This window comes from Hakea prostrata, chromosome 2 (assembly GCF_041222555.1).
Source record: "Hakea prostrata isolate BN-2017 chromosome 2, UWA_Hpros_2, whole genome shotgun sequence".
NCBI classification, from domain to species: Eukaryota; Viridiplantae; Streptophyta; class Magnoliopsida; order Proteales; family Proteaceae; genus Hakea; species Hakea prostrata.
In genome coordinates, this window is record NC_142601.1 from 48865668 (window position 1) to 48987563 (window position 121896).

Consider the following 121896-nt stretch of genomic DNA (forward strand, 5'->3'; position numbering starts at 1 on the left):
GAAGATATTCAAAGATGTAATAACTATAGGGGCATTAAACTGATGAGTCATACCATGAAATTAATGGAGAGAGTAATTGAAGCCCGTTTGACACTTAACCACAATTACGGAGAACCAGTTTGGGATTGGATTTGGATGCCAGGAAGATCTACAACTGATGTTATTTACCTAATTAGGAGACTTATGGAAATGTATAGAGATTGTAGGAAAGACCTTCATATGGTATTTATAGACCTAGAAAAAGCTTATGCTAGAGTTCTTGGAGTGTTAATTTGGCAAGTAATAGAGAAAAGAAGTGTTGCAAGTAAAAATGTAGACATACTTAAGGATATGTATGATGGTTCAATGACAAGTGTAAGAACAGTGGGGGACAAAGTAATGAATTCCCAATTACAGTTGGACTACATCAAGGATCAACTTTAAGCCCATATTTATTTGCACTTGTAATTGATGAATTAACCAAAGACATTCAAGACGATGTCCCTTGGTGTATGCTTTTTGTTGATGATATTATGTTGATAAATGAGACTCAAGTGGAGATTAATACTAAGTTAAAATCATGGAGAGCAGCTTTGGAATCAAGAGGCTTTAAATTAAGTAGAATGAAAACAAAATATCTAGTTTGTAACTTTAGTCATGATCGGGACAGACGACGAGGTGGTGAAACCTGAAGATAAGGAGATTCATCAAAGTGATTCCTTTAGGTACCTAGGTTCAATCATAAATAAAAGAGATAATATAGAGGATGATGCTTCCCAAAGAAATAAAATAGGGTGAATGAAGTGGAGAGATGCGTCAGGGGTCTTGTGTGATAGACGTATTCCATTAAAGTTTAAAGGAAAATTCTATAGGACCGTCGTTTGACCAGCTATGATATACAGTGCAAAGTGTTGGGTTGTTAAAAAGAATCATATAGATAAACCCAACGTAGCAAAAATGAGGATGCTAAGATGGATGAGTGTCAAAACTAGGAAGAATAAGATAAGAAATAATCATATTAGAGTTGGTTTGGGAGTTGCTCCCATAAGTGATAAGCTTCGGGAAAGTCGTTTAAGGTGGCACAGCCATGTTCAACAAAGACCTAAAAATGCCCCTGTACGGTGAAGTGATATAATCCAGATTGAAGGAACTAGAGGAGCTAGGGGTAGACCTACTTAAGAGAAGTGGTGCAAAAGGATATGCATAGTTTAGGCCTTGTAACTAGCATGGCCTCAAACAGAACTGATTGGAAGGCAAGAATCCATGTAGCCGACCCCATTTAGTTGGGACAAGGCTTGTTGTTGTTGTTGTTGAAAATTAAAGAGGATGGGGATGAAGATTGATGCGGGCTTCCAATAGTATATAGTTAGGACCTTGAATGGAGCTTGTTGATGCTGGAATTTACTTGAGGATGCAGGTCAAGGGCTGTCACCAACAGCCACCGTCAAGAGTCTAAGCAGGATGATGAAAACAAGATCCAGGACCACCCAAAGAGGGCCCAAGGAGCTTACCAACACCCTACGGAACCTACCAACAACCCAAGTAATTTCGTCCGAATAAAGAGGTATTCTAGTAATTTTGCCATTTTTTGTTGAGTCCACTTAGGGTCTATTTGGGTCCCACGAACTTTTACTTTTGAATTTGAGTCACCAATTATTGAGTTATTGAAGACTCCTTGTTAGGTTGGGACTTCTAAGTTGTAAGGGAGTCCCTTGGTTTCAGTCTATTTCTTGCAGGGATTCCATATCTACTCTTAGTTTCCAATTAAGTGAGCTATGGTGGAGTTCTTGTATGAGCAAGAGTCTTTAGTCAAGTAGGAGTTTCAATTTGATTTGTCTTTTAAAATAGATTCCTAGTGTGAGTTCCTTCTAAAGGCTATAGATAAGCCTCTCTACAACGTAAACAAATCAGATTGTTTTATGAATAAAATTGAGAATAGAAGGAGCTAAGAGCTTGGAGTCGTGGGTTCCCTTTGAGGGAACTTGCGGCTGCTACTTGTGAAGAATTTCTGCAGAATTTGAAGACACCATTGGCTGTTTGTGTTCTTCAAGTAAGTAACGCAACCCCAACCCCAACCCCATCCCTCTTCTTCCTCCCATTTGAACCCTTCCCCCTTTCCCCAAACCCTAGTTTCAACAGTTACAGCCCCCTCCGCCATCACATAGCTTCCCTCCCCTTTCCCCTACCCTGTGGCAGCCTCCCATTGCCTCCCCAGTCTGGATCTCTAACACCATCCCTCCCCTAGCCTAGGTTATCAACTCCCAGACGTTTCCCTCTCCTTTCTTTCTTCTTCTTCTTCTTCTTCATCATCTAGAGCTTGCAGCAGTTCTGGAATTTCTAGAATTCAGAATTCAGAATTGCAGCCACCTTCTAAACCGTACTTGCCCTAACCCTTTGACCTAGACCTACCCCTATTGGAATTAGATGCCCCTCCCCATCCCTTACCCTTTGACCCTAGGTCCCAGCCTCTCCCTTCCCCCACTAAACACTAGAATATTCTGCAACTTATCCTCTCCTTTGAGAAACCCTAAAAACCTAAAACATCAAACACCTTAGATCTCCTTCAATCAACCAAATCCTAAAACCTTTTAGGACTAGCATCCCCATCCCTCCTGAGCACTCAGATCCTAACCCTAAGCCTAAGCCTAGTTCAAATCCCAGAAACCCTGGATTCTCAAAACCCAAATTTCCAAAACCCTAGCCTTTAAAGCTCAGTTTGAAAAATAAATTACAGAAAAGGAACAACATTGGAATTCAAAACCCTAACCTCCAACACCTAGCCAAGTATATCCCACCCCCTTTCCCAACCCTAGAATCCCATGATGCGCCAGTTTCCTTCAACCGAAGGGTGTTCTAAACCCTAGAACGCTGTTGATTCCATTGAAGAGGATCCTAGAGTGAGCCTAGATCTAGGGCATTACATCATTCAGTCAAACTCTAGATCCTGGTTCACGTCTCTGGACTACACTTGATCCTTTGTAGGGTTTGGATCTTCTAACTAATTGGCAAAACCAGAATTCTTAATGCTTGGATCTTCAAACTAGTCGACCAACCAAAATGAAAACAAATAAGAATCCTCTAAGGGAAGCTTAATTTCATTCATCCACTCATCCAGATCTGATCTCTCCCATCAAATGGAGGGGTCTATTTAAACAAACCAGGGGCTGGGTTTCCTAATTGGAATTGTATTACCAGCCTTATTCTAATTGAATATTTTTTTCTAACAGGCCTTTACAATTAGACAAGTACAACGATTAAATTAAACTAATAACCAACCACAAATTTAAAAAGAAAAATACATACCAACTATGCCCCTCAAGTGGAGAGAATGACCATTCAGCCCCTAACCTTTCAAGTACACTAAAGAATAGCAATTAAAAACAAAGCTGATGAGCAGCAACCCTAGGGGTTTCCCTTGGCCTTCCACTTGATCTTGGACTTGTTCTTAGACTGGGAGGGCTTGGATACTGCATCATATACCCCTCAAGATGGACCATTGAATTCCCAAAGAAAGAAAATGTAATATCCCAGCATGATCTGGGCTGAATTCACTTTTTTTAGGAAGCAAGTTGGCCCTCAAGTTTGAGATCTTGATCTATGATTTTGTCTTGCTACGAAACATTAAATCTTTAACCATTGCAATCAATGACCTACTATCAGAGTATTTGACTAGCCTAATGTGTTGCTCTCCCATATCACCAAATATTCTTCCTATCCATATCTTATGGCACATTGATGCCATTGCAGCCACATACCTTACCCTTGTAGATAATTGTGTCTGTTCTCATTTTTCTTGGATGCCCACGAGAAGAGACAATAATCCAACATAAATGCATAACCAGAGGTTTTCTTCTTAAAATAGCCAAAAGCTACTCCAAAGAGGAGTGAGAGTCTATTGAGAGGCTCATCTCAAAGGAAAGAGAGTAAAGTGAAGACCATAGAGTTGGAATAGAAGCAACCATATGGAGTCAAGAAGTCCTCCATACATAAAGGACACAAATGGAGAGAAAGCAATTTGACCCCACATCAGAGAACTTGAAATTAAATGAATGTTTATGTACAATGAATCTAGTTGATGTAACCCAAATCCTAGGGTTTGAGGATTTGAAATTAAACCCTAAAATTTGGTCACTCCAGGATCCTCTTTTGGTGAACCAGCAGTCTTCTAGGGTTGTAGAAGCTAGTAATTGAAGAGCTCTCAAGGTTGGCAAAGGTTAGGGTTAGGTATTGGAGGTTTCAGCCAGGCTGAGGGTTAGAAGGAATGTGAGTTTTACGGGTTAATTCTATGCCGTAATTGGGTTTCAGACCTGGTAATTAAGAAACGGATTAGGTTTTTGGGTTTTAAGGCTGAATAAAAGGGTTTTAGGGTTTCAGCGGTTGCTGTAATGTAATTCCAGAATTGAAATTCCAGGTTAGGGCTTTAAGGCATGCTGATTCAGGGTTCGGTTGGACTTAGGAAGGGGCTGTTATTAGTGTTTTGTAATTTCAGGTCAAGTCTAATAAGTTTAGGTCAGTCTTAGATGGATTAGGATGTGTTTGAAGAGTCCTAAAGGGTTTGGGACTCTTGGATTGCGCTAGGGTTTGGTCAAGTGTGAGAGAAGGGGTGGGGAGGCTAATCCTAAAAGGGGAAGGCAATTGGAGTTAGGGTTGGAGAGATATAGGAGTTCTAAGTCAACTAGGGATTTAGGGTGTTTCAACGAAGAAGATGATTTGCAGAAAATTCAGCAACCTAATAGGAAAGGGTCTAATGGGGGTTCTAAGGGTCGGACTAGAGTCTACGAATGGTAGGAAGTTTCGGCAATATTACCCAATGGGAAAGGGTCTAATAAGGGTTTTAATGGTAGGACTATGGTCCAGGCATGGTAGGAAGTCAGGGCGAAAAATCAGCAATATTTTGCCATGTTGGCAAAAGTGAAATTAAAGACAGCAGCAGAATGATTTTTGCAATGTATTGGCAAATGGTTGAACTATCGCCGTTTTTTTCAATTTCTAACAATAAATTCAGCGACTTATCATCTATAAAAGGCAAAATTTGCTCATTTTCGGGCGAAATTTCGTTTCTTCCTTGGTCAATCTTCTAATTACGGAAACAAATATAAATAAATAAGTAAATAGCTAGACACCAAAAACCACCATATATAGAGTTCCTAATCTTTAGTCAATCTTCTAATAATGGAAACAAATCAAAGAAAGTAACTAAATAGCTAGACACCAAAAACCAGCAATATAGACAGTTCCTAATCTTTAGTCAATCTTCTAATTACGGAAACAAATGAAAGAAAGTAACTAAATAGCTAGACACCAAAAACCAGCCATATATACAGTTCCTAATCTTTGGTAAATCTTCTAATTACGGAAACAAATGAAAGAAAGTAACTAAATAGCTAAACACCAAAAACCAGCCATATATAGAGTTCCTAATCTTTGGTCAATCTTCTAATTACAGAAACAAATAAAAGAAAATAACTAAATAGCTAGACACAAAAAACCAGCCATATATAGAGTTCCTAATCTTTAGTCAATCTTCCAATTATGGCTCAACCAAATGTTGACTACCAAAAAAAGACTCAATCCAATCCCTAAGATGTAGGAATCCTAACAAGGTCGTGGGTTCAAATTAGGCTACACATCAAAAACCAGATTAAAATGACCTCAAATACCCCCCCCCTTAAACTTGGGGGCGAAACCCCAGCGAAACATTCCCAAATTTTGCAGAAATTTTGTACCTAGGGTATAGGGAGGGGTGCGATCCTTCTAGGGGTGAAAGGAGGGGCTACACACCAGGTTTAATGGAGTTTCAAGGTGAGGAGGTGGGCTGCTATGCTGGAAGGGAAGAAGAGGCCTGCAGATGGATGAGAAAAGGGGTTGTGAAGGGACTGGGGTTGCTGTATACTTACTTGGAGTTGGAAGGTAGGCTGCGGTTGGGGTTGGACTGCCGCTGGACTTGAAGAAGATCACTCAAATCCGTTGTGGCCCTCCCAAGAAGACCACAACATTACTTGCCTCCAAATTCATAAGTTATTCATCAAATTCAGCAAGTCTTACAATGAAATTGGATGAGCTATTTATAGCCTTACAAGTGGAGGGAAAAGACTTAGGACTCTAATAAGAAAACCTAACATGACTCAACTACGGAATCCCTTATAGACTAGGATCCCTTTGCAACTCAATAAATAACAACCATAAAAAGAAACCATCTTGTAAAATAACACCTAATTATCCAAAAGGAATCTTAATTTATAATAGATTTCAATTGGGACTCCAGGACTCCAATCCAAAGAGTAGAAATGGAGTGCTAAGAATTAGGGGATTGAAGTGGACACAAGTTGTGGGATCCCAACCTAACTGGGAATCTCACGTACACAAGGACTCTCAAATAACTAGCAAAATAATAAACAAAATAAATAAATAAAAATAGATCTAGGATCCAGACAACACACTAGACTCAATGGGACCCAAACCTAAGACACCCAAACTTTTTCAAAATGACCAAAATACTCCCATAAGGGTTCGGCCAGCCCTTTGGTACACCAATTGGGGCTTGAGCTTCGGACCCAATTATTGGGGGGGGGGGGGTCAACCTTGTTCACATCACTACAACAGAAACAAAGCAACCAAGTTTTGGAAATAGCATACTCCATATTTTCTATCAACGGTACCCAAGCTACATGGCTAAAAAGAATACTCAGCACTATGGGTGAGTAATAATTTGAAGCCTACTCAAATAATAAATCAACAATTGTGATGACAATAAATGAAGTATTAAATAGAAAAGACAAAACACATTGCCATCAATGATCAAACATCAAATCTTGTTAAGTATCAACAGAAGGAGAGGTCAAAATTCAAATATTCAAAACAAAAGATCAAAATTGCAAACATCTTCACCAAAACCCTGACCAGACGTAGACTAGAATTATTGTGAAGCATAATGAAAATGTTTAAAATATTATATTGAGGAACATTAAAATAGAGTAAATTTCCCGGAACTTCCATGTAATACACTCTAAATACAACCTAGGCCCTTATGATGTCAAAAACAACATTCAACTTCCCTTTCACTGATAGTGTTAAATATGAAACGTGAAGAAGATAATTTTACCTCCACTGTATCCAGTTAGAAAATCCCATTGCACTGAGAAACTTCCTTTGTTCACTTTTGTCAATTAGCAAGAGATAAACTCTGATATATATGGTTGAGATGACACTAATTGTATTAAAGAGGCATATGTTTCATGTTTCATAAGAATAAAAGGCAGGTCTAAATAAAAATAAAATATAAAATAAAAGAAAAAGGGCATGAGGGCTAGTAAATAGAAGACTAAATCGTAAAAGGATACCGAGAGACAAGCTTCCTTCAAACAACTAGCATGCTTGTTGAGATGGCAACAAAATTCTCCCACCTCATGCCTTAATAAAGTCCCACAAAAAAATGATGGAAATTTATGGATAAACAAAGGCAAATAATTATGACAACAGAGTCTTCAGTTTTCTTTCCTTTCCTGTTATATCACCTTAACCCCATTTAACATAGGTCACACACCTTTTTCCTCCATCAAACACACACTCTTAAGTGTAACAACAAAGAACAAAAAATTGACCATTATGTTAAGCAAATTATGCAGCAATCTTAAATCCTAGAAACTGCAGTTACCTTTTGATGGCACCATCAGTATGCAATCCAATAGCATCTAAAGTACCCTTATCCATAACAAGTCGGAACTGCCTCTCCAACTTTGTCTCTAGGACATCATCAACCTACGGAAAAAGCATCAAGCAAAGAACAGGCTATCAAAGTCTGAAAAGATTGGCTAAAGCATTTCAAAACAGTAAGCAATCATAAGAATATCCCGAAGATTTAAACATATATCTGCAAACAATCATAAAACACAGAAGCATAAAGAATCTTCCATAATGTGTGTAATACTAAACTGATACGACAACAATCATCAAGTGTAAATATACAAAGGTGCACTCTCCCCACAATCAACATGATCTAATCTAAAAATACTAACCAGATGGATGTAGATATTAGATATGCATACATTAACAGGTCAACCAAACTTGGCTTCAAACACACACAATATATTTGGTGTCTCAAAAGACTGGCCTTTATACAAGTTCATAAAAGATAAATCTTCTTTTCAGATAAGGAATATTGATATTGATTGCATTACTTTTGGTAGGGAATCCCAAAAAACACACAGAAGACGGAAAAAAATTACGGTGGAAAGAAATCTTGAACACTTGACATACCAGAAAGTTCATATTTGTCAATCCATCCCGAACAGCAAGGCTTCGGGCAAGGTCAATTGCACCCTCACTGTAATCAGTTCCAGTAAGATCAGAGAACCTGGATATAGACTAAATCAGAAAGTGCTCCAAAATCGCTCCACCAGGCAACTTACTAGTGCTAATAATACTGGAAATATTCATAGACCAAGATGATCCAACCATGCATGTGCACAACACATTCATCTGAGAACTATAAAGGTATGAATTCAAATCCAAACTTCTAGGATATTACCCATGTTTAGCAAGTTCTTGAAGAAGCAAACCATTGCCTGTTCCAACATCAAGTACGCTCCAACCAGACAAATCATTCGCACCCCCTTCAGCTAACTGAGATCCAACATCATCAACCAAATTGTTGAGACGGCCTTGAGCAATGTCTATGCATAAGGTTTTGGTCCAAGATGCAACAATATCCATAACGTCAGCTCCAAACCTGTTAGGAAGACAAATATATCAATAGCCGGGAAAGTTTCTTTCCAAAAAATTTACTAAAATTAACAGTGGAGACATATTCGCTGTTTATAAGGGACCGGCCTTGGTTCAACGGTTGGTGGGCCACAGTTATAGCCCCTAGGTCAAGGCATTGCAACAGATTTCAAGCAAAAATTTTTGGGATAAGACTCGTAGGAAAACTGCCCCCGGACTCTGATTGTGCGGAAGCCTTTGGCACCAAGTTCGCCCTTATTCATTGTTTATAAGTTACACGGAAACAACAACCATTTATGGGTGAATTATTACTGTCAAGAAGGCCTGGTTATTTTTCCAAATATTACAAGGTATCTAATCTGCTACATAGACAAATGAGATGTCCATTCTGATCATAAAATGGAGAGGACATGGTCTAGATTAGCCACAGACAAATCCCAGTCACCTCCTTTTTCATTGCTACACATGCTGTGCATACCCATGTCAAATTTCAGGTCACTCCTTCACTTGCAGGTCATTCCTTCACTAACTAACCCTAGGTCAGATAAAAAAAAATTCCCAATCACACTATGCTCAGGTTCCTAGTTGCTTTAATATACATGTAGACTACCATAACTAGGTACCCATCCCCTAAGTTTAACCTTCCAGGATTTCTTTGAAAATTCCAACTTCAAACACATAAGGTTTTTGCTTCCAAGCAAGGTTTTAGTATCCTTCCAAATCCACTGATTGATGTTTGCCTCAATCAAATGAGGGCCAGCTAACCCAGATCAATTGAAAAACCAACCTTTTCCAAAATAAGAAAGGGCTTCTGGCAATTTCAGTTAGGTTATCCATGAGGTGAAAATAAATAAGTCTAGAAAAGGGAGGTCCCTAGGATGCCTGTGAATCTGGATTTGAATAGCATGGCCATAGAAATACAAAAAAACAAAAGGGAGTTGTTACAAGGTAGGTTTCACAGAGTATAAGGTGGAAGTCTAGAATCTAGAGATCCCGTGGTTAAATTGACTTGTGGTGCGGGGAAACACTAGAGCAGATATAGGAGGATTATCCTGAAGTTTGGTGATGTGATTATGATGCAGATATGAAATTGACCTGCTATGGTGGGCTTCATGAGAAGGGAATTAGAAGAAAGGGGAAGTAAAGACAGGAGAAAGAAATCTCACAATCAAAAACTCAGCTTTTTCTCTATTCAATCTGAAATTCTGTCCCAATACAAGCTATTTAGAAGAAGCACAAACCCTAGTCGAAATGCGAAACTCAATACATAACACACTCGTATGTCGAAATGCTATACTGAAACAAATAAAAGACTAAACTCAAAACTGAAATAAAATATTTAATTAGGTCCAACTCTTGTTGGACCAAACCCCTATCAAACCGGTTCTTTTTATGCTTGGAGCAGTTTTTTGGGGGGATATAATTGGGATAAATAAAATAGATGAAAAGGAGATAAAGTGTAAAAGGTGGGGCAAATTGGTAATAAGAGAAAACAGTTAAAGCAGGGAATAAATAGAAGGAAGGGGCAGCTAGGGAAAAGGAGAAATAGTAACTCTAACATGTAAGAAGGGGAAGCGTAAACAAGGGGAAAACTAGGAATGGAGAAAATAAAGCAAAGAGGGGGATAATTTGGGCAAAATGAAAAACAAATAGAGCAAGAAAATATAGAAGGAATCGTGGGTTAAGGTCTTGAGGGTTACCACTATGAAGGAACCATGGGTTAAGGTCTTGAGGGTTACCACTATGGATTCAGTTTCTTCTCCTTTGAAAATAGAGGAGAATGTTGGAAGACCAAGGGGAGCTGCTGCTTGCAAAGGAGGGATGAACCAGCAGAGATGTTCAGGTATGCTTCTATTTCTGCTCCATTCTTCTTTCTCTATCTCTTCTCTTCTCTCAGTTTTTCTGAGTTCTTATTCTGTCTCTCAATCTTTCTTTTTTTATTAATCTCCTGCTTCGGCTTCACTATCTCGATCTTCTCTGCTCTTTTTCTTTTCTTTTCCTTCTCTTTTCTGTTCTAGACACATCTTCTCTATTTTTTTGGCTTTCTTTTGTGTGCCTCTAATTCTCTTCTTCTCTGCTTCACTGGTTCTCTGTTCTAAATTCTGATTCTCTTCCCCTTCTTCAGACTACATCTCTTCTACTCTGCTCTTCTTCTTTATTTATGTTCTGGTTTTGCTTCTAGATCACAGCTTCTTCTCTTCCCTTTTTCTTTCTTTTCTTTTTTGCTTCTGGTTCTCTCTCAAAGCTCTTGTTCTTCTTCTTTTTCTATTTTCTCTTCTGGCTCAGCTTCGCGGGGAGGAATTCTTCACAACTCAGGGCAAAAGCATGGGATTGGGGTTCGATCTCTGGTTCATATAACAGCAATGATAACACAGGTTTAGGAAAGAAGAAGAAGGGGAGGATGTCTGGCTCTGATACCAGATGATGTAGAACTTAAACTGGCCTACCATGGTGGGCTTCTACAGGAGGCGAATTAGATGAATAGCAAGACAAAGAAAGGGGAAGGAAATCCCACAATAAAAAAACTCAGCTTTTTCTCTATTCAATCTACTGAAATTGCATCCTAATACACGCTATTTAAAAGAAGAAACACAATTCCTTTTTTTTTTTTTTTTTTAAAGGGGGGGGGGCGTAGAAAACTGAAGTTTAGTTAAAGCTAAAACCACGAGGGTACAAAACTTCCAAATTGTCAAAAGTACAAAGGCCAAGAAAGGAAGGGTGGGGGATAAGAAGAAACAAAAGAACACTAATTGTGGGCTGCAAATGACGCCAGCCAATCTGCCAAAACGTTTCCTTCCCTAAGGATATGTTGGAAGATGACTGAGTTAAATTGTAGCATCAAGGTCCTGATATCACTGATGGTATTACTAATCTTCCACTTAGGCGCCTTGGTCGGATCAAGAAGAAGAAAGATCACCAATTTATTGTCACTTTCAATAATCAGATCTTGCATGCGATATGTTACAGCGTGCATTATGGCTTTCTTGATGGCTTCTGCTTCAGCTTGAAGTGGGGTAATGTTTCCGCCTCCATGAGCAAAGCAGAAAATCACTCGACCTCGATTGTCCCTTGCAATACCTCCAAATCCCGCTTGGAAGGTGTTCCTGTGCAGTTTCATCGCTGCACCATCAACATTAATCTTGATAGCTTCTCCAATGGGAGGGGACCATCGAATTAGATGAGTCTGTTGTTGTGCTAATTGGGGGCTGCCTTTCCAGGTTTCCTGAACCCAGGTCACTGCTGATCGCCAGATCTGTGATGGCGATTTGTATTGTCTCCGATGGGAGGCATTGGTGAAGGATACCCAAATGAACCATAATGTGATCAGGTGAAAACAGAGTTGTTTCCTTTCCATTGACTTCTTTGAGCAAAGTAATTCCACACCTGTTTCGCAAACCTGCACTTAATGAAAATGTGATTTATTGTGGCTCTTTCTTGCTGACATAAAGAACAAATATCAGGTATGTTACAGCCTCTTTCTTTGAGAAGATCTGGTGAAGGGAGTCTGTCATGCAGAATCTTCCAAATGAAATGTTGGATCTTTTCGCGGCAGGGACAGGTGCCATAATTTCAACCAAGGCTTAATTGGGCCTTGGAGCTCTTGAGTACATGCAAGCAAGAAGGTAATAAGAAGAGGCCATAGTGCAGTCCCCAACTGAAGTTGGAATCCAAATAGTTTTATCTTCCAGATTAGTAGATGGAAGGGGAATACTTCCAATCAGTCTCACAGTGTCTTCAGACCACCAATTCATAAGAAGCTCATGATTCCAACTAGGTTGATCACCATAGATGAAGAAAGAGACAGCGGTAGGAGCATCCGGATGAAGAGGAAAGGTAGCTGATGATGGATAGCAGTTAGGAACCCAGAAATCCACCCATGGGTTGATCTGTGCACCATTGACAACTCTATGAAAGATGCCATGCTTCAAAAAATCTTAAACCTTAATAAGGGATTTCCATCCCCAAGATGCAGTGGGAGAATCTTTGGCATCCAAGAAATGAACATTCAGGAAGTATTTGTTTTTCATAATCTGTCCCCATAAAGAGTTATTTCCAATGATAAGCTCCCAAACTTTTTTCCCAAGATAAGCATAGTTCATGTGCTCTATAACTCACTCTTATATAGGAATACTAAAACAAACAAAGGAATAAAATTAAAACTGAAATAAAATAACTAATCAGGTCAATTATTGGACGGGTTCTTTTTGGAGTTGGACATGAGTAGATAGAACCGGACTATTAATACTGCACCACGTTTTAAGAAAGTAGGAAAATTTAGGTTCTTGGTTATAGGATTCAGGAAGTAGGAAAATTTAAGAATCTTAGAGGTTTCTAGGGTCAGGGATGTTGAAATGGGCTGAAACTTGGAGGAAATTTAGGTAATGAGATAGGGATATGATCCTCCATCTTTGAATAGATTTGGATGACTAAATTACAAACTCTAGAGTTTCTTGTCTTGTGTTTTTTAGGAATCCAAAATTTAAGAAAAATAATTTTTAAAAAATAGGGCGATAGGAAAAGGGATGTGATGTACGCTTCAAGATACATTAATCGGGGAGCGTTGTGATTTCTGTTGAGAGGTGGAATGACTTCTCAAAAGTATGTAGTGTTGTTGAATAAATTTTGATAATTTCAATTGCTCAGCCCATAAGGCATCATATGGGGTACAAAGTGTTGCCTTGGCATCACCTAGAGTCAAAAAGCATACATTTTCTTGCATATGCAAAAAGTGTGCCATCACATTGGACCTCAACACTTTGACAAGTACACCCCTATATATCATTATCTAAGTTCTCCCCAAGTTTCACCCCATTCTGTTAACTTTTCACCCCATATCTCAAGAACCTGCCCCATCCATCCATACACCCTATTACTTTAAATCCTTCTAGAGCTATCCAACCACCATAGCATACGTTCTTATGTATCCCAAACAAGTATTCCAAAATCTTAAAACCCTAGACCCTTACTTTTTGAGTTGAAATACTAAAAAGCTGGCCCCTAGTTGAACATCTTCAATCTAGGGCAACATCACAAGGAGGAATAGGTTTTTTTTTAAACTCCCATGTCAAAACCTAGTCCTCATAATTAGTTTATTAGAATTCCAACTACTCATATGCCCACTGTCAGCATATCAGATGATGTACACAGAAATCACTTGAACGAAGATGAAGACTAGTCAATTAGTCAAAATTTGTAATTAGACGCGGACCAGTTGCATTGCAAATTCAATAGATTTAATCCTTTCAATACTGTACAATAAACATGTATCTTCCTTCCATCATCTAAACAATAAAAGGAACATGGACAAGAAGAAGAGAAACATCAGCAGGACAGAGAAATATGCAGATAGAAATTTAATATGGAGTGCAGGGGGAGAGAGAGATAGAAAGAGAGGATAGATCTTAATTCACCAGACTTATCTTTCCTTCCTCAGTTTTGATAAAATTGGCATTCAAAACAAAAGCAAACAAATGAACCAACAATTAATAAATCCATGCAAAAAAAAAAGATAAAAACAGGTCTATGTGCGTTCCCCCTTCTTTTCTTTTCAAATGTAAAGAATGACAGTTTTTTGTACTTTTTGCAGGATATAATAATTTGGAATTGTTAAAGCACTGAACTTTACAACTTCTGGAACTTTCAGGAGCAGAACTCACCAAATTTCACCAGCATGGCCATGTTCATGAAAATTTGCCAATTCTTCTGCATATGCGGCATCCCAATAGCTTTGCAGACCCAACATTGACGGCTCCACTTCGGCATCTGGAGCTTCCTTGTCCGAACTGCTCCCACAATATAATGTCAAAAGCATAAGAGTCTTAACATCAACCATCAAGTTATTACTTGAACCAAAATGTTACCTCCACGAAGTCAAGGATCATTCTAACATAACCCAAACACTGCTATAACCGTAGGAGTACATTTAAAAATAAGAAACCCAAGAACAGAATAACAACAGGAAAAAAAGTCGGATGATAAGTCGATTTTTATGAAGTTTCAACTCAGTTGCTGTTACTCCCATGAATCATCACAAACCGTAGATTCTGGTTTTTTCTCCCAAATAGAACGATTGATAAGAAAAGCGTTCTATGAAATAGAATTCAAGAGAAAATCCCACTGTAAGAGTAGTATGCCTCTTAACATAGTCAATTAATCTTCAAACTATGGTTTCACAAGAAAAAGGAGCCGAACATAGATTCAAACAAATTAGTCCCATCACAAATGTCAAACTCACGGTGAGATCAACCATTCAAAAACATGGAAGAAGCAGTTTAGGATTTGTATCCAAGAAAACACATCATTAGTTTCATGCGTCGCGTGTCTTACTCCAATGTCAACAAATTAAGAACATCACAAGCGAACCAAAAGAGGTAGTGGAACTAACAGTAACGACAACGATAAACAAATTGGGTTACCTGTAATCTGATGCTGCACGGCAAGCACCTGAGGAAAGCGCGTCAGAGGCATCGACGTGTCGCTGCTCGTCGTCCAAAGTGCTTCCATAGTCGCTCTTTATGGACCAGGAATCGGCAGCAACAGATCGATCGTCATCAGAAATGAGATCAGCAGTGGACGGAACCCGCGCATGCGAAACTTCCGCATCTTCTGGGGGCCATCGGATTCCGGCCATAGTTGAATTAACAGTGAGAAAAATGAAGCAAAACCCTAAAATGAGAGACAATCAGTGGAGCAGAACCCTAGGAAAAGGAGGGAAGCTTGGATACTTAGATGTGATGTGAGACAAAGGGAGAGAAGAATGCCCGGAATCCGGATTGACTAACAACAATGAACGTTAACGAGCGCACGGGCTTCGCGGGCTTGGATCAGTTCTAAGTACAAATTTTTCGTCCTCGTTTTATCAGATTTGTCTTTACCCAAAAACCAAAAAATTTATCAGATCTATCTTACCAACAAACGATTTTTTAGGAATAATTAAGGAACGAAAGTTCGCTCCGGTTCGCCAGGCTGGCGAAATCTCCCCAAATATTGCCAGATTTTAACCCCCATTTCAAAGGAGATTTCTTGTCATTTTGAGCGCTGAAATCTGGTACTTACCTTAATTTGATGTCAATAAATACACTGGAATTACTGATTTTGCCTAAAACCTCACCCAAATTAGTGTCTTGATCAGCACATACCTGACTGTATATGCATAAAACTGAAATTTTATAACATTATTTTAAACAATTAAACCAACATAATTATGTACAAGGACAATAAAGTAAGAAAAACGTCATTGTAAAATACTAGTATACAAATACAACTAAGTATATTTGTGCAAGCACCACATATATCATCTCAACAAGTATTGTGCCTCGGTGTCTTATGATACCGTAGTACAAGGCCCAAAGGCTACAACAAAGAACTTCTGCTCCATTATTTTTTTGAAGTCACTTAATGTCATCTCATGCTGATGGTTGTTGTCATACAAAGAAACCAGAGCTCTGCAATTGGCATCATATATAAATGCAAAAGTACTCCCATCAAGGGAGTAATGTAAACAGAGATATGGAATAGAGTCAAGAAACCCTGGAGGGTGTCGTGGTACTGGTGGTAGTTCATATGGTGGTAGGGTTATATGATCGAAAGGATATCGGCATGTTATTTCCAACATAACAATTGTTTCCGAGAATGAAGGCATAATCTCGGGACACTCTAATGATGATGACCCCAACCATCATAACCCCCTATAAGTAGATGTGTTGTCATCCTACGAACCCAAACTCATAAAAGATCCATCATTATACCCATAGTAGTGCGAACTCCTAGAAGACGGATATGTACAATCGTGTTCATAAGCGGAAGGGACACCATAACCCTAAGCCCCATAGCTATAAGCAGATGTGGAGCCTACAGACTCCTCCAAGCTCATGGACCCCATAGCTCCCGACAAATTGTCCGTCGGATCAAAATGGTCGTATGAGACATACGATCGAGTATCATCACTATAACCATAGCCATACAACCCATACCCATGAATGTGTTGCTGCTCCCCTCGCATACTCGCCTCATCATATTAGAGCAACGATATGATTATAGATGAAATTAGTTACCTGCTTGGCCCTCTCCATTGTGCTATGGATAATAATGATCTTAAAGATGTCCTTTAACGTGAGGTTGATACACTGAGCTGCATAAGGTGTCCAATAGAAATTATATTCAGGTGTATTCATCAGTACCATAGCGCATACCTGTCTTCTTTGAAGCTGGAGCCATTGTCAGTGACAATCTGCACCACATTATTCTTCCCAACCTCATCAATAACATCCTGTAGGAGTCCAACTATATTCCTGTGGTCTTTTGTTTGCCAAGTAGCATCCATAGATTTCAAAAAAATGGTCCTCCTATCACAATACATCATAAAGTTGATGATAGACTTTCTTGTTGGACTGGTCCATCTATCACACATAGTGGTGCATCCATATGTCCCCCACATCGATCTCAAACCACCGATGTACTCCTGCAGCTAGCTCCTCCTTCTCCTCAATTAGTAAGGTGGTCATCACCTCTTCAAGGGTGGGACCAGCATATCTAGAACATGCCTCTACAATAGTATCAATCATATTCTTGTAATAAAGACCACGTGCTTTGTTTGCTATAATTAAACTGTAGTACATCCACTTTGCCACTACCTTCTTAGCCATCCCTTTCCATGCACCTATAATCTTGGACTGCTTGGCCCCCTTGTTTCTGAAAATATCAGGATCCTGCTCTAGGATAGGATCCCTCCTCTGTGGATGGTCACGTGGTCCCCGTAGATCTGCTGTAGAAGTGGCCTTTGACTCTATGATCGGCAAAACATACCATGTAAACCACCCATCCCTAGATCTAGATGCTCTAACCCCTGCAATCCTAGAGGGATCAACTCCTGTAAATCTAGCTCTGGCCCTCTCATGTTCATGGTACAGCATCTCCTTGCTCTCAGCCATTGCACGTCTGATGTCCCTCTCCTCCTGCTCTCTGATATCAACGGGATCAACATCCTTATTAAAATTTGAATCAACTCTATAAGATGATGATGCCCACACCACCTCATCCAATGTAGCATTCACCCTCCTCTTCTCTTATTTCTTCTTCCCCTTTTCTTTCTCAAACTCTTTAACTGCCTTCACTATATCAACATGCACCTCAGTGCACGTGGTCACATCCTTTGAACTGCTAGTGATGTGAGCCTTAAATTTACTAATGCCGCATGAGTTCAACTCATTACCACAAAGGTTGCATTTTTTTTACTCTTGTTGCCATATATAACAACACAATGCCATGCAAGATCAACCCTACCCCTCGCTGCAGCTCCTTGTGGCTGCCCTTGTCCTCAGCCCTGCTATCCTCCCTGTGGACTTGCTCCTCTCCCACTACTAGACATGATAATTGTTGCATCGAAAATGATTAAATAAGTAATTAAACAATACGAAAATAATATTTTCTACAAAATGAATATTTAAAAAAAAAATTGACAAAAAAAGGGTTGCCATATCAAACCAACAATGGAACCGCACGAGCAATACTTGAAAATACTTATATAGCTATTCCATAATTTTCTATAACTTTCCAAATCATTTCCCTTATTTATTCCTAATTTTTTTTCTCTTTTTTTCATAATTGTTTATATTTTATATTAATATTTAATCATTTTTACAAAATTAAATAATTATTTATTGGGTCGAAAAACATTTTGATTCCGTGAGTCTGTAAATCGGCCCATACAGATCTACATATATTTTTTCAATCACGATATAACAAATATATCATGCAAAAAGTAAGCATTTAAAATGTAGAAAATTCAAATTTTGACCCTTGAAAATTTATAAAAAATTACTTAGCCAAAAAAAATTTAGACTACGTGAGTTTGTAGATCGGCTTACTATATTTAACATATTAATTTCATACCCATCCAACAACATTATGGCATGTATTAAATAAATAAAATAAAAAAAAAAATTGGGAAAACAATAGTTACTTCTCAGATGAAAAACTCCACAAAACACCCAGATCTGTGTGAAAATTTCGCTTGATCATGGCAAACAATGCTATATCTGTCAAGAGCGAAGCGAGACCTACAGTTTTATGTCGAAGATCAAATGAAAATATGGCAAGAATGCCAAGAAATAGGAGAAAGAAAGTCTGCGGTAGGTTTGGAGAAGAGAGAGAAAATTCCAAAAATCAAAGGATAATTCGTAGGAAATTGGTCGAATTTCATGCTTATATCACCAAAATATTGCCATTTTTTGGCATAAATAGTGAGATATCGCCGAAATATCGGCAATATTTCAATCTCGACATTTGACAAGCAATTCGGTTTACCTCCTTTCAAACACGAAATTCGGTGAAAGGTTGTATCATGATCAAGTAAATTGAATATGAAAATACAATTATACCCTTTTGAAGGATTAATGCATCCGTTGCCTACTGATTGGACTTTGACGTTCCGAGGGAGCGAAACTCAAACAACGCACCGTTCAGCCTTGCTTGATTGGTAAGACCACCATTTTTTAGTGGAGATATCGTGGGTTCGATTTGTTAGATGGTATATCATGCCAAACATCAGCCGTGAATGTATCAATTCCAGACCCACTCCCGCAGGCCCAATTGGAACCAGTTGTGTGAAACCTGCAGACTTATTAACAATATCATGGGCTCCAACCTATGGATTTGTACGTCCTCAAACTTAAAACTATGGGCTATACTTACCCTAATTAATGATCGCAGATAGGGTGTCAAATAGTATGGTAACAGAATTGGCAAAGACTAACAAGATTTTTTTTTGTCCTCTGAGAACTAATTGAGGTGTGTACATTAACCGGCTTGAATGAACCTTAGATCCAAAATTAAAGAAAATCCGATATGATTTAAGTATTGTATCAATGGCAAACACTTCATATCATTCTTGAATCATAGCATAGTGTTGTTTTCCATACAAATGTAACACCATGTAGTATATTGTAACATGTAGAAGAATGGGAGATAACATGGCAACAACGATCTAGACTTGTATTTCTAACCACCAGATTTTAAATAAAGGCTGTAGCTAGGGATTTAGGGCACTGGGTTTTTGAAGGGACTCGATCACTCCCTGTTAAATCTCTGGCTGCACAATTTAAAGGCAGGATTAGTTGGGCTTGTTTAGAGATAAACATAAATTAAAGGGTATAATGATCATCTAACCCATATAGGGTAACATGGTGATATTAAAAAACTATTTGAATTTGAATGATTAAGTGCAAAAGATAACTAATGGTACATGTGAGGGTGAAATGGATATTTAAAAGCTTTTGGTTTTGGTAGGATGCACCAAATTTCATTTGGAATAATCCAAGAAGTGCATATGAATAACTCAAGAAAAAAAAAACTCTTCTGAAATGGATATTTAGAAGCTTTTCGTTTTGGAAGGGATGCACTAAATTTCATTTAGAATCTGAGAATAGCATATGAAAAATCTAAGGAAATTTTTTTTTTCTTGTGAAATGGATATTTACAAGCTTTTGGTTTTGGAAGAGATGCACCACATTCTGTTTGGAATCCGAGAAGTGCATATGAAAAATTCAAGAAAAAGACCTCTAACAAATAATACGAGCAGAAACTTGAGAATGAGTTTCCTACAATCTTATGTCTCTAAACCTTCAGTAAATAGGGTTGGATAGGGATCCAAAGGGCTGCTTTCATCTTTTCCTGTTCTTCCAAGTAGAGGGTGTTACTCACAAATTTGGACAACTATGAATAGATATGGAAGATTTATGATGTTCAAGCACAATGATCGACAGCACTTATATAGGACATTAGGCAGCTAATTAAGGATGAAAAACCTTAAATGATATTATGATACCATATATGATTGAACTTTCATCTTAACAAATTTCCACGAGCAAAGGAAATAGTGAAAGCATGATGAAATTTGCAATGATTTGTTTATTCAGATTGATCAATTCATGTTTTGGCTCAGCAGACGAGTCATATGGTTTTATGCTTTCCTTCTTATTTCTTAACTTTCCAGTTGGAGAGAGAGAGAGAGAAAGTAAACCAAAGATCTCATTCTGGGAAATGCCATGGAATGATCAGCAGCAGGGTCCATACAGAGAAAACTAAACGTAGTAAAATGAGAAGATAGAGGATTGATTCATAATTAGGTAGCCTATTTTATAAGTTAAATTAACATACGAAAAGCATGATAAGACCCTGCCGAGCTCATCGATCAACTGATCACTTGCCCTTCTGACCATCATGAAGAGAATCGAAGTAACCTTTTGGATCATTCTCGAAAGCATCACGCGATATGTATGAAGCTCCACCACTACCTGGTGCAACCATGGATCCACCGCCACCACCTCTGTTACCTCCTCCACCTCCACCGCTGCCTTTGCCACTTCCTCCACCGCCACCTCCACCTCTGGAAGCACCACCACCGCTACCTCCTCCACCACCTTTGCCACCACCACCACCTTTGCCTCCCATCTTTGAAAGCAAATAGGATGATTCAAAACAGCTAGCTAGAAAGGAAAAGAGACTACTTTGAGAACTCCTGCTTCCTGATGCTGGTAAGGTTCGTTGCTTCGATGGGTGTTTATATAGACAAGTACTAAACATTGTAGATTAAGTATAACCGTGTGATCTCCTTGTCTGTCTCTCTCCCTCCACCCCAAATCCCAAGAGAAAAATATGGAAGTCGAAGGGGTTTTCACGAGTTAAATTCTGAACTTACATGACCCCAGTATCGTTCAACTCTTCTAGAATTAAAAAACCCAGACTTCAAAGCCACTGAGCCTAACAAACCAGGCCTTATTTGGTATTATTGGCTTTGGAAACTGTTGTTCTTGATGAAGTTAGCTAGGAGTGATCATTTTTCATATTTCGCTTCCTTCTCTTATTTTGTTCGTCTGCAAGTTAAGCAGCAATAAATGAATTCTACCATCATAGATATCTTAAGGAGGTAGTGGACCTTCTTCTTTCTTCTCTTCTTCTTCTTCTTCTTCTTTTTTTTTTTTTTCCAAGAGTTTATATATAAGGTGAGAGTTTATATATATAAGGTGGGGGGAATATTACTAATATAGGTGTCGCCAGATGGATGCGAACCCAGGACCTCCCCGTGGAAAGTTGGGCTTTTAACCGCTCTACTAATCCACCATTGGCAAAAGGTGAGGTAGTGGACTTTTTATCTATTTGATTGATGCACTTATTCAATATTTTAAGGGGCTCTACCCTAAATGTATGAGCACTCATTGTCTTCAAAATAAATGTACAAAACCTACGCTCTGATACCAATTGTAGAAGACAAGACCCAATCCATGGAACCGGATGATTAAACAAATCACCCAAATGAACAAAATAAACCAAGGATCTTGTGCAAATAAGTTGAAAGACAATCACAAAGCAAATAAACAACAAACCACCACAAGAATGAAAAAGAAATGCAAACAACACACCAAATTTTACGTGGTTCACTAACCCGAAATATTCGAGATTAGTTACATCCATGGGGAGAGATTTCACTATTTTAATCTTCAAAATAGTACAAGATTTGAGAATAATACAATGTTACCTCAACCGGTCACACCACCACTCAAACCTCCTTGAAAATAACCTTCCACCTAAAGCTCTTGAAGAAAACCCTTCAATCCAAGCTCAAGCTTCAATGGAGTTGCAATGGAGAGAATACAAGAGAGAAGAAACCATTTTCTTGTAAAACCACAAGAAGAAGAAGACCCCAAAAGTTCAATCCCGTTTTTGCACAAAACCCACTTTAGAAGTCACTAGAAACTCTCTTTTTCTCACTCCATTTACCTCTTCCAAGGCCCTCTTAATGATACCAAACACCTACCCATGTTTAACACTAAGTGGGACCCACCAAATTCAAATTTGAATTCAAACAAAAATAAAGTGATTTTCATCACTAAACCCAACAATAAGGGTATAATAGTCATTTTACATTTTCTGCACATGAGTAGTTACGGATAGTTTATGTATATATGTCTTTGTAATTCTCTGTTTCCATTATTGAAAAACATTCTCCAGATTTCATTTCTTAACATGGTATCAGAGCAGTTCACCGACGTTAGACGGACGAAGCAGAATCTTTGCTAGTTCTTTCAGATGATCGATTGTTCCGGTTGTTTCCGTAATCGCCATTCCTTCTTTTCCCAGATTCTCGAAGCTCAGAGGCACTACGAGTTCACAGCACTAAATCCCAAGAAACCAGAACAAGAACCCCTAAAACAAGAATTAGAATCGTGGTGTTCCCTGAAGACCTCTGCTCAGTTGTGGAAGGTTCTTGCTGATTCGTTCTCTCAAACGTCTGAAGCCCGTGAGTTTGAGTTGCTTTCAAGATTGCATTTCTTGAAGAAATCTGATGCTCTTTCGTTGACCGATTTCTTGAGTCAATTTAAGCATCAGCTTGCTGCTATAGGCAGCAAAGCTGTTTCTGATGAGCGGAAAGTGTTTCTTTTGCTCATGAATCTTGGATCTACGTATGAGGCATTCTCAACAACGATGTTGAAGCCTCCAGTGCCGTCTTATGCTGATTTGCTTCCTTTACTACAGAGTCACGAATTGCGAAGCAGGGGTTCTTTGATGGAGACTTCTACTCCAAATCTGAGTTTGGCTTTCTATGGATCTCAGCAGCCTAGGATATTTATTCGTGGAGGTCAATCTGGTGCCTCTCGCGGTGGTGGAGGTCGTCGTTTTTCGTCTCAGAATCGTGGCTTTGCTCCAATTAAGACTTCCATGGTTTTTAAAGAAAATCAGTCTCAAAATGTTCTTTCTGATGTGGGATCTTCTACAAGTGTTTTTAAATCTTCCATTTAGTGTCAGATTTGTAAGAAGTTTGGTCATGATGCACTGAGATGTTGGGGGCGTTTTGATCATCGATATCAGTCTGAGGATATTCCTAAGGCTTTGGCTGCGTTGTCACTCGATTCTCCAGACAAGTGTAAATGGTTTACAGATTCTGGTGCTTCAGACCATGTGACCTCTACACTAGGTAAATTTTCTGTTACTATTCTTGATCCTTTTTGTGGTAGTAATTCTTTAATGGTAGGAAATGGGGATCACTTGCGGATTACACATACTACTTCTGGTGTTCTTGATATTGATTCTTTTTCTTTACCTCTTCGTGATGTTTTTGTTGTTCCTAAGATCAAGAGGAATTTGATATTTGTTTCTAAGTTGACCAAAGATTTAGGTTGTGTGGTCAAATTTACTGATACTAGCTTTCGTGTTAAGGATCCTCAAAGTCAAGAGATTTTGGCATCGGGGAGTAAATGTGGTGGTTTGTATGTTTTGGATGCTGTTCACAAGTGTAGTTCTACTAGTGAGGTGTTCTTTTCTTCTCGGTTTTGTGCTGTGTCAGAAGATGTTTGGCATCAAAGATTAGGCCATCCATATTCTAGAATTACTGCATTTCTCAAGAAACAGGGATTGATTATTGTTACTAGTAGATCACACAATGTTTGTGCTAGTTGTCAATGTAGCAAAAGTTCCCAAATGCCTTTTATTAGTTCTTTTACTTGTTCAGTTGCTCCTCTTGATCGAGTATATTGTGATTTGTGGGGTAAAGCCCCTGATACTAGTATTCAGAAATATCAGTATTATGCATTGTTTGTTGACGATTATTCTCATTATTCTTGGTTATATCCTTTGAAATGCAAATCATATTTTTTTGGTTGTTTTTTACGTTTTAAATCTCTGGTTGAGCGTCAGTTTGGGACTGGTATAAAGGTTTTTTAGTTTGATGGAGGCGGTGAATTTTCTCTTGGAGAGTTTTAGTCTTTTCTGGACAAATAATGGTATTCTTCATCAATTATCTTGTCCAAAAACATCTGGCACGAATGGTATTGTTGAGAGGAAACACAAGCATCTTGTTGAGTTGGGTCTTGCAATGTTGTTTCATGCTTCTATGCCTCTTTGATTTTGGGTAGATGCATTTCTTACTGCTATTTTTTTTTATCAATAGATTGCCATCTTCAGTTCTTGATATGCAGTCCCCTCTTAAAGTTTTATTTGGTCAAGATCCAAATTATTCTGTTTTTGGACTTTCGACAGTGCTTGTTTTCCATTTTTGAGGCCATATGCAGTTCATAAGCTTGCACCATGATCTTTGTTGTGTGTCTTTTTAGAATATAGTGATAGACACAAAGGTTATCGTTGTTTTCATCAGGGCTACGGCAAGGTGTATATTTTGAGAAGTGTGGTTTTTGATGAGAATGTTTTTCCTTTTGCACCTTTAGCTCCGATTTCTTCATCTTCAGTTTGTGATGAGGTTGATGTGTGTGATTTTTCTGGTTGAATTGCTTATAATGAACCTATTTCGGTGTCTTCGGCTGTTACTTCTCCTGTTCAGCCATGGTTTTCAGATAGTATTGTACACAATACTGTTGATGTTCCTATTGTCACGCAGGTACATGATGAAGAAGTTGTTGTTAATGACACTGTTGCATAGCTTGCTGTTAATGGTGTATCTGCTGTACATGTTACTTCAGCTGTACATGATGTGGTTGCTGTACCTACTGCTGTACATGTAGTTCAAGTTTTGAATTCTAATGATGTAGTTCATGGTAGGGTTGAAGATATAATGTGTGATATGGATATGGGTGTTAATGCTTCTGTTGGTTCAGTGGATACTAGTGAGTGTTTACATGATGATGTTGCTGCACATGTAGTTCCAGATATGGATCCTAATGATGTATTTCATGGAAGGGTTGAAGATGTGGTGTGTGATATCCATATGGGTGTTAATGCTTCTGCTGGACCAGTGGGTACTAGTGAGTTTTTGGGTCATATGGTTTCTAAGGATATGATTGATTCAGGACTGTGTAAACATAACTTTTGTTCGGTTGATGCTTTTTCACTTCCTTCGCCTGTTTTGGAGGATTCTTCTCATAATAGTCCTACATTTTCTAATTCACAAACAGTTGTAGATATTGGTATGGCTGGGCCCATAACCCACAGGTCCCAGGATCGAAACCTGGCTCTGATACCACTCTGTCACACCCCACCCGCCGGTCTCGGTTACCCGTCCGACAACCCGTGGGAGTGATCCTTCACAGGATCCACGGTTTTAGTCTATCAACAATATTAAATACAAATAAAGATAATCAAGAGCAATAAATGTTCAATAAATGAATTAAAGAATTATAGGAGTCCAAATACTCCAATAACAATAATAAATGGGAGAATAATGAATAAAATGAATACGAGTTCAGCGGAAGTAAACAAAAGAATTATATCAATTTCTTTCCAGTTTCCTTTTCTAAGGTTAAATAGTGTTTTTCATGAATCTCAAGATAAGGTGTCCTCCAGTTCTTCTCCATTCGCTGAGCGAATTGTCTAACCACTTTTCGTCTCTGACCATCAATAGGTGCGATAAGCGCACTCCATGCACCCGCAGGAGCTTCCGCACAGGCTATCTCCATTTCCCACTGACGATGCCACATCCTCTTCATACAGGATGGTTCCTTCATAGGAAACCAGTCCATCTTCCTGTACAATTCCTTCTTTTGTGCAGGCTAATAAACATATGCAAAATAAAGGAGTGAGTTCTAGAGAACTCAATAAGAAACAATCATAATTCCCATCAATTATCCAACAATGCCAAAATGCACAAATAATATGAATGATACTTTGATTTCTAACTATGCAGGTCTCTAACAGTTGACATGCTTTAAGATATACACCAGCCCTCCTCTGGGTAGGTCTAGTCACTCTGATCCGGCAAGGACTGGTTACCTCTGTAGGGATCCTAGGAAAAAGGGAAAGTCCACACCTGGCTCTCATTTCCATGGCTAGGGTTAAGTCAACACTCTCTTACCACAACCATTGGTAATGAGTACTGGCACATGTTGGGGTTTCTAATCCAATGCAAGGTCATACTGGTTACATGTCTACATGAAGTTCCAGATACATCCCTTATGGCACCAACCAACTCGGTTCATTATCCTTCGTAACCTAGGAGAGAGAATCCTCACGGACTGGCTACCGCTGTTGGACTCCACTCCTTAACCCTATAGTCATCCACATATTATTGGGGTGGATGCTCTCATGACTCCTCACGACACCCGGTCCATTCCTTGGACGTTCATGAGCCCAACCCTAACATATGCAACCCTACCATTTACATGACTAACAGTGGACCAACGTCACATCATTGTCATCATGGGTCACTCGGTTTCAATCCCCCTACCGAAAGGGTAGTAACATGTGGGGTACCTAGCCATGCACTTCTAGACTCTTCCTAAGAATGTCATTAAACAGTTATGACAGTGCTGGAGACATCAGCAGGCATGTGTCCCATTCCACAGCCTTCTGATATCCCAAGTTAAGATATCCCAAAGGAATACCTCATCTATCAGAACCACATACTAATCATTAACAATACATGCTTAGTGGAGACAACAATGACTTTTGATCGAACCATATATAACGGAATTCCAATTAAATTGGAATAAAATTTCATAATCAAATAAGGTAAGGTATAATAAGGTAATTGGAATTGCTTTTTTTCTTTAGTTTGTCTTTGCATTTCGAATTCTATCTATACTATATATAAACATTCATAATCAACAAAGTATATATGTAATCAAGACAAATAGTAGTAGTACAACAAGATTAGTATATAAAATATGACTACAACAATATACATAATGAAAGGCTATTGCTAACAGACACTGGAGTAGCATGTTCAAGTCTATACATAAAGATAGGATTGAAAGTCCTTACCTGCATATAAGTAAATTGTCCACAAAAAGAGATCCGTTAACTATTACAAGATTTTCTTTTCAAACAAAGTATACCTAAACACAGGGTTACAATATTATATAAGTTATTTGAATCAAAGTGAATCAGAACCAAAAGTCATTTGGTCATTGTTTATCAACCGGTCACTTAGGTTGAGCGACCGCCACTAGTGACCGCCCCAAAAACAGATTTTCAATCCGAAACTTAGGCTTCTGATCACCCGTTTTCAATCCGGATTTTGAGTGATCATGGTCTAAGTCTCAAATCTAATACTCCCAAAGCCAAAGGGTGAAGGAATCCTAACAATTATCATCATTGGGTTACCCAGAACTCTCCCCTTGATTGGATTATCCTTTTCACGAAAGTAGGGTTTCGTTTTCGGATGAATCACCTCAAGTAGATTGGAAAGAGACTTACAAATGATCAAAAAAGGTAACCACCATGATGAGGGGATGGGTTAACACGAAATTGAGAGACAAAGGAGATAAAGGATGAAGGGTGAATCCATTACTTCACTCCAGAAAGCCAGAAAATGGGAAGGACTGATCTCTAGATCACTGCCAGCACTTCAGATCCACTTTCGGAACTTCCCCGCAGCCGTCTAACCTCCAAAATTAGCAACCACGAATAAAATATTTGTAACTTGGACGAGGGTTACCTTTTATAGAAGTCAGGGGGAAAAATAGGGCAAAAACTCCGAAAACAGACCGGGCGGTCGCTCCAAGCGGTCGCTTGGTTTGATCGACTGCGACTAGTAACCGCCCCCATGTATTTTTCCATACAAGGGTGCTTTTGCTAGGGGGTTGATATCCAAGTACAACCTAGCCCTAAAGAAGAGATGGGGGAGATCTTACCTTCATTCCGGACATCTCCGAACAACACTTGTCTTCCAGAAAACCAACTACCAAGCAAGGCAGGCTCTTCAGACAGGGAATCCAGATTCATGGGTTCAGGGTATGGATCATGGACTTCTATCTGGACACTCCACAAACCTACCCAACTAGACCTTCGGGTTCTCGGACCTGCAATACGGATCTCGGATTAGAAATATGGGGGTTGTTACATCCCTCCCTCTTTAAAAGAAATTTTGTCCCCGAAATTACAACGTATCTGAAGGTCCAAAAAGGTGAGGATACTTGGACCGCATCTCATCTTCTTTCTCCCAAGATGCTTCCTCAAATGAATGATTCTTCCATCTGATCTTCACCAAAGGAATAGTCCGGTTTCTCAATTGCTTATCCTTCTGATCCAAAATCTCAGCCGGTTCTTCATCATACGTCAAATCCGCATTCAAACCTTCCGGTTCATGCTAGAGAAACTACTCTGCGCTTGCCAAGCATTGCCTTAGCATAGACACATGAAAAACATCATGCACACTAGCAAGAGACAGAGGCAGAGCCAACCGATAAGCTACTGGTCCAACTTTTTCAATAATGTCAAAGGGACCAATATACCTAGGGCTGAGCTTTCCTTTGATATTAAAACGCATGACTCCCTTCATCGGCGAAACTTTCAAAAACGCACGCTCACCAACTTGAAACTCAAGGTCAGACCTTCTTTTATCCGCATAAGACTTCTGTCGAGACTGAGCAGTTTTGATCCTTTCTCTAATCATATCCACCATGGTACCGGTGGTTTCGATTAGATCAGGGCCAAGAACACACCTTTCCCCAACTTCATCCCAATACAGAGGAGTTCTACAAGTCTTTACATACAGAGCTTTAAACGGGGCCATTCCAATAGTAGACTGATAACTGTTATTGTAAGCAAACTCCACCAAGGCTAGGTGGTCATCCCAGTTACCACTCATATCTATGACACACTCTCTAAGCATATCTTCCAAAATATGTATGGTCCTTTCCGATTGGCCATCAGTCTGAGGATGATGAGCAGTAGCTTATTCTCAGGGTTCTTTTTTAACTGAACATGCTTCAGTTCATCCTATTTCTACTCGGTCACACTCTATGGTTACTCGTGCACAGCTGGGTATACATAAACCCAATTCTCGTTATGCTCTTTGTGTGTCTAATATTCCATCTGAGTCACGGTCTGCGAAGCTTGCTTTGTGTCATCCTGGGTGGCATGCCGCTATGCAAGAAGAGGTGGATGCTCTTGCACTTAATCATACTTGGTCTCTTATCCCTAAGACTGATGAAATGAATGTAGTTACATGTAAATGGGGTTTTAAAACCAAGCTAAAGGGTGATGGGACTTTAGAACGATTAAAAGCTCGTTTGGTTGCACGAGGTTTTACACAACAAGAGGGTTTTGATTTCTTTTGAGACTTTTAGTCCTGTGATTAAACCAGGTTCTATTAGGCTTGTTTTGAGTATTGCCACTATGCTTGGTTGGTCTCTCCGGCAACTCGATGTTAAAAATGCCTTTTTACATGGGTATTTGACCACACCGGTTTATATGACACAACCACCTGGTTTTGTTGATCCGTTGCGTCCTCATGATGTTTGTCATCTTCATCGTTCTTTGTATGGTTTGCGACAAGCTCCACGTGCATGGTATGACCGATTTAGCAGTTTTTTGATGGACTTTGGGTTTCTTTCTAGCCCTTCGGATAGCTCTCTATTTGTTTATAGAGCTCATGGCAAGGTTTTGCTCCTTTTGTATGTAGATGACATTGTTTTGACTGGAAATGACACTGATTTTCTGATGTCATTTATAAGCACTCTTCAAACTCCTTTTGCTATGAAGGACTTGGGTGATTTACACTATTTTTTAGGGATTGAGGTGGCTTTTACTTCTTTTGGGCTTTTTCTTTCACAGAGAAAGTATGCGACAAATTTACTTCAACGGGCCCGGATGACTGATGTAAAGCCCATGCCTACTCCAATGCTTTCGCTATCTGTTTTGTCATCTTCTACATCTTTTTCGGATGCTACTTTGTACCGTAGTATTGTGGGTGGCTTACAATACTTGACTATGACTCGTCCTGATTTGGCTTATGCCATTAACACGGTTTGCCAATCTATGCATGCTCCGACCATTGATGATTTTGTTCATGTCAAACGTATTTTGCGTTATGTAAAGGGTACTATTGATCATGGCCTTTCTATTCGATGCAAGAGTTCTTTTCAGCTATATGCCTTTTCTGATGCTGATTGGGCTGGCTGTCCTGTTACATGCCGTTCCACAACAGGTTTTTGTACCTTTTTAGGGGCTAACTGTATTTCATGGTGCGCCAAGAAGCAGCCAACAGTGTCTCGTTCTAGTGCTAAGGCAGAGTATAGAGCTATGGCTTCTACTACCGCAGAGTTGACTTGGCTTACTTTTCTTCTTCGTGATATCGGTGTTCCACAGCCTACTCCTGCTATCTTATATTGTGATAATATGAGTGCTCTTCATATGTCAGTTAATCCGGTGTTTCATGCACGGACAAAACATATTGAGCTGGACTACCATTTTGTACGCGAGAAGGTGGCTTTAGGTCATTTACATACTCAATTTGTTTCTTCTACTCAGCAGCTTGCGGATCTCTTTACCAAACCTTTGCCCCGCCGAGAGTTTTTTACATTATGTTCCAAAGGCCTCATAGCCCGGCTAGTTTGCGGGGGGATGTAAGGGTATAATAGTCATTTTACATTTTCTGCACGTGAGTAGTTACGGATAGTTTGTGTATATATGTATTTGTAATTCTCTGTTTCCATTATTGAAAAACATTCTCCAGATTTCATTTCTTAACAAATATTACCAATGCATTTTTAATAAATGAAATCTACCATCATAGATTCATAGATATCTTCGGATCGATAGATTAATTAAGGTTACGAAGGACCTTTTTTTTTTTGGTTTGCCAACCCTAGTTTCTAAGGCTTTGCCTTGACTAATCTGGTGTTCGACCCGGGTCGCACACCTGGCTGTGGTGGTGACTCTCTCAGTGGAGATTTTTTGCATCCACAAGGTTTCAATACCGGAACCTTGCTTAAGCAGACCAAGTTGCTTACCACTTGGACCAACCCCGTTGGTTAAGGAGGACTTTTTATCTATTTGATTGATGCACTTATTCAATATTATCGATGCATTTTTTTATTATTATCTATTTGATTGATGCATTTATTCAATATTGCCGATGCATTTTTTTGTTTTGTTTTGTTTTGTAGCCGGCGAGTTTATATTGAGTCCGGATCCTCACCCCGTCGGGGGAGCACAGACTGCTCCCCAACAGCTTCCCAACCACACAAACACGAGGGGCCCACAGGTGAAAATTTGAAGTTTTTTTAATTTTTTTCAAAAGGTGTTTTTCACCTGTGGGGCCCATGTATTTGTGTGGTTGGGAAGCCGTCGGGGAGCAGTCTGTGCTCCCCCGACGGGGTGAGGATCCGGACTCATTTATATTGGGGGAGGAATATTACTAATATAGGTGCTGCCAGACGGGTTCGAATCGAAATCCTCCTCATGGGAGTTTGGGCTTTTAACTGCTCAACTAACTCACTATTGGCAAGTTCCTTGTAAATTCATTAAATTGAAGACTTAACATAGTGGATCTAGAACCTCAATGGCCTTCTAATGTCAGCCATTTGATTGATGCCATTCATTTTTTTCTGGTAGAACTAATATCTGTTATGAGCTGTTTAATATGCTAATTTATTAATTTAAGATTTACTTACATTTTGGATTTGAAAAAATCATCTTGCACGTACAGCAGTGCAGCACCACAGTTTTGACACATGTTGTATTTTTAATAAATTGCTGGGATTGTAAGGCTAGTTTTTAAGTAAAAAAAATCCATTTTTATGACCCATTATGACCAAAATCCATACATTTCTAAGACCCGGTTTTAAAAATGAGAAACCCACCATTTTCCCTATCATTTTCCTGCCTCTTCAACTCCAACTTCTTCCTTTCCATGATGCGTCCAAAAATCGTTCAGCCCTCGGATTCCTGCAAAACAACGTCAGATGTGGGCTGACTCGGCGGTCGGGAAGCCACCTCCAAAGGTTGAGTTAGTAATTGGAACACCACAAAGCCTTGGTTAGTTGCGAGCTTAATTCCAGAGATAGAATGGAAGAAGAACGATTCAAATTACCTCCCCTTTGTAGCAATTGCTACATTATATAGGGTTTACCTTTCATTCTTGACCATTAGATTAATCATTGAGTCTTGTCTGTGTCCATATGATCTTAGGGTTTAACTTCCCTAATCTATGTTATTCCACATTCCTTCTTCGGCATGATCGCCTATCCCTATTTTGATGGGATCATATCTCTTACCATAGCGGTTGGGTCTTCCATAATGGTTAGGTTTCTTCATGCTCAAGTAACTTTTGGGTTAGCTACTCACTCCGGTCCTGATCAATGGTTTGACTCAGCTGGTCTATTGTTATTATTTTTACTCATCACCTCTCACTCCCGTTCTTTCATGATGTCTCTTCCTTATCTCTTGCTTTCTTCTTCATTTTTGTTCCCTCTAGTTTGATAACCCGTTGCTTCATCTCTTTCTACTCAATGGAAATTATTGATTCTTAAAAACACACTCTAGTAGCAAAAGAATCTCTCTTTGAAAAACAACATAAACCAATAATTAGAACTGGGTGGATTTTGGAGGTTCCTTTTTTTTCTTTTCTCTTTTAATTGCTTCAATAGTGGTTTACCCAAAAAAGAAAGAAATATAAATAATGACCATAGGCGGATGGAGAAACTTAATATAAATAAAGACTCGTTGGTGGATGTAGAAACTTCTTAGGGATCTCAAGTACAGGTTGGCACTGCTTCTCAGTGCTTGGTAAAGTTGAACTCAAATGTAATTTCATGGTTGCAGCAACATCTATGTTTTCTATTAATTGCTACCTCTCGTTTGCATTTTATGTCCCCGTTGTTCTTTTTTTCTTTCTTGAAGTTGTTCTTTTTTCTTTCTTGATTATGTCTCTGCTGTTAACAGTGTCAAGAAACACAACATTTGTATGGTAGAAGTAGAACATCAGTTTCCAATACACACAAATGAAATTACTCATAATAGGAAGTAGAAAACAAGCCTCCTCCTTCATGTAGCTACTCCTGATACCATTTCTTAGTTTATGGAAAGAGATGGAGCGAGACAACAAGAGATGAGGAAAGGGATTGAGAGGGTAAACAATGGGAAAAATGGTGGGCTTCTCATTTCTAGGAACAAAACTTAGAAATGAGAGGCTTTCTAATCTCAACCATTCATTAAGAATATGACACATGTCAAACTGTGGTGCTGCATTGCCATACACAGCAGACGATTTTCCCCCCCATTGTGGATCTGCTTGGTGTTAGGGTGACTTGGGAATAACAATTTTGGGTTTGCTTGAGTGACTTTATGATTAAAAGTTGATGTTTGATCATCTTTTTCTATTTTTGAGGATGAAACTATTTGACATCTTTTCCATTCGTGTTACATTTTTTTTTCAAATTGACGATTTTTCTGTTTTTTTGGGTAAGGAGGAACTCACAATTTTATATGTATTGAAAATAAGGTTATTACATATACCACTAGGAAGAACCAAAACCCAATCACCTATTTACTAAGAAGCGCATTGGTCATTGCCAACAGGCCATCTCTTTGGTGAGATCGAGGTCTATTTCCTACAGTCTTGTTTGCATATTTATAAGTTTAGATTTAGATTTAGATGGATGGAGACCTACTTAATTACTTATTTCTTGGTTTTACTCTGTGTTCAGTATCACATGTGACTACTAAATTATGGGATTCAAGGAACAGAAACTTGTTTAGAAAGGAAAAACTTACCCCTGCAACAACTATTTCTACTTTCATGTATTGAATGAAATTACTGAATATTAAACCTGCTATGGTAGTATTCTTTTTCTAGTAGCTGTGGATCTCCTTCTATATTACAGAATCAGATCTTTTGTTAAACCAGAAATAGCCTCTCTTTAAGTACTTTTGGTAATCTGGGTTGCAGTATTTCTTTGAATTTAATTAGTAGTGGCATCAGCCTTTTGTTTTATAAAGACTCGACTGGAAAGAGTTAGGCAACTCATTTTTGGCAAGATATATGAGTAAAAAGTGAATCCTGTTTGTGGTATCTTTTCGACCAGACCTTGCTTGGGTCTTGCACAATAAATGCGCAGGACCATCAAGCCATTCACTTTGGGCGGTGGGATCGGAATTTCAGTCGAAATTTCGATCTCGACCGTGGAAATTCAACGGTCGATATCAAAATCTGGACCGAAATTTTGGCTTGATGATCTTGCGCATTAAATGCGCAGGATCCAAGCTTTTTCGTGTAATGGACAATGGAACTTTCTATAGCCACTTTTGAGCTCCATTGAGTGAAAAACCTTTTATTGTTATACGGAGACAAACATGTTGGCAAATTACTTGGCAACAACAGCGAAACAAGTCTCAACTCCATTAGAAGCACAATTAGCAATCTTGTGTAGGAAAATGTATACAAATGCAGCAAGAAAGCCTTGATACAGATTAACTCTTTAGCTTTATTTATTTTTATCATAAAGAAGAAAATTCATTACTTAAAGATAGTTTGAACGGTTACAACTTGGCATCCGAATAGAGCCAACGACAGGATTAGTGGAGATTGATACTAAGACTATTACTATATATGTCCATAGTTAGAGTTTGTAGGAGGGTGGGGGATTTAAAGTTACAAAACAAAGCATAGTTTGCTTCAAGCAGAATTTTCACCAAAATTGGTGTATAAATAAGAGGCCACGTGGACTAATTTGGTTTGGATAGTAGGCTTACTACTGTAGGTTTATTGCACCATATTTCTTTTATGTTGATTTGAAGTTTTTTGCTTGTTGCAAACATACCAAGTTGCCATTAGTGTTGCCTCTATTTCATCACCATCATTTGTCCTTCCATCACCCAATTTTATGAGATCAGCTTTCGTAGCAACCCCCATGCTCCAGGCAGATTCTTCTAGAAATTGGTGATATACCCCTGCACACAATAAAGTAGTTAAGTTAACATTCACATTTAAATCATTACTAATATTTTGATAAAAGTAAGAGTGTTTATGATTTGTTTCTTCTACCAAAACCAAAAACCCATTTTCCAACTTCAAACTATCTATCCATGTGTTAATGTTGGTGAGAACCCTATAGGGATTTGGTGATTGTTTTTGGAATGCTGAATTATTCATTTCTACCCAAACAAAATTGCAAGTAATGAAGAAAATGGAAAGACATTACTATTTTGTTTTGTAACCTAACTGTGCATTGTTTAGGACCTTAATGCACTAGTTGGTGAATGAACTTTGTGCTAATGATTTTGTTCCGAGTCCAAGCCTTCGTGCCACCCAAACCCTTTTGATCCACTTGCAAGAAATAAATACATGCCAGGTGGTTTCATTTGAATTTCCATAGAGCTTGCAGGTTGGGTTCACTGCCATCCATTGTGATAAGACAACTTTCACTGGTAATTCTGCATTCAACAGATGTTAAAATAAAGATTTAAATTTTGGATGAATTGAAGAAAAGAAGGAAAAATTTTTACAAAAGAATTTCTACTATTTTATTTCATCAAAGCTTCCTGGCTTGCCCAATCCATAATGGCAAAGTTCATTATGAAAAAAAGAGATCGTTGCATAGCAATTTAAACATTTATCATAAACTGTATTGATACCAAAAGAGCCTTGAGTGATATTTCCTCATTGAGGTTTTGGTCTCTTATTTCTAATTCTTCATTCACACATGGCAAACAAATCAATTATTCTTCCATTATGATTTTGTTAATCCATGAACTACTAGTGAATCATACCAATGTTATCCTTTGTAGATTTCGAAAGCCCCTTTTCTACTTATAGAAAAGGAAATAATCACAAATCCAAAATTTAATTCTCTAGTACTCTTCTTATTAGCAGCAGCTTTAAACAAAACCAGAGAGTTCAGCAAGAATTGTAGAAGCAAGCCTACAACTTGGTTTCAGCCTTGACGTTGGCCTGGGTTTCAGAGTTGCGGTTGTTACCTCTGCTTCGATTGCCACACCTGCCCCTTCCGCAATTAAATTCGTTACCGGTTTTGTCGATTCAGAAGCAACTTCAGCAAAGGGTGTAGAGAAACTTTCTATTCAGGATCAACTCTAAGAACCACAACTAGCACAACTCATTTTCTTGTTTCAGCGACGATTTTCGGTTCATGACAAATTCAAAAGCTTAAACAATGGATTTCCATACTAAGCAAAGGAAATATGAAGAAAGCATGATTAGACTTTGTCAAGATTTGTTTACCCAAATTGATCAAATCCTGGTTTGGCTCAACAGACGAGTTATTTTCAAGCCATACATTTGGATCAGTATATAACGAAATTCGAATATTTCTATAACATAGATTATGAGTAACATGTACCTTTTTGCAAATGCTTCTCAAACAATACGATCGTATATGTATCAGTTAAAACCAAACTAAACTAAACTAAACAGTGAATTGCTCTCGGTATCCCACCCAAAAAAAGATTATTTTCTTTCCCTGCAAATGGAAAGACAAATAATTCTCTCGCCTTCCAAAACCAGAAGAGCACATATTATATAAAGACTATCTCTATGGACTTGGGTTTGTTTAATTGATCACCTAATGCACAAGGGCTCCTCTGTTATGGTCTCCAACAAAGGCTTTCTCGACCTGGACATCGACAGTCTGTGCTTGAACTCTGAGATGGAGAAGTCTTCGACATCTTCCAATTTCAATCTGGGCAAAGCTTCTTCACTCCCCTGCAAATTACTAACAACCGGCGCAACCCGATTTCCTCCGGACTCAGGCAAGATCCTGACTTTTCCACTGGTAGCACGTCTGGCGGTCATCAATAGCACACCCATGTCGACCGCAGTGATAACAGATTTCAGTCTCTTCATGGCAGAACAAGACATAGACGTTCCCCATCTCTAGTTCCTCATCGGCGTTAAGCGCAGAGAATCTACGGCCAATCTGCAGCGACCGTGAATTCACTAAGAAATGACCTGGGTTCTCGAACATGAGCTCGGCAGCGTTGATGGGTCCATTGAGGTGCCGAATTTCTCCGTTGGGTAGGATTACTTTAGCCCATCTGGAGTGTTTACCGACTGGGATTGTAGATAGAGTGCACGAGATGTAGTTACCCATGACAGACGAACCAGAAGAAAAATTGCAGACAAGGTGCTTGAGATAAAGACTGAAAGAACTCAACTGTCTTGAATATTTTTCAGTTTTGAGTTTTCAGTTGGGGAGAGACATTATAAATATGGGATGGATGGAGAATGTATTAGCAGGACCCAGAGAAGGCTGTGGATTGAAGCCAGATGTGTTGGTTTGACATGGTGGAGGCGGTGGTGCGTTCCATGGTGTATCCGCGTTTGGATTTGAGGATTGGGTATTGATTGGTGAAGAGAGTAAGACACAAGCAAGGAGGAAAAATTGGAACTTTTGATCTGTTTATCAGGTATGTATGTCTCTGTCAATGCGTGTGGGGCCTGTGAAGCCTACCTTTGCTTTTGTCCCCAGTCTCCTTTCTTTGGCCAAAACCCATAAACAACCAGCAGGATCCAAGTCTGAAATGTCTAACAGAGGGAGCGGGGAAACTGGAACCAACCACCTTGGAAGAGGCAAAAAGTAAAAATGGGAAAAGAAATTAGAAGGCAAAGAAGAAAAATAAGACACAATAACATAAATAAAACCCTTTTCACATTCCTCTCTCTTGATGAGTTACACAGGTCATAACATAAATAAAATTATTTGAGATTCTTTCTTAATCAACCTTTTAAGTTTGAGGTGGTCTTTCAAATGGGTTATCTTGCTTTTGCTTCAGAGCGGTTGCACTTGCAGCCAACGCCTGGATGGGTAGCTGTACTCTCACATTAATCCAAGCCGTTTAATTCAATAGCTCGGATGTTGGATGGGTGTATGGCTGCCCATTCAGCTGTAGGCAGCTGCACTGAAGCAAAAGCCGATTTATCTGGCTGTTTTTCTGATCTTGTATATTTTTTTCTATTGAGTCTTTGACCCTGTTTAAAAATCAATAAATTTTTTTTTATCATTGAAATATTAACATGAACGGCTATCCATAGGCCTAAGAGATGGGGAATGTGTAGAAGGATGAAAGTTCAATCTCAAGATTTTCTTGATCTTACTCCATTGTATAGGAGGTTGACACCATTGTGTTAGAAGAAACATCTACATTGAGTTCAACTTGTAATCTCATTCTTAAATTAATACCAAAAATTTATAATCTTAACATATCCTTTAGTCAATATACTCAAGTAAAGCACTATTTGGACTTAGGAGCATGTAGCGGCTAAAATGACTCCCCTAATATGACATTTGGAAAATCTATAATTTTTGGATGATAAAAAAAATCATATGTTAGTTGGTTGTTAAATTAGGACTTAAATTCAATCATATGAAACATCTTATCTCTGTATTTTTAGTTATGTGTAATTGTCAAAAGAAAAATTTTCAAGACTTCTTTTGTTTTCTTATTTATTGACGCATGCAAAGTCAGTCCAAAATTGACACAACATTTGAGATAATGGTGTCATATTCTCACCAAAATTTAGATTACTTGGCAAACCACTGACCTTGTTTTCGAAGCATGCAACTAATTTAACTAATTTAAGTGACTAAGTGATAAACAACCTTTTATTATGGACAAACTTGGTTGCTGTGTTGTCTACATTTCACTAATTTTTATTTTTTTTTTTTGGTAAAGAAAAGAGGGGATGCAATATAGGTGACCTAGGGCCCCCGCTACGCAATGTTCGGACTTTTTATCGAATACGACCTATGCAAGCATTAACCTTGTGCATTACTAGCGCAAGCACTGGCCCCGTCAACGGAGCCCCACCGAAGACCTAGTATAATCCACATCTCACTAATTCATATGTTAATATTCACGTACTTCAACGTCTCAAGAGTGCTATTATCAAATTTGCATCAAAGGTAAGTTCTTACATGAGAAATGAAATCAACCGTTTGGTATATGAATCATTAAAAGGAATCTTAATTTGTCAATCAATGTAAACAACATAATCATCCCCACTTCTAACCAAAAAAAGTAGCTTATGCATGATGGAGTCATTTTATTGCTTCCAATATGAAAAACCTTTCATGCAGAGTTAATATAACTTGAAGCAAAAGTTTCTTTAGTGTGATGGGTGCATTTAAGAACATAGGTAGTTAGCATATACCACCTAATTGTCCTACATGTAAGGTGATCTAGCCACTTGAGTTGTTGATAGATGTGAAATGGTATGGAATAGTGGCATGAAATTTCAATTCTTGATTCAGTTATTAAACCTCATGAGTATGTTTTTGCATCCTTTCAGTAAACCATCTTTTTAGATAATTCTTAAATTTTGTACATTTTAAACTGTGTTTGATAAGCATTCTCAGAATAGAGTCTAGGTCAAAAACTCATTCATGAATCTTATTATTCTCTATATCTTCTCTCCTAAGATATGTTTAGACTCACCAAATTATATTCCAGGAGAGCATACCAAGCATAACCTTAGTTTGTCATATGCCCAACTCCTTCTGGAATGAGACTTGATATGTAACTAATGCAAGTAATTGATCTCACGATATCATTATTCACAAATTTGACTTCATTTGATTTATCATATTAAAAAACAAAAAATATTTACCATTGCAAGGTTGCTTGGTTGGTAAAACAAACACCTCTTAGTAGAGAGGTCGTGGGTTTGATTCTGTCTAGTGGTATATTATCTAATACCCTCATCCCTATTATATAAAAAATCACCTGTTTAAAAAAAAAAAAAAAAAATTCCACTTATTATTTGATATAAGATTTTTTTTTATATTTTTATATTAATTTTTAAAAATTAAGTGTAATATAAAAATATTGCACTTTTCCTTTTTCAAAAATAAGTCAACTTGTAATTAAAGATTTCCTAAACTTAAGTAAGATATTATTTATAAAACCATTGTTGAAACCTAATGTAATTATTAGTTTAAAATTTTCTATAAGTAATGAGTTATTAGGTGATAGGGATCATTAATTGCACCCTAACCTATAATTCTTTTTAAAATTGTTTTATATTGAAAACATATGTTTTGGTAGATGTTGACAATGAAGCTAACCATAGGAGAAAGATTTTTTTATAGTAATATTAGATACACATCTTGCTTAATGTGACATTTTTATCACATTGATCTACTATTTTATGTATCATTTGAGACTCTCTATTGAATAAAATCTTTTTTGTGAGGCAGTTGATGTATGTGAAAGATTCGTTTCACATTATTATCACTTGAGAAACAGACACACTTATAGTGTAGAAATTAAAATACCGTACTTGAAACTTGAAAGTATGGCCTGCTCTGATATGTCTGATTATTTTCTTCACATATATGAGAGAACTATTTTAACATTAATGTATTTTTACCAAAAAAAGATGTTCTAATATTAATGTATTATTGTAATATAATGTATTAAAAATGTAAAGAAAATTGGAGAAAAAATATATATATATAAATATGTGATCAAGAGGGTGGTTAATGCCAATTTTTTGTTTTTGGGGGTGTTTAGGGTTTAGGGTTTTGATTGTTTGTTAAAATCTATGCTCAGAATATGTGAGAACTATTATGGAACTTGAGAATGATTTTTATGAGAAAAATGCGATTAATCATATATGAGACTGCCACTATCATATCATTTCAACTTTATATATTTCTCCATGATTTCAATTATATCCTCATTTTCTTCATCTATTTCACATTAATCACCTTTTTCCCACACATTCTTCAACTTCTTTGAAAAACTATTATCTTAATTGTCATTGTTTAGTTGTGATTAATAAGTTAAGAAAGACCCATTTTCTACCATTTCCATCTAATGAGCACTTGTATATGCGTTGTTGTCACTTTGTGATCCACCACTATATTCATCTTTACAGCTAAAGATGTTACCAGTCTTTGTCAATTCTAATCCAACCAAAATGGGTCAAAATTCTCCATAAGCCTAAAAGATTTACTATTAATCGATTAGATTGGAATCACATTTATTTGCTTATCATAAAAATCAATTTTGACCTCAATTGATACTGATTCTAGATGATTCAATTTTAATTTTACCATTTTGGAGGGTCAATTTTAAGTGTAATATTAACTTAGTCTTTTACTTATCATCTACGTAAAAACAGTCAGTCAAAATAATTAGTTGGAATGAAACTTGACCTCTTAATTCTTATCATTGATTGAAGGAATGAAAGAGATTCAAATTTTCCGTCTTAAATGAAACATGCGGACTAGAATCAGTAGTCTATGAGATCCGATAGCATGGTAGAAAGGAATGTATGAACCTTCTTACCATACTATCTGTTATTGTTATTGTGTATTGTATTACTACAATTATACTTTATATATTTTTACAAAGATATAAAAATATAGTATTAAAGTATATAGACTTACTATAGAGTATAGATGTAATATGTATTTTCGTATATGTATATATAATATACATATAAATTATGTATACTTATATGTAATTTCTATGTACATAGCACTCCAATTCTATTTCTTCGCTACATCCATTGGAAAATGAGTAGTAGAAGCCATTATTTTTAAGGCTTGAACCATGATCTGAGTTGAGTTGATAAATGATAAGGTAGAAATAAGATTTCTAAAATTTAAAACAAATGGATGGTAAAGTGTGCGTGAATCGTCTAAAGCACGATCCTATTATGCGTAGTTCCTCGTTGGACAACTACTATGTCTATGTTGCCTCCTAATACAAACAAAATAACCTTGAACGATGTTCGACCATGGTAGGGCCAATGACCTCGTCAGGACTGGCTCAACGGTTGAACCATCAAGTAATGCGAAGAGGAAGGAACTTGAACGGTTATAATAGGAGGCGTGATCCCTTAAAATTCGGGATAGATAATCATATCTAGGATGGAAACAATAACTGACTCCGAAGGAAGGGGAAATACCCTACGATCGGGTGGCTACAAAGGAAGATCATGGATCGATTCAATGGTCAAGGATGGGAGGTAAATCCTATATAAACTAAAGGTTTGCACGCATTAAAGGTATTTGAATCGTTTCCCAACATTAATGTTATTTAATCAAGCTCTACAACTAGGCAGAGCTCTGTGGTGTTCCACTTACTTACTTAGCCTTCAGAGGTGGCTTCCCAACTGCAGAGTCGGCCCACATTTGACCTTATTTTGTAGGCCAACTCCACGGAAACCAAGGGCTAGCAGTTTTTGGATGCATCACCTCCTGTATAAAGTATGTATCCACTTAATAACAGAACGACTTCTTCTTTGAATTGAAGTAAAAAAAAAAAAAAAGGGGGTTGGCTACTCTTTGTTAGCATATCCATTTATAATTCCGGTAAGAGCTAGTTCATTGGAATAGAATATTGAAATTCGGTTGGAAAAAAATTCCAATTATCTAGATCCCTTTTCCTTTTGAAATAGGAACACGGGAATTCTTGAAATAGTTGTTTGATTGAAAAGTAATTTTTTATTTGTAATAATACATTACTTTACTTTTACTAATACTGAATTACAGTAAATTTTAAAAATAAAGTTATTATCATTTAACAATGCTTTGCAGAACTATCTAGGAAGCCATTGATAAGCGTTTGATTACCCGACTTAACCTTAATTAAGTTATAAATTATTAATACCTCTAGAGTCCACTTCTTCCACATACTACGAGAGAAAGAGAAAATGTAAAGACTACTATTAAAGTAACCCAAGCGAGGCTTACTATATCCATGTAAATTATGTCCCTTATCTCTATGAATATGAAAGAATTATTCCATTAGGTTTTATGACTAATATAATAATCCATTTGATAAAAAATATTCTATATATATATATATATCGATATAATAATAAAAAAAAGAAAAGAAATAAAGGAGTATAACTATTAGTTAGACCTATTATGACTCTATAATCTACAATTCTATAATCTACTATAATTGTTGGCACAAAGTCAAAAATGAATTTTCCCCAAAGTCTATTGATGAACCAACCCAATAAAGCCATCATAACAAGTTCCTACAGGAATTAAGAAGCCTTCATAGTCCTTACACTTTAATCTTTCCTTGAATCCTAGGCGCAAAAATTTATATTTATATTTATATTTATATTTTTATAAAACTTCTAGATTCCTACAGACAATTCTAGGTCCTTTCCTCCGCTTCAGCTGGGCAAAAATTTGCCCAATTATATCAGCAAAATAGCGGAATTAGTATCTCCATTTGTGTTTCCTTAAAAACATGAGAAAATTAAATGGATTTATCCATTCTTTTCAATAAGAAATCATTTTCTATTTCAATTATAATGACAATTATGTGTATATGTAAACCCCGGAACAGAAATTGTTGCAGAGATACCTAACTAGGTATCTTATCTATATATTAAATATTAATTAATGTGGTTAAATTTTAATTAAATTCAATATGAATATATTATATTGAATATAAAATAAAAATTATAATATAGCACGATCTGTGTTGTTCGGAGTAGAACTGCAATAAAAGAGGAAATATGCAGATAGCTATATCTACATGTGTTTAATAAATACAACCCCTCATACATACTTCAATTATATTCTACAAATTTTACTAACAAATAGGTAAAAAATCTTCTTTGTTCTTTGTTCTTTGTTTTGCGAATTTTTTTTAAATGGAATTGGTGAAAAAATAAAGTGAAGTGCTAAAAAAAAATCAACTCTATACTTTTTCTGATTGTTTTATTTTTATTTCATTAATAGAAAATAGACCCAATCCCAAATCCATTTATTGTTTTAGTACCCAATTGGATTGTAATATCATTGTAATATCATAAAGTAGTATGCCAATGGTGGATTAGTAGAGCGGTTAAGAAGCCCAATTTTCCACGGGGAGGTCTTGGGTTTACATCCATCCGGCGGTACCTATATTAGTAATATTTCCCCCACCCCTATATATAAACTCTTCAAATTAAAAAAAAAAAAAAATTTCACAAAGTAGAAATTGATCATTTTTGTTTTGATGTTGACTCCTAAACAGAAGTTTAAGTGACATAATTTTGTTTCCAAGCATGTTTCATCAATTTCTTTCCCGCAAATTCAAATTTGAGTAGGATTTTTTTTTATTCTTCCGTTGATACACATTTCATACATTACCTATCCGGAATTGAGTCAAATTTCATGCGATTCAGTAAAGTAAAAGTTTACATTCCATCGTGGCTAAATTGTTCTGCAGGGTTCGATGAAGAATGAGCCAATAATGAGATTTTTTGAGAAATGGGAGACTTAAGATGCTCCGGGATGGAAATGAGGGAATGTTTACAATACCTAGGTTTAGTCAAATAAAATTTGAGGGATTTTGTAATTTCATTGATCAGGGTTTGACGGAAGAACTTTATAAGTCTCTAAAAATTGAAGATTCTGATCAATAAATGGAATTTCAATTATTTACGGAAACATATCAATTGGTAGAACCCTTGATTAAAGAAAGAGATGATGTATATGAATCACTCACATATTCTTCTGAATTATATGTATCAGCTAGATTAATTTGGAAAATTGGTAGGGATATGCAAGAACAAAGAATTTGTATAATTGTATTGGAAACATTCCTCTAATGAATTCCTGGGAACTTTTATAATAAAATGGAATTACATAATTATGATTAGTCAAATATTGCAAAGTCTCGGCATTTATTACCGTTTTGGATTGGACCATAACGGAAATTTGGTCTATATCGGTACCATAATATCAGATTGGGGAGGAAGATTAGAATTAGAGATTGATAAAAAACAAAAAAAAAACAAGGATATGGGCTCCTGTGAGTAGGAGACAAAAATATATATATATATATATATATATATATATATATATATATATATTCATTCTATCTAGTTCCATCATCATTAGATATGGGTTTGAATCTAAGAGAAATTTTAGATAATGTTTGCTACCTTAAAATTTTTTTGTCTTTTCTTGAATGATAAGGAAAAAAAGAAAAAAGATTGGGTCAAAGAAAATGCCATTTTGGAGTTTTGTTATAACATTAACTTCGAGGATGACTCAGTTGGCAAAAGATCAATGCAATAGACGAAGCTCCGCCTTGTGTTTAAATTATATATAACAACTATTCCCTTGAAGTATAGTCAAAGTGTGTGTAAACTGACATGAACAAACTTCAATTCCCCCCATGAAATAAAAAAAGAAAAAAACAACAACAACAACATTAATTATAGGGGTGTATAGTGAACAACCCCAACCCAAACCGCCCATTTAAAAGATAACGGTTTCGGTGCGGTTTGGGTTCGGGTTGATTAACGGTTTGACCTAATGGTTTGGATTTGGTTTGGCTAACGATTTAAACTAAATTAAAAATCAATATTAAAATTTATTTTATTTTTTCCTCAACTCCAAATCCTAGTTTCTCACACACAAAATACAAAAGATAGAGGATGAAGACTCCAAGTAGATCCAACGATAAGTGGTGGCATTAGCGATCCAAACCACCCTCCACCCTCAAAAATAAAGAATTTAGATTTTTCTATCATGGTAGATCAACCTCACAATTTTCACCCAATGAAATTGAATTTATAAGAGTTAAGAGTTATTAATTAAAACTTTTAAATTTTAAAACAAAAAAAAAAAACTAAATGACATTTAAAAATTAAAAAGTTAACGATTAAGATTAATACTTAAGAGTTATGAGTTATCAATTAAAACTTTTAAATTTTAAAATAATAAAATTAAATGAAATGAAAATTAAAAGTTAAAACAAAACAAATTGTTACGAACACTCAACCTCACCGCTCCGCTCAACACGAATCATGGATCATTAATTACATTTAAACAATATTAAATTTTTAATTACATTTAATATTTAATTTTATTTATGAGAGACACGGGCGCCGCGGGACGGCCAGCCGCGGGCTGGGACCCGACACGGCCCATTAGGATCGGTTCGGAAGATTCGCATCCGGTCGGTTTTACGGTCGGTGAAATTGACACCCCTAATTAATTGTATAGTGAATCACAAATCACAATCCAAAAACTTCTTGGATTTAGAAAGCTGAACAGCTAAGGGTCAAGTTGGAATTTTACATTTTTAGGTGGAAGGTCAAGCAGGTATTCAGGGGCACATCTGAAAGTTAGGGATTGATATAAATATACACATAAAATGGTACTAAAACACAAACGCTTGGGAAAATGCATGATTGTGTGTATAACAATTTAGGCATGGGTGCCAATTCTAGGATTGATTGAACCATTGAAATCCAATCGAGTTGGTCCATTAAGCCTAAACCGGACCAATCCGAAGCAAAATGGGCGGAATAGTGGTTGGAGATTTCTGGTCCAACTTGTTTTGTGTAATAGACCAACCCACTAACCGGACCGAACCATTTAAAAACCCAATCCGGAATAGGTTAAACAGGTCGGTTTATTTGAGCCTTGAGCCCAAGAGGCGAGATTCAAGTTCAACCCCCAAGTGTAATTTTCAATTCGAATTTCGAAGTAGGTAGGCTGAAATGGTTTCAGGTTGACAATAGTTTCAAAGCTTATCCAATTTGAACCCCAACTGCACCAATCTGAAATTAAACTAAATCGAAATTTTGCTTACAGTTTATGTTTGGATTTATTGCTTTCGGCCCAAAATTCAAAAATTCAAAAACTTCAAAAACCAAGAAAGAAAACAAGTCGCTCAAATCTTTTAACCTCTTAAATAAGGATTCAATTTTAGGGATTGCATTAAATGCGCAGTATTCAAGTCTGTCCCTCAAATAGAGGACAAAAAAGAAAGGATAATTTTCATCTGGACCCCGAGGTATCCAATAAGATCAATTAAGGACAAATTGTAATTTTTATGACGAAAATACCCTCTTTGTAAAAATAATGTGGGTTCACTCGTAAAAACCACTTTTTATTTTTACATTTAAAGATTTAAATTTTCTTAATTTACAAAATCAACCCATTTACATTTACAGAAAGAATACCAGATAAGCTAAGTTACAGAAAGAGGGTTTGTCCTTTAGGAACCATACGCACTCAATCCATTTGATTTTATAAATTAAAAGTAAGAAGATAAATTAAAAATGGAATTACGAGGGAAAGAGAAGATGTATTGACTCATCTTCTTCCAAATCGCTACCAGAATCTGTAGGGTCGAACTCAGGAACAGGAGTGGGAGTGGTCTCAGCGGGAGGAGGGACTTGCAGAGAATCGCTTTCTACAATCTACGAAGTCTGAGATCGAACTCCAAGCATATTAGGGTTAGAAACGATACCGAAAGACTTGTAGTTGAGGAGAACACCCGCCTTATCCTCCCACTTGGAGGAATCACCAAGGAGGGAACGAAGTTTCAAGGGCACGGGCATATTGAAAGTTGGCTTGAAGACATTAGGGTTCTTCTTCGGCAATCCAATTCGTACCTTTGCCCTCGATTGCTTGTACTTCCGGCGAACCCACACAATTTGATTTAAAAATTCATAAATTTATTTTAAGATGTAAATACCCACTCTTTTGATTTTTACCGTTGGACTTAATTGTGAAGACATGATGCAAATCTTAGGGTAGAATAGATGTGAGGATATTTTCGTCATAAAAATCACAAATTGTCCTTAGTTGATTTTATTGGATACCTCAGGAGATGCAGATGCAAAGTGTCCATTTATTTGGACTAAAAATGATATGGATCAAACCTTTAGGGGTCCAGATGAATTGAGTTCGTGTCCAGTTGGGTAGGGTTCAAGTTCAACGCTCTAGCTAATCTAGCCTAACCTTATCAGACCTCATGTTAATTTAGTTAAATTAGAATTATATATAAATTGAGTTTGAATAACTATTTAATTATAAGTACCTTTTTGGCCAAAAGGTACTTATAATTAAATAGTTATTCAAACTATAAGTACCTAACTACCCCAAAGGACTAGCTTAGTTGACAAAGACTAACACTTCATAAGTAAAAAGTCAAGAGATTAAATCTGCTTAGACATTTAAGCCATGCTTGTAGTCTTGTTTTCAATAGAACACACTATCAATTAGGAAAGGTTAAAGATCAAAATAAGGTCAGAGTAAATCAACGTGGGTTGGACTTAGAAAAACCCTGACAGCTAAGGTTTGGTTACCGATTCTTAAGCTCAGGTAAGATAGGGTAGAGTCTGGGTTTAGGGTTCTTCGGATAACATTGAATTTAGACTAACTTGACTCAACTTGGCCATTTTTTAACATCCTTAGTTCTGAATGAAAAGACAAGGTTTTATCTTAAATTTGAATACTCCTTAGATTTTTTTTTGGTAAGAGAATACTCCTTAGATGAGGAGGGAGAAGAAAAAATGTATGACAACATCTCTCTAGCGGTTTAGTATAACTAATTGAAGCCACCTTTTTATAAAAAGAAAAAAAAGAAAAAAGAACTACATAAATACCATCTTCCTAAAGATTCCTTTATATGCTTCTCGCAATATAAACAATAAAAGTGATCATATACGATATACCCATGCCATATTGATGATATTGTTATGGAACTTAGCTTGCAAATTCCTTGTTAATTATGTTCTCCTTGTAAGAAACATCTCCTGAGTCCTGCCCTGAAACATAATAGACTTCCTCAAGAGTGAAGACAACCAGATAGAAAATAGAAAATGACAATAGTCTCTGTGGATATGGAAGAAAATTTCTAATTAATGAGATCCTTGTAAGAAGACAATAATGTTTCTCGCTACGTAATACCTGGTTTTTGGATCCTTCTTATTGTTCTGCTGGAATGGATTTGTCTTCAAATGCCACTATCCTTATTATATTTGCTGATGCTTAGGGAACCTTCTCTTTTGATAAATTTATTTCAGAGATGCTTTGTGATCAGGTATAACCATTACAGAAATCATAGGTTTGTTTTTGAAAATTTGATTCTTAAATTATTTATGTTGGAATCACCAACGGTTTCAAACTTTCATGTCATTGTTCTCATGGCCCACTTGCATTTAAAGAATAGGAAAGGGATATTCTACCCAGAAAAAAGAAGGAAAAAAGATGGAAAGGAACGGAAAGCAAAACAAAGTAGCTGTACGTAGAAACTAGTAAGTGATACAGAAATAAAGAAATTCTAGGTTAATCTGACTGTAAGATTGACACCCAGTAGATAATGGATGAAGTTTATGATGGCCAAGCGATCTCATCTCTGGTTACCCAAAGAAGCTCTTTCATGGTAGTTCTATCTTCAAATGGGCTTCTGTTAACCTCTGGGTAGCCACGAAAAATACACCTCAATTCTCAAAATAAAAGAAAATAAGTAATCAATACATCATCTGTCCTATAATTTTCCATCAGAAAACTGAACCTGATTTTGGGTTCTCTCTGAATAACAAAGCTGGTAGCAGCTAACTTAGCTTGGTACCTTCATCTTCACTCAGTGCCAGGATGGAGTTTCAAGTATGGTATCCAACGCAGGCTTCCATGATCCCTCTCTGTAGTATCTTTTTGTGGGCTGTGGCTTTCTCTCTGGTGGCTCCAACGTCTTAACTTCAGAGGGGAACATACAGAAATCACCCAAAACAGGAAATATCCTTCCAATGTTTTTAGGGCTTCCATGCTTTACTGCTCTGGAAGCTTTGTATGAGATAGATAACAACTCCTCGTTTGTAAGCACCGAGTAGAGCAAATCCATGGGAAGAATGAAGTAGAACTGCCGCTTTTCTAGTTCTTCATCTGCTGCTAGGCCTGGAATCCTGCAACCCACCTTGAGATCGCTGGAGTTACAGACGAATTGCCTTGGGTTCTCTAGCATCAACTCAGCTGCTTTAATTGGTCTTTTGTACAACTCCAATCTTCCATCACTGAACAAAACCTTAATTGCTCCACCCGAGATAATCGTCGGAGCACAAGATGTGCTATTCCCCATTTTTTGTGTCAAGAGTAACAGAAAGCAGTGGAATTGGGTCTGAAAAACTTGGATCTGATGGTGATATATACCAGTGTAGAAGGTGATGTGTGTGTGAGAGAAAGAGAATGAAATGGGTATTAATCTTAAACTCCAATTCGATGCTGATACTAATGGGTGTTGAAGGTGATGCGCCTGCAAGAGAGAGAGAGAGAGAGAGAGAGAGAGATTTGGAATGATTATAAGCTTGAATTGAGATTTATACGAGTGTCTTGAAGATTATGAATGATCTAGGAGAGAGAGAGTGGGGTGAAAATGATTATAAACTTGAATTGGGATTGATATGAGTATGTGGAAGGTTGTGAATGAACTTAAAAACAAGAAAGAATGAATTTAAGAATACGAGAGAGAGACAAAGAGAGATCCTTTTCAAGTGGGTTATGTACTGTTTTTATAAGAGAAGCACATGGTGAAGCATGAACCAAGGTTTAGGCATTGTAGTTTACTTGGTATATAGCTCACTTAAGGACACGAACAACCAAATGATTAGACAGGGAAAACAAGGATTTTCAACAAGAAATGATTCGAATTTCAGCCTTCATGGATCACCAAACCCTAGTTTAATTATTTCTAAAACAAAAATTTTAGAAAAAAAGACCATATTTTTGTGTTCATAACAATAAAATAAGAAAGGAACAAGTTAAATGGGTCCCACATTCAGCTTCTTTCAAATATGTGAGAATAGTTTCTCACCAGGTGGTAGACCCTCCCTGACCTTCTCTAGGTAGAGAGTCTCTGTCAAACACCAGATATATGTAGTACTCCAATCTTAAACTCCAGAGTAAACCAAAACCACTCTCACACCCCTTGGATTACAGACATTAAATTACATACTTTCTCCTTGTATCATTGGCTCATTCCAACCTGGGAGATATGGTTGCAAACCAGTGGTTGTAACTTCCAAGAGAACTTAAAATTGCTTCTTCATGAAGAATCTCCAATGTAGCTAGCGTAATTCAATTATTAACAACTAAATCTGGTTAATATATTGGGAAGGATTTTGCTTTTGGAAGTTAAGGGTTGGATTAATAAATAAATTATGTCATAGTGATATGATTAGAGAATAATTTGAAGGAAAAGACAAGGATTGCAAGAAAAGAGCACAATGGTTGTTAGGTTGTTGGTTTGCAGACTCACCATAATCTTTGCAGAGTATCAAGAGTCATTCATTGAGTGTTTTGAATAATCTCAAACCACCAAAATCCATTTTAAAACGAGGCATAAGACAGATTTTTCTTTTTCCTTTTTAGCTGGGGAACAAGTTTCTTATAACAGGAGAGCTCAGTTCTTATCAATGAAGTTCAAAGTAGGCACAATTCATGCAAGAGGCGTTTAAAGTGGAGACAAAAGAGTGTGGAGTTCATGACATACAATATGGAAGAAGGAAGGATTGAATCCTCTCATTTTAATTTTTTATTATTTTTGAAAATATTTTTAACATAATTGGAGAAAATGAAAAACAAAATGAAACATTTATGACAAGCCACCATTGATACAACCTTGGTTTTTTTTTTTTTTTTTTTAATAATATTTAATTATTAGAATTTATCTCTCATCATGCATGAGGTTTGGAGTTAAAACTTAGAAGTAATCTCTAAGCACACACCCCACGGATGGTAAGAGATCAATTTTCATTGTTAATGTCATTGAAGAGGACCAGGCTTTTTGATACATGCATCTTCTATTTTCTCGAATATCATTTAACCATCTGGGTTGATCCCTCAACATTTACGGGTATGGTCTCCATATCATCAGAGTTGATCTCCACACTCCACGGGTGGTAAAATCTAACTCTGGTGATTAAATGTCATTACAGATAATTTGGATCTAATAAAAATCCAAGAACATGACACCTTGGTTCTCTTGAATGCTCCCTCTCAATTTATAATTTATTAGAACAAAATTCCAGTATACAAGGGCGCATGGTGATGTTATTTGCAGTACTTGTTTAAGCTTGACAAGCATGGCCAGTTTAATTGACAGTGGCAAAACCCTTAGTATGGTGTTGCTCTTGCATACTTGAATCTTGACTGCAGGATTAAGAAAATGTTTGTTAAGTCATAGAATTGGTTTAGTTGGTAATGACTAAGTACTCATAAGTAAAAGATTAAGAGTTCAAATCTTATTTGAGCCTACTCCATATAAACCCCATCATGATTAATCTAAATGCATATAGAACTCAGATCCAAAAGAGAAGGATAAAAAAAGAAGACTTGTTTTGGGTTGCGGATTATAAAATGGGGCTTGGCTTGGGTGAGACAATTCATCAAATTTGGGTTTATATGTTTGGAAAATTTCTTCCTTATGGACCCATTAAGTTAGGAATCCACTTTGAATCACATAAGCATTACTTTTTTGGCCACCTAACCATTTGATAATTGTATAAATAATGCGTTACTGACGTTAGTAAATTTCAGATTTGGAATCATCAGGTTTCAATGCCTTCGGTAATTTTTAATTGTCGATATGTATCCATAATCTTCATGCAGTCACTGAATTTGCAAACTACATTTGAGTTGATACTTTGATGTAATCATAATCTTGGGAAAATAAGTTTATGATCTCCTTCCGTATGCAAATTCGATGTCGCTCTCTCTACTCACATAAAACTTGTCTTCTCATCTTGAATTTTTTTTTCCTGCTTATCCTAATTTTCTATATGCATACATATTCAAAAGATTCATATGTGTGGATTGCATGCATGAGAAAATGAAATCTAAAATTTAATAATAAAAATATAATAAAACTAGCTAAAGAATTTTATTACCACTCCAAGTGGCATATGTATGAGTAAGATCTAGAACCATTTCTATTATTTTGTCATGCAAATAAATATTTAAGAATATATTTTTAAGAGGCCCCAATTTCCAAAGAAAAAAACAAGAGAACCGCCAAGGGAAAAGAACAGAATGGAACCGAAAAACCAAAACGCAAGAGGCAAAAAAGCCACAGAACGCCCGGCAAACAAAGAGCACAAAGACCAACCCAAAAAAGAAAGATTCACATAAAATAGAATATACCAAAATTTCGCACAACCATGATAATAAAATTAAATTAAAAATTAAAAAAATAGAAAGAAAAGAAGAAAAAAAAAACCAAGGAATTTAGAGGGTGGAGAACGTATAGAGTACCAATTAAGTATATTACTGGAACAATACTAACTAATTAAATAGGAAAGTAGATAGTTATAGTCATTCTAACCATAGGTTTTATCCAGTCAGCAATTGGTGGGGGCTAAAAATTTCATATGTAATTTGCATCACTTTCATATTAATTTTTGCACAGGAAAAAAGAAAAAGAAGCGAGATAAAATGGATCATGCACTCAAGAGGTGTTGGAATTATTACTTATTTTTTGAATTCCACACTGATCACGTTAACAGTCACAAATTAATTTGGATAGAGAAGATAGAATAAAGTAAGGCAGTAAGTCAAGTTTATTTAAACAGTGACTATGGTTATCAGAACTAGGAAGGGTTAAGTGTCATGTTGGCAAGAGTTTTCAGATTAAAAGGCCTAATCCCTAGGGTGTTACCTTCCCACAAGACCTTGGAGAGAAGTTCATAAGCATGCTCCGATGGATGAAAATAATCCCAAAAGAAAAACTCATTAGGGTTCTTACATAGTTTGTAACCTGGTTTCCCACACTGCACAATTCCTCTTAGGGTTCCACCACCACAGCAAGCACTGGATGTGTTCAAGATACCTGTTCCACAAAAGAAGGGGGGGAAAATGCTAAAACAGAAATGCAAGAGATCCAAAACCAAAACCCTCAAGGCTAAATGGCCAGAAGTTTATGAGATTCACTAAGGGCCTCTTTATTTACATGAGTTTAGAGATTTCAAATCTATGGAGTCATAATTCATAAAATCAACTATTTGGTTGTGGAATGAAATCTGTGGATTCATCCTAAAAAACTATTTAGTTGACGTGATTTTTGTGAATACGCAAATGTTTTGCGCTTTTATAGTAGCAAGGAAATCTTTGGATTTCACCCTATACCCATAAATCTACAGATTAACATTTTTAGTGTAAAAAGATGATTCTCTAGATTTCATGAATCCAGAGATTTTCACAATCAAACGGGTATAAATTTCATATTCATGTAACCAAATAGGCCCTAAGGATTCATGTAAGCAAATTGACCATAGAACTGTAGGCTTAAGGGGATGGGAAGGGGGGAAGGGAGAAGTGTGAAAGGACAGGTTTGAATTGAAGGAAGTTGTCACCAAATTTAGATCCTCTCCATCTTGTTCGTCCGACAGTCAAAAGGACAACACGACTAATAAAATTACAACCGCTGGATGAGAGGAATCACCCATTTAGAAAACTGACTGATTCTGTTAGAGCCATTTCTAAATAGACTGGTTCCATTTCAGCATTTTCATCCACCAATTACAATTTTATCAGTCTGTGCGTCAATCATTTGACGGTTGGATGGACAGACAAGACTGGGATGGAGAGGGTCCGAATTGGGCTGCCACCACAATACTAGAAGCACATCTATTATAACTTTATTTCTTACCATAGTGTTTGGCAGATGCAACCAATATTTTCATGATGTCATAAACTGCTCCATACACTCCCAAGGTGCCAGGATATTTTCTTGGCATGTCTTTAACAAATCCTTCAAGGCCCAAGTTGAATCTGATGGCCATCTGGTTCATCTTCTCGTCACAATGATCCATGGGTGCACCAGGGAAAAGCATTCTCCCTGGAACACAACCAATGTAGCCCAGTGAAATCATGCCAAACCGGCGAGCCCCAAGCTGGTAGGTCTGGTTCATCCAATTTTCTACTTCTACCAACATGGCTTCAATAAAAGCATCAGGACTCAGAGCTGAAGTCTTAGAAGGTAAGAAAAAGTAGTTGAAGATGTCATTAGACCCAGCTTCAAAGAGGAAGAGGGAGCTCTGGATGAGTTTCTTATCCAATTTTTTCGACTTCACTAATCTCTTGAACTGTTCAAGTTGAATGCTGACAGGTGTCACTCCCTGCATCCCATCCATTGCAGAGATTAATCAAAACCAAATTAAGTTTACCAGGGACAAGATCAAACTACAGTAAAGACTTAAATATGAGTTGAAAAATGGGTCTCAAATCAGATCTGGCCTGTAACTGGTATTCCTGCAGAAACCAAATTGAAACTGAAGCTTACAAATTCTTTGTTAGTTTCCTGAAAGACGCCGCTCCCGGCACTGGCGAAGTTGATGCCATTTGATGGATAATCCTTCTGGCTTCCATTAGCAACTTCCATCTTTACTTGCAAATATGGTTTCTGAAGATCAATACCCAGGTACTCCGCTGCATGCATTACATTAAAAGATCACACCCTTCCATGTATTGAAATTCTAGTTAATTGAACTAATGAATTAGAGAAAGAAAAAAAAATTATGAATAAAATTAAAAGATTGAATTCATTAATTAATTACGGTTTACATACAGATGAAGTCGACCAGTGTTCTGCCATTGGTGAATCTTCCAGTGGGGTGATGGAAGAAACTCAACCCATAAGGTGGAAAATCTGCTTGCATGGTGCACTTCTTTATGAAATGATTGTTTCCAGCGTCTAGTATGGAGTCTCCAAAAGAAAAAATTGCCTGAACATCGTATGAACATGCCATTGATGGTGAGGTGATTATCAACAAGGTTAGACCAAGAAAGAAAGAGGCTACAAGCAGCTTCTCCATCTCAAAAAATTTTCAGCTAAATGACCTTTTGGCTTGTCCGGTTCAAATCGCAAGTCTTCTTCATGTTGATATCTAATTAAGATCTACACAGAAGGAAAAAGAGAAATCTTAAATGGAAACCACGAGCAAAACGCATGCTGGGCTGTAAAGTTAATGTGTTCCCATGAATTCAGGAAAGATCTTAGTTTTTCAGGGAGGAAAGTCGGGAGTCTCTTAGGGATAACTCCTATATACCGTGCCATGCTGTCATACAAGCTTTCATGGAAAGTTTCCATTTTGTGCCAGCATTTGCAATGCATGTCCAGCCAAATTCAAATAATCCGACTCCTAGTTCTTTATCCTTCTTCCAAAAAAAAATTTTTTTTTTCCCCATCTTTAATGAGGGTATCATTTCAGGCATCCACTGTTCATATGAAAATTGGTTGATCTCTTGACAAAAGGCATATGACCAGTGGATGCCTGAAATGATATTTTCTTTGGAATGGATAGAGCTTAAAGGCAATGAGGGGTGGGGGGGGCGGGGGGGGGGGGGGGCTAGGATGGAATTAGTGGCGAGGTGAAATCTCAACCACTTGTTGATCGTTTTTTCAATTCTTTGAATGACGCCTGGCACTCCTCTATGCATTTGATATGGAGAGATTATGCTGCCGGGTTCACAGCTATGATGGAATTAGTGGTCAAGGTAGAAATCTCAATCACTCGTTTTGTATTGAATCGTTTTTTCAATTCTTCGAATGACTCCTGGTACTCCTCTATGCATTTAAGTTCTTTAATGCCTTAAAGAAGGGTGCACATTTGTCGCCTGATCTAGATATAAATCTGCTCAGGGCTGCCACATTTCCTATCAAACTTTGAATTCCCTTCACACTATTTGGTGGTTCCATATCCAATATGGCTTTGATTTTCTCAAGGTTCGCCTCAATATCTGACTGTGACCATATAGCCCCGAAATTTTCCTGATGAGACAAAAGATGCACATTTTTTGGGATTGAGTCTCATCCCATTTTTTTCTTAAAACATCAAAGCATTCTCTCAAATCTGCTAGATATCAGCCTTAAACTTGTTTTTTTACTGAGGAGATCATCTACATATAACTCCATATTTCATTCGATCTAATCAGTGGACAATTTGTTCATAGCCCTTTGATACGTTGCACCAGCATTCTTCAGACCAAAAGGCATTATCTTATAACAGTAGCTCTCTTGATTGGTCATGAATGTCGTATCGGGTTGATCCTCCTTTTTCATGATTATTTTGATTATAGCCGGAGTATGCATCCATGAAGCTTGGCATCTGCTAACCAGAAGTTGCATCTATCATCTAATCAATCTACGGTAGTGGATATCAATCCTTCGAACATGACTTATTCAGATCAGTATAGTCTACACACACATCCTCCATTTGCCTTTGTGTTTCTTCACCATTACCACATTTTCCAGCCATTTTGGACATTCAATTTGTTCTATAAACTTCGATTTTTTGAGCTTCTTAAAGTTACTTTTATCGCTTCATGCTTTTCTATTGAAAAGTTTCTTCTCTTTTGCTTTATAATTGTTATTGTACTATCAATCCAGAGACTATGCTTTGCAAATTCTCTACTTAGGCCTGGCATGTCTTATGTTGACCAAGCAAATACATTAGAATTCTACTACAAAAAATCTTCCAATAGCCTCTTATCTTCATTGTACCTTTCTCGAAATCATCTAGTTTAGAAGAAAATCTTCTCCAAATTCTCTATTGGTTCTCATCTTTGGATTTTATCTTCATCTCTATTATCCATAATTTCAATGTTTAGAGCAAGAGCTTTAACTTGAGCCTTCGAATCTTTTAGGAAAGTTGTACAGCATCATTGCTTGGAGAATTTCTAATTTGATCTACATTCTCCAACTCCTTTCTCAGTTGGGAATTTCATTTTCAGATTTCTTGTTGAGACGATTGCTCCTAGTGCATTTAAAGTTGGTATTCCCAATATCATATTGTACATTGATAAGCTTTTGATCAATAAAAATTTTGTCACCGTCATCACCTTTTTAGATGAGTCCCAAGTGTTACTATCAATTCAATTGTTCCTTCAACAGGGGTTGACTCTCCAGAGAAACCAAATAGCCTGGTCCCACATGGCTTCAATTTCACATAATCAAGTTTCAGCTTCAGAAGTGCTTCATAGGACATGATATCAAGTGAGGAGCATGTATCAATCAAAACTCTATGAATGTCACGATTCGCAATCTAAGCTACTACCACAATTGCATCATCATGTGGTTCCTGGATTCCAATCATTTCCTCCTTTGTGAAAATTATTTCCTTCATCTTTTTTATTCTTTTTGGGACTAGCCAAGTTTCCACAAAGTAAACGAACCTTGCATGAGCTTTTGATTTCGCCACAGAAGTCAGTTCCATACTCCCCAATATGGTCATGACTGGTGATTGTTTTCGCTTAGGTCTCAAACCTTCGTGATCTTCTACTGGAGAATCGGATTGATAATCCTTCTTTGCTTGCTCTTCTTTCTCAGGTCCTCGATTATTCCATCTTCTTGGCTTATCTCCATTCCACTACTGACCTTTGTTTCTTTGATGAACATATCAATCTAAGCATCCTTGATTGATCAGCAGCTCAATGTCTTTCTTTAAAACTCTGGACTCATTTGTATCATGACCGTGATCTCTATAAAAATGGAAAAACTTGTTAGGGTTTCCGTCTTCTGCTTTTGCCACCATTGGAGTTGGCCACCTCAAAAACTTTTGATGTTGAATTTGCATTAATATATCTGATCTCTTTGCATTCAATGGAGTACTTGATCTGGATTTGGTTGCTAATCACCCTTCCTATTTCTATTATCACTCCTTGATTAATTCTTGTTACTCCTTCGATCCTTCTGATTAGAGTGTAATGTCCCACTCTCTTTCCTTTTACTCCCTATATCATAAGTCTCTTAAATGGTTTGTGAGATCTCCTTCATGTTTGTGTATTGGTTGCAGCGTGACGTCAGCTCCACAATAGTTGTTGGTTTATTCATGATCAGGAATTCAAGTAGATGGTCATCAATTAAACCTTTGAACATTGCATTGTAAGCCACTGCATCGTTCAAAATTTTTATCTGAATCGACTCTTGATTGAACCTCTTCATATGACTGGGGATTGACTCTCCCGGTCTCTGGCGAATCGCAGCCAAATTCTTTGTTGTTTTGCTGCTTTTCATACTACTTTGGAACCGTGACAGAAAAATCCTCATCAACTCCTTGAAATTTCCGATCGAGTTCGGTTTGAGGCTGAAGAACCAAGTGGTAGCTAGTCCTTTCAATGAAGAAGGGAATGGTCTGCACATTAGAGCTTCTGATTCTCCTACTAACATCATAACTGAATTGGGTTGAGCTAGATGTTCTAGTGGATCAATACTCCCGTCATACACCGTGAACATGGGGAGTTTGAAATTATGAGGCAGTGGAGTTTTCATTATCACCTTGGAGAATGGATTTCGATTCATTGTCTCTTCCACATTTTCTTCTTTCTTTGTTTGTTTATCTCTAGATTTGATTGTCAAGAATTCAAAATCTCTTCCTAATCTCAGATCCACAAACTTCTGAATAGCTACAGATTGAGTTCTCTCTTTTTCTCTTTTTCTGTCTCTCCTACTACCAGCAGTCTTGCTCTTTCTGCTTTTGCTCATTTGAGTTTCTTTGTTTTCCTCAGTTGAGATCTGATTGTCAAGGTCAAAGGATGCGGATCAAAACTTGGATCTGAACTTTCTCCACAACCTTCGTCATTCAGATTTGAGTTTACTAGACATTGCCTTGACTCTTGCTTCCGAGGAGTCTGATTTCAAACCTCTTCCACTCGGGAAAAAGGAGTTCAATGTTCAACCGGTAATGTTCGCACTGGAATTCCAGTTGATTTCGGGATTCCAATCTGTTGGATATACGATCTCACCAGATCTTGAGTTTCCAGGATCTAACGCCGCATGTTCTCCATTTGGAAAAGGATCTAACGTGGATCAAATCCTGGTTGTGATGTGGTTGCTGGAGCTTCCGTTGGTTGTACCTCCTGTAGGTTTTGAACCTCTAAAAGATGAGGTGATTATTCCCTGAGAACTCTCTATTTATGGCAAGTCAGCATAGAAGATGCTAGTGTTGGTAATGTCACCTCCTTCATCTTCCTTTTTGTATTTTTTCCTCGAGGTTCTCTCTGGCTTGCTTCAGCAGCTTTGATCACAGGTATCTCTTCATGTTGTTCAGATGAATGAGCCATGGTTTTTTGCTCTATTCCCACAAACGATGCCAAGTGTTGGGAATTTGCCAAGGTTGCAGACCACGGTTTGCACCAAATGATTCAGATCTGGTTCGATCTTACTCAAGCTTCCTCACCTTCAAGATCACTGGAAAAAGCTGTTAGAAATGGAGCCCGATCAACTGGATCGGCGTTCCGTCTCCAACGATCAAGTCAATAAGGGCAAAGTGTGTCTGCTCCAAAGCTCGAGAGAACTTTAGGTTTTTGAATTTCTTGAAAGCGGGAAGTTGCAGGTTTTAGTGAGTGAAGTGTCTTACCTTTTGTCTAAGTCTGATCCCTATTTATAGACTTTCCTTACTAAACAGGTCTTATTTGGACTGTCGGTTGAGTATTTCAAAATCAATGGCTATGATTAGATTCCCACGTGGTTTGTGGTTCAGCCTCATGTCATGTTCGGACCGCCGGTTGACCTGACGCAAACTGGTGATTGATGCTTTATCCATAACAATTGACAAATTATACATAGCAAAGTATTTGATCGAGTTAAGCTAAACAACTTGAAAAAGGAGAGCACTAGGTCCCTTTCAAAAGGCTTTCAAACTCATGCCAAAATATACCCCTTCAAATACTCTGGTTCTCTACCAAACAAGAGATTTTTCCTCCTGGTTTTCTACTTGATAAAATCTTTATATTAAAAAAAAAAAAAGGCTCCTTACATGCTAACGGTATATGAAATATTGTCATCCCTTATATATAAAAAGCTCCCTTCTACACCCACCCCTACCCGGAAAAAGGAAAAGAGAAAAAAAAAAATTTTCTTCATTTGTCTCCAAAAAAAGAAAAAAAAATAGATTTAATACTTGAGGAATAATAAGCACTCAAAAGAATTAATTAATTATTTTGATTAAATTTGCTTAATTTTCAATAGAAAACCTATCATTGTGTTGTTATTTTGAGTCCACTAAAAAGATCATCAGCACCATAAATTTCCTTTGACAGCCTAAGTTTTGATTTCATAGAAAACACTAACCCTAAAGTTTGACCAATCAGCATATATAAGGCGTTTGATATGAGGGATTTAGTTTCTAAGTGGCAAAAATATTTCTATTGAGTCATCATACTCTTCAAAATGGACCACCTAACTTCAGAAGAACCCTGACAGATTAGAGTTTGGGCTCAGGGTTCTTAAGCCCAAGGTAGTATTGATTATTAGGGTTAAAGACCCCTAGCCGATTCCCCTACTTAGCCCCATGTACATGTCTCTTCCATTGGGTGGGAGATTCTTGCACTATACTTGACCCTCAATCAGACTGTTTATCACCTTGCTGTCAGACTGAGAATTTCGTGAATTGTCGAAGATCAGGTATAAAAATGATTATATTGGAGCTCATTCCAATTTGACCATTCGACAGAGCGCTTGAAAATTTCAACATTCTTGAAAATAATCAATTTTCTTAACGAAGTATTATAGCATCATCATACTTCAACCGAACGGGTCTTTAGGAATCCATGACTGGAGATAAGAGAAACATTCCTCCGAGCGAGCACTTAGATGCCTACAGAATGGCAGTAACTCTCCGGTACATTGAAATCATTACCCATCCTTTGAACCGTCATCAATCCACTGGTCCTATTCCTGAATCATTCAAAACCCAAATTGGTTCAAAACCTTTACAGGAGCTCAAAGCCGAGGTTCAGAAGATCTTCTCATGTAAAAACTCTGCTTCCTCTAAAGAAAAATAATTCTGATCGCGAGCATCTTTTAACGGCATATATTGGAGCATGTTGCAGCTGTGCCATACTGAATTTATCAGATTGCAGCTCGTGCACAGCTTTTTTTAACTCTACACAATCATATCTGTGAAACATTCTTCCATAGAAATAAATTTACATTTACAGTATTAATAAGTCACACATACGGTGAAGGGCTGCTTAGAATCGCCGGAATTCCTTTGGAGGCTTGAAGTTGACTGGATGAGTTTCAGGAGTTGCATTTTCATCTTCTTTCCACATCTTTATGGTTTTGTCGGCCTCACAAGTAACTAGCCGAGAACCAGTTACATCATAAGAGAGCGCATATATGCCAGCTTCACTATCCAGGGACCCTGAAGACACAAGCATCCATCAGTATAAACTTTTCTAACCAACAAGAATGATCACAAAGAGGACTAGGGTACTGAGATGCATACCAGGCTGCACAATGGTTTGAGACTGCTGAAAGTTATGGCCGCTCTTCCAATCCCAAAACCACATACTCCCATTGTCACCTTAAAAGGGGGGAAAAAAACAAAAAAACAAAACGTCTTACATCAACATACAGTCTTCCATTTCTGAAAATAGGTAAGCAAAAACTTAAGAAGAGTGGCACAGCTGATAGAGACACCAACCCAGGGCAAAAACCAGCTACCACCAATAATAAGAGAAGAGATGTACAATGCTAGTATGCAACAACATGGATACAGTGTTGTCCTGGTATCAAACTAAGATGACGCCAGCAGGCTCAATCTTGTAACCTAATTAATTTAAGAGCTCAGAAGGTATTGAGTTGGCAAGGTTACCTCCTGTTGCCATCACACCCTCTTCATTGACTGCCATTGCATTTATGATTGTCCTCTGTTGGGAGCTGGAAAAGAAAACATTAATCAAGTCAACGAGTATGAAGAAACAAACTTAGGCACTTCTTTACAAAGGAAAATGGTAACGTAAAAAAACTGAAGTTAATTATCATTATGACTTTGACTGACAAAAAACTGTATATACTGAGAATTAATAGGAAATGACAGTTTAGAACCTCAATTCATAGCAAACTTCAAGAGGTAAAACTCTCAAGTGTGCTGGACTAGTGCAACAAAGAGAAGGGTAGGTGACAAGAATCTAAAAGCAAAAGCTTCCTTTTAGAATAAGAATAAGTCAAGCCATATTGACAAGAGAAGACAATATATCTTGAGAAAACCTGCAATAACTAACAGACGAAGGGAAGTACTATTTAATCCTACATGATGTTATTGAAGTTCCATGCTAGATGTCAGCAAAAATAATTTCTCAATATTCCCTATGTTTTCCGAAGTTGTATACGGCTGACAGATAAAAATGGGTGCTGGCAATAGGCAAGGGAAGCCGCATTCCCATGAAACTAGTTACTCATCCATGTCTGTCAGAATAAATTTGTTGATGAGATCAAAGCTCATTGGGTTATCAATCTTCTGGTCGGTCTTCAAGCCCCATAATATCCCGGGAAGCCTTCTCCACAAGACTCTTTAATTACTAACTAAAGACTCAGACCTGATATGACTAACCTTGGTCGATTTCAATCTTCACCAGCTAAAACAGCTGGTCACATGCTGACTTCCCAACCCAACAAGATAAAAAGGAAATTATCAATGGGAAGTTTGTGCCTTAACAGATAAAAGAGTACCATATATTTATCCAGTTGTCACCTATCAGGAGTATGAGTGAGCAAGGTGTTTGAAGTTTTGGCAGGATCAACACACAAGTGTAAACCTTCCATGAACATCAATTATTATTGTGGACTGGGAAAAGGAAAAAGATTGCACTGCATATAAGAGATGCAGAACCCGTTGTAAAGAGAATTGTAAGTACATTGGCAGATCAAAGATGGAATAATACCCAAAAGAAATGACTGAATCACCTTCCACCATACAAATTTACTTTCTGAAAACCTTAATTTTTATGTTATTTTTAAAAATTTTTGCTTAACCCCTAATGAGATTTTATTGGTACGCTAAATGTCATTAGTATTGAAAAATAAATTCTAAGAACTCAGATGCTTCCCAAGCAGAGCTGATTCATCTACACTCACCCCAAATACGGAACTTAATCACAATTTACAACTGGGGGGAGAGACATTGTACTAATCATTCCAAAAAGGATTATTTTATTGCATTATTGTACAAAGCCAATTATACTCAAGATATCACTGAGAGTGCAAGTATTTCAAAAGTCTCCCTATCAATCCCACAACTACCTACTGCTAGTATATAGGTGAAATGCACAAATAAGGTACTTAAGCCTCCAAATCTGCCAAGGAAAGAAGCACAAAGCAAGGCAAAGGCACAGATTTTCCAAAAGAAAGTTCAGAAAAATATGGGAAAAAGGTGACATAGCAACAATACACACATAAGGCATAACAATCCGCCGAGTTTATTACCGCTGTGATGGAGGATTGAACAGTTGGATTGTATGGAAGAGTAGTTATTAGAGAGGAATAGGAACCCAGTCATGGCTTTTGCAGGAAAGGGAACAACACGTTGATGCTGGTAATGGAAATGGAAGCTATCTACGGAGAGTACTGCATTGTGTAGAGAAAGGATTGCTGGAGGTATATATCCGACCTCTAAGCTGGCGGCAGATATTCTACAAGGAAGTTGCCAAGGTCCATGGAACATACAAGGGATAAAAGGAAAAATACTACACCTTTTAACCTTGTTGAAGCATATAGAAATCCTGCATGTATGGAGGAGGCAAAATCAACAAGCGGACTTTATGACTAAAGTGCTGGTAATGGATTCAGAATTTATATGAAATCCCATGTTGTTACCTTTGGAGCTAATGGACCTGACTAGGAAGGATGCTGAACTTCAGAGTTGTCATAGATTGTAAGGGGGATTCAGGTTTGTCTCATATAATGGTTACGAAAGTATGACCTCTGAGATATGTTTCACTCCCTTTTCTCACCATGGGGGTTCTTAGGAATGCCTTTTCTGTAATGAATCTTTAAAAAAAAAGAAAAGAAAGAAAAGAGAAGGAAAGATTGCCATGTTCAAATTCATCCATGACATGATATTGATGTTTGTAGCACCAATAATTCAGATGAGAGATCTAGAACCAAGTTTAGAAAAGAAGGTCAATGCAAAAGTATACTAAGACAAGTACATCAACAGAAGCCTGACTATATTACTAATAGTATCATATCAGTATACGTTTTAGCTCTTTAGTTTGGAATTGTAACTGAAGTAGAGTGTGTGATACAACAAAACTGATACTAAGGAGTATAACTGCACAATTTCACTGACATTATTGCCTGTTGTTATTTCTCCTAAATGTGGTGAGGTGCAAAATAAGCAATAAAGCACATTCCCTGAGTTCAACGCCCCCCACCCTCACCCCCCCCCCCCCAAAATAAGGGGTAAATTGCCTGATTGAAGACCCATGCCTGAAACTAGTGCAAGCTGCACTCTTTCAAATTGTGCCTCAGCTGCCGACTAACCACCCCACCCCCTGCACCCTAAAAAGTAAGAAATTAATAATAAATTAAAAAATAAAAAATAAAACAACCCAAGAAAAGAGAAAATTCAACCTCCAAAATGAAATATTTAACCTTCTTCTACATCTTGGAACAAATGCAATAATCAGAATGGACAGGTATACATCTTCTAATACTTTCTTCAAAATGTTTGGTTTATGAAGAGCCAGATGTACATCACAAACTTTATAGGTTCCATTTGTTTAGCACTGAAACTCAGCAAAATCAGTCTCACACTCTCACATCACCTCTCAGAACAGAAAAGCCAGGAATGGCTTTAAGGGAAATAAGAAGTTTTTCATCGTGGCTGCAGATGAAGATTAGGAGTGACTAGTTAACTGAACAAAGTATAAGTGCAGTCACAGCTGGACCCTCAGTTGAGCTGAGCTACCTGAACTCTCTATGGAAGGGCCATGAACAAGCTACATTAATGGGCTACCAATGAAAAAGTATGAACAAAAAAGGAGCTCACCACATTTCCAGACGGTCTAATTATTCCTCATATGACATACATGCTGAATAGCTTAGACTTTCACTTTTAGATAATTCTTCCAAACATATATATTAAAAAAAGAGACCTTCAATCTCTACAAATATGGATTAAGGTACTGCTTAGGATTTTAAAATATTGTATAGGCACCAGCGAGAAAGGTAAATCTAGTAACCAGCTTATTGAATACTCACAGCATGTTGTGCAAAAACTCTCCTTTAGGAAGGTTGAATTTCTTTATGTTGTCAGCCGAAGCAGATGCAAAAGCATGCCTGGGATATAGACAAGTTCACTTAAATTCCAGAGGAAGCCAAAATCCCCAAACACCAATAAAATAAACAAAAATGTGGTCCCCCCCCCCCCCCCCCCCTTTCTGCGGGGTGGGTGGAGGGGATAAAGAAGATAGTAGGCACAGATATCCCAAAACGGAAGTACATGAAATTTAGGTACTTACTCTTTAGGATGCTGTGCCATTGCTCTGACAGACTTCTTATGGTGTGTAAGAGTTACCATTGTTTTTCCTACAAGCAGAACATACGTGAGGAGAGAGAGAATAGCTCCCACAAAAAATCAAAATGATGACAGTAAAACAAACAATTACCATAGCGGAGATCCCAGAACTTAATGGTCGTGTCATGAGAGCCAGTTACAACTTGTGGGTCCTGAAGAGAACCAGAAAAATTCAAGCATGACCATTGTAAGTCAAATTGTTCATTACAAACGAAACACTAGTCATTAAGTTATTCTAAAGAGAAATGTTATATAATGCAAGTTCTCACTGTTATGTTCAGCAAACAACTCAACCCAATTTATGCCACATAAATTGGATTTTTCTAGCCCTAAGTTAAGCATGTCTTCCCTCACAATTCTCCTAGACTCTTTTTCTGCATACCCATCACTATTTTAGCCCCTTCAATCTGAACCAAATCACCCCATCATTTGAAAACCACCACCAACTAGCCCTAAGTTATGCATGTCTTCCTCACAATTCTCCTAGACTTTTTCTGCATACCCATCACTATTTTAGCCCCTTCAATCTGAACCAAATCACCCCATCATTTGAAAACCACCACCAACTAGCCCTAAGTTATGCATGTCTTCCCTCTAATTCTCCTAGATTCATTTTTCACAAAGCCATCACTATTTTAGCTCCTTTCATTCTGAATCAAATCACCCCATCATTTGAAAACCTCCACCTCCATCGCAAATAACCATGCCACATTGCCACCCAAAGGACGCAACTTACCCTGTATTCGAGCTACTGCTAAATTGCTCCAGTTTGTCCATTTCTTATTTTTTACTTTCCAGTTTTACCAGTCATCTATTCCAACATCTTAATTTCAGCCACTGAGTTCATTCATTATCCACCATATTCTGACTCTTTGTAGTTGCACCACTGTGTAACTCCATCCCTCAATCCGTATTTTTTTACTGACCCTAGGAATCTAAAATTATCACTTTGTGGTGTCTTCCTATCATCAATTTTCAGCATCTCCCTCTCATTTCTATTGTCGCTGAAGTTATACACAAAATACTTTCTGTTTGTGTTCTACTTACCATAATAAAATGCAAGAGCATTTCTCTGAATTGGGATAACCCTATTCAAGAGATCCAAGCAAAATCTGCCCCATCCAACCATCAAAAACCCTAATTTTCATATTCAAGTAAGCTGCTGCTTGAAAACCTTCATATACATTCTAGAACTATATATATAGCTATTCTTGCAGAAATTCTGCCCTGCCCAATCTAACCACTGAATCTTCATTCCCTTTGGACCATATCTGGTCGCAATCAACCAGCCAAAACCTAGATTTGGACATTAACAATTTCTCCCACAAAGACCTAAATTTCAGATCTATCATTCTTGTCATCAGTTTCAGCCCTACTATTGGGTAAGACAGCCTCCCTCTCCTCAGATATGATCCGAACCCCAGCCCTAAATTCCACCTATGAATCCTAGAAACCCTAATTCAAATTTCAGCAAAACCTAGCCCTCATTTTTCTAGCTTCAAGTTTGGTCTAGATTGGACCTGCAAGAACTGGTCCCTAGTTGACCATATATCAACACATAATTACATTACGACCTTGCTTACAAAGACTTCCTGAAACTGTGCGGATATTGGGAACTCCAGGCTGAATTCAAACCCAATCTCTCTCCTTCAGTCAGTTCAATTTCAGAGATTTTATCTGCTCTCAGGAGTCAAGTATTTGGCATGATAATGGAACATTCCAAAGCAGTTGGGTGCCCAGAACTTGGGCCTGCAGTCTGAAATTTCTACCCAGAGGGTTTAACCAGGAGAGTTCTTTAGTGATTGAACTGGCTTCAAGATATGATTTGAGCAGTGAGAGGAAGAAGGCAAATTTCATTTTATTAACTCAACAAGCCCTAAACCGTAGTCGTTCCTATCTATCCCTGTTTTATTTTAACTTCAAATGCTGCCCTAATCTTCTGGATTAATTCCTAGCTAAAAACAGGCTCCCGTGATCTCAAAGCAGCACTCCAATCGGTTGTCATAAATCCATGTCTTTGCAACAACCAACAGAAATATTAAACACCCTTCCCAGGGAAGATCTCAAATGCAACATCCAACGCAAATATAAAAGTCCATCAAATGCAGCACCTAATGGCTACACAAGAGTCCATCAAATTGCAACCACCCAATGCCTACATAATAAATATCATAAGAGTGTAAGTCCCATGGCTACATAAATTTTATAATAGTGCAGCTCCAGTGACTATACAAATGCCTATCCAAAAAGGCACTCCAGTAGGCAGCAACAATTAGACTCTTTCTTGAGTCCATAAATCTAGACAAAATCACTTGCAGTAGACATCTTCAGTCTCCCCTCATGTATAGCATTATACATGATAAAAAAACAACCAATAATCATGTCAAACAACAAACATCTCAACAAGTTTATAACAAAAGAACACAGAAATGAACACCGAATATTCTTCAATCATCCACACATAATGACAACTAAAATCTCAAACTGATGTAATCCATGGTCCACCAGATTAAGATAATGGCAAATTTGTAACTAATCCACCAATCCCAACTCAATCCTTGGGTGAGTCCAAGCAAACATACCAAATAACAGGGTCTCAAACCCATTTTAATAACTCATGGGCTTATGAGATCTCTGCAAATTGGGCAGCTTAAAGAAGTAACAGAAATATTGTAATAAACCAAAATTTTTCTAAGAGGTTATTGGTAAATAAAGGAAAAGAATAGCAAATCTGTAAATACAACAAAATTGAAATCGAAATAGCATGAATATAATCAGGAAAAGTCCTAAAAAGAAGCGAAAGCCAGAAGGAAAACATGCAATGGAAAACTTTTAAGAACAAACACATAAATAACGTGAGGGGTATGCTTAACAATTAAAGATGGGATCCCGCACATTTATTAAATACCAAACAAGTTAAACTGAAAAAGAGGAAGCATAATTCAAATAAGGTTATCTGACTATGAAAGGGTTATGTTGAAAGGAAAAGAAACCAAAAATAATGGGCCAGGAGGATGAAATAAAGCCTAAATTAAAGAAAAGAAGAAGATATTAATCTGGATTGGATATCCAACCCCAAACAATAACGGAAACATCTAACAAAGAAGTCTAGGAATCAAAAAAAGGAAGCTAGCAATTGAAAAACAAGGAAGTTGGGAATCGAGAAATACAAAGTTAGCAATTGAAACAATAGAAGTGTTACTGTCTCCATCACGATTTAGAGGTGGAAATTTGAAATAAAACATCTTAATTGTATATAAATCCAGGAGGATAAAATAAAATTTAAAGCTTCTCTTTTCTTCTAAACAACCCCATAAAACCCATCTTCAACCTGAGAATCTGGAAACCTTAATGGCTGAAATACAACAACTAGGGTATTCAACCATCGACCAAAAAAAGGGATTCAACAGAAACGAACTGCAAAATTGCAACTTCCAGCAACCGAAAACAAGAGGAAAAATTGCAGCAGGTCAGCTTCAATCCTCACAACAGAAAGGAATTTTGGATCATTCTTCAGGTCTAAACTGTCCAACAACAAAGCAGCTTAACTAAGGCTCTCTTTGGTATAGTATAAATTTACGATTATTTAACATATAAACATTAATAAATGTGTTTGGTATAATTTATGACCTTTATCAGTAAATAAATTGATTTAAACATAAATCATAAATAGATCAATGGTTGTTCATGACATGTTGTCATAAATTGTTTAGTTTCGTTTATGTGGGTACCATTAATGAACATGTGCAGAATTACTACTTAAGTAGAGTAAAATGGTAAAGTTATCAAAAATTATAACAAAACATTGATTTTCTCACTTTCCAACATCCACCTTGATTACATCCCTATCATAAGAACATTTTAGGATATCAAAACCAACCTAAACCAATAAAAGCAAACCAATACTAATACCATCAGGATATCAAAACCAACCTAAACCAATGAAAGCAAATCAATACTAATACCAAAGCAAATATACATATAACTGCCGACCAAAACCAACCCAAAACCAAACTGATGATACATAATATATTATTTACCTAGCTATACCAAACCTGTTTCTTATTGTATAATATATTATATTTAGCAGTAACCAAACAATTATTGTTTATTACTCATAACCTATTACCGTAACTGATTATTCATATATAGGTCATAAACATAAATCTACATAATGCCAAAGACAGCCTAAACTATGGCAGCAAAATTGATTCAACTTTATCAAAGAACTTCAGAAATCATACCAGATTAACCAATGGCTACAACATCATCAGGCCAATTCAACAGCAAATTGAGAAGATGCAAAAAATCCCATTAAAATAAAAATTGAGAACCAAGGTCACAGTCAAAGAGAAGAGAAGTATGTAATGGCAGTAGTATGATAGTGGTTCTGTAGCCTTCACTAGAAAATGATTACCCAATAAATTCATAATTCAGCAGCATCATGTATAACCTTCATACTAAACCTAAATCAGAAAAGAACAACTCCCAAACTGGCAACTGGTTATGGCTCTGATACCATGTCAATTACAACAAGAAATAGGAAGAGAAAAAAAAAGAAGAAGAAGAAAAAAAGGGAAAGAAAGAAAGAAAGAGGAAAGAGAGGAGAGATCAATTTCACTAGGAACTTCACCTCTTAGTCAATGAAGGACTCCAAAGAATAAGCCTTATATTTATAGACCTTATAGTACATCAAAACAGAATATTTGGGGGGGGGGGGGGGTGAGAAAAGAAGGATTCAGAGTCCTATTTCAATATAACTCCAGGGGACTCATAGTGCTATTCTCCATTGAACTCCAGGGCCTCTCAAAGACTAGCTTCAAGTGCTATGCTAATACAGGGAGCCTTTCTTTCTCCTTTTAATAATAACTCTTAAAATTTATATTAAAAAAATAATAAAAATAAATTGGTGCAAAACTAGGGTGTGATCCCCTCTTATCCCCATATATTATGTTTGGGTCCCCTCAAACTAACACCATTCCAAGGGTATTAATGGCAAAGAGAAAATGACCATAATAACTAAAATAAAAAGAAATGAAATTACTAGTATACCTTAATCATGCAATCAAAAATTACAATTACACTCCCATACCCTATTCCAAAGAATCATCAAGGTGGGTGAAGCGATTCCCCCTTCTCCCATTTTCTTCCTTCACCCTGCTAGAAATCACCCACCACTAAAGAAGAAAAAAAATCTATGGAAACTCCCTTCAACCTGCTAGAAATCACCCACCATTAAAGAAGAAAAAAAAATCTATGGAAACTCCCTTCACCGCCAGAAAATCAGACAAGGGATCTACAACAGCACAATTAGAACCATGGTTGTCAAGGCGACAAGGCAATGCTAGGCAATGCTAGGCAATAGAAGGCAACGAAAACCAAGGCAAATTGCCTTGTCCAAAAATGGGCCAAAGCAACAAGGCGGGACGCTTTGACAACCTTGATTAGAAGTTAAAACCCAATCATAAATTTAGCGACTTAAAATTCAATTTAAGATCAGTTTGCTGCAAAAAATATTATAATCCACCTCACAGTATTTCACATGGTTTACTTTCTGTTTCTCTGTCCTGTACCACTAAAACCCTAATTCATCTCAGATTTTAAAATCTTTGTCTTTGTATCTTTGCTGATTCCAGTGAGCTCAAATTACCTGATGCTTCCATGCTTTTTAGTTCATAGGTTCCTTTTAATCATTCAAAGTGAAAGAGGGTGGTTTCCGGTGGGGGAGTAAGCTGATGAGGTTTAGTCGTGCCCAAGTAGGCTGATGGACTTTGAGGGTGTTGAATTAATGGACGGTTTTGATTTTTAAAGGGTTTTCCCTCTTTCTTAAAGGTAGGAGAAGTAGAAATTTTCGAAGAGAAAATTGTGCCTCAGTAAGCTGACGAGATTGTCCATTAAAACTAATATCCACCCTCTTTCAGTATGAATGACTAAGCTGATGGAATTTTACTGGCTGTGATGGGATTTTACCTTTCCTGAGTAAACTGATGGTTTCCTGATGGGACTAAGCAGATGAGGCTTTACTGGCGGTGATGGAGTAAGCTGGTGAGGTTTGATCATCAACAACCCCTCAAAACTCTTACCCAAAAAGGGATTTCACCAGCGGTGGTGGGTGGCTTCTGACTACGATGGATGGTTCCCCAGTTCAACTAAACCAATCAAGAAGATGGGTGTAGGGGAAATTCCTTCATCCAACTATATGTTAACATTTATAATATATTTCTAACATCTTTTGAAAATAATTTTTTAATTGAGGGTAATTTGGTCAAATTTTGAATTTAATTTGATTTTATTAACAGCTTTAAACAGACTCTGATGGAGAGGGCCAAAAGGTAATATATGGGGTAATACAGACCACACCCTAGTTTCGGGCCAATTTAAGGGATGTAAACGTAAAATTTTTAAAAGAAATCTTGCCACAGGGATATGGGGCTGCTTCATCCATGCACATGGGACAAGATCATCATCACCATGCCAAATGAAGATGGGACTTCAGAGCATTATACTTTCTTGATTTCTTCTGCCATAAACCATGAGGTTCAACATGTTATTACCTTTTTTTAATTATTAATATATTTTTTTGGGTGAAGCACTTTATTACGTTGCACTTTACTTGGAACTATTACAGAAATTCTGGACACATAGGTCCCAGAAATAGGCTAACTACACCACCGTAAGTGACAATTGAATCAAACACATTGCACTATGGTGAGTCTATGCAAAATACAAAATTCATGAAAGGCATATACTTGAGCACTAAGAGTATCTGCTAACTCGTCAAAAAATAAGTGGCAGGCCCAGGGATTCAAATTGCAACTAACCTATTTATTGTGTTCCTTAAAAAATATGGTGCAGGAAAAGGAAGATCAATCATGGAATGCAGTGGATCCAGGTAACCAGATGACCCACACACAGCCTTTGATTGATACAAAATGACAAAAGCTTTGAGAACTGGCACACAAGAACAATTCAATACAAAGCTATGAGTACCAAGAAACAGAAATAAGGTCACTTTCCCACAATTGATGGAGTGATAATATGACTTTATGTATGCAGCAGTCTCAACCAAAATCCCATAATCATCTTCTTAAAAAAATCCACATACCGTTGGTCTAGTAAAAACTGAGCAAACTGTGTTATCATGTCCAGAGAGAGCATGAATCTGCATCTTACTACGAATATCCCATACCTGGAGAAACAATTGTTTAAGTTGCATCCAAAGATCCAAAATAATCAATCAAACAAAAATATGAATCACTACAATAAAAACTAAAGCCTTTCTATTTTCTATTTCTTTTGCAAGTTTTGAATTATCTCTGTTCCAGATGCATGACATAGAGCTAAGAAGACAATCATACCCGGCAGACAGAATCACGTCCTCCTGTAAGCAAAATGTCAATGGTGGGATGAAGAGCCAAGCAGTAAACACCACTTAGATGCCCGTGATATGACCGGATAACCTGAATGAAGGAAAATATGGTAAGAAATCAAAATAACTTTCAATATTATTTCAAGAACGGATAGCAATTGGATGATGAAATATTCACCTTGTTCTGTTCAAGATCCCAACATTTTACTTGTTTGTCATCACCCGCAGAAAACATGTAAGTATGAGTTTTGCTCACTGCAAGGCCTGCAAAGGAAACATATGTACACTACTGTTACACCTGGCTCAAAAATCATTTTCAACAAAACAGAGCATAACTTTTAGATGGCACCACAGTGCAAAAATAATAGTACAAAAGCACTAACCACGTATCTGTTCGATGTGTCCTGTTAATGTGAGCTTTAGCCTTCCACTTGCCACGTCCCATATCTTGTCAAAGCCCACCAAAAAAAAAAATTTAATATTTACAGAAGCTTATCAAAGAACATCATTAAACAGTACATCCCATAAAGATGAGGCAAAATATAAAAGCAGAAACAATTTTGAGCATCAGGAAGCCTTTTGTAACAACAATGATAATGTTCACTCCCTGTTCGAAGTAGGACACTTTTAGATAAAGGCATTCTTTCCTATCCATCATACATTACTTTCTAAAACATTATATACATCCATGGATCAAGAATTCAAAACTCAAGGCCCAAAATTGGCCCATCAAAAAACCAAAACAGTGGGAGCAAGATCCCTTCCCCCCCCCCCCTGCCCCGCGGGGTGCATGTGTGACATCTCAAAGGTTTTCGATATGAGATGGGGCTGAAAGTTGGTATAAGATATTAAGATATATCTTGATCGAATCCTGGGTCCTTTTCTTTGTCAAGTTGGTTCAAAATCTTGTAGAACAGAGATCTCAAGTGGACTGAGATATCTCATGAGTTCGGGTAGTTTTTTAATTTGCGATTTATCTTGTCTTTTCATCGTAAGAAGATACCTCAAGAGCTCTCAATTCATATAAGCAACTTGCTAATGCTTTTAATACAATAGCATCACCTATTTTAATAACAACATTAATGTAATAATAACTTAAAAGGAGAATAGTTTATGGCATATCTGCTTACTAGACAATATATGGCCTGACCAGCAACCAACTGAATGTGAGATTTCCTTTCCACTGCACCCCAAAAGTTTCTATCTAGTCTCAACAGGTCTAATGGTACATAGCATTGACTGCTTCCTAACTTACGAAATACAGGAGTAACCATAGCTGCTTCCCAACGTAAGAAATACTGGAGCAACTCCAAACCAACAGAATTCTTATTTACCTCTTTTATATAGGTACCTTGCATGCTAAATATTCTCTCTCCTCTATCTTCAGCTATATAAAATCTTGGTCATGTGCATGTTCAATATAGCCATCCGTTTCACAAATATCAGCTTTTTTCTGCACTACTAAATTTCACTATTCTTGCTCTTCTAATGTTCCTAAAAATAGATAAAAACAAAGATGCCAGCTTGCCTCTCTATGGAAGTTGCATGTATGCGGTAGATATGGGAATGGAGTAATGATGTTAAGCCAGGCCAAGAAATTGGACCAAGAAGGGATAATGTGTTATTTGAGCGTCAAAATGGTTTGTATGGGCTGTGACCTACATATTTTTGGGTTTAATATTGTAATGGGCTAATTTTAAAAGCCCAAAAATCAGTGACTTAAGTCCTACACGGGATGAAGAAGATAGTTTCTGTTCTATTTTCCTTTTAAGCCATTAAGAATATAATGATATTTAAAGTTCTGTTTCCTTATAAAGTTTATTTAGTTGCTATTTTGTAGGATCTCTCAAGTAACCTACTAGAGTATTTAGTTTTGTAATCAAGGCAATTGTTAATAATAAAAGGGAGGACAATTACAGGTGCCCCGACATGACTTCATACCGTACCGTGGCTGTGAAAACCAGCCATGGTATCTTGATCTCGAGGCCCATCTCGCCAACTCAAAAAAAAGAGAGTAAGTGATCTCATTGAGTTGGTGGAATTTTTTTCTTCAAACTCCAGGTTCCAAGTCAAAGGGTATTAAGGATCATTTGGGGCTTGAAACTTGCTGGCCGTCCTATTTCAGCCCCTTTGGGCACATTGGTGACCTCAGACTTATGAAACGCAAAAACAAACTAATCATGATTTCCACTTTAGACCCAAGTGGGAAATGACAATGCTGAAATGAAACCTTAAGATGGCCAACTGTACACATCATATGCTCATACATTACTATCAAACTCAAAATTCAAACAAATCTACTGCATTACACATGTTCATAGTTCAAATTAAAAAATTCAAATGATAATCCAATCATCAAAGTTACAACATGAGAGTCAAGCCCAGAGTTACATGCTAAGCATATCATCTCGTCTCCCCAGCTCTCGGAGAGATCATGAGAGTTCTCCTAGCATGAAAGCAGCACAATAAAGGTGAAATCTATATATCTTTCTTCCTTTCTTCATATTTCACTAGAACATTTTGTTACTATATTAATTGTTCTGCACAAATCAAGTTTCCAAGATCTGTTTGAAAGACTGTTGCCATTGCTGTGTTGCTAATCTCATTCAAGAAGACCAACCTACTAGATATCAAGGTCCAAGAACTCAAATTTGGACCAGCAAAAAACCGAGATATGGTCAAAGCATGAGACATTATTCATAAATGATCAAATAATGTTTACATTTGGCATTTCATTTGCATGAGACATTATTCATAAATAATCAAATAACTCCCTATTTCAATAAAATAAAAACAATAAAGTTTTTAATTCCAAAAGGATAAAAATTGAACCTCAGTTCACGAATAAAGATTGGATTTTTAGCAGTAAGTACAATTTTCAACTGTCTAATGAGAGAAATTCTTCTCAAATCTAAAAGTTTCATATAACTTAATATGGTAAAACATTGAAACAAAAAAGGATCACATAAATCATAATATGGTAAATCTTTGAAAGGGGGAAAAAGCAAAACAAAACACAAGTGCAAGAAAATCTCACTTTGAATGGAACACAACTATTTCACTATCAAAGAGATACTGATAGCATTCTCATGCACCAAAAAGTTTAACCAGAAACACAACTATTTCAGTATAAATCAAATTTAAGCACAAGAACTAGATCCTTCCTTCGATGGCAAAATTGGATTGATCCAATGGCTGAAAGTCATCAAAGAGTAGGGATAAGGACAAGGTGAGGGTAGTTGTTCTTGTTTGTATCTAATTCAGGGAAATTCTGCATAATTTTGCAACCAGCCATCAGAATTGGCTGATATTTTATGGAGTTATCCCACCTAGGAGTCCATCCCCATCCAAGTGTTCAGTCATTCTGGCACAGTTTTGAATTCTGATACTTTGTCCTCTTTAATGTTGGCTGGAACACTAGTAACACCTACTATTTTGTCAGCATATCCCTCCTTCCTATAGGATAGGACTTCATCAATCCATCTTCACCAGCCTCAAATCTAATCAACCACGACGAGTTTTGGGCTCTGAAACCTACGCAGGATTACTGACATGTCCATATCCCACATTGAAGAGCCAGAAAATTAATGATGGGGAGCCGAATTGGCACATGCATTGAATCTTCTCTAAATTATTAATTGCTACTTATGGAGAAGGTATGCTTATTATATCATCATTTGGGCAGCAATGGGCTTGTGCAGATTGGATTCCCCTTTTGGCTTTTAAATTTTTCTTGGGCTCTATTTCTCAGAAGAAATGATCAGTGGAGTATCAAGGGACATGCAGGTTTACATCATGTATTTACTCTCTTCCTCATAGATTGCTTTTCAATAAACTTCAATTTTGATGCTGAATCATTCTGCACAGATCAATAGGATTGAATAGACAGAAAAATAATAATAAAGAACAGAATTTAAATTTCTGGAGACCTTTAAAGGTAATGGTTGGCAAGAAGACAACAGGTACCTAAGTTCAGAAGTAGGCCCCAATTTCCGCAATTCATGTTTTGGTTTTAACCAAAATGGAAATGGCAGAAACAGAAATGAAGAAAGTTGAAAGTCAATGTATTGAAAACAGTTGAACATCTGAAATTAAATAGAAAAGCTTTGATAGATTCAGGAGTATAGTCAGGATTTAAATAAACCTGCATGATTTAAATAATGCACTACAAAACTAGTGGCCACAAGGATTTAAATTATGGAATTGTTGTCAATATCAATCACTACCGATACTGATACAGATGCCAATACAGATTGACCACAAGTGTCCACATCGGAGAAATTTACTCCAATCTGGTATCAACAGCCTATCCAATGCTAGTTCCAAAATCCATGCATTCACATTTCCTGATATAGATTATTAAATAAAATTAAGATACTTCTGCAGTTCTGCGTTTTACTCATGTATAGCTATTTTGGCTGATTCATAGGCATCGCCTAATACAGCTCCTTTTTTCCCTTTTAAAATGACCATTGTACTTTCCTCAGCCCCCTGAAAAAATATAGAAATTAAAAATTGCAATTTTTCCCTTTATCTTGTTCTTTTTTTCGTCTTCACCCATCAATTCTCTTCTGTTTGCATTTTTCTCGCCTGTTCCTTCAATCGGTTCATTCATTGTTTGTTTTTTCTTTTACCTAGGCTATTCAGAATATGACCTATTCCAAGTTTCTGTTTCACATCCAGGAGAAAAACTTGTAAACTTCACCAAAACTTCAATCAGTTATATGCCTGCCACCGAGTTCCTTCAGAAAACCTAACATAATATTCCCTATCACAGGAAGCAGTATTAATCACAACGAAACAAGACAATTTATCTGTCAGGGAATCAAATAGCTGAAACTCCACATCATAAGCGACAGAAGAACATTTATTACTAATCCTTGAACAGGAAAGCTTTTGAAGATTCAAACCTTTATTGTACGGTCTGCAGAACCAGTACAAAACCATGTATTGCTAGGATCAAAAGCAATGGATCTGACCCATCCCAAATGGCCACTGATGACCTACAAAAATTGAAAGATTAGTGTTAGGAATACTAAATGTCGGAAAGCAAGATTGCAGCATCCAATATATCAAGAGTATTTTTCCTGTGGAGATCAACTACCTTTTTTTTTTCTTTTTTTGGGTGGTGGGGAGGTGTATTCATAACTAATTATAAGGGCGTACAAATATTGAGCCGCTTTATAGCAGTTCTTCGACCCACACTGCAAAAATATTGTAAGACACCTATGAACCAGTATGAGGTTACTTACTGTCCAAATGAGAAGAAATTGGTCGCGGAGTAGTGGGGGGGGGTGGTCGTCTCCCCTTTTTTTTTTTTTTTGGGGGGGGGGGGGGTAAAAACAGTGTCACACAAGTTACACAAGTTAAGCTTGACATCCTGAATTGACATCCTTTTAGGCAATATATATGGTCCTTTTTAAGGCATTGATGCAGTTCAAACGAACAAGAAAGCCAGCAACACAAGCCATCACATTGTTCTAAGAAGCAACTAATATATACTGAGTGTCAGTTGTATATATGAACCATGGGTGTGTCATTGAGTTTTCTATCAAATGGCGTACCAGATCCAGGTTATGGGAATGGTCAAATGTATGCATCTTTTCTTTTCTTTTCCCCCTTTTTTTTTTTTTTTTTTTTTTTTTTTTTTTTGGGGGGGGGGGGGGGGGGGGGGGAAGAAAAATGTGTGCAGCCTTACTACTGCTTTTTGAAAGAAGCTATTCTGAACTCAAAACTTGGAGCTACCTTACCATACATTGAGGCCCACAATTGTCATTTGTTTTCAGTCCTGAGAAAATACTAAAAGCCAAAATATTGGTGATTTAGGTTCTCTGGGATTCACTGATAATTTTCTTATTTGTGGTTAGTCTAAAGCTTCATATTTTGTTCTCTAGAACTCTCTTGCTCATGCATGACAAAACACTATTTTCTTGTAATGTTGCAAAATAAATAGAGTAGGACAATCATGCTATTACAACAATTTTGACAAAATATCAGATCTTTTCATTGTGAATCTGTGATTGCATGAGATGCAGGTTTCTCTTGCGAGAAACTATGGCAATCTCAGTGGTATACTAGTGTAGTTTGTAAGCCCTCAGTGGGAGGTCAAGAACTTATCTTCTTAAATTCTTCTACTTTCTTCTTCTCTGAAATTCTAGGGAGGATTACATTGCTGCAACACCCTCCAGCTATCAAACCCACATGTTATTGGCAACCATCTTTTAATATCCTGTGGGAGCAACATATGGTATAGTGACCGTTGTTTTTCTGGTGGCTTCTTATTCCAACCTTAGTTACTACCTTGGTTCCTTTAGGTGCTAATTTCCTTCTGTATTTCTGTCTTCAATTCCACTTGCTATAACGCAGTCAAATCACCAACACCACTTATTTTAAGAGAAATAATTTGGTCGGCTATGTGTGTGATGGGCCTTTTATTGGATGTGTTTTAATGAGCCACCTTAAGGGGCCTATAATATGAGTAGAGGCTAGAAATACAGGATTAGTCAACTGTCTTCGTCTATTTACTTTAATTTAAGTGTGATCAAGTTTTTAGTTAGGCAGGATTAGCTTCTATAAGTCAGTCCTGTTTTGAGTAACTTTCTTGCATTACTTTGGTTTCCTAGTGAATATATTCATTTTATTATTTAAGGACTGGTTTAAACTATGCATGTGTTTGCTTCCGGTCTCAAGTCCAAGTAAAGGAGGGTTGGTGTGTCAAGTCGGCAGCCGGCACAAGAAAAAAAACCCAACTAAATCTTTTTCAATGGATTCTACAAGCCTTATATGATAAACACTACATTAGGGCATTCCCGACAAAATAAACGACAAACTACACTATGGCCCGGGTGTAGTGATAAGGACAAGGGTTAGCTAGGGTGTACCCCCCAAAGCAATGCACCACATCGGTGCTCAAATGTAGCAATAAATAGGCAAAGATTCCCATGCAATGGACGAGTGAAGATACAAAAGCTAGTCCTAATACATAGGATCAGACTGGCATATTGGAAAATAGGATCTTCAACAGTAATAGCTTAGAACTAATAGATACTATTGGAAAAGAAGCATTAATATAGCTTACATTGAAGAGACTAGAAGGAAGCATAAAAAAGCAAAGGAGTTGGATGACTTTCAACTTTGGTAAATTATAGACCAAAGTGATAAAAGTGAAGTAGGCATAACAGTGGATAAAGATTTTAATAACAATGTGCTGGACATTAAAAGATTAGGAGATAGCATAACAAGCTTGTGCTAGAGAAGGAGATTATGAATGTAATTAATGCACCATAGGTAGGATTGAATGGAAGTATAAAATTATAATTTTGAGAACAAATGAATGGATTAGTGCAACAAATTTGTCAATGAGAAAAGATTATCACAAGGGATGACCTAAATGGACATATTGAAAAAAAATATCAAAGAGGCTATGAAAGTGTACATGGAGGATATGGGTTTGGAGAGAAGAACGAGGAATGCATATCAAATTTACATTTTGTTGTTGCTTTTGATTTATCAATGATTAAATAAAAATAAAAATGAGAGAGAGAGAGAGACGAGGAAGGCATCTCAACTTTAGATCTTGTTGTTGCTTTTGATTTATCTATCATAAAAACTTACTTCAAAGAGAGAGAGGAAGAGAGGGAGAGAGTGAGAGGGAGAGAAAGGCATTTAATTACCTTCGAACATCATAGAAGTCAAATTGATTACTTCCTAACTAGAAGGTCAAATATATTGTTGTATAAGAATTGCAAGATGATACCAAGGGAAAGCCTAACTGTACAACAAGACTTTAGTGGTCTTGGATGTGTTACAAGCAGGGTCTTGGAGGTTTGGTGTGTTTGCCATCTTATATATATATATATATATATATATATATATATATATATGTGTGTGTGTGTGTGTGTGTGTGTGTGTGTGTGTGTGTGTGTGTGTGTGTGTGTGTTGTGTGTGTGTCTGTATGTATTTGGTATGGTCTTGGATGTGTTATTTGACCTATAAACATATATAGATGTATTTGGTATGAGTTATGACCACTGTTTCTCATTTAAATAATATGATTTAAGCATAAATTCATAAATAGATCAAGGGCACCTATGATTTATCACCATAAACTGTTAATTTTAGTTTATGCAAGATACCATTAATGAACATGTGCAGAATTACTACTTAAGTAGGGGTAAAAAGGAAAAGTTACAAAAAATAGAACACAACCTTGCTTTCTCTCTTTCCAACCTCCAAAATTGCTCTCACTCCACTTTAACAATATTTTGGAATATTAAACTACCCAAACCAATAAAGACTAAAGCCGCTATATATTTTACAATTTAAACCGAAAAACAAACTGATGATAAATAATATATTATTCACCCAATGGTACCAAACCTATTTCTTGTTATATAATATATTATGTGTAGTAGTGATCAAACGAAGTTTGTTTATTACACATAACCTATTATTATAACTGATTATTCATAAATAAGTCATAAACATAAATATAAACTATGCCAAAGAGAGACCAAAATAACAGACAGGACAAGTACAGATTTGGACCATGTTAGACGTATTAAAAGTGAAGATGCTAGAGTACTAGTATGTGATGGTTTCTCTAGCCTATTAAACGAACATACTTTAGATATCTATAACTCAAAAGATTACACCATTCACCATGGCAACCAATTCTCAAACATATATATGGTGAATTACGAAATCCAAAGTAATAAATAAAAAAAAAAAAATAAAAAAAAAACAAGAACTCGAAGAAGAATGAAAGAGGCAAAGCACAAGTTCTTAACAAAACCCCAATATTAGTATGGAAAGCTTAGGAACCAATGGGCTAGCTTGGCTAAACAAGTTGTTTAGAAACATTATGAGCACAAGAAATATGCCTGATGAATGAAGGAGAAGCATTATTGTCCCAATTTACAAAAATAAATAAGAAATTGAAAGTTATAGTAACTATAGAAGAATAAAACTAAGGAGTCATACTATGAAATTATGGGAGAAAGTAATTGAAGCCAGCTTGGCATGAGAACCACTATTAGAGAAGAAATAGTCGGGTTTTCTACAAAGAAGCTCAACAATGGAAGCTACTTACCTTTTTACAAGACTAATGGAAAGGTATAGAGAGTGTAAGAAAGATTTTCATTTGGTTTTTATTGACCTACAAAAGCTTATGATAGAGTCCCTAGAGAGTTAATTTGGCAAATACTAGAGAAGAAATGTTGTAAGTATATGAGCATGGTTCAAGGTATGTCTAATGCTCTAGTGACAAGAAATGGGGGACAAGGTGGTGAATTGCTGATTACAATTGGGCTACACCAATGATCAGATTTAACATACTTATTTGGACTTATAATGGAGCAGGCCTCAGGCTTTGCCTGCCCTTTCTAATAAAGAATTTCAGCCCGGCCCAAGAAAGCGCTGGCAGCAACAAAAAGGAAGGAGTCCATGTAGCTGCTGCACCCACCCACTGAGCAGCATGTTCAGCATCTACTACAAAAGAGAGAATCCACTTCAGATAACCATGCCTCTGCTAGGCAGCGTGTGGAATGGCCGAGAGCAGACCTGAGTTAACCTAAGACATTCAAATGGGTCCCTGACGTAATGCTTTGGTAGATGAGACACAAGTAGGGACTAATACTAAGTTAGAATCATGATGAGCAACTTTGGAATCAAAGGCTTCCAAGTATGCTTTTTATTGATAATATTGTTTTGGTAGATGAGACACAAGCAGGGACTGATACCAAGTTAGAATCATGATGAGCAACTTTGGAATCAAAGGCTTCTAAGTACAATTAAGACTGAATATCAACTGTGTAACTTTGATTGGGACTGGAAGGAAGATGACGTGGTGAAACTTGATCAGAAGGAGATTCCACAAACCAATAATTTTAGGTACCTTGACTCAATCATAAGAAGGTGACATAGAGGGGATGTTTCTCAAGGGATTAAAATCAGGTGGGCGAAGTGGAGAAGTGTTCCAAGTGTTTTGGGGTGAGATGATGATCTCTGATAATATTGCTAATACTGCTGTTTTGCAGGGTTGTTGAGAGACCAGTTATTCTAGATCCTTGTAGGCTATTGATTTCCAGCTTGGGAAATTAAATAGTCATTCAACATTGCACCTGATGGCTCTTCATTAGTGCAGTCAATGATCTACAGTCTCCTCTCCCCATCATATGACCTAGTGGTACAACCCTAATTTCCACATATGCACAAGTTTCTATTTTTTGTTTATGGACCACCCCCTCACACCCACCTCTTCCCAGAAGAAAAAAAAAAGGCAAAAGATTGCCATCCCACACATGCATTTCTACGTTCTCATCACAGAGCAATTCTATGTTTATGTTTCGTGACAACCACACATTCTTTCCTATAAAGCATGGAGCTTTTAGCAATCTAACAAATACAAAAAACTTATTGAATTCAAAATGTGTCAGGTATAAATGAGGGCAGGCAAAAATAAAAATGCCCAAAACATGGAACAGATTATAGCAACTGCAATAAACTGCCTGAATAGGATCACAAGTGTATGAAGCAGTAAGGTTTTGATGATGAAACATCAAGTATTACAATCCAGACAGATAATACCTTGTTTCTTGTCAATGATACGAGAAACTAAATGCAATAGACCATCAACGAAAAAGAAGGAAAAAAGCAAAGACTACCCTGTAGTTCTTCCATGGAGCATGCCATACAGGACGTGGCCATTTGCTTGGTATCCTTTCCATTAAAGCAGAAGTTGAAGGATTTCTAGGAGGCATCAAATTAAGTGTCATAGTTAGCCCATCTTCAAGGATTCAATTGGGTCTAAAACAACAAAAATTAAAGAATCCAATGTCAAATTACACAAGTGAAAAGCTTAGGAGTGTACATAAACAGTCAGCAAAGTTGCTGCCTGTGTGCAAGTAAAAGGAGGAGCCAGACAAAAATAATGAAAGATTAATGCAGCTAGTGATGCAGATCAAAAAAATATGGAAGTCCAAAACACTGTTCACATTGCTGTTCACATGAATGCATTAGAGCACAACTTTGCCATGTCAGGGGAGACACTTTTAGATGATTCTGTGAGCCCATTAAGTGGAAATAGATTCTATCCTAATGCTGCACTAGTTTAGTTCCTGTTCTCAGCTTAAGAATATTTTAATTCAATTAGGTACCTTCGAATTTCTGTTTGTTAATTTTTTGTTCTGAGGTGTTTCTATTATATTCTGCTTAGCTTTTAGTTAGAAGTCAATATTTTCTTAAGTTTCCAGTGGTACAAACTACAAATATGAAGACTTGACTTAGTGGAGTTTTTAGTGACTCCTAACAAGTGTTAGGTCTGAGAAAGATTTGTCTCAACAGCTAAGATATTTGTGGGTGAGAGACCCAAGGCTAAGAGAGCCTACAACCCCCATCCTCCTTTATTCCATATTCCCTTCTTCTTATCACCCCATTCCAACACTTGAATTGAAACACCTACAACCCCCCCCCCCCCCCCCCCCAACCCCCCCCCCCCAAAAAAAGAAGACACAATTGGGAAAAAGATGAGAAATAGAAAAGCAAAGGTAGCACAGTAACAGAATCTTTGCAATTTATAGATGACAACAATGCATCAAAAAGCAAAGAAAAAATTAATTGGCAAACACCTTTCAGATGCACCAGCAAAAGAAGCAAGGGCCCCAGCAGCACTCTTATCCGAAAAATTTGCATCATTTCTGGAAAACATAGAACTCAAAATAATCATAAAACTTAGTCCATATAGTTTGAAAATGAACAAACAAACTACATCTGCAATGGAGAAAGGCATACAGTTTTGTTGGCTTCACAGATGGACCAACAACCAAAGCATTTTGATCACCTCCTTTCTGCATATCTTTAGAATCTTCAGTTCCTGCATGAACAGTAATAAGCAATAAAATAATGAATATTTTATGCAAAATATCTGACAATATGGTAGTACACCCCTTCTATTATTTTTCAGAAGTCAGAGAAAACACTGCTACTAAAGTGGTAAATGGCATTATGGCATTATGGCACATCCTACAATTTCCCTTCGCAGTTCCAAAGTCAGCTTAATAAAACTATGCGCATCATATAATTATATCAACAACAACATAACCTTATTCCAACTAAATGTGGTCAGCTACATGGATCCAGAGGAGACTTGAGGGGAAAAAAAGAGTAACAAAGAAGTAAAGAGGAGTGGAAAAAGAAAGTAAAAGGGATAATAGGTAGGGGAAGAAGTCAGAGCAGTAGTCAAACTAGCATGGATCCTTCCAATATTAAGTATGGAAAACTGAAGTCCCCACAGAAAGCAAATAAAGTAAAGTTCCCAAAATAATAATAATAATAATAATAATAATAATTGAAGAACTGAAAAAACTGAAAGTAAGAGGAAGGAGGCTAAGTCCAGGAATTTAATCAGGAAAATCTTAGCTACAGCTACACGGTAGTGACCACGTTGATCTTTGCCCTTCAACACTCTATCTGAGGTCACAAGCCAAACTTTTATTAACGAAGGTGATTTAATTAAGAGTTTCTATAGCAATCATCTTAGGCTTTTACTTATAAGTTATTACATCAATATATTCATGATCTAAAATAATAAATATAAAGTGTCAACCATGGAACAACTTATCGCCGAAATTCGGTGAAATATCGCCAAATTTCAGTGATATCGCCCCGGCGAACCGAAACCCGGGGGCGAAACGATATATGCAAGCCTTGGCAATATCTCGCTATTTTTTGTTATTTTTTCTATTTTTATATTTGTGAGAGAGTTGTTTTTTAAATTTGAGCCAAATACGTGGCTCCTGTTAAACCACATAATTGTAATAAATAAAAATTAAAAATAAAAAAAAAAAACCAAAACCAAAACAATACAAACGTAAAAATCACTACTTGATATGACAAGTTGAATTTTTTATTATATTTTTTAATTTACTACTTTATGCTTTGTAGCCTCCAGGTACTAAGGTACATGAATTGACATGACTACTGATGTTTTGTAAGCCTTAGTCTTTCCATACCTATTAAATTATATATTATATATATATATATATATATATATATATATATATATATATATATATATATATATATATAGTATAAAGCATTTTAAAATTCAAATGACATTTGACATTTTATATTATCGGTGATTCGGTGAAATCTCGGCGAGATTTCGCTGGTTCGCCAGGCACCAAACTGGAGCGAAATCAAACAAGATTTCACACCTTGGTGTCAACTCTATATATTTTATTTTCATTGTCTCTGGTTCACATATCGCGACCTTTTTAAGGAATTACCATCTTTCCTTCATAATTTTTTGTACGGGACAAGAATGGAACTAAAAACATATTATCTTTGAATCAAAGATTATACCTGAGGAGTTTGAGCATTCGAGGGGCAATTTAGTGCATTGAGAATCAAAGAACAAACTAATGTCTAAAGTTCCAAGACTACTTTCACAAAAGTGCCCCTTTAAAAAGCAATTGAGTCTCATCAATAACAAAGAACAATTTTGGATAGTGTAATTTAAACTATAACTTAATACAAAGAGCTGGATATACCTAAGTACCTCAATTAGATGTTGATTTCAGGATCTTTCAAATTTTTTAAAATATTAGACTCATGTATTCAACCAACGTTTTGTTTAAACTCCCTCTCTAATTCCAAATGAAAAAATAGTAAATAAAATTAAGTAACTTGTGAAAAAAGTTAGTGATATATGAACCAAAGATAGTAAAAGAAAATATACACAGTTGACATCTTTTTATTTATCAATCAAGATCTTTCAAGTTCATGAACAAGTAGATATAATAAGTTCAAACCTAAGATGATTGTAATAGGAACTCCTTACATCGTCATCATTGACAGAAGTTTGGCAAGTGTCAATAACCAATTGTAAAAGCAAAAACCAGCAGGGAGGAGGACTTGGGAGACTGCACCACATTGTTGCCACATGCCAGCCATTCTCTTAAAGAGTTTGCCCTTTGTCTCTTTGAAATCATCTATCATTACTAGATGCCAATGCTCATACACACACAGAGAGAGAAGAGCCAGTACCTGGAAGGGCCAGCATTTCAGAAGTTCCAGAAGCTTGATTTTGTTGAGTTGAACTACTTTGACTAGCCGGCTGGGTTGGCAAGTTTCTAACTGCTCCATATTCAGCATGCATCTTTAATTGAACCATACACATAGTCAGAAGGCATAATGCTGTCGTCATTAAAAACGAAACAGTTTGAAAGGGAAAAAAATAAGTATGATAGAGATAGTACTACCTGAAATCCCCAAAAGAGTTGACATAAACTAAATAGCAATAGAGTTCCTCCCCCTCCACTATCTCAATACCCCTCCCCCAAAAGAAGAAACATAAAAATAAAAATAAAAACTTTTTAACTGGACAAGGTCCTACCACCTGGAATTCAAACTATGTAAGTAAATTGAGGAATCAAATACTGCAATCACATATGGTAGATTTAGGCCATTATTCTACAAAATTACCATACTTTAGGCCCTCAAAAATGGTCTATTACGTAGGAAACTTGTAGGATCAAAGCCCCAACACATAGAGAACCAAACCCTAGACTTATCTCTAAGAAACTAAGATTGTTGCGGTGATTGATATGCATCAATTCAGAAAAGCCTGTCCACTTGAGATCGATGGGAAGGGAACCAGAAGCTCCCACTCTCAGAGTTTCTCTAGGACAATCAGTTTGCAACAGCAATAAACTTAATTTCACCAAATCATGGGGGCTCCATGGAGAAATTACATAGATGTTTTTAATTTCTGAATAAAAGTAGAAGGCAATGTCTAACTAGGATCCTAATCAGCATTACAGCTTAAATAAAACTAAATATAAGGACTAAAAGTATTAAATAAGGCTAACATCACAATCATACAATTTAGCAATGGTGTAGGATAGGTCCCTATGCCTACACCATGCTCCCTTTCTCCCCACTACAAGTTTTGAGTGTGCAATCAAGAGTTTAGAGAAAACACAGCTAATTGGTGAGGAGCTTGTGCATGGAAAGGAATGCAAAAGTTGTATATATGCGTGACTCATTGAGAAAGGGCTGAGACCGTGTGAAGATCATGAAACTATGTAAGTTTCAAGTAATGATTAGGGTTTGCCTTTAGTGATTGAATGGTCTAATCCACCGGTTTCTCATATTCATTCCATTTCCAAAGGATTTGAATCGTTCACATTATTCTCAGTAAAAGATGCACCGCATAAATTAACTTTGAAACTGACAACACAATAAATGAATATTTGAAAGCACTAACCTTGTAGCTGATCCGTATCTTCTTGCTGGAAAACAGGAGAAAACCAATACAGAAGAGTACAATTTACATCAGTATGTCAAACATGCTAATTACTGAAACTTTAGAATCAAAGAGACGACAACTGCTGAATCAAATGCGAAATGGGGGAAGGGGTCGATGATGCGGAAAGCAGAACCGAGGCAACAAGCCCGTATAACCAAATCAAGGAAAATTTTCGGTGAACTGTAGACCAGACCCATTCCGATGACATACGAACATTCATTCATACTATTGAAAGAAAGGAAGGCATCAAAGGAAACAATACCTTTCAGGATCAGAGGGCGCATATTGGCCATTGGTAGGAGAGAAAAGGTCGAGAGCTCTTTTCAGGGACTTAAAGCTTAGCTTCTTCAGAGATTGCGGCTCTACTGGCTCCATATCCAATGTTGGGCCTGGCATCCCCCTCTCTCTCTCTCGGATGAACACAGTTGCCGCTCAACTTTAAACCCGGCTTTGCCTCCCCCAACTTCTCCGTCTCTCTCTTGTCTCTTCCTCTTAGTCACGAATCTCTCTCAAACACACAGAGTCGAGGCTCGTTTCACACTCTCACCGTCATCTAATCCCCTTCCTAGCCTCTCTCTCTCTCTATATCTTCACTACTCGCAACTCGATTTACTCCGTCGCCCCGCAGGGAACGTCCGTGCTCTTTGTTTTATTTCAGTTCCCCTAGTGGCGTTGGCTCAACTTTCTCAAGCAAATTAAATTTTATGCTGCGGTTCTGAACAGGTTCTATTTCTAGGTCGGTAATAATGCACCTTCTTTTTTTTTGTTTTTCTGTTTTTCTGTTTTTCTGGGAACCAGACGGTAATTATTTTTTTTTTTTTTTATTTTTTTATTTTTTTTTGGGACAAAATGAAATTTATATTACTCTCCAAACTCAAATTAGAAGTTGAAAGACTTGCATGAACAAGAAAAGGAGGTGGAGACAGCCACCGAACTCGACTCAGTATAAATTTTCTAGTCCCCTAGCAAGAAAATCAGCATGACTGTTGTTTAACCTATTTACATGACAAAACTGAATAATACGAAAGTGAGTTTTTAAACTTATTACATCTCCCAAAACACCTACACTAACCCAATTTATTGATTGGAGTCTCCAATGGCCTCACACTCTAAGGCCAAAGCTGAAAAACCAAAGCTTGCAATATACTTTGCCATCACAAAGTTACCACAGTGATCCCACATCAAACACCCTTGACCACCGAACTTTGTGCTAGCATCCCATGCGCCATCGCAAAATACTTTGTGACACAATTCTAGTGAATGAGGAGGTGACATAGAAACCGATTGCATCTTTGTGGATGGTTCCTGCACGAAGCCAATAGACATGCTATCAATGTCATTCAACAGTTAAGAAAATATGGATATTGATTTAGTCAAAGAAGGATACATTCCTTTATATGAGAATTGATTTCTATCATTCCAAATAGTCCAAAGTAAAGCGCTCCAAATGGAGTGAATCCAACTTGATTGGTTAGAATTACCAAACATTGTATTTACAAACTGCATCCAATCTTGTAGAGTTTCCCCTTGAAAATCTCTACTATCAAGTCTCAAAACTGATGCTCTCCAACAAGTCATAGCATGATCATAATGAAAAAACATATGTGAAATAGATTCAACATGATTCATGCATAGAAAACACATAGGGGAAGGAGAGCAATTCCTTAAAAATAGATTTTTGTTTGACGGTAACACATCATGGGCCATCCTCCAAAGAAAAAATCTTATTTTTGGAAGAGTGTTAATTGACCAGATTTTTCCCCAAAAATGAGAATCAGATTGTTGAGATGAAGAAGTCCTAGAAGAAGAGAAAGACAATTGAAGATAATATGTCGATTTAACACTAAATTTGCCATTTGCACTAACCTTCCAAAACCATTCATCTTGTGTATCAAAAGAGAGAATGGTGAGAGTTAAGATGACAGTCCTCTCATTAGAATCAAACAAAGTTCTCAACAAACTGATGTTCCAGGTTTTAGAAGGCCAATGTACCAATTCAAATACAAAATGAGGGCCAACAAAAGTGTTCATATGAAGAAGAGAATGACACCTAGGTATCCAAGGGTCTAAATAAATGTGTGTCTAGACCATTACCAACTCTTCAATTCATTGGATCCCCAATTTAAAAACCTCCCTACCAGCCATGAGACTACGCCATCCCCATGAGGCATCTTTAGGCAGTGAGGCCACTAAAAAGGATGTGTGAGAGAAATATTTGACCTTCATGATGCGAGCCCAAAGAGAATAAAGTTCGGTAATCAATCTCCACCCCTATCAAGCTAGTAGGGCTTTATTAAACTGGTAAAGATCCCTAAAACCCAGACCTCCTTTACATTTTGGAAGACAGACAGTATCCCACTTGACCCAATTAATTCCGGAATTGCTACTATTTTTCCACCAGAGAGATCAAATCTGTTTAGTTAACTTTGAACTCATCGTCTTTGGGAGAAGGAAAGTGGACATAGCATATGTGGGGAGCATTGTTGCAACAACTTTAATTAGAACCTCTTTCCCTACAAAAGTGACAAGTTTTTCCTTCCACCCAGCAAATTTCCTATCTAGCTTGTTTGGAATGTAATAAAACATTTGAGTCTTAGAACGGCCAAAGGAGGAGGGCAACCCTAAGTAGATTCCATGTAATGTGACCTCATGGATTTGAAGTAGTTGAGCTATGTAGTTTCGAGCATGAAGGGAAACACCTTTGCAAAATAGTACAGCTGACTTTGCATGATTTATATGTTGACCAGAGCCCTCCATATATTATTGGAGAATTTGGTCAATGATCATAGCATTCCCAACTTGGGCAGTTGAGAACAACATGCAATCATCAGAAGAAAAAAGAGGTGATTTATCTTAGGGCTAGCTCAGGGCAATTTTAATCCCCGAAAGTCTTGGAATGCCTACCATAGAGGATAACCTTCTAGACAAAACCTTATGACACATAATGAAAATGCAAGGACTCAAAGGACAGCCCTATCTTAAACCCCTGTCGGGAATTATCTGCCCATGGAGTTGACCATTAATTTTCACTTGGTATTCTACAGTTGTAATGCATTGTAAAATCTAGTGAACCCACCGGTGGTCAAAACCCAAAAGGCTAAGGGTATCTCTAACAAAAGTCCATTCCATTTTATCATACGTCTTACATAAATCTAGTTTGAGTGCCATAAATCCCTTTTTTTATTTTGATTTTTTCACATAGTGGATACACTCATGTGCCAAGTAGATATAATCAGATATTGATCTACTTGTAATAAAAGCACTATGGGTTTCACTAACAATGTACTGTAACATAGGTTTAAGTCTGTTAGCAAGACACTTTGCTATTAACTTGTAACTTTGTAAGGCACTGTGCACAGGCTGATGGGACGAAGATGACTCACCTCTTAGAGGATTTTTCAGCTTCGGAATCAAGGTTATAATTGTTTTGTTTAGACTTTTTAATATGTATCATATAGTGATGAAATGTTGAATGCCAGCAACTAAATCATCCCCCAAAATATCCCAGTTTTTTTGATAAAACCTAGTAGGAAGACCATCTACCCCAGATTTATTGCCCTTCATTTGGAAAAGAGCCTTCCGAATATCCTCTCTTGAGAAAGGTTGACACAAGGCTTCATTATCTCGATTAAGAATACAAGGTTGACATGATACATAATCTATCATCTTTCTTCTCAAAATGCAATATTTTGAGCAGAGTGTTTTGACAACATGTTGTAAAAATATAAATATATTCAAGACAAGAAATAAAATTAGTCCAAGATGAGTTAAACTTTCTTATTGAGCTTTTCACTACACATTTATAGTGGAAGTAGCATCTTCTCTAATATGAAAATATCAGAGTCTACAAAGCAATATAATATATGATTATCGCACATAATAAGATAATCTTGATATGGAATGATAGATTGTTAAGATCTTCGATTAATATGGAAATATGGATCGCCAAGATTGCACGGTGAAATGGTTGAGCATATTTTAAAATGATCTATTTGGAGATGATGGACAACCACAATCAATATTATTTATAATACCATTCAGATTTTTCTTGTATTTATAAAATTATATAAATGAATGTGCACAATTTTTGTATTTTGCAAAATAAGCTAGATTTTATCCTTAATTGATCGAAATCTTACTATTTGGTGCCTCTTTTGAATAATGACTATTAGGGTTTTCAGTAATCAACTCCAGCCATCCAAAAATCAGATTCACATCCATTACAATTTTCACCCATGTAATTCCCTATAATTGGTATCTAAGATTGTGACACATTGCAGTTAATTATCCAATGGTCACAATTAAATTCCAACTAAGAATCGAAACTTAATCAAAATCTCTAATTGTAAATTTTATTCTTAGAATTTAGTAACAAATTTAGCTGCCATTCTAAGACCGTTTTGCCTTAATGTTGCCATAATCAAGAACTTAAACTTATTTGTTCCGAATCTTCTCCTTGAGAACTCAAGATCAAGAGGGCTCCCGACTTTGACTGCTCTCTCTATATATAAACGACAAGAATCACAAGATTCCCCCAGCTCTCGGATTATTGCAATGCTTCTTTCGCGTCTCATCAATGGAGCTTCAGTACCAATCACCAGGTAAAGAGGAAACTCTCTTCTTCTTCATTCCTATTAACTCTTGTTGAAAGGGATTTCAACATACCCATGTATGATACAGATGACGATGAGCAGAAGAGGTTGTGCTGCAGCATCTCAGGGTGTCGTTTCAATGAATGTGGCTGAAGGGAGTGGGGGAAGACGCGGCGTGGTGAAAACATGGGAGATGTGATCAGGGCAAACATGAAAAAAGAAGAATCATCAGAAACACAATTGCAGATGCCAGACCCAGTCGCTGGTTTCTCTTGCCCAGAGCGGAGGACAAAGTCTCTACGCTTCGGAAGATGCTGGTGAACAAGGCTGGGCAACACTAGATTTGCATCATCGTTCCAAATGATTTAGAACCCCATTACCGCAAGATCCCCGCAGATATCCTCTGAAATTTTCAAGAAACAAAGGCCCTTGGGTTGGCACTGGTTACAACATTTTGTCCTTGTGTTTACTTGTTTAATTCATGTCATATAGAATCCATGGGCATTCCACTCATGTGAGAGAAGGATTACAAAGTTTTTTATTTGTAAATATTTTGTTGGGGGGAGGGATGCACAACTACCACGAACAATACAAGCAAAACCCACTATAAAAAGGATTTATTAGTTATTGAAAACTCCACTACTTTCATACTTGAAACTATTTATAGGTGAACCTAAAATTCTAATCCCCATTTAAGTACAATTTCACCCCATACAAATAATTGACTTGAAATCCATTTTAATTACAAATAAAACCAAACTATAATTATATGGACGACATAATACAAGACACCAAAACTCAGCATGATTCACTCCCCAATTTCCATTATGCAGGGCATATGATAAAAGCAATCGTCAATATTTGATACAACATAATGAACAAATATGGAAAAGCAATCGTCAATATTTGATACAACATAATGAATAGATATGGAGCCACTAGGTGTGAGTTGCAAGCGACAATTTACTCTGGCAAGAGATGTGCTAGATAACTTAAATGGGTGTAGCTGCAAGCAATTAAGGGTGGGATGATGAGAGATACAAAGGTCTACACTTGCCTTGGTTCGAATTAGATCTGTTTCAAAACTTGCAACTATTCAAACAATCATGGGTGCTAACATATCCATAGCCTGTGGTTGAATTTATCAAGGACATTTCATTTTAAATGTATCAGGAGTTCGACGTTCAATAGTTGTGCTTGAATAACTTGCTTCTGAGAGATTCTACTTTGGAAGAGGTAGACTCTTCCTATGATGATATGAAATGAATTAGAAGCACTGAAGTGCCTAACAAATTATTGGCTCTTCTGCTACCTCTGAGGCTCAAACCCCAGGGGCGGACCTATAGAGGGGCCGAGGGGGCCATGGCCCCCCGGACTTTTTAAAATTTATGTTAATTCTCTTATTTTTCATAATTTTCTCAGTTTTTTCTCTTCCCACATGAAATGTCACTATTTGGTCCCCCGTATTAAGAATAATTTTTAAAAGTAAAATAATGGGCATAAATGTCATTCCAAATTAAAAACTAACTTTTCAATTCCTATATATTCTCTCCTCTCTTCTCTGTCATATTTTCTTCCTAATTATTCTCTTCTCTTTTTATAAAGGTGGGTTAAGAAAATTTTTGAAAAAAGAATCTTATTATGTATTCAAAATTTTATTCCTAATTAAAAACTAACTCCTCAATCCCTATTTTTCATCTCCTACTCCTCTCTCCTTCTTTTCTTCTTATTTATTCTCTTCCCTTTCTATATGTGTGGGTTAAGAAAATTTGGAAAACAATATACTCTACAATTAGGTGCTCTTTCTCAATTTATTTATCTTTCTCATTTTTTTTTTGTTATTCTTTGTATTTGATTATATATTCTATGTTTCTTTATTTTTTCTGCAAGTTTTCTTATTGTGATTTGTGAATAAGATGTCTATAGTTAGTAAGGTAATTATATATATATATATATATGTTTATTGTATTGTTGTTTTAATTTACTTATATTTTATTTGGAAAAAAAATCATTATCTATAATTTATCTTTCTTTTTTTTAAATATAAGTGGGCCCCACAAAATATATGTAGACCTATTCCTTAATATAATAATTTAGAGATGGGGCCTTCAATGAGTCTTATAAGGGCCCACACAGTATGTGCTGCAAAATAACATTAGTGCTTCCCAACGAAAAAGTTATCTGGTTTTCATTCTTCGGCCCTCCGAATATTGAATCCCTGGGTCCGCCCTGTCGAACCCATACTTCGCTTCTTGGCAGAATCACTAATGCATCATACCCATGGCTCTTACACTATTTTCGATTAAAGATTTGTGTCTTAAATCATTTTTATATCGAGGGAGAACAATGTGCTTTTTCATGCTTTTTGCTTTTCTAATTTCTGTCATACAATTAAATAATAATGAAGTGTACATAAAATAATAATGATGCATACATGAGTGTTGAGACCCACGCAAGGCTACCTGCCATTTATTTTATTAATATACATAGGTGGGCCCGATTTTAGCCTTTCCCCCTCCCCCTCCTCTCAAGGTATTCAAACCAAAAGTCACTTTGTTTTGGGCCTTTTGGCCATAAAATAAATAAATTAAAAAAAATAAAAAATAAAAAATAAAAAACAAAAAACAACCCGAGGAACACGAGTGACTTAAAAAAAAAAAAAAAAAAAAAAAAAAAAAAAACACAAACACAAAAAACACGAGGGAGGGAGGGAGGCGGCGGAAGGAGCCAAGGGTCACGAGTGACTGTACAGGAATGGAAGGGGCGAGCGAATCTTATCTGGGGAAGTGGTCAAACATAGCTCTCCCAGATTGACCACTTTTGTTCTGTCATTCTGTGCTTTCAAAATCTATCCAGATGAAGCCTACCAGTTTTTGACACCATCCATACCCGGACCATACGTGATACGTCCCATCAAGGCATCCATCAACCTACGTATGTATCTTTTTCTGTTCTTCCTTCCTCTTCGTCTTTTTAGTTAAACTTCTTAATGATAAAAATAGTCATTCTACGTACTTTGGTCTAAATCGATTGGTGAACGGTCCGACACGAGAGACTCCGTATCAACAAAACTGTTAACCTGAATTTTCAATACTGTGGGTTTGTAATTTGTATTTGCTCGGAATCTTCTCTTGACACCTCAAAGACCAAGAGGCTTATCTGATCTGACTTCTCTCGTTCTCTCTCTATATCTATATATAAATAGACGAGAATCACAAGACCCACGACGCACTCAGATCATCAAATAATTACAGTCAGAAATCAGATGGCTCTTTCTCTTTCTAATGCAAAGATCCTTTCAGGTCTCATCGACGGAGTTTTAGTACCAATCACCAGGTAAAGAGGAAATCCCTATTTCTTCTCTTCTTCGTTCCTATTTACTCTGTTTTGAAAGGGATTTTAACATGTCTGTGTATTATGATGATGATGACAATGAACAGACGAGGTTGCGCTGCAGTTTCTCAGGGTGTCGTTTCAACGAATTTGGGAGAAGGAAGTGGGGGAAGACGTGGCGTGGTGAAAGCAGGGGAGATGTACAGGGCAAACGTGAAAGAAGAAGAAGCATCATCAACCGAATTGCAGACGCCGGACCCGGTCTCTGGTTATTACCGCCCAGATAATGATGGAGAGCAAATTGACGTGTTTGCGCTTCGGGAGATGCTGATGAACAGGGCTAAGCAACACTAGATTTGCATCATCGATTCAAATGAATCAGAACCCCATTAGAACAGGATCCCTGCAGAAGAGACCTTGGGGTTAGCTTTTTTGGTTTCTTATCAATCGATGTACAGAACAACATTTCGTCCCCTGTTTATTTGTTCATGTCTTATAGAAATCCATGAGCATGATTCCACTCATGTGAGAAAAGGATTACAAAGTTTCTTATATGTAAATGTTTCACTCCTTCAATTTCCACCACCAAGGCATACGATAAAAGCAATCGTCACTTTGGTAGAGCATAACGAACAGATATGGAGCTATAGGCGCGTGTTGCAGGCAACACCTTATTTACTCTGCCAGAAGATGCGCCATATAACTTAACTTAAATGGGTGGAGCACTGGAGCTGCAAGCGATTAAGAGTGGGATGATGCACTGATAGAGATGAAGGTCTCCACTTGCCCTGGTTCAAATTAGATCTGTTTCGCTTGCAACCATGAAAACAATCATGGGTGCGAAAAAACTCATGGTTCATGATTTTAAATTAATTAAGAACATTTCTACCCTCGGAAATTGTTCACAAAGTTATTAATATCTGTGCTCGAGTTCCTTCTTTCTTACCAAGAAATTCTACTCTGACAGAACTAGACTCTTCCCTTCCCTTGGTGAGATGGAATGATTTGGAAGCACTGACCAACAGTGTAGCTGCTCTTTAAGTGCCTAGCAAATTGCTGGCTCTTCTGATTTCCTGATTGCATTTGTTTCAACACCATCTGAGGACACGATTCAGAAAAACATGCTAAGGTTAAGCTTTTCTCCTTGTACGACTGACGAGATAGAGCTAATTGAAGAGTGAAGACCAACATGGTCGACCCCATTTAGTTGGTATACAACTTTGTGATGCCATTATTGTAACTCACTCTATTCTCAAGGTATGGGACTCGATGTTGAGCAGCTAAGATGCAAATCATGGCTAAGTTGGGTCGATGTACCAGAGTCCATATCATTGTTTTGTGCTCCTTCCCTAGACTTTTATATAAACAACATCATCTGAGCCTTCTCCCAATCGAATGGAGTCAATTACAAGGACCCTAGAAGAAACAGAGCGGTAACAAACGGGGGTTGGTCCAAGTGGTAAGTAGCTTGGACTGCCGCTTAAGCAAGGTTTCGATATTGAAACCTTGTGGATGCAAAAATCCTCGCTGGGAGACTCACCCACCACAGCCAGGTGTGTGACCCGGGTAAAACATCGGATTAGTCAAGGCGAAGCCTTGAAAACTGGGGTTTGCAAACAAAAAAAAAAAAAAAAAGAAGAAGAAGAAGAAACAGAGCAGCAACTAACACCACAAATTGATGGCATAGATAAGTTACCAAATCACTTGTGTTCAGAACTCCAAAGGACCAGAAATTAGAGTATAACGGTCCACCTAAAGTCAAGGATTTCTAAACTCCTAGGTCAAAACGAGCCTAAGACAATAGAGGACATTTAATTTGGAGAAGGGGCATTCGGGTCTTTTCTTCTGATGTGTAGGATTTGTGGGAGAAGCAACAGGAGTGATAAGCCTTTCCATCAAATAGCTATTCCTTGGACCAAAATAAAAAGGAATCCAAAAGATGTCCCAGTTAATGCTTACAGAAGTCTTCATGACATTCTCTGGTATGCTTTACTTATTGCCCTTTGTTTCACTTGTCCATCTCTCAAAAACACTATGGAAGCTCATTTGCATCAATGGATTCTTTTATTTGAACAATTAATTTTTCTCCCAGTGCTCTCTTACGTAAGAAAAGGAGTCGGTGATCTGGAAGCTGTCACATTCAAGTATCAAAACCCATATCAATGTACAAAACAATAAGCAGTTTTTTTTTTTTGGTAAAAAAACAATAAGCAGTTGTAGCTGCTAACAAACAAGGTTGATGGTCCTATGGTTTGGAATCTGAGAGAAATTATGTATCTCATATTAAATGAGGGATTTTTTCTTCGTCTACACCCTACATTTTGGGCTTTTGCTTCTGTGAGGCTTTTATGTTCACTTGGTTAGTGAAACTTTTTAGTAGATTGTCTCAGCCAAAAATCAAACCCCCTGGTCGTACCTTGCAAAACTATGTTTTTCTACTATTGCAATTAACTAGGGATAATACCTCCAATAACAAGGAATTGCATGGGTGAACAGAGCAAAGGATGCAAGGATGAACCGGAAAGAATGCACATAAATAATGTTTGAGAATTATCGTGTTTTAAGTGGTAGAAATACACTCTCCTCTAGTCAGCAGCACCAAGCCACCACCTAGTGCTATTCCTAGGTAGGTAGGTCTTATAAATTTAAGAGAAAATTGCAATGACACTCCAAAATGGAGGTCTTAAAGGATTGACACCCCACTTTATGTTTAAAAAGCACAGACCTCAAAATTGGATTTTCATTGGATATATTTGTCCAATTTATCATTGAAAAACTTTTAAACACTGTTTATTATAGGGATATTTTTGAAAATAAACAGTAATTTAATTGTTTTTAGTGATAAATTTGACAACTATATCCAACGAAAATCTAATTTTGGGGTCTCTGTGCTTTTTAAACATAAAGTGGGGGTGTCAATGCTTTAAGGCCTCCATTTTGGGATGCCAGTGCAATTTGCTCTAAATTTAACTAGAGAGAGGTAACAAAGTGTTAAGTCCGTATTGTTGACGCCAATATAAAGTATTATACATTTGAATGGCCCTAACAGTGACGCCATTAATAAGGTTCTGACGTGGATAGATAAGAACTTTATTCAAAAGAGAAGAAACAGGGGATGAGGAATAAACTGGGGTTTGATGAAGATACCAAAGATCCCAAGAGACTAGGGATCCCAGTAACAGCCAAGCCAAGGAGGCACACTATGAAACAAACAAATAGAAGGCATACACCTTGAATTAAAGTATCCACATTTTCAAACACTACAATGAACGTGAGAGCCTTGATGAGATCTTGAAGTTTTTCCTTAAGAAGAAAGTATAAAAAGGGCAAACCTGGTGCCAAAGGCTTCCACACAAGTAAAGTCCAGTGGCAGATCTAAAGCCCTGTTGATGGCTTCACCTAATATATCAATGTTAGACAAATAGCTCTTGAAGGTTTTTGGTGATTCAAAAATATCCATTGACATTAGCAAACTTTCAACTTCACAGTTGTTGTTAACCCTCATGCCACCAACCTTTTCTCAAGCTTGACAAACATAATTAATCATATGCAAAGATCCCATAGAGATTAATATTGCTTTGAAGTTCATTAATTAGAAAAGATGCTACAAAGTTGAGTGGCTAAGAGCAACGGGAGAAAGCTCTGACATCGGTTGGGTTACTTCTCTTCGCCTCTGCCTCTTCGCCTCTTCACCTCTTTCTCCTCCCTCTCCGCTACTACCACTCTCCCTCTCTGTTTGTCATCCACCCCCTCTCTCATTTTCTCCTTGCTTCCTCCCCCTTGTGCTACTTCTCCTCTCCTCTCCCTCTACATTTGTCTATTTCTTCTCCTCTCTCCATTCATGTATTTCTCTCCCTCTTTGTTTGTCTAATCTGGTTCTCCTCCTCTCTCTCTCCCCTGTTTGTGTTCCTTGTCCCTCTCTGATCGTTTGCTTCTCCTTCTCTTCCTCTCCATTAATCTGTTTCTTCTCTTTTCTCCCTCTCCGACTGTCATCTTCTCTTCTCTTTCTCTGTTCATTGCTTCCTCCACACATGGCAGTTATGGCTTCCTCTACTTGTAGGTTTGGTTGGACTAGCAGATGGTTCTTCCTCTCTTCTCCTCTTAGCCTCGTCCCCCTCTTGCCTCCTTGGTCTCTTTCTCTTCCTTTCTTCCTCCCCTTTATCAATTTTTACTTCCTCATCTCTTCTCTTCCTCCCCCTCGCTGTCTCCCATTAGAATAGTTGGAATCAGCTGCCCCATTGCTGACCTGTGTTTCTTCCCTGCTTTTGTTAGAGCTTCAGTCAATCCTTCAATGCTACCAACCCTATTTCCCTTTGCAACGCTATGGCGGTAGTTGTTGCAGTGTTCTCTGCAGTTGCTGCTATGAAGCCCCCTTTCATCAAACATACGCCGGTCTAGCTTGGCCTACTGGTCTTGTCTTTTGTCTATTGTTGCCTAGTTACTGTGCTAGTGTGTGCTTTTTGTTTTGTTCTCAGGCTGTTGTAGTGCTGGTGCCACTTGTTGAGCTCTGTTTTGTTTTCCCATGATCCACTTTTTGTATTATTTCCCCTCCCTAATTGTCTCATTTGGTTAATAATTTATTTATTCATCCAAAAAATAAAAAGTTGAGTTGCAAAGATTCTATTATGTTTTAAACCTTACAAGAGGCTTCACAATTGCCATTGTTTGACAACCAAAGCAAGTAACACAAACCAAATACTCTTAGACCTTACAATTGAAACCTACTTAGAGGTTATTCCCGTCTTATGCAAGATGCTTCCAATTATTCCATCTTTGTTGGGGTAGTTGACTTTTATTCTCTATTCCATCTTATCCATGGAATGCTTTTACACAACATCAACATATGCAAATATTATTCTTCCCCCTGATATCAATGTGTAGCTGTTATACAATAATTATCTCCCACAATGATGGTACAGGGTCCTATTTGGTGCGTAAAAAATTATTTGTTTATGCCCCAAATCAAGTAATGAACTTTTCCAAGTTACTAAGTTCCCCCTACATTGATGCCACATTCACTTACTGTCAAAATGTAGTGAGATATATATATATCCCATCCAGAACCTAGCATAGGAACAGAGCTTGATGCAGATTCAAACCGAAACAGGCTTGTTTTATTGGCAGCATCTAGGGTTGGGTACTATACATGTTGGACCTATGATCCTATGGTTTTTCTATGTAATAAGACCTGAAATATGATAATTAGGTTAGCATAGGAAATTGTTCTTATTTCTGTACTCAGCTTGTAGTTTACATTTTGAATTGTTCTTATTTAAGTCATATTGCAATATTCTCCTTTTTGCTTAGAGAATATTCCCTAAGTGATAATTAGGACTTTTTTTGAGTTTATTTTTATATATTCAGTTAATATTTCATGCTTTCAATTAAATCAGGTTTTCTGGTTTGAAATAGTGATTCAGTTATAGTCATTTTGTAATATATTCCTCTCTGCTTTGGTCCCTTTTTAAGTGATAATAAGGACTTTGCTTTTGAGTCTATTTTGGTTTCCTAGCTGCTTTAAGTTACTGAGTAGGTTAAGGATTGGGTTGCCTTATTAGTGTAGGAGTCCACTGTTGAGTCTTCTCCTTATTAGTGTAGGAGTCTACTTTTGAGTCTTCTACAGATGGTGGTAAAGGGGGCAAAAACTGAAAATGAATTTGACAAATGAAAAGCTTTTGGTGCTAGTCCCTTGTTTTCCATTGAAGACTTCTGTCTTAATATTGATCGAGTTTGATCCTGTGCAGCAGAAGTCCTAGGAGGGTCTAGTAGAAGCTTTCTTTCATGTTCTTGAAGATCTCTTTCAATTCAAATTCAAGGTCAAGATTCAATCTTCTCTCAACTCTTGCTGCCCTGGAAAAAGGTTCAATCTTTTCTCAACTCTTGCTGCCCGGGAAACCTGAAACTTTATTCCCTCCAAAATCAATACAAATCTTTTCCAAAACCAACGAAAAGCATTATTCCACCCATCTCTTGAAACCAACCCTTTGCCCAAAATTACTAACAAACCATTCAATAAACAACACCCTAACCATCTCCTAGCATTATTGCCAAAAACTTCACAGATCCATCCAACATTCCCACCATCTCAGCCTAAAATTCCATCCTTCTCTTGAATCTTACCAAGACCCAAAATTCCCACAGAACAAACCAGGCATCCTAATCATCCCAAACTTGAATCAAATTTCCATTCCCACACCAGAATAGTTTGATCCAATCTCTAGCACCATTTGCCAATTCTGAATCTTAAATTTCCAGTTGAAACACAAACCTCAACTTTGAATCTTAGATTTCCCATTGAAACCCAAACCTCACGGCAGATTCTAGTTTACTTTTTTAGTCATTCAAACTTGAAGAAACCTTCACTCATAGGTCCCCTACCGTAACCTAGTACAACCAACACATAATAATTGACAGAAACAAATTAAGAGTAGCTTCTATGGGTTGATTCCAATACTATAAGTAAGAGAAAATGGCAACTGAGTTTGCAATGACAATAACTTAGTCATGACCAATAACATTTTAAGAGGGGGTCCAGCAAATTGCTATGCCAGAGTTGGACAAAACCACTATCAGCACACTTGCAGATGCAGCTTTCATGTGGGTAACTAAAGCTTGATTCAGTCTAGAGCACACTTGATGAGGTCGCTAAATGATTGGGATTCTAGGAAGCTTCTCTAAACTAAAAAGACAGGAAAATTATGAGCTATCAACTGAATCCCATCCAATGCAAATTATAATTAAGACTCAAATAATTACCAAAAACGCCTTGAGAATCTAATGGATGTCATTGGAACCCCCAATACAATCCATGCGTCTAATCTTATCCTGTTTCTATCTGAGTCTAGAAAGATGAAGCAGCAGAATAGGTAGCAAGAATTCCCTCAAAAAGAAGTGGTCAGCAGCATTGCAAGATATCAAATACTGAGACTAATCAATACGCATTCCCTATCATATGAAAAGAGTTTGAGTTAATATGCATAAAGGTTGGCACCAGGACTTCCAATATGGCTTATCTGAAATAATAAAACCCAGCCATATCCATATACCATGACAATCAGAATTGCTATACAGATCCAGAAAATTAATCTTTCAATTCAAACCCCCATCAAGAACAGAATTTGATGGATTAACCCGTAAATCATATCCTTATAAACCGAGCACGCCATCGCATTCCTTCCCCATACAAAAATAGCCACGAAAAAACATAGAAAATCAAGAAAAATCAGAAACAAAGAAAAGAACCAAAATGGTCCAAGTAAATTAAAAGAAATTGAAGAGAATAAGCAAAAGGCAGATAGCCATACAAATTCCAGTCTAAGTATTTGAGGGTGAAGTAAACATATCACGATGAAGAAACAAATGGGATTGTTCTGATTTTCCACGCTGGCCCCTTTATTGCAATCGAAACCACATCCACACTGAGGACACTCGATGAAATTAACCACCGGGAAATTAGCAGAAGTGATACCCACAGAGAATTCAAGCTGATCGCCAACCCGAGTAACCTGGATGATGTTGACCCAGAACAAGAACACCTTCACACTGATACCCTCAAGCTGCCAGATCTTGTCCTTGGTGAGATGACCCTTAACCGTGGATCTGTATTTGAGTTGGAAGGAATTCTGAATGGTAAAAGTACACGTTTCATTCAGGTAAACAGCAAATTTGCCTGTAGAAGCATCAAATTCATAACCTGAAACCCCTGTGTGAAGGAGACCCATCGGGAAATCATATGATTGAAGGATGTCGTACGCAGAAAGTTGTTCATCGGCGATCGTCACAGAACAAAAACAGAGGAGACTGAAACACAGCAACGCCGTCGGAGACAAGAATTTCCGTCTGAGACTGAAGAAGACTTCGGACGACAAACCCATCTCTTACTTTCCCTGATCTCTACCTTCCTCACCTTCGAATTGCTCTCTATCGCACACAATCACAGACAAGAGTAGAGATACCGAATCCAACGAAACGGCTTCTAAAAGCAGAAAGGGTTTGTTGACCTTCTTAGTTCTTACAACGTGCGTTCAAAGAGCAACCATGTTAAATTAAGGAGGTGCCCCGTCAGCATAAATGAGGTGGATGAATTGGAGGATGACACGTGGCAGACAGCTCGTCCAGTGTTATCCAGTTGACGCTGTGATTTCTTCCATTAGGATCTCCCACAGCATATACCATGAAGAAAAAAAAAATCTGCAGGTAGCAACTAGTTTTTGCATTCCAATTTTTGATCATCTTCTATGATGAAGGAAGGGTCAGTTGCGTCTGTGTCAACTAGGATTTACAAAAGCTCATTTCTTGTTCCTTTTTTCTTTTTAGTGAGACAAAAGCTTGGTAGTAACCATGAAATCATTGATATGGACCCATGTATATATTTTTAAAAATTAACAATAATGTAACATATCCATATCTTTTTGTCAAGAGTAAATCTTATGGACCCATATTTTTTCCTTTTGGGAAAAAAAAAATATTTGAAGATAACTCCAATGTGTTTGTTAACACAATGAGCATGTATTTAATCGAAAACAGAGCATGTAAAATGACTATTATACCCTCAATTTTTTTGTTTTTCGATGCAACAATCATTCGACATGTCTTGGTGACTTCCCTCGTATGAAGCATTTCTCACTCATCAAGATAATGTTATCTTTCATTTAATTTGTATGTAACGAAGAATACCGTTTATTCAGTTAACTAAGGTCTTCAAAATTCAAATGACTTGGAGAAGATACACAGTAATTATAAGAGATACTTTCAATTTTCGGTAAAGAAGAGACATTGACCCTTACAGATGTATTTTATTTTATTTTCATCATATGGTGAAATAAACTGATAATAAAGCAAGATAAAAATACAATCAAATTGAGGAATTCAGTTTGCACAAGACAACAACAGCAATAATTATCAGTTTTTTTGGATTATAGAAGTTCATTTTATTTTGGATCAGTTTGTCGCTTTGACATAATTATGCCATTTGAAAGTGACTTCTAACTGATTTTTTATTTGAATTCAGGATTTATTCAAGCTAGTTTACACACACTTCAACTATATCCTCGGAATAACTCCTACATATTATTTAATTATACCCTAAAAGAGAATAGAATGTATGACTATTTCCATGCACTAAAAAGCATTAATCATGCAACTCACCAACCTTTGATACAGATTTGACAACCACAAAGATTCTCAATATATTCCTAAGAATATTTTTATGACATTTGAGAATAAGAAAAGAACAATAGGGTGTTCTCTGGGGCATAACATTGTGTCTGGCATGTATTCTAAAAATGGATTTTCAAAATACAACATATTGTAAAAATCTATTCTACTCTACCTTTCTTTCCCATTTAAGTTGGGCCAGCCTCTTTCTCGGGTTCCATACTTTGGGACTTTATGTTTATAACGACGTCATGCTTGCTTTGACAGAATCCGGATCTTCTCCCCGTCGGGGAGCACAGAGTGCTCCCCCATGGCTTCCTGACCACAAAAACTAGTGGGTCCCACTGGTGTTGAAATTTTTTTTTTTTTCACCGTGGGCCCCACTGATATATGTGGTTAGGAAGCGTCGGGGTCGGTGATCCGGACTCGCTTTGACACTCTAGAGAAACAAATATTGATGGAACCCATATGAACTCTTACCATGAGCATAAGCTATGAGAAAATCCATTGAAATGACATGACTACGTTGTTAAACCCTTAAATGCCCCTCTTAAATTAGTTGAGATTGAAGATACTAAAGAGTTAGTGAAAGACCCAAAATAACCTTAGAAAAAGTGGTAAGACATGATATGCATGACTTAAGCCTTGTAATTAGTATGAAGTTGATGGAGATCAAACAAAGATCTATGTTATTGATCCTATCCGTTGAGATAGGTAGCTATCGAATGATAAATAGATTCCATTCGAATGCCTTAAATAAATTCACGTAATTACACTCAATAGTATATACTCTAAAAAGTCTTTCTTCTTCCTTGGTCCTTCATTTGGCTTAGTAGTGACTGTTTCCATGAACAAAACCGTCCTGCGGCTGTTGGATGATCGCTACGTGATCGAATTTAAACCCCAACCACTTGTTATTTTAAATACTCGTCGATTCGATAAAGGGAAAAAGAAAGATTCGTTCTAAAACATTCTCTAAAAAAAGAAAAGAAATTGTCCAGTTGTATATACAAACAAGATTCAAAAATTCCTACATGACGGATTCAATCTCAAAAAAAATGCATAAGAGATGTAACAAATGATCGGATTGAAATACGAAGGATCGAGATTTCAATCCATCCACGTGACGACCATCCGACGGCCGTAGGACCAGTGGTAGAGCCACATAGGGCCCCATTTTAAAAAAAAATTGATTACTTCCCTATTTTCCCCTTATTTTTCTCACTTTACATGTGAAATACTACTATTTGACCCCCTCCCAAATATTAAAAATAAAATTTTAAGACAAAGATGACAAGTGTAGATTTCATTATTAATCATTATCCAACGGTTACCATTAAACCCCTACTTATAGGAAACAAAAAGTTAAAATTTAATTAAAAACTAACTCACTATCCATAAATTTTTCCTGATTTATTCTTCTCTCATATTTATTCTCTTATGAGTCTCCTTTGCACATTGGAGTTTTCCTAAATCATCTCTACATTTATTAGGTACTCTCTCACATAATTTTTCTAGTATTCTTTTTTTTTTTGATATGAGGTTCATCCGGGCCAGCTTGCGCACACCTCGATTTACATCCTCAAGGGAGTTTTTTTTGTATTAATACCGCCGAGTGGGTGCGAACCCAAGACTTCTCCTAGGGAAGTTGGATCTTTAACCGCTTTAACATACCACATTTGGCAATATTCTTTTATAAAACTAAAAAACAATGAAACAATTGATTTTTTTTAAATTTAATTACTGAACTAATTATTTTTTTAATATTATATTAAAATAATTATTTAAGTAATAGATATTCTCTCTATTTTTTTTATGTTATCCTTTTTTAAAACGCCGACTTAATTTAAAATTTTTAATTTAATTATTGAACTTATTAAATTACTTGTTTCTTCATTTAGTTATTTTTTCTAATATTGTATATTTGTATAATTATATTGAAGTAATTGTTTTATTAAATTAAAAAAAAAAGAATTATTATGGTAACGGTTAAGAACCTCACTTCTCAGGGGAGAGAAGTTGTAAGTTCAACCCTTGCCGGCAGCATATGTAATATCCCTATCCCCAATTATTCTATACATAAAAAAAAATAATAAAAAAAACCTAATTATTAAAATAATTGTTTTATTAAAAAACAAAAAAAAATGATTGTGGCCATTAAACTAAAATATGGCAAAACAATCTATTAGTGAGCCTCACATGAACCCACATATCATGTAGGGTAATTTAATACTCATCTGCTTGGATAATGATCCGAACTTATTATTGGGCCTCCCTATTATTTAATCTTGGCTGTAGCGGTTGAATAAGCGAAGAAGTCATGCTTTTGCATGTCCACATGAAGAGACCCCAAACTACCAAATGGATAAAATAAATTCAATCATCAAACACCCCCGGCCCCCCAAAATAAAAAGAAAAAAGAAGGAAGAGTTGACCAATAAATTAAACAATCGGGAAATTTTCGTACATGGTTCTGTATTTACATGGTAGCCCCTTCAACCAAGCATGTCTTCTAATGCCATCCAGTTATTGAAACCAGTGGTGCACCATACGTGATCATGTACGATACCTTTCGCCATAAAAAAGAAACTGGATTTTTATTAAGGAAAGAAAAAACTAATGAACGAGCCAAGGCCAGAATCAGATATAAAAAAGAGGAACATTCAATGAAATGAGAATCTCACCCATTAGCATATGGTATCTTACATCCTGCGCAGGGCTCCTTTTTGTTTTTTTCGGTTGTATATGGAATACCTCTGTGACTACCAAAAGGTCCAAAACCCTTGTACACTAAATAAATAGGGGTGCAGCGGCTGCACCTGCAGCCAACGGCTGGATGGGAAGCCGTACACCTATCCAACATCTGGGCCGTTGAATTAAATGGCTTGGATTAAGGTGAGAGTTCAGCTGCCCATCCAGCTGTTGGCTGTACATGCAGCCGCTACACTGAAGCAAAAGCGAATAAATAGAAGCAAAAAGCAAAAATCTGGTTGAAAAGGGCAAAAGGATGAACAAAAAACCAGTAGGCAATACAACTCCTGATGTTGGCATCTTAAGACCACCTAAATTATTGATGTTTAGGAGTAGCGGGGAGAAATACAAGACAAATCGAAGGGCGATCAAGCTGCTGCAGATTCCTTGGCAATCTTCTCAGCCTTGGCAATCACCTCCTCAATTCCTCCTACCATGTAAAAAGATTGTTCTGATAAATCATCATACTTCCCATCCAGAACTCCCTGCCAGAAGACAGGCCAATCCATTAGCCAGAGTCACAAGTTTCAATCAAAGATAATCACTACATTACAAGGGAAGGCAAAACAAACAGTGATAAGAAACCTGCGACCAGGTAATATAATTACAGATAGAACCAGCAATCCACAACTTAAACAAAATAATACAAAGAGTTCCACAGGAAATTGATATTCTGCAACTATCAATTGACTGTGTATTGTTTTCACTTGGAAGCAAACCATACTCAACACCTTTTGATTGCCAAACATAGGTTACCAGATCATTATTGGACTAATATCCTGTCCATTTCTTTGTAGATGTGGGACATGTGTCCCAATATCACATCAAAAGGTTGATGTCTATTTACAAGTCATTATTTTAATTTTATATTTAATCACAACTCTTTGATGTGACTCATAAATAGATTTCAACCATTTTGATGTGATGTTGGGACACATGTCCAACATCTACAAGGAAATGGACTGGATAAATTTTCGATCATATATGGTCTTGTTAATGCAGACTCAGCTCAAAAAATTTTCATGTTTTAGTATAGATTGACATAGGCTTTTAATTATTTGGGTTTATTTATAATAGACTAATGCCAACAAGTGAGAGTCTAAAATAAATGCATCAAATTACTAGGGCAAATTATAGACCCCCTGTGTAAAATTACATCTACTACCCCTAAAAAAATCAATTCCATCCCCCATTCTGTTAAGAATTGAAAGCTATAAATGGACAGCTTTGCTGAAGCAATAAAGGGGCATCTATAATTAATTTTTTTTCTAGGGGTAGTAACTGTAATTGATTGCAAAAATAGGGGGTCTATATGTAATTTGCCCAAATTATTATTACTTTTTGATATGACCAAATCATTAATTACTAAAGAATATAAAGAACTAATATAATTCCCAAGGCCATGGTTTCACATACAAGGGGAGTCATAGGCCATAACAATAGAAGGGAAAGCCCCCCAAGCATCAACAGTCAACCTATTTTTAGGATGATGCGAGTTGGCACAATGATAGAGAGCAGCAGCAACCTTGGATCTAACATAAAGAAAAGCAGAGTCCCAAATCTGTTGGAAGAATATGCCGAAATTGGTATTTTAATTACAAAGCTAGTACCAGAGTAGGTACCATTAACTATTAGCTGGGAAGTAATTTTACTTCGAATTTATATCAGCCAGCTGTCATTAGGTGTGGGGCCTAAGTGGCTAAGTGTGACAGCAAATCAAGTTTGGCATTTGTTTATTGTTTTTAGAAGTGTAAATATTCTCCTTGTTACTTGTAAGGAAGTCTATAATGGGTGTACACAGTGGACAAGGCTCCCATTACTGTGGGTGCTGGGGAGGTCAAAATGTTAGCAGCTGTTTCCCCTGTTTATGGATGTCTAAGGATTCCAACCCAAGACCTGTTGGTTCAATGGAGGAACCTTACCATTACCCGTGTAAGAAAGTCTGTCTAGATTAGAAAGAGTTGCAAGCTCCCCCTCCCTACACCCTTGGAGTACTAGCAGCTTGAGCAGTATGCTATTGTACACTTAATACCAGTAGCAGGATATACCTGGAAACTTGCAATGCTCTCTTTCAACTCTACGTACTTCCCAGGGGCACCTGTGAACACTTCTGCCACATGGAAAGGCTGGCTTAAGAACCGCTGAATTTTACGTGCACGAGCAACAGTCAATTTGTCATCTTCACTAAGTTCATCCATTCCCAAAATGGCAATGATATCTTGAAGATTCTTGTAGTTCTGAAGTACTTTCTGTACACCACGAGCAGTGTTATAGTGTTCTTCTCCTAATATATGAGGAGAAAGCATACGAGAAGTCGAATCAAGGGGATCAACAGCAGGATAGATACCAAGCTCAGAGATCTGCGGTGAAAAGATGAAAACATCACCAATAAAAGATCGAGCAAAACAACATTAACTTCTGATAAAGAGCAAGTCAAATTACCTGACGGGACAACACAGTAGTAGCATCCAGATGAGCAAAGGTTGTTGCAGGAGCAGGATCTGTCAAGTCATCTGCAGGAACATAGATAGCCTGGACAGACGTGATCGAACCTTTCTTAGTTGTGGTGATACGCTCCTGTAGGCCTCCAAGATCAGTAGCCAAAGTTGGCTGGTAACCAACAGCAGATGGGATACGACCAAGCAAAGCAGACACTTCTGAGTTTGCCTACAGAATGAAAAACAGAAGGTTATTTTATTTTATTAAAAAAATGAAAGAATTACATAATTAGTTGAAGTTCATTGAAAAGAAAATTACCTGCGTAAAACGGAAAATATTGTCAATGAAAAGCAGCACATCCTGCCCTTCAGCATCTCTGAAGTGCTCAGCTACAGTCAACCCTGTAAGCCCAACACGAGCACGAGCACCAGGAGGCTCATTCATTTGACCATAAACAAGAGCACACTTGCTGTCACTCTGAGAAGGGATGGCATAACAGTTGGAATTAAACCCTGGGTGTGGAAGACTAAACAAAGTAAGGAATAAAAGGGACAGGAAGGGGCACATTGCTCAGACCTGCTTGTCCCCTAGCTTAATGACACCACTCTCCATCATTTCCCTGTACAGATCATTACCCTCTCGAGTTCGCTCCCCAACACCAGCAAAGACAGAAAAACCACCTGGACAAAGAAAAGAATAATAATAATCATTGAACATATTAAAAAAAATAAAAAATCAACCAATGCGTGATTCTAGATGAAATCTTTAAGCATAGACCAACCATGAGCTTTTGCAACATTGTTGATCAGTTCCATAATAAGCACTGTCTTTCCGACACCAGCACCACCAAAAAGTCCAATCTTCCCACCTCTTTGGTATGGTGCAAGGAGATCCACAACCTGTAGGAGGTAGCATAAATTGTATTCTTAGAGAATAACATTTTAACCAGATGAAGAATGAAGAGAAGTTTCAACAAAGTAGGGGGCCAAGACGAGGGAAAAAATAGATAAGTTCAAGCATTGAAATGCCTTTTGAGTGGGGAAAAATAGAAAGAACGGATGTACCTTGATTCCAGTGACAAGGATCTGTTGTTCAGTGGCTTGGTCGACAAAGGCTGGGGCCTCACGATGGATGGGCAGGAAGTGGTCGGTATCTGTTGAAAACTTGGAAGGAAGAATAGAGAGTCAAAAATGCAACCTTGAAAGGAAAAGAGTGTACTGAAGGAACTCAGAGAAATAAAGGGTATACCGATGGTCCTTTAGGCGACATGTTAAATAAAGGGAACGGAAGTAAAATCAAATAAAAAATAAAGTGGAAAATTATGAAACTTTTACCTCAAAAAAATCAGATTATGGAATATAAAAAACTCCAAAACATAATGAACTTTAAATTTGAATTTCACCTTTGTTTGAAATGCAGTTCCTTTATCAAAAATAGAAAAAGAATTACATTGAATGTGAATCTTTATGATACGAGTTTTCTGTAGATTACGCAGTCATAATTACGAAAGTTTCCTCTTTCCTTTTTCAAACATGATTTCACTACCCTTTATTTGCAACCAAACGGAGCTGAAGGAATTCAGATTTCTTACTTATATCACCCCTCTCATCAATGGGCTCGCCAATAACATTCATAATACGGCCAAGAGTAGCCCTGCCAACAGGCACCTAATAATGCATCCACAAGACAAAATTAGTATGTCAAATCAACAGGGATATATTAAAATTAATGTGCAAAATGCAAATGAAAAAGGAAAAAAAAACAGCTTACACATCGCCAATTTTTGTATCACCTTTGAAACACAGAAGTAATATCTAAGGTAATGCAAAATTCAAACACTTCTGGATATCAAGTGGAATTCAACAGAGAATAAGATAAAACAATGAAAAATCCATTCTAATCCAGAAAACAACAAGCTATTAAAATTTCTGGCCAATAGTTTCACAACTCTTAACCAAGAAAAATGGTAGGCACCTTGCTTGGAAAAGGCTACAGTCAGTACTCAGTAGTGGACCAATGACTTGAGCAATACATTGTTGAGGTACTTGAGTTACACCCAACTTATGTTTTAAAATAAGCCATCAAAATGGTTACGATCCAACACTGTGATAGGCCTTATGGGAGAGTCCATTAACTATAAAACCTAGTGTTGTTTATAAATACTAGTTGAAAGCAATGGTCTACGTATTCCAACTAAATACTTAAGGTGTAATGCTTTAAGCAACCTTGTACTTAAACCCTAACCCTAACAATCTTAAAGCATTACTCATGGATGTATTTATGTTCAAAATAAAAAACCAGTGTTAGACAAAAAGGCTCAAAAGTTTGATTCTCCATGGTACAAACTTTGGCTCAAGTTTTGAGGTGAGCAACTAGTCTCTTTAATTAAGACTTTCAATTTTTAAATTGATTGATATAACTAAGACTAGGGATAAAAGGGGGAAAAATTAAGCTAACAAATAATCTCGTTTGCACTAGAGACTAGAGTATTATCTATTGGTTCTTAATGTTTGACATTGGTTCAACAATCTGAAAAGGGATTTCCAAACAATAAAGCATCAACCATTAGAAGGTTCAGATTTCTACTCCATTGGAAACCATGAGAGGTAAAATTTAAACCAATGTTTTGTCTTTTCCTGGTTTACTTTGTTGTTGCTTAAAGAATAGAACCCATGAGAAGACAAAAAGTAAACCAGGAAACAGACAAAAGAAAAATTTTCCTAGGTTTTCAGTAGAGCAAAAATCTGAACATTTTGATAGTTGTTTCTTTATTGTTAAGAAACCTGTTTTCAGCTTGTCTAAACCAATAGATAATAAATGTACTCTAAAACCAAAAAGGTTGTTTGTTAGACAGGTTCCACAAACCCCCCCCCCCCAAAAAAAAAAAAAAAAGAAGAAATAAAAAAAAAAAAAAAAAAAAAAGAAAAAGAAAGAAGAGGCAAACTACTGTCACGTATATCAATCAATCAAAAGTTGAAAGTTTCAATTAAAGATTAGGGAGTCTCTTGTTGCTTACCTTGAAACTAAGCCAATGTTCATAAAGTGAAGAATCAAATTGTAGAGGCTTTTCTTTGTTGATCTCAAAGAGGAATATGTCCATAAGTAATGATTAAGATTATTAGGGTTAGGGTTTAAGCACAAGAGTGCTTAAAGTATTACACTTTGAGTATCTAGTTTGGAATACCCTAGCCGTTGCTTCCTGCTAATATTTATAGAAAACGCTAGGTTCTACAGTTAATAGACTCTCATATAAGTCCCATTACACTTTCGTAACCAATTTGATGGCTATATTAGAACATAAGTTGGGTATGACTCAACATACACCCAGGTTTTTCAGATTATAAATAGTTAGATTGATCCCAATAATCATAATGAAGTGAAATGTCACAAAAAACTGACCTTTCATTAACTTTAAATAGAACCATATTTCTGTCATAAAACCAAAAATCTGAGCCCAGATGACAAATACAAGAGCAATACTACAATCTAACTTCAATCATCTCAGATGAACGAGAACAGTTGAAATGTACGAGTCCCCCCGCCCCACACACACACAAAAAAAAGCCAAATTCGTTTACAGTGACTCCGGGATCTGATTGCAAAATCAGCTGAGTCTACAAACAGAACGCATTAAAGAATGGAAAAAGACATTCAACTACACAAAGACATCCAATTCTTAATTCGACTAGTTCAAATGAATGGGAAGGGCAGGGGTTGTAGGTAGAGAAACTTACAGTGATAGGAGAGCCAGTGTTGAATACCCGCTGACCACGAACGAGCCCTTCGGTACCGTCCATGGCAATGGTCCTAACCATATTCTCTCCCAAATGCTGCGCGACTTCGAGGACCAAGCGAATAGAATTATCCATAACTTCAAGAGCAGTCAAGATCGGAGGCAATCCTTCATCGAATCGGACATCGACAACAGCACCAATCACCTGACAGACTTGCCCAATGGAACCGGCCCCTGTAAATTCATCAGTGATCTTACCGCTAAGACCAGCACTCTTCGCTGGCTTAGAGGGAGTGCGAGACGGAGCAGGAGCTGCTGCCGCAGTGGCATAATCTACGACTCTGTTGAAGAGGAAACCCTTGGGAGAAGCCCGAGAGGAAGGAGATGGGGAAGGGGTTCTAGCGTTGACGATCGAAGGCTTCGACGCAGAGCGACGTGCAGAAGACCTTAGAAGAGATGATAAGACCTTGCGAGAAGCCATAAATCTAACGTTAGCTCACTCTGCGTTACACTCAGCAACGGACACCAATCTGCATTGGCAAGTGAACAAGAAAATGATTATGAACTGCACAACAAGGGTTAATAACTAAACAGGAAGTCAACAAACCCCCAACAAGTGGCAAGTTACCATCGGGTATCGGATTACAGACCATAGTTTGTGCAATGTACCACAAAAACGCAAGACTGGCTGGTAGGCTCAAACCCCCAACAAGAACCCCCAAGGTGCATTGTACCAGGACGACAAACACGACAAATCCTGCCCATGAAATTTCACCTGAAAACACCGAAGTAAGATGGGCTGCTCTAAACAGACATGCCAAAGCCACGATAGAGTTGAGTGGAACAATCATCATCGTCTCTAAGTTAGGCTGACCAGATGGTGCTCGATCAAAAACCACTCCACCCTCCTCGATTAAGATTAATGGTAAGCCGCGGGCCAAGGGACAGGGCCAGGCAAGGCGCCCGGAGTCCACACCCCCATTATGGAGGTGTTGTCCCGCTCTAAATGAATATCGGGCGCGGGAGGAATCAAAATACCGGAATGCTCCGGAAGTGTCACATCTTTCCCCGCGACGACACATTCCTTGTCGGCGGTAAAGAAGATACCCATAAAAGCATCTTGGAGATTTTCTCGACCTCACGGGACAAGAAATCAACGGAGAAAAGCGGATCTTCTTCGAGAAATGTCAACAAACAACGAAGGCACAATTGACAAATAGGGATAAGGAAGTAAAGGATAGACAAACTACTGGACAAGCCGCGGAAAGCACGATCAAAGAACACAAGGCAATTCTAAGGTAAGAGCTCGACTCTCAAATTGGAAAGGCCAACCCGCGGGAAGGAAGCGATCAAACGGTTCCAACCGACGCAACGGAATGCAAGCCCGGTCCTAAAGCAATCGAACCAGATGGATTCTCTTTGGGAGATTTGGCCGGACATCCGGAGAAGGCAAAACAACTAACGATCCCCGGAGAATATGTTGTAAATCTAAGAATCAAGGGGGCGGCCCGTGATGGAAGATATCAAACAGCCCTTTAAGGCAAGGTTGGAGACTCTTCATGAACCCGATGCATTATGGGTCGGGGTCTACGAGACAAGTACCCCGCACTCATCGATCTTTGATGCAAAGGTTAAACGAAAAGGTGGACTTGGACCGGAAAAGTCGGAGCAATTCACTACTAGAGGAAATGGTAAAAAGAGAAGTTGGGAATGTGTCAAACCGTTTGGAGTGACCCATGGAGGAAGAATTATCCAACAATAGCAAAAGAGAACCCGGAGATGGATTGTGGCTCAAAAGCAACAAGCCGATATGATCAATATCGCAGCCATAACAGGAATGTCGCAAGGCCAAAAATCCAAACTTGGTTTATCACGTTGTCCCGGTCACTAACACGGAAGATGATAGATGGGTTTCGTGCTTCAAACGGAGAATTTTCATCCAAGCTAGCAGGAGAATGAGGAAACGGCAACACCAACAGGATGAATGAGTGTGAAAAGGTGGTGGAACCTTTGGAAAATCCCCACATCCAAGATTTAAAACCTTGGCGGTGAATGCGGTCTACCACCAAAGGAATAGTAGGACAATGGGTAAAAACGACAAGGTGTGTACGTCAAAGGAAGAAGAAACGACGGCACGCTCAGAATTGGACCAAGCGAATGGGCGGCGGATCGCCGGACACGCCGAGTTGTACCATGAGTCAATCATAGGATGGTGTAGGAATACGTCCTAAAGCCTGTGCCAACAAGGAGGAAGCGTGGACCCTCCTACTCATTATTACATGCTATTTCCTATGGATAGAAAGAAACAAAGTTGTTTTCAAATGTTCAACCCAACACACAGGGTACAAACATATCACAATGGGCCAAACCCAATGGACCCATGGAGCACGCGGAAGGGGCTGCCAAACCCAAACACATATGAAAATATGCAAAATAAAAAAGTTGAAAGTATTGTGCTTTAATGGTATTTTTGATGTTATTAAAACAACACAAAACAAATGTTGGCGGGGTACATCAGAAAAAAGACGCGGATGGGCTGGGAAATGGAAGGGAGCCACTATCCGGACACAGGACAAACCAAATGGTGGAGAAATGGAAGCACCTCATGGGATCAAGAATGGACAAGATCATGCTAAGAAACACCAAAACATACAAGAAATGGGAGCCAAGAGGAGCGCAGCCATTGACAACACCATACGCGGCCACCACATAACGCCACTCAATACCCTAAGATTGCCCCTAGAACATGCTGGCAAGTTAAATCCCCACACTACTGGACTTTGTAGTAAGTTAGCAATGTTGGCTAACACAGACAGACTAAGTGTAACCAAATGGATTTTTCTTAATTTGAAGGTTTTTTTCTATCAAAAAAAAAAAAACTAAAGGCCCTCTCGAATACTGAATACCTCTCCTTCAGACACCGAACCGACAGGAAGTCAAGACTTGAAAAGCTCAAAATAGAGGACGTGAAAGAGATGTTTGAGGTCGGATTCATCCGGATTTTTGGCGTCCGAAGCGCGTCAAGGAAACGCTTTTACCCGCGAGTGAGGAAAGAATATGTCAATAGCTCTGAAAGAATATGCCCACGACAACCCTTTTGTCATTTTTTTTTTTTTATTTTGTCTTCTTCTTCTTCTTCTTTCTTTTTTTTTTTTTTTTTTTTTGTTTAGTAGTAGTGATACAAAAACATGTTTACGAATAGTTTATCAAAGATGCTAATCAAAAGTGGTGTTAAAGTCATCAAAACCCATATTCAAATTGCACCAAACTTCATGTGGTGTAGTACATAGAGATGGTGCCATAGAAAATCCCATTTTTAGTTACGCCTCAGAATTTATCAGTGATTTTTATTCTCCCTGTACTCATATAGTGAAAGTTTTCATTTTCTACAACCCTATACACCATCCTGCGTTGTTCAATAGTTTGTTAGATATCCTTGCACACAACAAAGTGGGTGAGTGTATACATATTGTATTTGTTCTAATATCACATTTTTCTATTGGCCATGCCACATGGAAGTCATCATGTGAAGACGTTGAACCTACAATAATGAAATTAGATGGCCATAATTTAAGCTCAACTATCCATTTATTAACATTACATAGTATATTGTAGGGGCTGGGTTTTTGTTTGTTAAAAATAACACTATTTCTTTCCCTCCAAATAAAATAATAATTTATTATAAAAATAAAAATAAAAACCACTGGTTTATTTTCTTATCTCCTTTGCAAGGAATATATTTAATGAGTCTCAATGACTAAATATTTTATTCAAAGATATGCACTAGGTTTATATTAATCTTGGATTAGAATATTATAAATACCTTATGTTTGTTGGTGTCTATGAAAGGCCAGAAATAGGTTGATCTTTGAAACTGGGGTTAGTTCACCTTGAGAGGTATTGCATTGTACAATTAAGGAGTATGAAGAGAGGTATTGCATTGTACAGTTAAGGAGTATGAAGACTTTAGTTCAGCACAAGCTCCCTTGCTCTTCTAAGAGTAGAGTACAATTTGCTCACAAGTAGTGAAGATTCAATCCTTTCTTGGTCTCCTCCTCCTAAGGCTGCGTTTGTTTGCAAAGGTGGGATGGGAAGAAAAAAACATGTGGGCCCCATGTATGGTGAGGGAGAAGGAAAGGAAATGAAAGGAAAAGGTTTTGTGAAAAAGTGATAGTGGTGGGTCCCACTTTTTGCTTTTCCAAACTTTTTCACAAAATCCTACCAAATTTGTGGGGTTTTAAAATAGCTTGCGGTGGGAAAGTTGGGCTGCCACATCACCAGACAACTTTTCCACAAAATCCCACCAAGGAAGCTTGTCTCTCACTTTCCCACCCCAAGCAACCAAACAATCTACAATTTTGGGATTTAAGAGAAAAGTAAGAAATCTACACTTTTTTCAATAATTTTTCCACCCCTTTTTTCCCACCCCACTTTTATTCCAGTAGCTTTAAGGGAATCTTTAAGTTGAATACTGATGTTGTCTTCTAAAAAAAACAAGGGGGGGTGGGTTTTAAATTGGGGGGTTTAAAGGGAAGTTCCGCTTTTTTTTTTTTCCCCCCCCCCCTTTTATTCCCCCATGGAAGGAGAAGGTTGGATTTTGTTTTGAAAAATATATAATATAATATAATATACTATTTAGATAAGTTTCAAAATCATTAAAACTCTATCTCCCTAGTTTTGTTTTAGGACTCTTGTTTCTATAGGACTCTTCTGGATGTATATTAGGTGATTTAGATTACCATATGCGTTTAGTCCCACATCGGATGGAGCGAATGATTATATGATTATATAATCGTATATAGCTCCTAAGTGGGGTGTATCGGTAGAGAGCTATGTGTGGATCACGCGATGCAACGAGCAAGGGACCAAGCGGGCGTGGTTACGGTAGTGGTCCGTAGACCCTAGTCTAACCAAGCCATGGGGCACCTTAATATTATATAAATAATATTAAGTTGTCTATGATGGGACTTGGGACTTGGGGACGTGGGTCGTGGGTCATGGATCTAGAAGCGGGTCATGGATCTAAAAACCCGGCTTTGGGTTTTGCGGAGAGAGAGGTGACGATCATACGGCACAACTCTCTGCAGATGACCTTACGTACATATGCGCCCTCGAAGGTGTCCATACGAGTTAGTAAATAGAGTTAAGCTCGAACAAGAGGCCATTCCGTTTTGGTGAAAAAGAATTTTGAAAAACTAGTGTTAGAAAATTCCTTCTTTTGTTTTCTTCATTCGGTCGTGTATTACCTTCGGATCTCCTTTGCAAGTAGACTCCGTTGGAGTGCTGCCTTCGGATCTAAGAGTTGTTGTATCTTGGAGGTAAGAACGTCAAGGTCAAACCCAGCAGCATAAAGGGGGCGTTCAAATACCTTAAGGAAAAGTACAGTTCGTACACCTCAACTCACCCTGTGAAAGTTCGTACTACATTCGGGTAAGTGATTCTGACATAAAGAATATTTTATATATTTGTTTCTTCTTGATTCTGTAATTGGTCTGTCTGTACTGTGCCTCTGGTCTCTTGGTTCTAACAAGGTGAAGTTGTATCTATTAGAGAAAGTTTACTAGTAGCAATGACTGAGGGGGTGGATCGTTTGTTGATTGAGAATGATTCCCAAACAGTAATTAGAATTATCCTTTCTTAGGTGCATGTACCCTACGATTTGAGGAGTGTAATTGAGAATATAGTGTCTCTGTCTTCATATTTGCTATCTTGTAAATTTTCTTTTATTCCTAGAGAATTCACTTGTGTTGCACATTCTCTAACGAGGGAGGTTGTCAAGTCCATAGGTAGGATTGATTGGCCATGTTCCAAATGTTGGGTGTTAGATCTTTGTAAGTCTGACTCTAAGTATTATTACAACACTTTTGAATGAAGTTCCCTGAGTGCTAATGCTTGCACTTCCATTTTCTTCTCTGGCCTCTTTGCTTCTTCACTTTTAGATAACAAAAAGTGTCCCCCCAAATACAGAACTAATACAAATAACGAAGAAATAGTAGATTTAGATAAGAAGCAACGTAAAATTAACCAAATTTGATACTTGAATATTTAGTTTGATAACCCTCTACTAATTCTTCTTTGGCTCAAAATATGATGGTTCTCCAACTTCAAAATGCAAATGTGTGAAAGCCCACTAGAAGGAGGAAGAAAAAAATATAGAAAAATAAAATGTAGTTGAATCCTATAGCTCATTGGGTACCCAATGGGAAAGCCTCTCAAAGGAGAAAACCTAAACTCAACTTCAACAAGGGCATCTACCCACACACTGCCCACAAAACAATGTCAATTTAGGTTTGGTTGTGAGAACTTAAATGTGGATATTCTAAGGGATAATTTTGAGACTGATAATTCAAAGAGGTGGCTTAGTGAGCCAGCTATTGGGGTGATGACTATTGAAGCCAAAATCATCCTCATCCAAAAACATATGAAGAGAAATCTAGCAAGCAAATGGAATCCACCAAGTGTGTGTCCAACTGGGAGATCTTGCTAGGTTGGTGTGTCTGATGTGGTGGTGCTTGTAGTGTGCAGTGTTGGATGGATGCCATGTGGATTCTATTAAATCTTATCCCAAAAAAGAAGCACGTGCAAATTATGCCAAATTAAGTGAAATAAATAAGTTTTTCCTTCATTTGAACCAAACCATTTTTTTGTGCGCAAGAGATTTATGGAGTCATCACACCTGCATCTAACGTTGGGCACCACAAGCACTACCGTCTCAATTGCATCAGCCTAACAAAATCACCAACTAGGTGGATTCCAACAATTCGACCCATA

The 121896-nt window shown here is 37.3% G+C and overlaps 7 protein-coding genes and 1 pseudogene across 8 annotated transcripts in view; 1 reads left to right on the forward strand and 7 right to left on the reverse strand.

Moving 5' to 3' along the window:
- AR401 (S-adenosyl-L-methionine-dependent methyltransferases superfamily protein) overlaps positions 1-15655 on the reverse strand; it is a 22734-nt gene extending 7079 nt beyond the window's left edge. The window contains exons 1-5 of the mRNA XM_089144840.1: positions 15117-15655; positions 14358-14483; positions 8507-8707; positions 8236-8332; positions 7634-7737 (exon numbers count right to left, since the gene is read on the reverse strand). Coding sequence (XP_089000966.1) covers positions 7634-7737; positions 8236-8332; positions 8507-8707; positions 14358-14483; positions 15117-15331 — 743 coding nt within the window. The 5' untranslated portion in view covers positions 15332-15655. The remainder of the gene's footprint in view (positions 1-7633; positions 7738-8235; positions 8333-8506; positions 8708-14357; positions 14484-15116) is intronic.
- A 19519-nt stretch (positions 15656-35174) lies between these two features.
- Positions 35175-37977, reverse strand: LOC149024619 (uncharacterized; annotated as a pseudogene). Its single transcript, XR_016171437.1, has 2 exons — positions 36948-37977; positions 35175-35319 (listed from the first exon to the last, which is right to left on the reverse strand). The product of XR_016171437.1 is annotated as an uncharacterized LOC149024619 (transcript).
- Positions 37978-49734: 11757 nt separating this feature from the next.
- On the reverse strand, positions 49735-50226 carry LOC149024620 (uncharacterized). Its single transcript, XM_089143503.1, has one exon. It carries the CDS (start codon positions 50224-50226, stop codon positions 49735-49737), a length of 492 nt encoding a protein of 163 aa, XP_088999629.1.
- Positions 50227-53731: 3505 nt separating this feature from the next.
- On the reverse strand, positions 53732-55954 carry GLIP6 (GDSL-motif lipase/hydrolase 6). Its single transcript, XM_089143504.1, has 4 exons — positions 55708-55954; positions 55423-55568; positions 54790-55258; positions 53732-53970 (listed from the first exon to the last, which is right to left on the reverse strand). The coding sequence occupies exons 1-4, from the start codon at positions 55952-55954 to the stop codon at positions 53732-53734; spliced, it is 1101 nt and encodes a 366-aa protein (XP_088999630.1).
- Positions 55955-58887: 2933 nt separating this feature from the next.
- On the reverse strand, positions 58888-59622 carry LOC149024622 (uncharacterized). Its single transcript, XM_089143505.1, has one exon. It carries the CDS (start codon positions 59620-59622, stop codon positions 58888-58890), a length of 735 nt encoding a protein of 244 aa, XP_088999631.1.
- A 1765-nt stretch (positions 59623-61387) lies between these two features.
- On the reverse strand, positions 61388-89828 carry LOC149024623 (protein pleiotropic regulatory locus 1-like). Its single transcript, XM_089144841.1, has 17 exons — positions 89384-89828; positions 89080-89104; positions 87858-87969; positions 85602-85683; positions 85439-85507; positions 84476-84560; positions 78722-78814; positions 74195-74258; positions 73990-74075; positions 73801-73902; positions 73548-73631; positions 66534-66594; positions 66387-66453; positions 66127-66204; positions 62738-62802; positions 62369-62446; positions 61388-62284 (listed from the first exon to the last, which is right to left on the reverse strand). The coding sequence occupies exons 1-17, from the start codon at positions 89515-89517 to the stop codon at positions 62112-62114; spliced, it is 1458 nt and encodes a 485-aa protein (XP_089000967.1). The 5' UTR covers positions 89518-89828; the 3' UTR covers positions 61388-62111.
- A 6953-nt stretch (positions 89829-96781) lies between these two features.
- LOC149024624 (late embryogenesis abundant protein Lea5-D-like) lies at positions 96782-98138 on the forward strand. The gene is made up of 2 exons (XM_089142971.1): positions 96782-97049; positions 97154-98138. The coding sequence occupies exons 1-2, from the start codon at positions 96979-96981 to the stop codon at positions 97398-97400; spliced, it is 318 nt and encodes a 105-aa protein (XP_088999097.1). The 5' UTR covers positions 96782-96978; the 3' UTR covers positions 97401-98138.
- Positions 98139-108671: 10533 nt separating this feature from the next.
- Positions 108672-115721, reverse strand: LOC149024625 (ATP synthase subunit beta, mitochondrial). Its single transcript, XM_089144842.1, has 9 exons — positions 115127-115721; positions 112984-113059; positions 112457-112545; positions 112174-112291; positions 111969-112072; positions 111711-111869; positions 111396-111620; positions 111002-111313; positions 108672-109438 (listed from the first exon to the last, which is right to left on the reverse strand). The coding sequence occupies exons 1-9, from the start codon at positions 115604-115606 to the stop codon at positions 109322-109324; spliced, it is 1680 nt and encodes a 559-aa protein (XP_089000968.1). The 5' UTR covers positions 115607-115721; the 3' UTR covers positions 108672-109321.
- Positions 115722-121896: the final 6175 nt, after the last annotated feature.

What these genes read in the sequence shown, in the direction of transcription:
- LOC149024625 (XM_089144842.1), bottom strand. Translation starts at nt 115,606, where the DNA reads ATGGCTTCTCGCAAGGTCTTATCATCTCTTCTAAGGTCTTCTGCACGT. An exon ending in TTAAGCTAGGGGACAAGCAG is followed by an intron (nt 111,870 to 111,968) that starts GTCTGAGCAATG and finishes ATCCCTTCTCAG; the next exon opens with AGTGACAGCAAGTGTGCTCT. An exon ending in CTACTGTGTTGTCCCGTCAG is followed by an intron (nt 111,314 to 111,395) that starts GTAATTTGACTT and finishes TTTTCACCGCAG; the next exon opens with ATCTCTGAGCTTGGTATCTA.
- LOC149024620 (XM_089143503.1), bottom strand. Translation starts at nt 50,226, where the DNA reads ATGGGGAATAGCACATCTTGTGCTCCGACGATTATCTCGGGTGGAGCA.
- LOC149024623 (XM_089144841.1), bottom strand. Translation starts at nt 89,517, where the DNA reads ATGCCAGGCCCAACATTGGATATGGAGCCAGTAGAGCCGCAATCTCTG. An exon ending in GCGCCCTCTGATCCTGAAAG is followed by an intron (nt 89,105 to 89,383) that starts GTATTGTTTCCT and finishes CCTGTTTTCCAG; the next exon opens with CAAGAAGATACGGATCAGCT. An exon ending in CTGCAGACCGTACAATAAAG is followed by an intron (nt 74,259 to 78,721) that starts GTTTGAATCTTC and finishes GGCTTTGACAAG; the next exon opens with ATATGGGACGTGGCAAGTGG.
- LOC149024624 (XM_089142971.1), top strand. Translation starts at nt 96,979, where the DNA reads ATGGCTCTTTCTCTTTCTAATGCAAAGATCCTTTCAGGTCTCATCGAC. An exon ending in GTTTTAGTACCAATCACCAG is followed by an intron (nt 97,050 to 97,153) that starts GTAAAGAGGAAA and finishes GACAATGAACAG; the next exon opens with ACGAGGTTGCGCTGCAGTTT.
- GLIP6 (XM_089143504.1), bottom strand. Translation starts at nt 55,954, where the DNA reads ATGGAGAAGCTGCTTGTAGCCTCTTTCTTTCTTGGTCTAACCTTGTTG. An exon ending in AACACTGGTCGACTTCATCT is followed by an intron (nt 55,569 to 55,707) that starts GTATGTAAACCG and finishes TAATGCATGCAG; the next exon opens with CGGAGTACCTGGGTATTGAT. An exon ending in AGGAAACTAACAAAGAATTT is followed by an intron (nt 55,259 to 55,422) that starts GTAAGCTTCAGT and finishes GATGGGATGCAG; the next exon opens with GGAGTGACACCTGTCAGCAT.
- LOC149024622 (XM_089143505.1), bottom strand. Translation starts at nt 59,622, where the DNA reads ATGAGCAAAAGCAGAAAGAGCAAGACTGCTGGTAGTAGGAGAGACAGA.